This window comes from Peromyscus eremicus, chromosome 2 (genome assembly GCF_949786415.1).
Source record: "Peromyscus eremicus chromosome 2, PerEre_H2_v1, whole genome shotgun sequence".
NCBI lineage: Eukaryota > Metazoa > Chordata > Mammalia > Rodentia > Cricetidae > Peromyscus > Peromyscus eremicus.
The window spans coordinates 66,296,200-66,440,378 of record NC_081417.1 but is presented as its reverse complement, the minus strand read 5'-3'; the positions used below and the strand labels follow the sequence as shown (position 1 = coordinate 66,440,378).

The window sequence follows — 144,179 nt, the reverse complement described above, 5'->3', positions numbered from 1 at the left end:
ACTGATATTTTCTCTTTGGCCCATGGATTGTTATTATTGGTGTGTTGCATGTTTTCCAAGTGTTCGGTGATTTTTAAAAAAGATTTATTTATTTTTATTGCATACGTAGGAGCACCTGTCTGCAATGTATGTATGTGAACCATGAGTGCAGTGCCCTCAGAGACCAGAAGAGGGTGTTGGATGCTCTGGAACTGGAGTGGTAGACTGCTGTGAGCAGCCATGTGGGTGCTGGGAGCCAAACTTGGTCTTCTACAAGAACTGTCATCTTTTGAGCATCTCTCTAGCCTAGTATTTGGAGATTTTTATTTTATTTTTCTTAGAGAAAGTCTGAGAACTTTTCAGAATTCTCTCTGTAGAATCTCAATTCTCTTAAGTTTGGGGGCTCATTTCCTGGTGCAGTGTATGGTACGTTCTGGTACACGTACCATACGCACCTGAATGACCTGTGTGTTCTGCTGTTGTGGGGTGGAATGGTCTAGAAATATAAACTAGAGCCTTTTGCTGGTTTTATTGAATTCTGTATCCTTCCTGCTTTTCTGTTTAGTTGTTCAACCAGTTATTGAAAGATAAGTGCTGAAATCTCTGATCTTTCTCTCTTTCTTTCACATTCTTTCTTTTTTCTTTGAGACAAGGTCTCACTGTACAGCCCTGGCTAGCTTGGAACCCACTGTGTAGACAGAGGCTGGCCCCAGACTCAGAGATCTTCCTGCCTCTGCCTCTTGAGTGCTGAGACTAAAGGTGGGCACCCCCCCCAGGTGCTTTTCTTATCTGAGGCAGTGTCTATAGCCCAGACTGACAATGACCTCCCTGTGGAGCTGAGGATGCTCCTGTTTCCTTCCACCTTTGGAAGGCCGGCATGTGTGTGCCACAATCCTGACTTATAACAGCTTTACACTTTAGAATAGCTATTTTTTTTTTTTTTGAGACAAGGTGTTATATATACAGTCCACCTGGCCTTTAACTTGCCTCAAGCTCCTGATTCTCCTGCCTCCACCTCCCACGTGCTGGGACTACGGGCATGGGCCACAATGCCTGGCCCAAAGTCTCCAATTCTACTTTTGAGTTTTCCTCTTCAGTGTTATCCAGCTCTGCTTCCCCTACTTGTTCTGATGTTGCACGTTCAGGGTTATGACGTGCTCTAGGTTAACTGACTTGTTCATTGTCATATAATATTCCTCTTTGTTCTTAGTTGTTTTTTTTTTCTCTCCTCTGAGGTTGACCTTATCTGGTCTTAGTGCAACCCTTTTCTTGTGACCAGTGTTACATGAGATAAGATTTTAGATTCTTTTACTTTCAACTGTGGCAAATAACTGGAAGTGAGTTTCTGGGAGACAGCTATGAAGCGTTTAATTATTCTTCTTAATAAAAACCCGGGAGTCAGATATTAGGGTAATAACCTAATTGATCAGAGAAGTTGCAGAGAATGGACCAGTGACCTCCTCTCTCTCTCCTTCCTCGATCCAAAAAGGCGGAGAAACTTTCTAAGCCCCTCCCCCACTACTTCCTGTGTCTCTCTATATGTCCTCAGTCTTTCAAAACCTCGAAGGCTAATTTTGATCAGCTAGTAGCTAGCTCCGCCCTCTGACTCAAAGTAAACTTTATTGGCAGTCTCAGGAGTGCCAGGGTGTGATTCAAAGTACCCCACAGCCCAGCTATGTCAATTTCTGAAAGCCACCAAACCACAAATTTGGTGACTTAGAACAAGAGATTGAACCTGGGACCTTGCACATGCTAGGCAAGCGGTCTACCTTGAGCTATAGCCCCGCCCATTTTTATTCTGTATTTTGAGATAGAATCTCACTAAGTTACCCAGGCTGGCCTTGACCTCGCCATTCTCCTGCTTCAGCCCCCACCAAGCCTGGAGAAGACACATTTATTCTGACCATTCTGGAGGTCTGAAGTCCAAAGTCAGTATCTGTGAGCTAAAGCAACTTTTTAGTAAAGCCATTGCCACATCTCTCCTAATTCTTGTGTTCATCCTTACCTCTTCTTCTGGAATTTATCCTTCTGCTTGCTTCGTAGGAGGACATTTGTGGTGACTTTTAGGGCTCCCTGGATAATGCAGGACAAGGACAGTCTTTTTGCCTATAACAACCCTCACAGAGGTCATCCACCACTCAGCCCATCCTGGGGGCACAGATTGGGTCCTGTCTCCACCCTGGCCTAGCGCTGTGGGTGGGGTGAATCTTCAGTGGTCTGCCTGCTGGAGAGTAGAAGTGTCCTCCCCAGTTACTTGCTTAAGAAGACTAGACGCTGAAGGAAGGCCTTTGGGACTGTGTTCTAAGATGCTATCTCCTTTAGCTTCAAGGCTGACTTATTTGGGCAAAGGATATAAGTTATCCACCCTGAACTCTGAGGGCTGGGCTCCAGCAAAGGCATACACTCCGCTTTGTGTGCCTTTCACAGAGTCAAAGGGGCGTGCGGCTGCCACTGCTACAGAAAGATGGAGAGCCATGGAGAAACATCACTCCTGCCTGACTTCTCCCAAGACCAAATGCCAGTCACTCAATCATTTATTACACCAGTACATTCTCCTCCCTATTTATAAAACAGTTTCATGTATTCCAGGTTGGCCATGTGCCCCAGGCTGGCCAGATCATGTATAGGGGATGATCTCGAACCCCTGATCTTCCTGCTCCCCAGCCCAGGTACTGAGATTAGGCCATCTGTGCTACCCGGGCTACCCGGTGTTAAGTTTCTTTCTCCTGGCCTCCACTTCCTGACGGTGCTTTGGGGAGGGCCCTCAGCCTTTGGATTGCATCGGGATTACTGTATCTCCCTCTGATCAGCATAGCCTGCCCCCTGCTGGCCACAGTGAGAATGATTCTATAGAGACAGGACAAAGCTTGGGTTTGGGGCTGTAAACTTGGTGGCTCAGTGACCAGTTACCTCACGCACACTGGCAGTGGAACTCAGGGGATTATTACTGGCTCCTGGCTTTTGCTATAGTCAGAAGGGTCCATCCATTATATCCGGGTCCTTGATTTGTCCTGAATTTCAAAGTCTTTTCAAGACTGTTCATTTCATTACTGCCTGTAGATGATCCCTTGCCTTCTGTTACATCCCTGCTTTTGCTTAATTATTTAGGGTTGTATTTGTTGCTTGCAGCCAGAGTATTCTGACTGATGGTGTTGTGGGAAAAGAGGTCCCTGTTGGAAGGGCGTGGAACCAAGAAATGTGTGTGTGCATGAGTCTTTAGTGGGTGTGTAATATCCCAGAGGCTTGAGGCTGGAAAAGTCTTTAGAAATCCTATGGAATTCCACCCACGGAGTGGGTTCTCTTACACCATCTCTACTGACTGTCTTCAGCATTGCTTAGGGGCCCTTCCAGAAGCGAAAGATTCTCCCAGGCAGCCGGCATCACCCTTGACTGCCTCCAATCATTTCTTTCTCTTCTTAGCCGGAATTTGATGTGATCCAGTACTGATCCTCTCTATGTACCCCACTCCCCCTTCTCTGCCCGGGAGGCTCTTCACAGATATAAGACAGGAGAATGTGCCCCAGACTGGCTTTTTTCAGGCAGCATAAAGCTCATGTCCCCAGGACTTAGGTCGCCGCCCCCAGCAGGGATATTTAGTTCCAGTTAAACAATGCTGACCAACAAATATGAGGCAGAGGGGCAACCCAAACACTCAAAAAGGTCAAATCACCTCCTCCCTCTGGACCCTCTACTTTTTAAAATGTAGCCTCCAATAAGATTCGATGTAAGGCAGCCTGCCGCTCTTGACTCACAGGCTTAGTTCTCCTAAGCCCTCTTCACACATGCTTCCACCTCCCCTCCCTTCCCTAGTTGGCTCGCAAGCTCCCTATTCTTGTGTGTGTGTGTGTGTGTGTGTGTGTGTGTGTGTGTGTGTGTGTGTTTACAGCCCGAGTTAAAAACATAGCAGAGCCTCCTAACTTTGCTATAGAACCCTCAGAAGGACATTGCCCTCGGATTCCCTGGCGGTGAACACACAGAAGGGCCCTTTTAGGAAGCTTGGCATTGCTCTCCAAGCGTCCAAACAGCTGGGGCAGGAAGAGCCACAGCCCAGATTAGGGCTGGCTGAGGTCTCTAAAGGTAAGCCTCTGCTCACTCTGTAATGGCTGTTACTCATTTTCTTTTGGGAGCAGTTAATTCCGATCTTAACATCAGATTCAACAGCCAAAAGACAGCGGGTTGAGTCTGCAGTTATCCATACCATGCACGGTCATTTTCAAAAAGGCTACAAAGTGGATCTGGATAATTGTGAAACTTGGATCCTGTCCACAGAAACCATCAAATACTCGATGTCACTTGGCTCCTGGAGGGTCAGCTCACCTGATCGTGCTTGCCTCTGTCAACTCAGGGACCTCCCAGCCTCTCTGCTCCCTCTGACTGTCAGTACTGCAGAAGGTGGGTCCTAGATTCTAGGTTGCTCTTGACAAGTCTTGGCTGACCTTGAAGGTGCTAAAGGGCGGGAAGATAGATCAACAGGTAACGTGTTGCTACCAGTTCCTGAGAAAGCAGGATGTGGTGGGGGTATCTGAAATCCCAGCGCTCCTATGGTGAGATGGGAGCGCAGGCAGGAGAATCACCCAGAAGCTTATGAACCAGTTTACCTTGTACACAATGCAGCAGCAGAAACAAGAGACACCTTGCCTCAAGGTGCAAGTTAAGTACAGACTCCTGGAAGTTGTCCTCTGACCGCCACACATGTGCCACAGGTGTGAGTACACACACACACACACACACACACACACACACACACAAGGATCTAAAGCTTCTGCTTCAGGGGGAAAAGTCCTCCTACCCACCCCATATAGTATGCGCGCATGTGTGTATGTGTGTAAGTGTGTGTTTTTGTGTATCTGTGTCTGTGTGTGTGTGTCTGTGTGTGTGTCTGTATGTTTGTGTATCTGTGTCTCTATGTGCGTGTCTGTGTATGTGTGTGTGTGTGTGTGTGTGTGTGTGTGTGTGTGTGTGTGTAGCATCCTGGTTGGAGACTGTGGCATGAGTGACCATCTGTGATTCAGTCAGCTAGTGCTGCATAACAAGTTGCTCTGAAAGTTAGTGACATACGAGAATGGCATTTGTTGTCTCATAGTTTCTGTGGCTTGCCTCGCTTGGGTCCTCTTCAGGGACTCCCGCAGCATACATTCCCATTGAGATGGACCTGGAATCATCATCTTCCTGTCTCACTTGTGTGACAGTATTCAGGTGTTTGGTTGTGTGTGTTTGTTTTGCAGTTTTGTGCTGCTGGGGATCGAACCCAGAGTGTCACGCACAGCAGGCAAACCTTGTTCCACGGAGCGACATCTCCAGTACAGGGGCCTCAATTCTTAGACTCTCAAAGCCCTTGCATGTCATTATCTCACAAAGCCCCACTGGTGAGGGGATGAGGCAGTCTTACCACACTGACTCTATGGTACAGACAATCAAAGTCCAGGGAGGGAAAGCCAGCAAGCTGAGAGGACCAGGCTGGACCCCAGACTCAGCCATCTCCCTGCAACCCAGCACATGGGTACCCATTGTGGGTTCAGGATCTTCCTGTGGGTTCAGGATCATTGAAGCTTGGATTGGGGCCTTACCCAATCGTGAGTGCCTTGGAGGCAGCTCTCAGTCAGGTTGCTTGGATGGGGCGGGGGAGGGTTGTTGCTTGAGCACCATCTTTGAGGCTGCTAAGGCCGTAGGTAACCTGGAACCAACACAGAAGGCCAGCCCTGGACATTTGGAGAACCAGGAAGGGAAGGTGCTCCCATTGAATTGCTGGGGAAGTTGAGCAGGATCGGAGCCCCTTCTCTTGAAATCAGGTAGCCCTTTGGAAGACAGCGGAGTTCACATTACAGGTGTGAGCTGGCTGCATTCTGAGACAGCATGGAGACTGGGTTCATTTCCTGCTGGTGTGGTGTGCAGGGCCCGATGGCAGTGGCCCTGTCTCTGGAAGAGAACTCCCCTCAGGGGAGCCTGCAAGCTCTTCCTGAGAAACAGTGAGCGTCAGTCAGAAAATAGTTCCTGGCCAGCCAGGCTGGCAGCGTGGTGCGGTTCTTTGAGAAAGCACACATTTGAATCACAGTTTGGGTAGAAAGCTGCTTCCATGCTGTGCTCTCCTCTGGCCCGGCTGCAGGCCCAGGCCCGCCTCTGCTGGAAGGAAGTCAGGCCTCCTCCCCACAGGAGGAAGGGCCCTCCTGCCTGTGGTTGGGCATTGTGCTCTCCAGATTCCAAGCTGTCAGTCTCCCCGGGGGCAGGGCTCTGGGATGCTGACCCTGCAGATTGTTTTGTTAGGTTTCTCCCACAATTAATTTGGAAATTACCCACCTGCCCACAACCAGCCTCTCCAGGTGTTCTATAAATCACCAGCCTTTTCCTGCAGTTCCGTATAACCAAGGTAGACCAAAGCCAGGAGCGCCTGCCACAAGGCCCCGGCCCTGGAAGACAGGCTTGTTTTTCAGAAAAGCCGGTGCCCTTCAGCTTTGGCACTAACCATCTCAGGCAGCTAGATCCACATACATCATCTTTAAGCCTCACACGTCCTGTGGAGATAAGTCATGGGCGTGTGGAGTCGCCAAGCTCAGAGGCCCAAGGAGAGAAGGCTCCAGGCAGGACTAACACACAAGCGTCCCGACTGCACATCCAGGCAGGGAAATTCCTCAGACTTCTGTTCACCTAGGCTGTCAGTCCTGAAGAGACCATGTGGCCTAGAGCCAGCCTCCTCACACTTCACTTTTCTTGCCCAAAGAAAACATGAAAAGTCTGGTCCACCTCAGGGCTGTTGTGAGAATCTGGAGGTAAAAAATCTTGTAAACCCCAATGGCGTTGGGTTCTGTGGTGATGTTAGGGACCATTGGGCAGCTGGGAAGGGTCCTGGCCTGGGTCTGTGACTGACATTAATTAACAGAGGAACTGTGGTACGTCAGCCTTACTGCTCTTTGCAGTCAAGCATGAGGTAACACTACAGGATCTTTTGGCTGTGTTTGATGATAAGAATGGCAAAAGAATTCTTAGGGAAATAGACCAAGGGTCAGTCTGTCCCACAACACCCTATCCGGTAAAGGTCACCTCTGCATCAGTTGACATACCCCTGGCTTTAGGTAGCAGGAAACTTAAGGACAGTCCCAGACTTGATGGATATGGCTTATTTCCAACAACAGGGCCCACAGTAGAATGGCAGCTTCCAGGATTGGTTCAGCTGGGTGATATCCCCAGGCTCCAGGCCCCCATGGGCACGCTGGATACCCTGGGCCTCACTTGGCTGCCATGCTTCCAGGGGTCACACTCAACGTCCAAAGGGCTACGTGTGCAAAGAAGGCAGGAAGGCGGGAAGGTGGCTGGCTGGCTGTGTGCCCCTTGAATATACCGGAGGGAAGATGGAGTGCTTTATTTCTGTCCCCAGCAGCACTCTGTACCACTCCCCAGCTGGACCACCAAAAGCCCAGAGTAGAAGGACTGGGGGCTGGGGTGGGGCAGAGCACTTGTGCACCATGCATAGGCCCTGGGTTCAAACAGCCCTGTGGCCATGCCCAGTCCCCATGAACTTCTGACCAGGGACGGTGAGGACCCTTAACACAAAGCTGAATAGTGGGGTGAAGCTTTGGTGAAAAATTGGAGTTAGAGAAAGCAAAGTGAAAATACTCACATAAAATATGGTTTTCTCGTAGTATAAGGACTGTTCCTGACACATTAATCCCTATCTCTGAACTCTCTTGTCTTAGGTCAGGCTCCTTCCCTAAAAGGGACTGGTCCAGCGGAAGATGCACCCTGTCTGCTAGGTGGACAGGTGGACAGATGGACAGATGAGGAGGCATCAGGAAGCTCTGTGAACAGGCTGAGAGAGAGGAGGGGCTCCCATGGGATGGGTCCTGGAGCCAGGAGGCAGGGTCAGGTGGTTCACCGAGGGAGTGGTCCAAGGAAATTCACAGTGAACAGGGCTCATGAGGTGTCTGGAAATAGCAAATGGCATGCATAATGGCTGAAGCTTAAGGGACAGGCGTGGCAGCTATGGGGGATGAGGGCAGGGAGAGGGTGGCAGAGGGTATATAGAGAGAGTGAAAAGCTGGGGCTGTATGTCACACCCAGTGAAACTAGCTTCCTGATGGGCTGGCCTTGGGGGCAGAGTGGAGGCAGGAGGCAGAAACATGCTTGAGACCCTTGCCAGTGGCTGGAGGCTTTTGAGGGTTAAGCTCTGTCAGGCATGGTCCTCAGACTTCATTTCCGTGTCTCTCTGCCTGCAGAACCATAGCTGCCTTGCTTTGCCCACCCCATCAAGAAGCTGCTCCAGGTTCCCAGGTGTTGATATCACTAGCCTGATATCCATCCTGACTCAGCTTCCCCATCCCCTCTTCCCTCTGGGAGGGGCTGATGCCTGATCCCTAGGCTTCTCAGATTCTGCCCTCCTGGACCTAGGAAGCCCTCTGGGTTCAGCCTGAAATCTGAGCTTTGGCTCTGGGAACGGGTGGAGTGTGGGGCTTGGCACCGTGCAGGCTGAACTCCACAGGAAGCAGACGATGTGCCAAGCAATGAGGACCAGGCCACTGCAAAAGCCATTTTGGTCTCAGCCAGGGAAATGGCTCGCAGGACAAAGGGGAAGACCTGCACTAGCTCATGAAGGACCTGCCTCTTCCTGCTCCCTCTCTGTCTATCATCTCAATTATCTTTCTTTCCTTCCTTCTGTTTTTTTTCGAGACAGGGTTTCTCTGTGTAGTTTTGGTGCCTGTCCTGGATCTTGCTCTGTACACCAGGCTGGCCTCGAACTCACAGAGATCCGCCTGCCTCTGACTCCTGAGTGCTGGGATAAAAGGTGTGTGCTACCACCTGGCCAGTTTTCTTTATTTTTTAATAAAAATTTTTTTTTTGAGACAGAGGCTTGTGTATCAGGGCTCACACTTCTCAGGGCTAGCTTTGAACTTACTATGTAGCCAAGGATGACTTTGAACTTCTGTCTTGGGTACAGGTTTGCACCACTGCGCCTGATATCTATATCTATATCTATATTTATATCTATCTATTGATCTATCTATCTATCTATCTATCTATCTATCTATATCACGCACACTAGCTAGCACTCTACTCACTGAGCCACACTCCCACTTCGCCACTTCCATTTGCTTTGAGAAATGGAGCTACTCTGCTCTCCTCCTGGTGTTTTGAGTTAGTTTTTTAACCACTGTCTAGTGTATCCATCCATACAATGAGGGCCTTAACAGAGAAGCCCCAGCCCTGAAAGCTGCATTCTACTGCAAACCAGCGGCCCTCAGCACTCTCTTAGCTCCCGCCACAGCTGATGATAGACCGAGTCTCCCTTGCTCACATACCAATGCTAGTGAAATGGTGGGAAGGTCTCACGCACCTCCGGATTCCACAGAATGCTCACTCATGATATACCTGCCCACCCCCATACTTATGAATGCACATGAACACTGAGAAGTGTGAGCCCTGAGAAGTGTGAGCCCTGAGAAGTGTGAGCCCTGAGAAGTGTGAGCCCTGAGAAGTGTGAGCCCTGAGAAGAAGTGTGAGCACTGAGAAGTGTGAGCCCCGGCTTTTTTGTATGTTGCAATGTGATCCTGGGAACAGCATTGCCCGGCCTGTTCTTCATGGTACAGACTGCCATCAAAATTCCTTTTCATCAAGAAGTTTTTTTCACAGACATTTTGTCTTGGCAACGCCCACCCAGGAGGCAGCACTTCCTAGGAAGAGGATGAACACTGAAGTCCAAGATCCTCAGAATGGTGTGTGTGTGTGTGTGTGTGTGTGTGTGTGTGTGTGTGGTGTGGTATATGTGTGGTGTGTGTGTGGTGTATGTGTGTGTGTGTGTGTGTGTGTGTGTGGTGTGGTATATGTGTGGTGTGTGTGTGGTGTATGTGTGTGTGTGTGGTGTATGTGTGCATGTGTATGTGTACGTGTAGTGTGTATGTGGTGTATGTGTGGTGTGTATGTGGTGTGTGTGTGTGTGTGTAGTGTATGTGTGGTGTATGTGTGGTGTGTGTGTGTATGTGTGGTGTGTGTGTGTGTGTGTGTGTGTGGTGTGTGGTGTATGTGTGGTGTGTGTGTATGTGTGTGTGGTGTATGTGTGCATGTGTATGTGTACGTGTAGTGTGTATGTGGTGTATGTGTGGTGTATGTGTGGTGTGTATGTGGTATGTGTGTGTGTGTAGTGTATGTGTGGTGTATGTGTGGTGTGTGTGTGTATGTGTGTGTGTGTGGTGTATGTGGGGTGTGTGTGTGTGTGTGTGTGTGTGTGTGTAGATTCTTTAGGGCATCCAAAGAACTCTGGCTGTCCAGACAGGATCCTCAGCCCACACTGAGTGAGAGACAGGGGCCCCTTCATGCCAGCTGTTGTCCCATAAGAAGAAAGTTGTATTTTTGTATACATTTTATTATTTACATTATAGCATATTTTATGTATATGAGTGATTTGCTTGAAAGTATGACTGTGCACCATGTGTCAGCCTGGTGCCTGTGGGGTCAGAAGAGGGCATTGGGTCCCTTAGAACTGGAGTCATGTACTGTTGTGAGCTGGTGTGTGGGTGCTGGTGTGTGGGTGCCGGGAATGGAACCCAGGCCCGGGAGAAGGGCAGCCAGTGCTCTTAACTGCTATGTCTCTAGCCCATAAATAAATCTATTTTGAAAAGATGCTTCCAAGTATATCCCAGCGAACGTCACTGTCCTCGGTGCAGCTGGAACACAAAGTGGGGTGCACTCGAAGGCCAGAACTCTCTTCTCTGTGCAGACAGCGCTGTGGAGGTGCTTTAGGGTTCTTGGTCAGAAACGGGGCTGCTGGAAGCTATATTGGGGGTCTCTGCTCTTATTAAAATAACATAGTTTCTTCTTTTTTCAAAGTTCTGTCTCAGCTAGGACCCGTGAGCCCGTGACAGTTTGTTGAAAGAGAGGTTCTGGTCCAGTGGGATTCACTGGGACCTGGGATCACACAATTCTAGCGGAGGTGGGGGGTGGGGGCTGGTAAGGTGGGGTGGATGGCAGGGGTTCTGAGGAAGCCCCAGCCTTTAGCGGAAACACGGGCCTCATGAAAGTGCACCCTGAATTTGAATGACCAAGGCAAGAGGAGTCAGAGATCAGGGGATGGACAGGGCACAGGGGACCTGTATTTAGTTTTACAAATGGTTGAAACTGAGGCCTACCCATGTGGGAAGGGCGGCGATTAAAAACCACACAGAGTCCAGTTCTGGGCATATGCTTGGAGCTCAGAGGCTAGCCAGCCTAGCTGAGTCGGGAGTCCCAGGTTCACGGCTTCCACACATACTCACTCACTTACAAATGTTCATCTGAGTGCACACTCACATAAAGAGACACGGTGGGCACATGCATTATCTCACACACATACACACCAACACAAAATCAAGCAGAAACGTAAGGAAAGAGTCAAGATTCTGGCCTCCTATATCGGGGGAAAAAAATCTAGACTGTGGGCCAACTTTAGGACCCTCTGTGTTTTTGTCTGTTTCGTTAGAGACAGCCACGGAGTCCAGGCGGCTCTGGAACTCACTGTGTGTAGCCAGGATGCCTCAGCCTTCGAGTGCCAGGATTACATGTATGAGCCACCCTGCTCCTTCTCTTTCTTTCTCTTACACCTTTTCCAGACAACGAACACACATTCTGATTTTATAACAAGAAAAAACTAATTTCAACAAAAAACAAACTTCATAGAAAATGGGGAGTGTGCTTTAGCAAACTGCGATCGCAGGGTGCAGATTCGTGTCCCCGTGGAGGAGTTGGGCTGAGATCTTCCACCGTCTAGCTTTTTACTCTTCTGGGATCACCGTGGTGGTTGGTAAGGAGGAGCGTGGCGGCGGCGGCCAAGGCGATCCGTGGTCCTCTGCGCCCCTAACCTCCGCAGAGCGCGGACAGCGGGTCTCTATCTCTCAGCTCAAGTTGGGAAGGAAGCACTCTAACCGTACTGAACAACCCAGGGCGACGTCTGCTTTTGTTGCCAGTTTCCTCCTCACCTTAATTGCAAAGCAAAATTAATTTGAAAGAAAATAAATGTTACAGCTCTGGGGCGAAATCTAACGAGCCTCCGGCAATTAGGGAAGAAAGCATTTAATTACTGGAAGCCCGGGGCGTCTGCAAGACGCTGGGGTGCTAGGCCTGCTCACCTGCAAGCTGGCGCTCAACAGGAAGCGGGGGAAGAGAGAGAAATGAACGCACCTCGGGTCTCAGAGCACCCCTAAAACGGGAGCGAGCCGGAGGGTCTGAGTCCACAGATTTGGAGGAGAGCTTCGAGGGCGGTGCGCTGAAATGTTCTCACCACGCGAGAGCATCCCGCCGCCCCGCTGGGTCTATGTCCTCAGCCTATGGTCCAGTTTTCCAGGACCCCCAGTCCAGTCCCGAGGGCGCGGTCCCACACACCCAGTTCCCTCGGAGCAGCATCTTTAGTGAACACCGACTCTTTCCGTGGGCAGCGCCTCACCAAGCGCCAAAGCCCACGCGTTTCGGATGCAAAGACTCAGCCTTCCGGTCCCGTCTTTCGCCTGCTTTATGGCAACAGGACACCCCAAGTTTCTGCGATAAGGCAGTTTTTCCCCCTCCTTACCCGTTGCAACGGGGCTTTTTATTTTTTTATTTTATTATTATTATTATTTTTTATCTCGTTTACCATCACCACCCTGTCTCTCTCCCCGTCTATCTTTCTCCCTCCCCCTTTAACTTCAGGAGGACCAGCTGAGGTAGCAATCACAAAGTCCCATTTCGTAGGTGAGGACACTGGAAAGGCCAGTTTAAGGTTAATGGTGTTGTCAAAGCACCCAATTTGGTAATTAGGAAACAAAGGATCCATTCCGGAACTAATATGGGGAAAAACTGCTCCTTTTTAGCCCCGAGGAGAACGCACCGGGACTGATGTACAACTTGCACTCTCCAAGAGCTAGGCAAGGCGTCTAGCAGTGCACACAGAACCTTCAACTTCATGCCTGGAAGAGCCCACCAGGAGAGGAAGGGAGCTCAACACCCGGACTATTCCAGAGTTACAAGGCTGAAGGGCAGGCACCACCGCAAAGCCAGGAAGGCTCATGGTACTATTGAGTACTTGAGTGTGGCTAGACCAAGGATGTTAGAGCTCTAAGTGTGACGTAGCTCCAACATCCGAAGGCATGGATGAAAGAAGATGGAAACATTTTAAGGATTTTTATCTTGAGTATGTGGGAATGATATTTCAGATGTATTGGGTTAAATACAATCTACTATTACAACTAATTGTTGTAATCTCACCTGTTAATTTTTATTTTATTAATATAGCTGCTAGAAAAATTTAAACTACACTTGTGGCTTGTGCTGTATTTCTATTGGATGTGATAATACTCTGAGAGTAACCAAATTCATACACAGTACAGTCTCTCTCTCTCTCTCTCTCTCTCTCTCTCTCTCTCTCACACACACACACACACACACACACACACACACACACACACACAAAATTATCAATCCTTTCATGGCATCTTTTCACAGCCACCCCCTTCCCTATCAAGTCAACTACACAGAGAGAGGCTGGGTTTCTCGTGCCGGTGTTCACTTGCTCACAGATTTTTATTAAATTAGTCCATCTAAAAAAATTAGACTGTCTGAAGGAAGGGAGTGGAGCCCTTCCTCAATGTTAAGTGTTTTCGCTCTAAAACCAGACCTTCTCAAGAGAAAGATGGAGGCAGGTTGGATTTTGCCCGGCACTGAGTTTTAATTTCCATGAGCCTGCTGCTGCAAATAAACAAGATACAGGATGAAGTTTCAAAAAACTTAAAAAAAAAAAATAAAGATCGCTTTGTTAATCATCCAATTTGTTACTTTTCCTTTCCTTTTTGTTCGAGGAGGGTGATGAGGCAGGCGTGGCGGAAGGCGAGGGGAAACAGAACAGCCAGCCCCAATCGCTGAAAGCCACCCCCTTTTACACCCTCCTTATCAGAAAACCAGAGTTTTCACTGGGTAGTCACCGCTTCAGAATGCCCAACACATCTTACTCAAAAGATTCAACAGTTAGGACATAATCTTTGCTTGGAGCTGGTCCCAGGACTTTGAGTTAAATACTTGCTAATGATCTGTTCCCATTCCCTGAATGGCTACTGGGAAGGCCTGGGTGGCTCACCAATGCTGTGAAATATGGGCCAATGGCACCCAAGATAATGGAAGGGGTTAAAAATGAGAGGGTAGAGCCACACAGCTCTCCTGTGTAACAGACACCCTGAAAATCCAGGTTTTGGGGCTGGATCATGTGTCTTAGTTATGATTGCGACCCACGCTTGGGGTTCTTGGAGGCTGGTAAAACCAGCCCAGCTGAACAGAAGTATTTTATTTTTAAAGCAACTTCTTTTGCAAACTTGTTCTCTCTTTAAGAAGAAAGGCACTGTCCGAGCCTTTTATTGTAGTAAGGTAGTCAAAAATACAAGAGGCCGAGCATACAGAAAGCCCGAGTTTGACGCAGCACCGCACGCTTTGAAGCCACACGACTTCACCACCACAGTTCGGATCCTGCATTCTGGTGTAGACAACTATGCTGCTCTCCACCCTTTACAGCCTAGTAAAACGGCAGAAAGGCATGCTCTTAGGAATTTCGCATTACCGAGGGTCCCTTGTGCCAGTCCAAACGCGGCTGTAGCTTCCCCACGTCCGCCCACGTCCGCAGCAAATCTGGTCTGTGAATAGTGTGCAAGACACCGAGTCCCTCGGGTCCTCAGGGGCCTTCCACGCAAGTCTCAGCCCTATACTCTTTTTAGTCCTCTCCGCCGGTTCCGGGGATTAACATCTTTTGGAACGTCTTGGAGTCTGTGAGGTTTCGTGCCTACCTGCGGCTCACATGGCAGACACGAACCGATCCACCGCGCCGGTATAGGCGGTGGCGTGGCGGGCGTGGTAGGCGCTGCCACCGCCCGCTCCGAGCTGCGCGCTGGGATTGTAGCAGGGCCCCAGCGCCGCTCCGAACTGGCCCGGCGACGTGCGCCCGTAGAAGTCCACCGCGGCTTCCACGCCGCCGCCGCCGCCGCCTCCCGCGGGGGGCGAGGCAGGTCCCGCTAGGCGGCCTGCAGCCGCGGCGAAGAGCGCGCCGCTCGCCCCCTGCGGGTACGCGCCGTCGGGGCCCGCGTAGGCGGCGGCGTAAGCGGCGGGGTTGACGGGGCGCGCGCCCGCGCACACCGCCGGCTGGAAGCCCCCGGTGCCGGCCGCTCCCGCCGCCGCCGCGAAGGCACACGAGCCGCCGGCTGCAGACGGCGCGGGGCCCAGATCCGGGCTGAGCGGCCGCTCGGGAACCAGGCCGAAGACCCGGCAGGGCCCCGGCGACGCGGCGGGGTAGTAGACGGGCGGGGGCGCGGCGAGCGGCGGCGCGTAGCCCGCGTAGACGGCGCCCGGGTAGGCCGGCCTCGCGGTGGGAACGGCGCCCGGGAAGATGGCGGCGGCGGCGGCGGCGGCGGCGGCCGCAGCATCGTGCATGTAGGCCGGGTAGGTGGACAGGTCCGAGCGCTTGAAGCGCTTGCGGCGGCGCAGGAAGCTGCCGCTCTCGAACATGTCCTCGGCGTTGGGGTCGAGCGCCCAGTAGTTGCCCTTGCCCGGGCGGCCCGCCTCGCGCGGGATCTTGAGGAAGCAGTCGTTGAGCGTGAGGTTGTGGCGGATGCTGTTCTGCCACTTCTTGGGGTTGTCGCGGTAGAACGGGAAGCGCTCGGTGATGAACTTGTAGATGCCGCCCAGAGTCAGGCGGCGCTCGGGAGCGTGCGCGATGGCCATGGCGATGAGCGCGATGTAGCTGTAGGGCGGCTTCCCCCGCTGCAGGGGGCGTTTGCGTCGCCGTCCGCCCGCGCCGCGGCCCGCTGCCTCCGCCGGGACCCCCGCGCCCGCCGCCGCCGCCGCCGCCGTCGCCTCCCCGCGCTCCTCCTTCACTGCCGCCAGCGCCTCGGGCTGCGGCGGGGGCGGCGGCGCGCTCTCGGCCGTCATGGCGCCGCGGTCCCCCGTGCCCCCCGTCGTCCGCCGCTGCAGACGGCCGCGCCGGCCCGGGACCCCGAACCCCGGGAGCCCGACACCGGGTTCTCACGACTGGCACCGAAAGCGCTGCGGGCACGGGGACCTCGGGGCCCGGCGCACCGCGCTCACCGACGGCTCGTCCGGGGCACCGGCCCGAGGGTCCTTGGTGCTCTGGTGCCAGGCGATCAGGGGGTCCGGACGTGACTCCGAGGCCCAGGTGACGACAGCTGTTTAGGAGTCCCTTCGGGTCCGAGGACGACCGTCGAGGAGGCTGCGGGCTGGGGTCCCGCGCGAGGGCAGTCAGTGGGGGCGCCGTCCACCCCTGCCGGGGCCGCCCATGCCGCACCTCTGCGGCGAAGGTACAGCCCAAGCCCAGGGCAGAGTGGCGAGGCCAGCGGCGAGGCAGGCGAGCGGGCCGGGCCGGGTGGCGGGCGACTGCTCCGCTCGCTCTGCAGCCCTGGACTCCAGCCCGGAGTACGGACGGCGAGGCGCTCTCCTGCACACACCTGGGCCAGCTCCTCCCTCCGCCCGCTTCTCCTCCTTAAAGGCGCCAGCGAACACGGGGCGTAGCCGGTTCCCTGCCCGCCCCCGACTGCCCCCCCCACCCCCGCTGGCTGGCACACCTCCCCAGGTAGCGGCGGCGGTTCAGCGGGAGCCCCACAGACGTCAGAGCGGGGAGGGCGCCTGGAGATGCGGGGGGCCCGACCCTCTCTGCGCGCCAAGCGGGAGACTGAGGCCCTGGGAGTCCAGATCTCAGTGTCCGACTCATCACTCCCGAATTTCTTTCGGTCGCTCTCTGCGGAAAGTTGGGAGTCTGAGGTGGAGAGAGGGCTCACTGCATTTTCTTGTCCAGAGAGGGTAAGAACTGGACGAGGGTGGGGCGCGTTTATTTATTGTGCGGAGGAAAATAGCAAGTTCTTGGGATGTTTTCCTAACCCAGGTCTGTGCTACCAGGCCCACTCTCCGGTCCAGTTCTTTTTCAGAAGAGGATTCCCAGGGCCGCAGCAACTTCGCTGCCCTTAGGAGCCTGCAGCCTGCTCCTGTTCTAGAACGTGCCACAGGTAGACACTTCACCTTTTTGGGTCCAGGTTCCTAGGCTGTCTGGAGGTTTCGTATCTCTAGAAGTGTTTAGGAAAGTCTCCCCCACCGCATCGCCCGTCTTTAGGCCGCTTGGGACCCTTCCCTACACGCTGTAGAGTGTTGCCTGGGCCGAGACGACTTGGCTCCTGCACTCTAGCAGTTGGCTCCTTTCCTCCGGTACTCCGCGGCCAGAGTGGGCCCGCCGGCCCTAGAGGCCTAAGGGTGAAGGCGCCGGTGGAAGCTGCTGCGTTCAGTTCACAACCCTATTGGGAAGGGTAAGACTGACTGTTCCAAGGTGTCCGATTTCTGCCATCCTCTGGCAGGATTCGGTGCTAGAGTGACTCCCAGTGGTCCAGCCCCGCAGGCTGGTTCGCTTTCTGGCCATTTCTGGGGACCTGTTCCGTTCCCATCTCAGGAATCTAAGGCTTGAAGTCTTAATATCTGACCTTGAAGCCAGAGGCACCAGCCAGGACGGTACCTCTCCTAGGGGTGGGAACTGTGGGTGAAGAGCCCAGTGGAAGGTGCCCGGCTGGGAAGAGACACTGTGGAGGGCTGAGGTCTAACGTGGGTGGCCGGGCCTTCTGGTTTTATTGCTCTCTCCAGTGAACACTGGGTGGCTGCCTTTGGGAAAGAGAGGCCGGGAGCCCAGATCCTCTCCCTCAGCGGACCCGGGCTTGCTTGAAGACCTCCCCCAGCAGGAGTGTCCCAGGGAATGCAGAGGGGCTTTCCACTTGCTGCTGCCCCTCCCCCCCCTGCAGTTTCCTTCTGAAGAAGCCGGGAAAATCCTGTTTCTTTTTCCCAAAGCAAACTTTGAACTAGTGGTTATCCATATTTCCAAGATTTGTATTTCCAGATTTCAAATTCTGGACCATCATCTCAGCGTGGCTCTATACAGTCTTGTGGCTATAAACATCTGCTAAACATCTAAAAAGCTGTTAAGGGGCGTGCAAGGTGGCACAGTGGGTGAAGGGAATTCCCACAAAGTCTGAGGACCCGAGAGAGACTCCTAGATGTAGGGGGTGTGTGCGCCTGTGCCAGGGCTAGTGCAACACACACACACACACAATTAATGAGCGTAAACAATAAAAGGGTACTATATATAAAGATGCTAGAGCTAAGACGTTGTGCCTGGAACCGGCTCCACTGTTGGAAGCGGCTGCTTCTCTGGCTTGTTTTGTTTGCCTTTCCTGCGCTCTGCAGTATATCATATTTAACTTGAATTCCCACACAGGGATGTCTTATTGGAAGATCTGGGTCTTAATAAATCCACAATTATTATATTCCTTATTTCCAAAATGTGAGTAGCAGATCGACTGTACTGGACCAGAAGGACCTCATTCTTGTGATGTCTGATGTTGGTTACAGTATGTTTTAATGATTGTCCTCCGACTTCCTGACTACTCCCTTCAGCTCCCCTCACTAAAGCTAGAAGCCCCCAGGTCTCCGGGGTTTCTGGTCCCGCATGCCTCATTCTTCTAGAATTCTGATTCCTCCTCACTTTCCTGCACCTCTGCTCAGGGTGGGGCTTTGGCTTTCTGGGATTCGAATTCTCAAGATCACGACTGCCATATTTGATGAACAAAAGATTCCTGAGATTCTGTCACATACAGTTTTACTCAGATAATGCACTTCTACATCCTGTAGGTTGAGGATTCTACCCATGATACAAAATTCTGACAAATTATTTGATTAATACAAAGGTCACAAATTTACCCATTTGGATTAAAGCAGTATGTAAAAATTTCCTCCCAGCTTTCCCTCTGCTTCCTTCTTAGTGAGTTGTTTTTGTTTTTGTTTTGTTTTGTTTTTTGAGCAGAGGTAGGTTGTTAATGGTCAAATCCCCTCTTCTTTAGGCAGGGCCACAGGCTCCACTGGCAATCTATTGAATGCTAGGAGGTGATGATTCCAGTGACTTGAAAATCATTCTCCCGGTCCAGCAGAGGTGGGGGTTGGTAGCTGAGCACTGGCCAGTTCAACCAGTGTTCAACTACAAGTGTTCCCAGCACCCCTTGGGGAAACTTACTCCATTAATTGTGCGTGTGTGTGTGTGTGTGTGTGTGTGTGTGTGTGTGTGTTACTGAGGTGTCACAGATGACCTGGAAGTCTTCCACAACACTGATTTTCTCAGATTTTGAAGCTCCCGGCCTGGGGAGGGTTTGTAAATGAAACCCAAGGGTCATGGAAAATTCCTCCATATTCCTTGACCCAGATGTCTCTGACTAAAGAGTTCTTGGGGGTTGGAGGTGGAGGGAGCTCAGCCTAGGTCTTGGGAAGGAGACAAGGATTGAGAGGGCACAGGCCTCTGGCTCTTACCCTAAGAGAGTGGCCTCTGGGTCTTCTCCAGAGTTCTCGGTGTCTCCCTCCTGATTGCCTGTTTCAGCCCTTCCCATTCATTCAGCAGCAACAGAAGATGCTTGCATATCTCAGAGCTGCGCAGCCGCCATTATCAGGGCTATTTTAGGGAAATCTGCCAGGCTCACTGGGTCTTATAGGGCTCCAGAGAACATGTAGAGCACCACGCTACCACAAAACAAACAAACAAACAAAACTAAAACCGCCCAGTGTGGTAGTGACAACCCCAGGCCATTCATTCGAGGTCCAGTGCTTGGGAGCCAGCCTGGGATCTGATGCAGCCTCATTTTCCCCTTGGGTGAAATGAAGGATCTCTCACCTGTGTCCTTTCCCCTCGGAGATGAGAAGATGGGGTGGGGGCTCATAGCCACCCCGCAGTCCTTCTTCGTCTTTTATGTTGTTTTCAGGTTGAAACACGGGTGCAGAGAAAAGACAAGCCGCAAAAATTCCAACCTGTGCCACTGTGGGCGGAGGTGAGCTTCCCCCATTGAAGAAGTACCAAGTAATTAAGTGAAATGTTTTCTGTGGCCTAGCTGAGATTTCGAGTCTCCGCGGGGACCCCAGTGTGCAGAGACTTTGACTCAGGCTCCTAGAGCAGTGTGGGGACCCCCGGAGCTGGCTTAGAAAACGCTTTCTCCCAGCTCATTCATTTAAATACTGTGAACAGAATTATCACTTCGGAGGGAGTGGGTGGGATTCAGGAACCGGGGTCCAGGGAGTGGACCCGCCACCGGCTAAAGGAAGCGCCTTTCTGCGGGTGCCAGGAGCCCTCGCCCAACACCAGCCACAGGGCCAAGAGCTTTCGGACTCTACAGAGCGGATTCGGAGAGCAGGAGCTGGCTGGAACCCCCCGGAGCTCCGCAGCGCTGTGGAGGAGCAGGCGGCCCTGAGCGCCGAGCGCCGGCTCACGTCGCACAGCCGGCTGGCTTGCAGCAGACGCGCAGTGAAGACCCAGGCCTGGACCTTGAGGGCGCTCCCGCCCTAGGGTGGCGCCCCACGCTTTCGGCTCCGAGTGTTTCCACCCAGGACATCAAAGGCTCCATCACGCGCCGCGGGCTGGGGAGGGACAGGGTGGGGTGGACAGCACCTGTTCATCCTCCCTAGCCCGCGCACGCTGATTCGATTCCTGGATCCTAGGTGCGTGATCGACCTAGGGCTGGGACGGAGCTCTGTGTGAGGCTCGGAGACTCCCCGAAGCCCAGAATTTGCAAGGATGATTGCTCATCTTTATTTCGGAGGAAATAAACTTAATTACTTAATTACACGGCACCCGTAGAAAGGCGCTTCCTTAAGCTGGTGGCAAGGTCCGCTCCCTGGACCCCGGTTCCGTACCTCACTCCCTCTGGAGTGTAATTCTGTTTACAGTATTTAAGTGTATGAGCCAAGCCAGCTCCGGGGTCCCCACACTATGGGAGCCTAAGTGTCAAGGTTCCCACACACTGCACCGCCCCTCCCCCCCGCAGAGACTTGAAACCCCAGCTAGGCTACAGAAAACATTTTACTTAATTACCTCCTATTTCTTCAATGGGGGTAGCTCACCTCCATCCACAGTGGCACAGGCTGGAATTTTTGTGGCTTGTCTTTTTTTGGTGAGGAAATGCTAAGTAGTCTTCATTACCCACTTCCCCTTCAGGAGAGTTGTTCAGACTAGATGCTAACCCTAGTCAGAGGCACAGGAAGATGCTGTGACCTTTTCCTTGGGTCCTGGATGCCTCCAGCTGATCCAGTGGCCAGGGCTAGAAGACATTACAACCAGGATGCCCTGGGTTGTGGGGTGGTGGTGGGGTGTTGTTGTTGTTGTTGTTGTTGGTGGTGGTGGTGGTGGCGGCTGCAGCGGCGGCGGCGGCGGTGGTGGTGGTGGTGGTGGTGGTGTGGTGATGGTGATGGTGGTGTGGTGGAGGTGGTGGTGGTGGTGGTTTTTATTGTTGTTGTTGGTGTTCGTGGTGGTTGGTGGGGTGTGTGGTGGTGGTGGTGGTGGCGGTGGTGGTGGTGGTGGTGGTGGTGGTGGTGGGGTGGGTGGTGATGGTGGTGGTGTGGTGGTGTCTGGGTCGGGGTCGGTAGTGTCTGCACCTCCATCGTCTATGCCTGTCTTTTGAGAGTTTTGTTTGTGTTTTGATTTTGTCTGGAGTCCTGGGGTTCATGTCTGTGTTGATGGCATCTTCAGTTTTATGCCTGTTGGTGTCCTCCCAGAGCCACTCCTGATTCCTGACTTGGGACAGGAAGGGGCAGTCAGTGGGTTCACACAGCCCATATCAGTCTCCCACCTCCTGGAGGGGCAAGACCAGGGCAGATGGATGTCTATCCATCTACCCCAGAGGATGCTGGGAGTCGGATCCTCTGCTCTGTGAAGATGGGAGGGACTCAGGCTACAAGGTACCAGATTTTCCCTGTATCCGAGGCTCCAAACAGCCTTACCCAGAGGGCATCCTCTGCTGTGCACAACCCAGGTGACTTGGCTGTCCACCGGCCTCATTCTTTCCCAGTCAGCTACAGGCAAGGTCAAGTGCACTTTGCTGGGCCTGCCATTCAGACCCTTCTCACACAATCCCTTCCCACCTTTCTCTCTCCCCTGATCTTTCCTTCCTTTTAAAAATTTCTTTTTACTGTGGTCTTTGAGACAGAGTCTTAAGTGTCCCTGACTGATCTCGAATTCACTATCTGAGGATTCCTGGGGTCACAGGCATGCACTGCTACACCTGGTTTATGGTGCTGGGGTCAAACCCAGGGCTTCTGCAGGCTAGGTGGCTAGGTGAGCGCTCTACCCAATGAGGTGCGTTCCCCAGCCCTCTTCTCCCAGGGTCCAGACAGCACTCTCAAAGAGCTCCAGAAAATCACAGACACACAGCCACAATCCCACCAAATACAGGAGAAAAAAAAAGAATTCCAGACAAGCCGGGGCAGGCAGGGGTGTTTGGCTTCCTCCGGGTAGACTCAGAAGGGTTTTCTGAAGGGGAAGAGAGAATATCTGAACCCCTTCTGTTTTTCTAGGTTAAGGATGGGAAGTATGACCACACACACACACACACACACACACACACACACACACCCCATGTCCATTAACCAGCAAGGTAGGTCTCCACTGGGGGCTAGTTAGGGAAACTGAGTCTGCCTTCCTAGTGTGGAACCTAATCCAGGAGTGAGGAAAGGTGAGGGATTGACATTGGGGTCCCTTTAACCCCAATGAGGCCTCAACCTGGGTGAGGGTTGGGTGGTTCCCTGAACCCTGGCCAAGCCAACTGCCCCCAGAAAGTGGGACAAATGGTCTGCTGGAATTTGGCTTCAGGTCAGTTGAATAATAGTAATAAAGTCTTTTTAAAAATAATTTTAAGCCAGGCAGTGATTGCACACCCACTAGCACTAGGGAGGCAGATCTCTCTGAGTTTGAGGCTAGCCTGGTCTACAGCCAAGGCTACATAGAAAAACCTTGTCTCAAAAAAACCAAAAAAAATTTATTTGATTTTATTTTATGTACATTGATGTGAGGGTGTCAGATCCTCTGGAACTGGACTCACAGACAATTGTGAGCTGCTATGTGGGTGCTGGGAATTGAACCAGGATCCTCTGAAAGAGCAGCCAGTGCTCTTAACCTCTGAACCATCTCTCCAGCCCCCAGCAATAGTCTTAAATGTATGCAAGATTTGTGTGGAGAAATGATGGAGGGGAGGGAAACTCTTTGGAAATGGCCAGAGGTAGAGATGACAGGTTTTGGGAAAGGCTGTTAGCTACCGCACCAGGGTGGGGTGGGGGGGTTGGTGTCCCAGGACTGTAGAGGAAGCAGGGGCCTGACAATTAGCTATGGAAGGACTCACACTCAGGCCTGACAATAGCCCCTGCAGGTTCCTGTCACTTTCCCTCTTAAGGTCTTCACCCCTCTTAGATGATCCACCGTATTCCTGTTTCTGTGTGCGTCACCTTTGGGGCATCTGCCAGTCAGAGGTGATTCACATCAGCTTTACCTGGTGAATGACCAAGATGGTCCAAGCTGGTGGAAGTGTCTCCACCTCTAAGACATTCTCGGCTGACCCACCTTCCAGTCTTCCTTCTTTGGGGACTGGGACTCTCGAACCTGCCATTCATGGTATTGAATGGCCTGAACATGAGCAGAAATGGGGGATTTACTCCAAGAGACGAACAGGAGCATCCTCACCGCTATGTCGGCTGGTCAGCATTTTCTCAATGGTTGAAAGGCAAGCTGATTGGGCTGTGGCTGACCACACGGAGGTGCTGATGCTGTTGGTGACAGACCCAAAGCAGGCAGTAATCCCCAGGAGGGGAGACTGAGCCAAAACCAACAAGAAGGCATTTTAGAACTGTTATGAAAACATTGTAACTTTACAGGAGACAAACCAAAAAGAACACATTCCTCACATGCCAGTTACTCGTCATTCATCTCCTGGCGTTTGCTCTTCTGTGTTTTCTTCCTCTTTGTGTCCTTGTGCATGTAAAGAACACAGGGTTCACACAGATGTTAACACAGTGTAGGTATAACTCTGTGGTTTCTGCACAGAGGGTATTTGTATTATTTTGTAAATATAAACGCACGAAGCATCTCACTTTCGTGTGTGTGTATGTGTGTGTGTAGACCAGAGATCAATCTCATTCCTCTGCTGCTGTCCGCCTTGTGTTTTGAGACAAGGTCTCACTGTACCTGGAGCTCACTTATTAGGCCAGCTCCAGGGTGCTTCTGAATCCGTTTTTTCCGGCACTGGGATGGCACACCACCACAACCAGCGGTTTATGTGAGACCTGGGGATTGAACTCAGGTCCTATGCTTACAGGGCACATAAGCACTTCATTCAGTGAGCTGTATTTAAAATGGGACAACTTTTGGTATGTAATTTTCATTTCCATTCATCTCCAAAGTATTTTAAAATTTTCCTTGTGGTTTCTTCTTTGGCCCTTGGTTTATCTAGGAGCAGATTAGTCCTCAGATATCTTTAGTTTTGTAAATCTTCTTGTTACCGGCATCTAATTTAGTTCTATGGGAGTCACAGACTATACTTTGTATGGTTTCAATCCCTTAAAATATACTGGAGTCTTTAGTGTTAGCTGTCCCTCCCCGTAGTTCCTCTTCTAACCTGCCCTCTCGTTCCCCTCTCCATTTATCCTCCTCTCCAGTTTCCCTTAGGTCTTTTTTTTATAAAATATATTCTATTTCTCTCCCCCTCCTTTTTTTTGTTTTTTGTTTTTGTTTTTTTGAGACAGGGTTTCTCTGTGTAGCTTTGGAGCCTTTCCTGGAGCTCACTCTATAGCCCAGGCTGGCTCAAACTCACAGAGATCCACCTGCCTCTGCTTCCTGAGTGCTGGGATTAAAGGCATGCACCATCACCACCCAGCATTACCTGCAAATTTAATAATTTTATTTTTCTTTTTTTTTTTTTTTTTTTTTTTTTTTTGGTTTTTCGAGACAGGGTTTCTCTGTGTAGCTTTGCACCTTTCCTGGGACTCACTTGGTAGCCCAGGCTGGCCTCGAACTCACAGAGATCCGCCTGGCTCTGCCTCCCGAGTGCTGGGATTAAAGGCGTGCGCCACCACCGCCCGGCAATTTTATTTTTCTTAAGAGCTGAAGAATATTCTGTTGTGTAAATGTACCAGTTGATGGACATCTCGGCTGTTTCCAATTTCTGGATGTTATGAATTGAGCAGCAGTGAACATGGGTGAGCAAATATCTCTGTAGTAAGATGCCCACGAATGGTATGGCTGGACCTTATAGATCTTAATTTTCAGCTTTTTGAAGAGTCTTTGCACTGATTTCCATAGTGGCCTTTTGAAAAGTCATATGGGAACCTACTACTGTAGAAGCGTTCTAAAATATGTACAGATATGAAAGAAGTTTAAATGGATTTACCATTTAATGAAGGAGAGAATGTCCCAACTAGATCTTATGCTACCAAGTACCTTAGTATCAGAAATGGGTTACATCTTGTGGAGTTGTTGGTTAAAGAAAGCTCATAGATTCTCTCTTCCAAACATAGTAAGCTATTACCCATGATATTGGTTACCTTCCACAACCTGATGATAAGACTCTATTGCTGAAGGACACTTTACTTCATGTCATCAAACATGAAGAAATTAAGCTGGTGCCAAAATAGAAGCTTTACTGCTGTGGGGGCCTGCCTGAGGCCCCTCTGGGAGTTTCCCAAAGACCGAGGCAAAGGATTACCTCGCCTGTCTCTTGTTGATCTACATTCGTTGGTATTGATGGATTTTTCAGAACCTCTCAACATAGTAACTGACTCTCAGTATGCTGAAAGAGTAGTATTACATATTGAGACTGCAGAATTTATCCATGATGCTTCAGAATTAACTTCACTATTTATTCAATTACAAGATACAATCAGGAAAAAGAGTCATCCTTTATATATAACTCACACTTTACCCTTACTGTCTAGCATTTGTGATGCTGGAAGGTATAATACCCACTACCAGAGGAGAAAAGTAATCATCGATATCACCCAGCTATGAACCTGTGACCTACAGAGGTGACTTGCCTACAAGACAAGACACACTGGCCCGATAGTGGCACAAATGTTCTAGGAATAACTAACTACTCTGTAAAATTGATTTAAGGTCCACTCCATGAGAACCCGTGCTAAAGTGGCCAAGAACCTGAAAGTAGATAGGTCATAGGCCCTAAGGGAAAACTTATTACTATTATTCTACTAAAGGAACATAGCACTAAAATGATTTCTAATGATATAGTGCTATATCCATAGATCAGTGCATTGTTCACCCTTCACTGGAGAAACTTCTTGCAGTAGATGGTAATTAACACAGAGATCCACAACTGAGCAGTGTGCAGAGTGAGAGACTTTGGGACACTCATCCCTAAATAATGTCTTTACAAATGTCTCTCTCCAAGGCTCAGGATCTATGCAGAAGAGAAGGCAGAAAGAATGTAATAACCAGAGGTGGTGGAGGACCCCAAGAAAGCATTGTCTTTTTTAAAAAAGATTTTATTTATTTATTATGTATACAGTGTTCTGCCTACATGCATGCTTGCAGGCCAGAAGAGGACGCCAGATCTCATTACGGATGGTTGTGAGCCATCATGTGGTTGCTGGGAATTGAATTTAGGATCTCTGGAAGAACAGCCAGTGCTCTTAACCACTGAGCCATCTTTCCATCCCCGAAAGCATTGTCTTTTAGATACAACAGGCCTGATACACATATCACCTCACAGAGACTGTGACAACATGCACAGGACCTATAGAGTTCAAGTCAGACAAGACTCCGGCACTGAGAAGGGGAAGTGAGCACCAAGTCTCACCCCTACCCAGGAAGCTATGTGCAAGTGATACCTGCTGGGAGAGGGAACATCTGTTCTCTTCAGAGGAATCACACTGGGTATATCAACCACACTTCGTGGTGGCCTCATACTCACCAGTGGCTGGCCACAACAAAATGGACTGTTCGTTTTGATTTTGTTTTTGAGAGAGAGAGAGAGAGAGAGAGAGAGAGAGAGAGAGAGAGAGAGAGAGAGAGAATATGAAGTTGGATGGTTAGGATGGTGGGGAGGATCTGAGAGGAGATGAAGGAAGGGAAAGAATATGATCAAAACCTAGTATGAAGAAAAACCAATAAAATGTATTGGCGCTTGTTTTGTGGCCCAGAACACAATCTGCTCTGGAGAGTGTTCCCTATGCACATGAAAGGAACGGCTGCCAGATAGAACGTTCTGTGGATGTGTCAGCAATCTGGAACCATGAGAGTACCATCATCTAGGCAGCAGATCTGACCCATCTGAGCTCAGTTCCTTACATTAGGAGTGTTTATAATAAAAATGGAGAGATAAAGAAATGAAAGAGCAAAGGTTTGAAAACATAGATAAGAAATGATTAGAGAAACAGTTATTGTTCAGAACAAGCTACGGTTCTCCTATTGGGTGGCGTTTCCCTTTGCTGCTGCATCTGGAGATCTGAACACTTGTTGAGCAACACACCTGTGTCAGGCTTAGGAGCGGTACATGTCAGTTCATTCAACCATCTTAATCTCTCCTCTATTTCCCACCGAAGCCCTTGTTCTTCACTGCGGGAGGCTAACATGTTCCTGTTGCTATGTTGCACTCTCCCCAAGGGCCCATACCATCTCTGCATTTTCTAGCAGAGGATAAGAAAAACAGGCTCTCTGATCTTAGGTCTCTAGTGGCAGACCGGGGTGTCCTTGTAGGGTGAGCTCCCCACTTAAGTCTAACAGGCTCACGTGGCTTCTGTGCAATTGGCTCCATGAGTGTAAGGTTAGGAGCTTGCTTCTGCAGATGCCATGTGAGCTTTTGGCCCCATAATTGAGGAGTCATCAGGGAGGCAGCACAACGTCCACTGCCTAGTCAGCACCCCAATATAACAGCCCCAGCCCAGTTGGTCCCGGATAGGAAGCTGCTTTATGTTCAAATAGTGGAGAAGTTGGAGCAGGCTAGGTTAGCAGTTCTTCCACAGAAGCAAAATACGTATCAAATAAACAAATAAGCAAATACCAAGCCTTGCCGTCCTATTTCTTCCCTGTTGCTGGGACAGGATTCCAGACAGAAGCAGCCTAAGGGAGGAGGGCTTCCTTTGGCTCATGGTTTCGGGGCACACAGTCTCTCATGGAGGAGGCGTCACAGCTGGGCAGCACTGTCAGGCAGTGGGAGCTTCTTAGCTAGAATGGTCAAATCATAGAGGACCAGGAAGTGGAGCACTCAGGCTGGACCCATGGACCGCTCCCAGCAACCTGCTTTTGCTAGCAAGGCCACAGCCCCTGAAGATCTACAAGCTCCAAAACAGCCCCACAAACTAAGGAACAAATGTTCAAATACATGAGCCTGGGGGGAATTTCACATTCAAACTGTAACATCCACTGATTAAATCATTCATAGGTCTTAGTCTTACATACATACATATATATATATATACATATATATACATACATGTATGTGTATATATACACACATGTATATATACCTATGTGCATCTGTGTGTGTATGTATGTGTATATGTCAAGCTGTGTATGATAAATAAAATGCAAACCCACTTAAAGATGTTACTGAAGTTTTGGTCTCTTTTATTTTGATAAAAGTTTCTCAGTGTTTACTAAAAGCCAAGTGTCCACCTTACAGCTCTGTGTGTATGGTGAGGTCTGTGGAATTTATATCCCCATACTCAGAGTAACTGAGAAGCACTAAAATATTCTGTAAAGCCTGTTCCAGTCCATGTAGTAATAGTAAAGATACTTAACAACTATGGGCCAGACATGGTGACACATGCCTATATTGACAGCACTCGGAAGGCAGAGACAGGAGGATCACTTCAAGTTGGAGGCCTGGCAACAGGTTTGACCAATCAGAATATGTATGTTGGAACTGGGGATCAACCTTAAGGCTTTCTTCTGTGTCCTTTTTCCCCTCTTCAGTTAGAGAACCTTGAGGGCTGCTCAGGAGTCACATGAAAGGACTGCCCGGACAGCTGGGGTTTGGTGGGTGGAGTTTGGGCAGCAGCTGCTTCTCTATGTGAAGGTGTGTCTGCACATCCCAGTGTTCGAGATCACTATAGGCCGTTTTTCCAGTTGTTACAGTGCAGTGGCATGCAGTTCCTGTGGCAGAGGGAAGTGGCGTGCAGTGTATGTGGCATACAGTGGAGTCAGTGGCTTACAGTGCCTGTGGTATACAGTGCCTGTGGTATACAGTGCAGCAGCATACAGTACCTGTGGCATACAGTGAAGTCAGTAGCATGCAGTGTGCCTATGGTATACAGTGCAGCAGCATACAATATCTGTGGCATACAGTGTGCCTGTGGCATACAGTACCTGTGGCATACAGTGTGCCTGTGGAATACAGTGAAGTCAGCAACATACAGTGCCTATGGTATACATTGAAGTGGCATATAGTGCCTGTGGCTTGCCCTCTTGCCTCTAGCGTATCTGACTCTGTGGCCAGCTGGTATGCACCCTTCTGTCATAAATTTGACTTTAAAATGCTGTATTGTGCCAGGCAGCCTTCTGCCCAGGTGGCCCACTTGTGACATCTGAGTAGGGTTTTGCTTGAGTGAGCTCATCTCCTCTTCCTTGCCTGGGCACAGGTGGACTGTAGGAAGGAAGAAGCCCAGTTCTGGGTTCATGTCTCAGCCCTGCTGCTGTTTCCCGTTCGCTCCCAGACAGTTCACTTCATGGTAAGTAGGGTGTACGGGGCCCCGTGATCTCACAGGGACATCTCACGGAGCCGTGCTGAGGCTTGAGTAAAAGAAAGGAGGGAGTGCTTTGAAAACTTTGAAGCTCTGCATCTGCAGGAGCGTCTGTGTTTCGTGGATCAGAAGAATCCGTGGCCTGGAACGCTGCTGTCCGATTCTCAGTAGCCCAGAGGACCCACAGCTGCCGTTTGCTTGGGATATTCCTGGTCTGTCCTTAGATGTGACCATAACAAAGCTTCAGCTTTGATAGGAACAGAGGGGCCTTGGCTGCAAACCTTCACAGAGTGACAGCATCAGAGCTGAGACAAGCTGCTGAACAACCCCCTTCACTTCCGTCATTTATAGAGTGCGGCCACCGAGGCCAGACAGGGCCAGTGAGAGACCAAGGCCACGAGCGAGTTGCTGCTGGGGCCAGAGTCGGGTCTTTTGGTCCTGGCTCTTTGAATCACCACAGACGTTCATTCACCCAGCAGCATTTATGGGGTCTTTACTACATGCTGGCTCTCAGCTGACCAGTGTTTGGGTAGACAGGACAAGCTGGGTGCAATTCTGCTCTTACATTGTCCAGAGTCCCGAGAGAACAGCAGCTTGAGTGCCATCTCTACAGGTCCGGTCACTTTCCCTGGGAACAGAGGTGACGCTTTTTTAAAAAAAAAATTTTACTTTCTTTCTTTCTTTCTTTCTTTCTTTCTTTCTTTCTTTCTTTCTTTCTTTCTTTCTTTCTTTTTGAGACAGGGTTTCTCTGTGTATCCTTGGCTGTCCTGGAACTCACTGTAGACCAGGCTGCTCTGGAACTCACAGAGATCCACCTGCCTCTGCCTCCCAAGTGCTGGGGTTAAAGACGTGTACCACCACCACCTGATTGATACTTTTTTTTTTTTAATTAAAAGAATTTTTTATATGCATTGATGTTTTGCCTGCATGTGTGTCTGTGTGAGGATATTGAATCCCCTGGAACTGGAGTTACAGACAGTTGTGAGCTGCCCTGTGGGTGCTGGGAATTGAACCTGGGTCCTTTGGAAGAGCAGCCAGCACTCTTAACCACTGAGCCGTCTCTGCAGCCCCCGTGGTGGTTCTTGAGGGTGGTGAAGAAGTGTGGCTGTGGAGTTACTGGGCAGCCAACCTCCCTTACCCCCCACCTCATTTTGTTTTACAGTCATCACAAGTGGCAATGTTGAGCGTCACAGAAAAGAAGGAATGTGGGTCACAGAGCTGGCAAGTGATGGTCACTGATGGGAAACGGTGATTGCAGGCCCTTGATATTGTGAATGGGCTCATTCGAGGAGGAAGAGCAGGGTTCAGGTGCTTAGGAGACCCGGGTTCAAATCTCAGCTTTGCCCTTTCCCAGCTGTGTGACTCAGGCTGGTTATTCTCCACGGCATTGTGGTCTCTTCATGTGCAAAACAGAGGTAGAGGTCCTTCCCTTATGGGTTCCTTTGAAGGTGACCCAGTGGCAGAGGTGGAGCTGCTAGCCAGTGCCTGGCATCAAGAAGCACCCAGCAAAGGATCCTTTGCTCTGTGCTTGGGCAGAAAAGCAGGGCCAAGTACTCCTCCCTCAGGTCTTTGCTTCAGGGAGACAGGCCTGGGAGGGTTTCCTGCACACAGGGACAAGGGCAGTAGCAAAAGCTGGGTACAACAGCACCCAGGAGACAGAGACAGGGCAGAGCTCCATGAGTTTGAGGATAGCCTGGTCTACATAGTGACTTCCATGCCAGCAAGAGCTATGTAGTGAGACCCTTTTTCAAAAACAACAAAAAAAAAACCCCAAGGGGAAACAGAGTTGCATGAAGACAGAGGCCTGAATACTGGGCTGCTTCCCCAAAGCTCTCCCTGTCAGTCTGTATCTCCTGGGTGGGGCCTTCACACCTGACTGCACAGGGCTTGCTTTCTGCAGGGTCCCTGCTGCCTTGTGGCCTCTATGTCAGGGACTCATGAAAATCTTCTGGCTTTGAATAGCCTCATGGCTGCTGGGAGGCAGGAGGCTGGCTGTGTTTTGCCAGTCAAATTATTTCACTTTGTCTGTTCTTTGTCACAGGCAGGACAGACACCCACACTGCACCAGGAGCTGCGAGTCTCAAAGGGTGGAGGACCCTCAGAGCTGGCAGCAGAAGCCTGTGCTGTGCCCCGTTGGAGCTGAGTGTGGCTCCCACCTGCTAAATCATCCCTGACAAGCAGAGTCTGGGCTAAAGGCCTGGGTTCTGGGCCTGGGCTTGGCCTGGGCCACAGAAGCTGCAGAAGCCTAAGGAGTGAAGATCTTGACTCTCGAAGGCCTGGGAACACTGGGAGCTCCAAAGCCTGCCTGGTCACTTCATTTGCCTTATATGATGAGACTTGAACAGATTTAGAACTGATGGCGATAAGTAAGGCATTCCAGCTGCTTGGCTACAGACCTCATTCTGTTTAAGTGGCCCGCTTAGATGTTTAATATACTGTATGGAATGGGGATTAGAGCCCAAGGGGCTTATGGGTTTCAGCTTTACTGCTGGTTATTTCTTGCTGAAGTTGGGGCATCCCTGGGGCTCAGCTCTCTCCCTTCTTCATCCTGTATTGGATAGTCAGTTGGTGATCTGAGTGAAGGACTGTATCAGAGATATTATTCATGGGGGTCCATGTGGTGTGCTGAACAATGGTCTGGATGAATTGAGTTAACAGGCAGAGTAGACAGGGGCCTTGTAGGCACCAGGATTTCACAACATATGATAATGATGATGGTGATAATGATGATGGTGATGATGATTAGACACTCTGTAGCCCTTGTCGGGCTTGGAGCTCACTATATAGGCCAGACTGGGCTAGAACTCATAGAGATCTGTCTGCCTCTGCCTCCCGAGTGTTGGGATTAACTGTGTGTACTGTTATATCATGTATTTTAAATAATACTATTTTTTTTAGTTCAATAGAGGGAGGTACAGAGACAGACTACAGGTAAAATACCCTTCAGTAACACCTGACACTCACAGAGAGGAAGCTTGGGTAGGAGCTCCAGCAGCAACCCCTTGATCTATATTTTTAATTTGATTAAACATTTTGACATTGCAAACATGTATAAAACAAATAGTATAAACAGTGTGTATGTGTACATGAGTAGTTGTAATGTACATTGTTTAGATGAGTCCCAGAAATGGGATCACTAGGCCATAGGTATAAGCATATTACTTTGATTGTGTGTGTGTGTGTGTGTGTGTGTGCGTGTGTCACAGTGCACATGTGTAGGTCAGACATTATTTTGCCAAGTCTGTTCTCTCCTTCCACTGTGTGTGTTCACGAGCTAGAACTCAAGTGGTCAGACTTGGCAGCAAGTGCCCTTTCCTGCGAAGCTGTCATGCTGGCCTGGTATAAACATTTCAATAGAGGTGGTTTTTTTTTTTTTTTTTATTACTTTTAAAATTTGAGTATAGGGGCTGGAGAGATGGCTCAGCAGTTAAGAACTCTGGACATGGGCTCAATTCTTCACACCCACATGACAGCTCACAACTATCTGTGACTCTAGTCCCAGGGGATCCAACATCTACTTCTGGCTTCCTCGGGTATCAGGATTACATATGGCGCACAGACATACATGCAGGCAAAACACTCATAAAATAATAAAGTTTGAATATGAATATATCCATATCCATATCCATATCCATATCTATATCTATATCTGTCTGTCTATCTATTTATCTATCTATCTATCTATCTATCTATCTATCTATCTATCTATCTATCTATCTGTCTGTCTGTCTGTCTATATCTGTATGGGTAGGTGAGTGTAGTTGCGCTCAGAAGTCAGAAGAGGGCAGCAGATCTCCTGGAATTGGAGTGGAGTGAGCTACCTGTCATGGGTGCTGGGAACTGAACTTGGGTCCTCTGAAGGAGATGCTAGCTAAGTCATCTTTCTAGGCTAATATTTTAAATCTGCAGTAGATATTGCCAAATTTCAGGTGGGTTTTAGAAAGCAACTGGGTAGTTTCTCTATGTAGCCCAGGCTGGCCTAGAAGTCATGCTATAACCCAGGTAGGTCTCCCACTGTAGATCCTCCTGCTTCAGTTTTTCCTGAGTTCTGGGGTTCCAGGCATGATCACCACACCATCTGTATCTTCACAGTCTTAAAACACATGGGGCAGACAGGGTCGTCTTTTCTGGAGTAGGAGGAGCAAAGGCTGTAGTGTTAGATTTTGTTGTTTATTTTCAAATACTGATTTTATTCAAAGGCCTCTATACTGAGATTAGGTTTATTAGTTATTTGACTCTATGGCATTCAGCCTAAACTTCATCTAAGTTCCATTACAGCCTTAACATGTTCACACTACGTCTGCAATTTGCCCAAGGTCCCTTGAGAAAACTTCAACTTGATAAGCATCCTAGGGCGTCAGATGGGGACAGATCTGTTTGATGGGCCAGGACCCCAAAGTCAAGGTTAACAACCTCGGATTTGTCTCCTTCCTTCTCTGAGCCTTGATGGAACAGATAGAAATGATATTGCAGGGATAATAAGCAGCAAGCTAGACATGGAACTGGTACCGAATCTTACGCTCATGTGCACAAAGCCAAGCCCACAAAGCCGGATGGTGGCCGCCCTTCCTTGTCCAGTTCTCTCTCTCAGCACGTTCCTCTCTCTCAACAATGTTCCTCCACCAAGGCTCTCCCCATCTCCCATCCTCCACCAAGGCTCTCCCCATCTCCCATCTTCCACCAAGGCTCTCCCTGTCTCCCGTCCTCCACCAAGGCTCTCCCTGTCACCAAGGCCCTCCCCATCAATGTTCCTCCACCAGGCCCTCCCCATCTCCCATCTTCCACCAAGGCTCTCCCCATCTCCCATCCTCCACCAGGCTCCCCCCATCTCCCATCTTCCACCAAGTCTCTCCCTGGCTCCCGTCCTCCACTAGGCTTTCCCCATCTTCCATCCTCCACCAAGTCTCTCCCCATCTCCCATCCTCCACCAAGGCTCTCCCCATCTCCCATCCTCCACCAGGCTCTCCCCATCTCCCATCCTCCACCAAGTCTCTCCCCATCTCCCATCCTCCACCAAGGCTCTCCCCATCTCCCATCCTCCACCAGGCTCTCCCCATCTCCCATCCTCCACCAGGCTCTCCCCATCTCCCATCCTCCACCAGGCTCTCCCCATCTCCCGTCCTCCACCAAGGCTCTCCCCATCTCCCATCCTCCACCAAGGCTCTCCCTATCTCCCATCCTCCACCAAGGCTCCCCCCATCTCCCGTCCTCCACCAAGTCTCTCCCCATCTCCCATCTTCCACCAAGGCTCTCCCCATCTCTGGTCCTCCACCAGGCCCTCCCCATCTCCCGTCCTCCACCAAGTCTCTCCCCATCTCCCATCCTCCACCAGGCTCTCCCCATCTCCCGTCCTCCACCAAGTCTCTCCCCATCTCCCATCCTCCACCAAGGCTCTCCCCATCTCCTGGAATTTTCCTTCCTTTTCTTTCTCCAAAGATTTCTATTGCTTTTTTTCTGCCGTGACCCTGGCCCACCCTCACCCCTCTGATCCTCCTTTTAACAGATACTGCCCTATGCCCTATTCAGGACAGCTGCTGCTCTCTTTATAACTGGAGGCCAATTTGTCTGAACTAGATCAGAAGCTGTTTGACGCAAGGAATGGGATGAGGTGACCACCATCTCCCCAGCACTTGCCACAGTGCACATGTGCTGAGCAAACGCCCACTAAATGGAGAAACGTGAATGGGGAGCATGGTTATGGCCTTGATGAGGATTTGTTTGAGATCGGCAGTCAAATCTTCAAAGCCTGTTCCCACGGGGAGTTAGGGAAATGAAGGGAGAGTGGCAGGCAAAATGGCTGCTAAAAATACCAGTGCTGCAGGGGCTGACTTTTCACACCTGCCTTGGCCAGGTTTGTTTATTCAGAATTTTCTCATTTCCATGTAAACCACATTCCCTGATACCAATTTGGCTTTGACTCTATATCTTCCTTCGCTTTGGTTATTTGTTTAAAAAACAATCACATAGACACACAGACACAGACACAGACACAGACACACACACACACACACACACACACACACACGCAGACACACGCAGACACACGCAGACACACACACACACACACACACACACACCACTCTGTGCTCAGTGGGCTCCTGGGTATAGCATTCTGCCATTGTGGAGAGCTTCTATTACCAAAGCTACCTGCTCAGGAGAGCAGAAGACCCTGGGATATGCTCTCTGAATCCTCACTGGTGAGTGCTGTCACCCTCACCTAGTAGGTGAGAAAACAGATGTGGGGATATGAACATTTTCATGGTCACCTGGGAAATAAGCTGTGGAGTAGTGTCTTGAACCTAAGTGGGATCTTTTCCCATCAAGTCTTGATCTCCTATAAAAGGGGCCCACAGCTATCATTTCAATAGCTCCTAAAGCCGCTTCCAAGAGGGCAGAGAGCTGGGTCCTAATCTCATCTGACCTGTGTGGAAAATGAGGGATGGTGTGGTCTTGGTCCCCAGTGTGGTGGAGATGGAAGTTTAGGATATGGTGGCTCTGCCCTCACAAATGGGTTCCTTATGAAAAGACATAGTCTGCCCCCCTCTGTCATTCACAGGGTATCTTCCAACGTGTCAGGAACACCGTGGTCAGATGTAACCTCTTGGTCTTGGCTTTTCAGCTTTCAGAAGTGTGAACCATTGAGTTTCCGCTCTTTGTGCATGTCAGGCTGTGATGGTCCGTTGTAGTAGAATGGACCTAGATGAGGATTTAAGAGCAAACTTAGAGACTGAACCTTTCTGGGGTCTTGGCTCAGCTCCTTAAGGATGAGAATGTAGGCAACATTCACTCCCTCACCCAGACTCAGGGTCTGCAGGCATAATACAGTGGAGATCCCGGAAGAACCCACCCACACTGTGTCTTGGGGTGGGTGAAATGAGACTGTAGGGGTAGGGTTGCCAGATGATAAGGTGTCTGCCAGAAGCCAGAGCCTGCCAGGTGAAGGGAGTGAGGACAGACCCAGAGGCAGAGTGGGTGGGATGCGCTGGAGCTATGGAGCTGCCAGGCTGAACTCTGTGAGCGTTTTGAAGATCTCCACCTAGGACCCACACTTTGCTGTCTGGAAGGGGTCAGAGCTGAGAGAATGGACAAATTCAGGCTTTCACAGTAACATCCGGAAGGCAGGCGTCTGGATCCTATCTCCTCTCACTGTCCTCTCTCCAAGGCTTTCATTCACACTTCCAGCTTCTCAAAGGCTCTTGTTTCCTCCCACTATCTTCCAAGTCCTACACACACACACACACACACACACACACACACACACACACACACACACTCTTAGGATTTGGGTTCTATTCCAAGAAACAGCCTGTAATTTCCCCCAACACAGGGCATCTTCCTGTGTAGTTTGTAGGGCTTATCCACCCACCCATTCATCCACCCATCCGTTCATCCATCCATCCACCCACTCATCCATCCATCCACTCATCCATCCTTTCACTCATCTACCCATCCATTCATCCACCCATCCACTCATCCACTCACCTACCCACCCACCCATCCATCCATTCATTCATCCACCCATCCATTCATCCACCCACCCACCCATCCATCCATCAATCCACCCATCCACACACACATACCCATCCACCCATCTACTCATCCATCCATCCATCCATCCATCCATCCATCCATCCTCCACACACTCACAACTCACTTTGCTTATTGTCTTCATTAACTGAACAATCGATTTCTCAAGTTCTCAGAGATACTTTGCAACTGAATTCTGTCTCTGGAATCTCTTCCATCCTGCGGTGACTAGTACTATCACCAGCATTTTCTCAAATACTTCCTCCCCCACAAAGACTGAAATTACCATTCAGACAATATTGATGAGACAATTAACACTGTGCCCATCCCCCACTGCCTGGTTCTCTAGCTTTCAGCTTTTGTCTCACTGAATATTGCTTTCCCTATAGAGTTGATTTTGTGGCCATGATGACATCAGGGAGCGCAGAAGTCTGGGCATAGACTACCTGGGTTAGAGTCATGCTTGTATCTCATACCAATTAGAGCGTGTGACTTACCTGCTACAAATCTGTCTTTTTAAATGTGTGAGTGAGGTGTTCAGACCTAATTCCAAAGCCATAAGAATTACATGGGATAATGTTTATAAAGTGCTTAGCATGCAATACACACCGATAATTACAGCTCCCATCCACATATGTAGACATTTCCATGACCCACTTTCTCTGCTTAACTTCACTTCATAAGTTTTCTATCTTGTTACTCATTGCTCATATTCTTTCTTTTGATGTCCACAAGATGCTTCATTCGCCGTCTTTATAATTAACTCAGGCATTTCTTTGTTGTTGGACATTTAAGCTATTTCTGGTTCTCACCTATAAATGATGTGATTAATATTTTAGAAGGTAAATACCTTTTTAAATAGTCAAACTTAGTTTAGTCCAACATAGTTTTGTCCCAAGCTCCTGTAAAATCTCGTTATGAGTCCCATGGGTACAGAGAAGTCAGGACTGTCACTGTTCTTGGGGGAGCGTCCAGTGCTGAGAGGAGAGTTAGCAGCAGCAGACCGTGAGGAGGACTCTGCGTTCTGTGGCTGATGTGAAGGGGGTGTGACGGAAGGGTCTGTTGACCGGTGGGAACGTTTAGCCCCTCCATCCAGACACGCTTGCAGTAGGCCAAGCACCTCTGTGCATGCACGCATTCAGCCCTCTGGAACTTGTATGCTCTTGGGGGCCTAAAACCCTGACTCCAGAGCGAAGGACTACTGTTCTCAGAAGCAGGAGAACCAGTGTCAGTGGTGGGTGGGAAGATGAGAAAAGCTTTGCCTTGGACTGTGAGGGATGAGGAAGATGGCGTTTAGGGAGCGAGTTACAGAAGGGAGGAGCACTGGACGGGAGCACTTTCCGGGAGAGGGGAGAATGGCAGGAGCCAGGCCAAGTTGTTTCACTCCTGGGTTGTGAGTTCAAGTGCTGGGAAAAGAGCAGGGACTTCTGTAAGCGAGGATCTTGGCTTACTGGGGGGTCTAAATGGGCCACTAATGATAAGGGGTTCTGGCTCCCAGGTCACCACACCCACCCGTCATCTTAAAACTGGATGACAAGTCACTGTCGTAGTCCCAAGTGCCAGACATACTTTATTTAAAATATTTATTATTATTTTGTATTTGTGATGTGGTGTGTGAGTGTGTGAATAGAAAGTACACATAGAGGAGAACTTTAATTAGTCAGTTCTCACCTTCAACTGCAGTCCCACTATTCAACTCTACAAGTGCTTTTAAGCACTGAGACATGTTGCTGGCCCACCCAGAATCAATAAAAAAAATTAGTGTTGCAAAAAGACATAAAACAAAAGAAAACAGAAACACGTAACATTTACTGTCTTAACCACTTTAAAAGAACAGTCCAGCAGCATTAGATATATTCACTTTCTTCTCCTGAAACTGAAACTAAACATAACCTCTCTTTCTGTTTATCAGCAACCACCCTTCCGTTACCCTAGCAACCACCATTTTAATTTCAGTACCTATGAATTTCACTACTTTAGATCTCATAAGTAAACAGGATCCTGCAGTATTCCACTTTTGAGACAGGGTCTCACTGTGTAGCCCTTGTTGGCCTGAACTCACTGTGAATCAAGGCTGGCCTCAAACTCACAGAGATCCATTAGCTTCTGCCTCCTGAGTGCTGGGATATTAAAGATGTATGCCACGACATACAGCAAGCATTCAGTTTTCAAAGAAAAAATATTTGTTTTATTTCATGTGTAGGACTGTTTGGCTTTCATGTATGTATATACACCACAGATATGCAGTGCCTTGGAGGCCAGAAGAGGGATTTGGATCCATCCCATGGAACTGGAGTTACAGATGGTTCTGAGCTGTTGTGTGGGTGCTGGGAACCGAACCTGGGTCCTCTGTAAGAGCAACAGATGCTCTTAACTGCTGAGCCATCTCTCCAGCCCTCACATTCAACATTTTCTGATTGTCTTATTTCACTCAGCATGTCCTCAAGGTTCATCCATGTTGAAGTATGAACTAGGATTTCCTTCCTTCCCAACATACTTGGATGCAAGTTATCCATATTAAGTTTTCTTTGAGGCAGGGTCTCATGTAGCTCTGGCCTTGAACTTCCTAGGTAGCTGAGGATGTTCTTGGACTTATGATCTTCTTGCTTCTACTTCCCAAGTGCTAGGATTACAGGTGTGGATGACCAAACATGGTTTATGCAGTGTTGGGGATCCAATCAGGACATGTGCCTGCTAAGCAAGCACTCTACCTACTGAGTTACATCCTTAGGCCTCTGTTTTGGTTGTGAAACAGCATCTTTCTAGATAATCACAGGCTGACCTCAGACACTCGGTAGCCCAGTCTGACTTTGGACTCATGACTTTCGTACTTCAGCATCCTGAGTGCTGGGATTGCAAGTATGTTCTACCATGTCTGGCTATATATATTATGTACACCTTTTCTTGTAATCCTTCAATAACCAGGCTCTAACCACTGCTCTGGTGCTCCTCTCACTCCTCAGACTGAGAAGTGCATGGGTATCAGAGATCCATTTAGTCCAATAAGGTAATATCCTGGTCATCAGTGATTTACAGGGAAAGAGGACTGGGTAGGAAGCAGAGCCTGGGGTTGGCCCTGGTTTCTGTTTCTTGTATGCTGTAGGCATGAACAAGCCTTCCTACTCCCAGTCCTACAGCATCTCTGGTCCCCATTCATGGTCAGGAAGTAGGACAGGATCATGGTTCTGTGGACAAGTAACTTCTCGCAAGAACAGTGGTTATGGTGATGACAATGGATGGTTAATGAATCACTACTGAAAAAATGCAGTTTTCTCAGAGCATGCTGGGAGGGCAGAAGAGAGGGAGCGGGAAGAACACACTCCTTTCCATCATGTGAGAGAGCAGGTGTATAGGTTACCCATAGCTGAATCCTCAGCAGCCACTCCCTTCCTCTGTAGAGCCAGTGCCCAGGAAGTGCTTGAGTATGCCTGGAAACCCGAGCTTGGCTGGTCAGAGCACACCTTATGCGTTTTCTTATCAAAGCTGTGCTGCCGTGACACACCATTGCTGTGGTATTCACAGGTGAAGCTTCTGTAAGGTAACACATGTATATCAAACACCTCCATGATTCAAGGACAGGTATAAAGACTTACATTAAAGATGGTGTGTGTGTGTGTGTGTGTGTGTGTGTGTGTGTGTGTGTGTGTGGTGCCTGCAGAGGCCATAAGAGGGCACTAGATCCCCCGAAACTGAACACAGGTACTGGGCACTGAACTTGGATTCCCTGGAAGAGCACCACAGACTCTTAGCCATGGAGCCATCTTTCCAGTCCAAAATTTGCTTTAAAAACCACAGCCACATTGAGTGCTAATTCACATACCTCCAATTCACTCTTTTAATGTATACAGTTTAGTGGTTTTTAGTATATTCACTGATGGGTGCACTCATCTCATAATCAGTTTTAGAACATTGTGATAACCCATCCTCCACACAATGTTACACATACGATCTCCAGTTCAATCCCCAACAGTTTCTTCATTCCTCTCTGTGATCTTGTGAGGAAGCTCTTTACTGTCTACATTCCTACAGGCATTTTGGTTTTCTGAACTCCCACCAGAATCACCCATGTGGTGGAGCTAACAGTATTCTAAGGTTTCTCTAGTACACATCTTCAGATATTTCCACAGTACTCAGTTCTAAGGCCTTGGGGCATGTGGTCAGGTTTATGACAACAAACCCCACTCCTGGTAACAGTTTTCAACATTAGTTGCTTTTCTTATTGTTGTGACAACTTAAGGGAAGAAACGTTGTGCAATATTAGTTGAAGATGTGCTACGTTCTTTTATGCTGTGGAATACTTGTTTAATAATGCAAAGATGTGTTGCATTCTTTTTTTTTTTTTTTGAGACAGGGTTTCTCTGTGTAGTTTTGGTGCCTGTCCTGAATCTCATTCTATAGACCAGGCTGGCCTCAAACTCACAGAGATCTGCCTGGCTCTGCCTCCTGAGTGCTGGGATAAAATGTGTGCACCACTGCTGCCCAGCTGTGTTGCATTCTTTTATGTTACATTTGTTTAACTGTGTGAAGCTGTGTTACTTTGCCTGTCTAAAACACCTGATTGGTCTAATAAAGAGCTGGACAGCCAATAGTGAGGTAGGAAAAAGGACAGGTGGGGCTGGCAGGCAGATAGAATAAATAGGAGGAGAAGAATGTAAAAGAGAGGAGGGAGAAAAGGAGGAGAAGAGGATGTCGGGGGCTAGCCACACTGTTGGACATGGAATAAGAAGGAAAAAAAAGATAGACAGAAACAGAAAAAGGTAAAATCCCAGAGGCAGAAGGTAGATGGGATAATTTAAGTCAAGAAAAGCTGGCTAGAAATAAGCCAAGCTAAGGCCGGGCATTTATTCATAAGAAAGAATAAGCTTCTGTGTGATTATTTGGGAGCTGGGTGGTGGGCCCCCCAAAGAGTAGAGTTAAAAAAAAAACCCAAGTGCAGAAGAAATCTTGTTTTATTTCACTGCTTTGGAGGTTTAGTCTGTCACAGTGGGAAGGCGTGGGGAGCACACGGTGGTGGAGCATAAAGTGGAGATGAGCACATGGCACAGACATGAAGCAGAGATGCAGGGAGGAAGCTGAGGCAGGTGCTGCCTCCGAGACCTGCCCTCATCGACCTCCTCTGCCTGCCAGGCATCGCCTCCTAAAGGCCTCACAGCACTCAGCACCATGTCCCAAGTTCTCAAAACATGGGCCTGTGGTGGACATTTCAGATTCAAGCCATTGCAGTCCCTTTGAAGAAATGGAAAGACTCAAGTTAAAATTCATATAGAATTTCCAGAATACAGACTGGTCAAAACTATGTTTAAGAGGAAGCAGACTGGGGACTTACTGGTCCCAATTTCAGAACCTGTTATAAAGCCACAGCAACCAAAATATTATGGTTCTGGCATACTGAGCAATGAGATAGGCTAATAGGCATTTAGAGATCAGTGGAATAGATTCAGAGTTCAGAAATAAAGCTATACATACATCAACTATCTATGTATAGGTATAGCTACATATATACACACATATATGTAAGCATACATACACATACATATATGGGGATGCATGTATGTATATGGTACTAGAGCTCAGACTAGAGCCTTGTGCAACACCACTGAGCCACACTCCCAGAGACTCGGTTAATTTAATTTTTTTTTTTTGGTACAAGATTTCACTGTGCTGCCCAGGCTAGCCTCAACCTCCTAAGCTCAAGCAGTCTGTTTGAGTTTCACAAGCAGCTTGAGGACAGGCTTGTGCCACCACATCAGCCTCAGTGGTTTTCTTTGTTTGTTTGTTTTTGTTTTTTGTTTGTTTTTTTTGTTTTGTTTTTTGTTTTTTTGAGACAGGGTTTCTCTGTGTAGCTTTGGTGTTTGTCCTGGATCTTGCCTCCAACTCACAGAGATCTGCCTGGCTCTGCCTCCCGAGTGCTGGGATTAAAGGTGTGTTACATTTGTTTACGCTGCATTTGTTTAATGATGTAAAGATGTGTTGTGTTGCCTGCTTAAGGCACCTGATTGGTCTAATAAAAATCTAAACGGCCAATAGTTAGGCAGCAGAGGGATAGGTGGGACTGGTAGGCAGAGAGAATAAGTAGGAGGAGGAATCTGGGCTTGGGAGAAGAGAGAATGAAGGAGACAGAAAAGGAGATGCCTGGGGTCAGCCAGTTAAGTGGTTGCCAGCCTGACACAGAAGAGGCAGGAAAAGTAGGACGTACAGAATGAAAGGTAAAAAGCTCCGAGGCAAAATGTAGATGAAGAGAAACAGGTTAAATTAAGTTATAAGAGCTAGCGGGACAAGCACAAGATAAGACTGAGCATCCATAACTAATAATAAGTCTTCATGACATGATTTGGGAGCTGGTTGGCAGGCAAAGAAAGCCTGCTACACTCTTGAGCTGGAGTTACAGGTGGTTGTGAACTTCCCGAGTGGGTGCTGGGTCTTCCACAGGGTCAGTATTCAATCTTAACCACTAAGCTATTTTTACAGTCTCAGGCTTCAGTTGATTTTTGACAAGAGAATCAAGACCATCCAGGTAAAGAACAGCCTTTTTAACACACGGTGCTGGGAGCTGCATGCCCACAAGCATAGGAATGAACTGAGCCCTTATCTTACATTACATGGAAAAATTAATCCAGAGTCCACCAAACACCTCAGCGTCAGAGACAAAGCTGTAAAAAAACAGGAAAATATATGAGGAAGTATGTGTGTCCTTGGGTTTGGGAATGATTTCTTAAACATGATACCAGAAGCATAAGCAACAGCAACAACAAAAACCCACAAAATGGGCTTTCTCAAAATTCAGAGCTTCTGTCCTGCAGAGGATGTTCCTAGGTTGGCAGATACCGCTCAGGATGGGAGACGATACTTAAAATATATCTGATATGGGCATATGAAGAACCCCTAAAACTGAACAACAACAACAACAACAACACTCCAACAAGCAGATTAAAAATGGACTAAGGGCTTGGACAGGCATACTTCCAAAGAAGATATATAAATGGCCAACGGGCACATGAAAACATACTCAACCTCACTGGTCACTAAGGAAATGTACATCAAAACTGCAGTTGGCAACTAAATCAATACCACCACCACAGCCAACAAAACTCTTACAGTTAGCTGGTGCTTGATACCTCCGAGGATAAGCAACATAAAAATGTGGAAAATCTGAAGTGTTAGAGAGCGTCTTCATTTCTTTTCCTGTTTATGTAGTAAAACTCCTCTGACAAATGTCAATTTAAGGAAGTTTATTTGGGCTCATGATTGAAGGGTACAGTCTGTCATGGGGCTGGTGGGAGGGTCAAGGGGCCAAGAAGCAGCTAGTCATACTTTGTCCACACTCAGGAAGCAAAGCGTGATGAGTGCAGGCTTCTGCTCAGCTCCTGTTCTCCACTCAAGCCGCACAGGGTCCGTCTGGGGAATGGTGCCACCCACAGTAGGCAGCAGGTCTTCCTATTTCAGTTAAGCAGTTGGAGGCCTGTCTCCCAGATGATTCTAGGTTTTGTCAAATTGACAACACTAAGCATCCTGGAGATGGTATGAAGAAATTAGGAATGTCATTCATTGTTGGTGGTTCTAAATAGTACAGCTACCATTGAAGACAATTTGCTAGTTTCTCAAAAAGCTAAATATAAATGGCTGTGTAGGACACACCTGGAATCCCAGTGGGAGACAGAAACAGGAGGAGCAGGAGTTCATGATTACCCTAGACTACACAGTGAGTTTGAAGCCAGTCTGGGCTACATGAAAGCCTGTCTCAAAACCTTAAAAAATAAAAAAAGCCGAATACGTATTTTTATCATACAGCCTACAGTTCCTCTCCTAGGGACCAGAGAATATAAAATACATTTTCAAGCAGAGTAAAGGGGGTTTATTTTGCCATTGTATTTTTAGTGTGTGGGTTTGCAGGTGTGCAGTGCATGTATGTACACTTGCATGTGGAGTTCGGAGGGCAACTTGGAGTGTTATTTTTCAGAAGTGACATCCACCTTATTTTTTGAGACAAGGTCTCTCATTGGGACCTGGAGCTCTCTGACTAGCCTAGTCTGGCTGGTCAGCAAACCTCAGGGAGGCCCCATCTCTGCCTTCTCAGTGCTGATAGTATAAGCGTGCATCACTATGGCCAAGTTTTTTGTTTTTTTGTTTTTTTTTTTTTCTTTTGAAACAAGGTTTCTCTATTTCTCCTAGAACTCACTCTGTAGACTGGGCTGTAGAGATCCACCTACCTCTGCCTCCGCCTCCTGAGTGCTGGGATTAAAGGTGTGCACCACTGCTGCCTAGCCTGGTGGGAAGGAGTCTTACTTGGGGTCATTGAGAAAGTTTGAGACAGAGCCCAGGTCTTGTACCTCCACTGACTGTGGAGTTGCCAAAGGCAAGCCAGCAAATGTGAATTCTTACCTTTTAGGGTGGATGTCTGGCTTCTCAGGCCATCTCATTCTTTACTGACACAGTGTCTCATTCTATATAGCTCAGGCTTGCCTGGAACTCCTGGACTTTCTCCTGCCCCAGCCTTCAGAACGCCAGGATTGTAGGCGTGAGCCTCCACAGCCACTTTACACAGAATCTTAAGTGTTATTCAGCCATTCAGGACTGATGAAGGAGGAGGACTCCGGGAGTAAGAAGTCAGTGTGGCTTTAGTCAGGAGGAGAGGGGGTCAGAACAGATCAGAACAAGGGGACTTGAGGCTGAGGTGCACCTCTGAGGCTCAGGGACCAGCAGATCAGTTGCTGCCAGTCAGGGGTATATAAACAAATGGAAGCTGGAGTCATTGGCAGGAGGCCTGAGGATCAGCACCCAGCCCCCAGCCGCCTAGCGTGACTAGGAAGTTTTGGCTCTCATTGTGGAAGGGCATCTGATCTCTCAAAAGTGATTCCTTGGCTTCCTACTGACTACCTACTACGTGCCTGGTGTTGGCAGGGTGCTGGGGTTACAAAACAAATGAAGTAAGGATTGAAATACTTATACATGCTTAGACATAGGTAATCCTCAACAAAATTATCCTAGAGAGCCAGGCACAAGTGACCACCACATAGTGTGAAGTCCTGATTACATGACATGTTCAGAGGAAGTAATTGCGTAGACACAGATGTCAGTGGAGCCGACTGCAAAGGGAAGAGGGGATTGATGAGGGATGATGGAGAATGTCCTAAAACTGCTCTGTAGTGATGGCTCACACAACCCATAAATGCACTAGAATCAGTCTTGTGCATTTAGGTGAAGTTTATGGTGTCTACATTATAGGTTTTGACAAGCTGCTTCTTGTTGCTTTTGTTTGTCTTTTAACCACAGGACTCAGTCAGGGACAGGGCCCCAGAGAATCTACATTTAACTTGGAGGTGAAGCCAGCATGTGTCAGCACTCAGGACAGGTGGGAGCCCAGCGGAGAGTCATTTTTACCATAGAAAATACAGGCTTGCCCTCACTGCGCCATCCACTCCAGCCCCTAGGATTTTTGTTCTCTTCTCACACTGACTCTTGTTCCTCTTCTAGGGAGTGAAGTGCCGGCTTCCAACCTGGCCGGTTAGCAGGAGGAAGGTACACTGGGTTGGGGGCACTAGGTTCCAGCCATGTCCCAAGCAACGGATGGGAGCTAGGAGGATAGAAGGTGGAACTTGGCAGACGGGGCGTGGAGTTGACACAGCACATCTGCCTCCAGCTCCTAATTTGATGTGAGTGACTTCTGGGTACCTGTGTGGTCCTCTCTAGATCTAATTGTGCTGGTCCCTCCTAGGCTTCCTGGAGAGCTCAGCAAGCAAAGAATTAACATCTGGTCCAGTAAGGGACAACCAGGACCTCATCAGTGTCTGCACTGTTTAGTCTGTCACCCTGGTGAGGTTTGTTTGCTTGACTGTTTTGTTTCATTTTGGAGATAGGTTTTGGTTATGGTGCCCAGGCTGGTGGCATTAAACTCCTACCTCTGTCTCCTAAGCAGCTTGGGCTATAGGAGCCCACCACTTACCCAGCTTGTGGCATATTGATTGATTTTGTTTTATGGTTATCCCACCATTTTCTTGGTCTCAGGACTCTAAGGTCTAGAGGTAAATTGTTTGGGATGTGGTTCCCAGGCTGACTTAAATTCTGGTCTTCTGTCTCTTCTTATTAGGTAGCCGCTCAGCTCTTGAGGATGCGGCTGACTCCGGCATAGTCCATCTCCTTAGATAGTGGGGATCTGGACCTGAGACCCAGTTCTGATGTGGGAGAAATTGCGTTCCTTCTTGTAAGGGCCAAGAGGTTTGCAACATGGGTGTGGGAAGAGGGAGCTCGGGATGATCTCCTTTGTGGTTCCAACCTGCCCAGGAGCCTGGGACACCCTTGCCTGTGGGCAGTGCCCTGGAGGTGAGTCACAGGGAGGAAGACTGTTCCTCTCTAGAAGGAGGCCACCCACCAAGGCTTCATCATCCTGCACAATGTAAAGTAATTGCCTCCATTTAGCCTAATATGAACCTGGTACTGTGGGAGGTGCTTCCTCTGCTTTATCCCACTTAATCCAGCAACACAGCAAAAGGTAGGCGGTATTCTTCTTGTTACTAAAGAGGAAACTGAGGCTCAGGGTGAGGCAGCTGGGTAGTGCGCTTTCCTTCCCTTCTGCTGGTTGCAATCTCACTCAGCTCAAGATCAGTCTCATTCCCTGCCTCCCCTCTGGGCCGTCTCTGTCCTGTGTCTGCCGCTTGCCTCATGGATTGTGGGTCTCAGAGCATCAGTTGCTGTACTAGCCTGGAGCTTCTAAAACCCAAGAAGCTGGTTCTGCTGGGCTCTGTGGGTTGGGCCCTCCAATCTCCAGGCTGGACCAAATAACAAAGTTAAGGAGGAACTCAACCAAGGTCACAAGGGGTAAAGTGAGTCCTGGCCCTCACATCGCCCTTCAAGGTCAACATGGTGACTCTTTAAAAGTCATAAGGAAACAACCCAGTGAGTCTGAGAATGAGGTCACTCTGCTGGCAAGTAGGGGATCTGGAACCAAACTGTGGCCTATCTGGGCCCAAGGCCCATATTCTTTTCAGTATGCCAAGGAAGTTGCCTAATGTTTTAGCCTGTGGGGTCCTTCTTTATTACTGTATCCACAAGCCACCTATTAGTTAAGCCAATAGTTTTTCTTTAAAACAACCTACTTAAAGAAAAAAAAAAGCAACACTCCACATTTATTCTAAAAAGAAATGTTGGCTGGGAACCCACTATCACTGAACTATCTATTAAGTATTTTACCAACCAGCCCCCATGGGACTGGACTAGGCCCTCTGGATACGGGAGACAGTTGTTTAGCCCAAACTGTTTGGGGGACAACCGTGTGGGGGATCGGGATCCATCCCTGGTGCATGGGCAGGCTTTTGGGAGCCCGGTGCCTACGGTGTGGGACCTTGCACAGCCTTGGTGCAGCGGGGAGGAGCTTGGACCTGCCTCGGGTGGATGTGCCGGGCTCTGCTGACTCCCCATGGGAGACCTTGATTTGGAGGATGTAGGGATGTGGGGTGGCTTGGGAGGGGGGCTGGGGGGTGAGGGAGGGAGGAGGTGGGATCTGTGGGTGGTATGTAGGGTGAGTAGAAAATTTCTTAATAAAAAAATGAAAAGAAAAAAAGTATTTTAACAATCAAGTTCATCCATGCATACCAGCTGTTGTTTTGGGAGCCATGAGTCAACGTTCTGTGACTACACCCTGTGCCCCATGTGCTCCGTACTGCTCCCAGGGACCCTTGCAAGTCTCTCCTCTCTCCATCCTGTTTACTGTTTGTTTGGTCACATGATGCTTAGAGTTCTGAAGGGTGTTGGAAGGGACACAGACTTTCATCATGTTCTTGAGTCAAAGAACATTTGTGGCATGTGTCAGGACAGCTATAGGGAGCTAGTGAATGTGAGGTTCAGGTTCTGTGTGTGTGTGTGTGTGTGTGTGTGTGTGTGTGTGTGTGTGTGTATGTGTGTTTCATACTGCTCATAGTTCATTGGCCAGAACCGGCCACATGGTGCAGCCTTACTGCAAGAAGGCAGGAAATGCAGACCCCCCAATGCCCAGGAAGGAAGAATCAAATACCAGTGTTCCCAGAGAGGAATCAATACAATTGTTCTTCTACCCATGAGAGAACTGGAGCCCACAGAGATAAGCGGACCAAAGGCACATTGATGGGCAGTGGTTAGGCCAGGATTTGAACCCAGAAAAGCTGATATGGGGCTTTAATATATCTCCCCATATTAAGATTCCTAACTTAATCATGCCTATGAAGACCCTATTGCCACATAAAGTAAGACTCACAGCACCAGGGATTAGGAAGTGGCTAGCCTTGATGCCATTACGCAGCCTACCACACCATCTGGGAGAGCTCTTACCTCGAGTCTAGTTATCATTGGCTGTCCCTTTCTTGGGGCCCCAATTTCCTTCTGCATTGAAAAATAGTCATTTGTCCTGGTGTGTTCTTTTCTGCTAGAATCACAGATTCATGGGTAGGAACTATGGCTGATCTGTCTTCTCCACAGAGTTGGACAAATACAAATAATGCAATTGTGTAAGTGATGGAATGGGCTAAAGAGATTACTCAGAGGGTTAAGAGCACTGGCTGCTCTTGCAGATGACCGGAGTTCAGTTCCCAGCATCCACATTGGGTGCCTCACAACTGCCAATAATTCCAGCTCCAAGGGATCTGATGCCTTTGGCTTCCACGGGAGCCTGCATACACATGTGCATACCCCCATACAAACACACAGATACACGATTAAATATAATAAAATAAATCTTATAAAGAAAGTGACGGAATAGACTGAGCTGGAAGTTCCCTTGAGGGGGCAGGAAGCTGCTGTGGTGAGAATGAGGCAGGAGTGATGCTCCCAAATTAGCCGTCATTTTGAGCATGAAGAACGGTGGGCAGCTGTCCCCCAGGGCTCCTGTAGACCTCTTGCCCTGCCACTGCTTCATGCCTCCACATGGAGGAGGTGAGAGCTGAGGAGAAAGTTGGCAGGCTTCTCCCTAACACTTTTGATTCATTGACTCATATGGTGAATGTTTATTGGCTATCTCCACATTAGTAACATCCTCGGCTGGGGCAGCCATGGCCTCAGGAACCTCTTTTCGGTGCCATGTGGAAAGACTTCAGATCACGCCTACATGTTCAGTGCAGAGGCAAATTCTAAACAATGAGGAGGAACAGAAATAGTCTCAGGGAAGGTAGGTTCCAGCCCCAGCTCGGCCAATCCATTGGACAAGTCACAGTCACATGTATCTGTTACGGAATCTACCACACTGTTAAATGCTGGTTATGTATGGCTTCCATACAATGCCTCCAGATGTCTTCCACATCTTTGTCTTAGCATATTCTGTATTTTTTTTATTACATCTATTTGTATGTGGTTAATTGTGTGTGCATGTACATATCATACAAGCCAGACAGCCTATGGAAATGGGGCATCTCTTTCCATCACATGAATGCTGGGAATTGAACTCAGGTCATCGGGCTTGGCAACAAGAACCTTTACCTGCTGGGCCATCTCACCGGCCCTTATTCACTATTTTAAGATCCAGTGCTTCATAATAACAGTCTGATAAGCGATAGTGATGGCAATGCACTTTGGAAGCGCTCCCCACGTGCCAGGCTCTGTTTCACGTGCTTTCATGTTGTAGCTCACGTCTTCCTGCTCCCATCTCGACGAATTAAGGGATGTCATTACCCATACTCCACACAGGAGAAGCCAGGGGCCCAGAGAGCTAAGTAACGTGCCTAAAGCTGCACAATGACTAGCTGGCAGAGGCAGGATCCAAACCACCCTGAGCAACATGGCTGAAGTAAAGGAACGTGATGGAAAGATGAAGACTCTGAGGAGTTCAAACCTCTCAAAACCACATCTCGGCCACTCTAAGACCAGACACAGGTCCCAGTGTGGCAGCGTGGACCAAGGAATTCCCGGGCAGGGAGGGCTTTCCCGAGAGTGCTTGAGTTCTGGTTTTAATACTTGACCTTGAGAAAAAAAATCCCTTCCTTGAATCTCAGGTTCCTCACAGGGCAGAAGGGTGTTCATATGCATTTCATAGGGAAAAGGCAATACAGCAGGCAAGGTTAAAAAGAGGACAGTTATGGAAGAGTCCTTGGCAAGCACTCTGCAGGGAACTGTAAGACTGGAGCGTAACTGCCTCAGAGTTGAGTGTGTGTGTGTGTGTGTGTGTGTGTGTGTGTGTGTGTGGTGTGTGTGTGTGTGTGGTGTGTGTGTGTGTGTGTGTGTGTGTGTGCGCGCGCGTATCAGGCCCATGACTGGGGATGGGTGGGAACATACGTTGGAATGAGCAGTAATCAGGGAGTGAGGGAATGCATCCAAATTCCAGCTCTGCCATCACCTCCCTGTGTGATCTGGCAGGTCTGGCAGGCCACCAAGTCTTCCGGTTCCAAGGTGAGGGGGTGGAATTAGAAGGTCTCCAAGGCATTGATGAATACTATCAGTTAGAAAGCCCCTGGCTACGTTCTTCAATGAATGAACATTCCTACCAAAGCAGCCGCCGCCTGTTCCCCCTGCTGTGGACTTGAACAGGGAACAGAAGGCACTTTTGCCTTGGCATCTAGGCTCCCCCCCCCCCCTCAGGCTGGCAAGAAGCTCCAAGAAAACCAATTTACCTTAGCCAGGTTGCCCGAGGCTTGTGATTACAAATGGCCAGTCAAAGAACTTTTTTTTTTTTAATTTATAAATCTCATAATTAGATAGCAAATGCAGAAGAGACAGGCAAAATAAGATTATAACATTTTATAATCCCATTATTCGTAGAGGATCACTATTAAGATTCTGGCAGATATCTTTTCAGATTTTTGTGTGTGTGTTTAATTCAATTTTAGGTTTATTTTTGAGATAGCATTTCACCTTGTAGTTTAAGCTGGCCTGGAATTTTTGGCAATTTTCCTGCCTCTGCCTCCCAAGTGCTAGGATTACAGGTGTTCACCACCACATCTCACTCTGTGTATGATTAATCCATATAACTGTATCCAAAAATTTCACCACCAGAGTGCAAGCATTCTTACTTTGAGAGCAAACAGGAAAGATGCCTATGTTAGTTAGGGGTTAGGGAGGTTGGGGGGAATCTGAAGGATCATTTAAGGAAGCCCTCGGGGAGGAGAAGAAATACTTGAGGATAATTCCATCTTCTCTGACCAGATTATACAGAACCCAGAGTGGCTGTGTGGCTTTGGAAGAGGAAGACGGCAGTGTTCAACCTGGGACATGTTGAATGTGAAGTTACTGTGAGGCCCCTTCTGAGTGACGGTTTCCAGTGAACACTCAACCCACCGAAGAGAGGGCTCCACGTGGCTGCTGGGATCGGAAGTCTCTGGAGAGGATGCAGCCACCAAGTCCCTTCTCTAAAGACGATAGAAAACCAGGGCACCTGTAGTCATGGAAGCCATAGGGAAACACATTCCTAAGAGGGCAGCGGCTGGGTCTGACTCAGGTATGTCCCCTCTCACTTTCTCAGATGTCATCATTTAAAGAGGAAGCCAAAGACTGGAGGAGGCAAACAAATTTCCCAAGGTCATCCTAAACGCATCAGTGGCAGAAGCAACAGGAATCTAGTCTTTTTCTTTCCTTTTTTTTTTTTTTTTTAAGAGTTTTTGTTACATTTAAAAAAGTGTGTGTGTGTATGTGTGTGTGTGTACGCGTGCGCCACAACATACACGTGGAAGTCAGAGGACAAACTGTGGGAATCGGCTCTCCCTTTACGTGGAGCTAAGTGCCTCGGGTTGGCGGCAGGTGCCTTTACCCCCGGTGTGACTCCAGTCTTGACTGCCAGTGCGGGGGACCACGCGCCCAGGATTTCAGCGTGGCAACGGCGGGCGCCCCCGGCGTTTGTCCCGCTCACCAGGCGGCGGAAGGTCCCCGCGTGGACGGAGGCGGACGGCCCGCGGGCCCGGAGCCGAGCGTGAGAGCCGCCGCCCCGGGTTCTGCTCGCGCAGCCTTGCACAACGCGCCCGGATAAGCACCGCGTCTCGGGGCAATTACTGCCCTGCCCCGCCGCCGGGGCTTCCTGGGCCGGGGGCCAGAGGCCGAGGGACTCGCAACCACCCAGGGAGCGCGGGCCGGCCGACCCGGCGGCCACCAGCGTGCCGGGCGGTTTCACAACGCTCGGCCGGGGGCGGCGGGGGCGGTGCCGCGCGATGACGTCAGAGAGGGCCACGCCCCTTCTGGGGAAAGCGGTCTGCGAGCTGGGACGTTGTGCTTCTTTGCAGCATCTTTTTCCTGCGTGTCTCCTTTTCTTGCTTTGCTTCCTTCTTCCTGGCATCTCCCTTCTTTTCCTTCTCTCCCAATCTTCTCTTCCACTCATTCCTTCCCTCCCATCCTTTCCTTCCTGTTTCCTGCCCTTCCTTTTCGTCCACTCTTCCTTTCCCTCGTCCCTTCTCTCTCCTTCCTTCTTCTCTTCTTTCTAACCTTTTACAAATTTTAAATTTCATTTTTATTGTAAAACAATCCATAAAATTTGCCATCTCAACTGAGTGTTAAAGTACAGTGGAGGGGGGTTCAATGTATGCACATTGTTGAGCAGCGGATCTCTAGAACTTTCTCACCTTGCAAAACAAACTGCACCGGTTGCACACTTCCCCAGATCCCTCTACTGCAGGGGCTCTTGACCACCGCCCTGTTACCTGCAGTTCCAGTTCTTTTTTTCCCCTGTTGTACCGTCCCCCGCCCCCATCCCTTGCTTTCCTTCCCCTCCCTCTTTCTAATCTTGCTTTGGCTTCTGAAGACAGTGGCCCCACTGCCCTGTTGGCAGCCCTTTGCAGCCCCTGCTAGGCCTGGCCAAGAGGCCTGTCAGCAAGGCTGTTAGAAGGCTGTGAGTCACCATTCCTCCCCCGTGTGTCAGGGCCAGTGGGCGGCCCCTGGAAGCCTCACCTGGCTTTTTGTGGTAGACAAACATGTCCTGCAGGAAACTCCTGCCAGCAGGAGCTAATTAGAGATGCTCTAACTCAGGCAGAGTCAGAGGGTCGGGCTGGGAGCCCCTCTTCTCTGGGCCATCCCCAAGCCTGGGGCTCCCCTTCTAGACATTGCAAGACAGCCGTGATACTGATGATGGTGATGATAACCTGGCCCAAACACCGTTCAGTGTACCAAGCATTCCCACAGACGTGAGCTCATTCTTGTTCTCACAACCACCCTGGCAGGTGGTAGGTCTTCTTACTCCCATTTTACAGGTAAGGAAGGTGAGCCTCAGAGAGGTGGAGGGATTTGCCTGTGGCCACAAAGCTACTATGCTGCCAAGTTGGCAGGGTGGAAAGCCGGATTAGTATCGCCAAAGCGGGGGCAAAGTGTCTAGGTCCAAGTTCAAAATGCTTTTAAGCCGTTCTTCCCCCTCTGTGTTCCCATAGCAACTGTGTAGACCCCTTGCCTCTGGGCAGGGCTTGGTGGGTTTTGGTGTAGGACAGTGAATAAACAAGTGAGGAAGGGCTTGATGGTGTGCATAGTGAGGACAAAAGAGCTCATATCCAGCCAGCAGGAAGACCTTTGAATCAAATAGTGTCACCACCCAGCAGTTATCTGGGGTCTCTTTCGGTGCAGGGACTGTTCTGGGAGGTGAAGGGAAGTGAGGGGCTTTTGGGCACACCTGTAGCTGCAGCCCTTTTTTCCTTTTGGGAGATAGACCCTCTGGTTAGGGATGATTCACATTACCAAGTAGGTTCTGTTGCTGTCTCTTTACAATATATTGGTGTGAACACATTTCTTTATACCATAGGTAACGCGGATAGATTTGTAATGTTCACACATATCCATCTCTCCTTTATTTTTGGTTATTGAATGATGGACAGACTCTCCAGGCCTCTTGGAGCAAAGTGTGGTCACGTGATTCTCCCTTACTCTGATTAGAAGTGGTGTTTGGACCACTGAATATCTGATGCTCAATTCTTCAGTTATGCTCAGACCAGGGAAACTTATACTTCAGAATGTTCCAGCTTTATTGGCCTGAGTTCCAGCACTGGTTGGAGGAGCAGCTAGTTTAGCTGAAATGGTTAGCTTGGAGTTCAGTGAGTGATGCTGTGTAAGAGAGAGAGAGAGAGAGAGAGAGAGAGAGAGAGAGAGAGAGAGAAAGAGAAACAGAGACAGAGACAGAGAGAGACAGACAGAGAGAGAGAGAGAGAGAGAGAGAGAGAGAGAGAGAGAGAAGAAGAAGAAGAAGAAGAAGAAGAAGAAGAAGAAGAAGAAGGGAGGGAGGGAGGGAGGGAGGGAGGGAGGGAGGGAGGGAGGGAGAGAGAGAGAGAGAGAGAGAGAGAGCGATGCTTTTGAGGAAGCACCCTGACATCAACCTCTGGTATCCATACATCTGACATGGGTATCCATACACATACACACATACAAGAACACAGGCATACAACACACACACACACACACACATACACACACACACATACACACGAGGGGGGAGAGAGAGAATATATGTTTTAATTTATATCATCTTCTTGAAACATTTTTTTTTCCTTTTTCAAGACAGGATTTCTTTTTGTAGCCCTGGCTGTCCTGGAACTCACTCTGTAGACCAGGCTGGCCTTGAACTTACAGAGATCTGCCTGCCTCTCCCTCCAGAATACTGGGATCAAAGGTGTGTACCCCTTTTGCCTGGCTTCCCTAAACATCTTTATCACATACACTTTTAACTGTTTTTTACAACTTTGCATGTGTCAACCATGCAGTTTGATGAAACGTGGCATGTGTGTGCAGTGGGCAGCAGTCAATGCAGAGGTGCACACCTGAGAAGTTGTGGGAATGCTCAGCCTCAGATGGGGCACCAAGCCACCGCGCTCCCTCCATCCCTGGCCCAGCCAAGGCTCAGGGAACATCATGGAAGAGGAGGCAGAAAGAATTTTGGTAAGAAGCAAAGGATGGAGGGGAGTGCTGTGAAAAGCTGTCTTTCTGGACAAGGCATGGCTATCACACTCATGAAACCATGGCTGTATGGTTACCTGCATAAGACCTGCTCAAGATCAAGCCCACCCAAATCCCTGCATAGAAGGAGGAGATCCCCAGGCCCCACCCACCACACTGAGGTGTTGTTACTGGAAGTTAATGCTACTGGGGGAGGGAGAAGCAGTTTTTGGATGGTGTGGTCAGTGGTAGGTTTCCCACGCTCCATTCAATGGCACTATGCCCATACCCTTCTAGGCAGCACTGACTGGACTTAGAGGCTTATAAAAAATAAATAAAAGAAGACATAAGGTTGGGAGGGGACATGCTGGGGAGCTATGGGAGTGAGCTGAAGGGGGAAATGGGGTGAATCTGATCATAGGTATATACATGTATGAAATTCTCAATAACAAAAAAATTATAAAAATATTTACCATAGATAATTGCCACAATCATGCCAGTGATTATAGTCATTGCCTACAGAAGTTTATTGTGTTCCCCCTGGTTTTTCAAGTAGGCTTTTGCTATGTATTCCAGGATGGCTGACAGAAAAACATCATTTGGTGTCCAACCTGGTCATGACCACATGAACAAACTCCACTGATAGGGACTCCAGAAAGTGGGCTCATGCTTGGAAATTGTGGGAGGGGCTTGAGCCCGCCACTGACTAGGCTGTTGCTGCAGACAAACTGAGAAGTCAGCAGATTTGGTGAGACACTTAGGAGGTCCATAAGGAGAGAGTTAAATAATATTAAAAGGAAATTTTTTTTCTCATGTTAAGAATGGGAAATACCACAATGCAGGGAGTTAGGACTCTGTATAGTGCTACTATGGATGACTTGCAAATGAAAAAAAAAAGATAAATGAGGGGATAAACCACTTAGCTGGGATTGATGTCATGCTGATTGTAATTATTATCAGTTTGGTAATTCAAATTTTATCCTTAAAAATGTGGTTTGATAACTGTACCAAATATGAAAATTTGATTGATAAGATACAAGCCTTAGAAAGATTTACTAAGGCCGGGCGGTGGTGGCGCACGCCTTTAATCCCAGCACTCGGGAGGCAGAGCCAGGCGGATCTCTGTGAGTTCAAGGCCAGCCTGGGCTACCAAGTGAGTTCTAGGAAAGGTGCAAAGCTACACAGAGAAACCCTGTCTCGAAAAACCAAAAAAAAAAAAAAAAAAAAAAAAAAAGAAAGATTTACTACTGATAAGATACAAGCCTTAGAAAGAACTACTAATGAAAATAAGAAAAATACTCAAATATAGACAGAGGAATTTAGACGAGAGCCTACTGTACCACCCCATGATGAAATTGATGAGGGGCGGCCCAAGGTTATTAGAAAACCAACCTTAGGTAATGATGAAGTTAAATGGAATTCTATAGAAATATTTGATTTGAGGAGATTTAAGAGTTTTTTTCATATGGTATGCACTCACCCTATGAGAAGTAGATAGTAAATTCATGGGCAGCTCAGAATAGAATTATCCCTCAAGACTGGAAAGATTTGGCATCAGCAACACTGGAAGCTTATCCTCAGTTACAGTGGCGAACATGGTGGAAAGAGGAAGCTGGGGCCATAGAAAAACAAAATAGGGCTAGAAGTATTAGTATTTCCCAAGATCAGTTTCTAAGTGAAGGCCAGTATGCTGAATTTCAAAGACAGTTGGAATTTGATGATCACACCTTGGTGCTATGTTATTTAGCAGCCTTAAATGCTTGGGAGAAGGTTGAAGAATCAAGAAAGAGGTCTGAGTCATTTACTAAAATTATACGAGGCCCAAAAGAAGCCTTTACTGATTTTTTGCAAAGATTGACCTCAATTGTAAATAGAATTATATCAGATTCAGAAGTCAGACAAATATTAATTGAATCTTTAGCTTTTGAAAATGTTAATTCAGGATGCACAAAGGTGATCAGGCTTCTAAGGGCAAGATCAGCACCAATAGATGAGTGGATTAGAAATATGGCTGATATTAGATCTCATACTTATGATATAACTTTAATAGAGAAGTAATCTCTAAAAAATTTAAGAAAAATCAAAATGTCAAATGTTTTAGCTGTGGTAAGCAAGGTCATTTCAAAAGGGATTGTAGGTAAGGCATTCCTAGAAACATTTTTTTTTTTTTAAAGATAATTAAAAAAGAAGGCCCCAGCCTTCTGGAGTATGCAGAAAGTATGGCAAAGGCCGACATTGGACTAAGGAATGTAGATGAACAAGGGAAAATGAAATAAGTTTTTTTATATATATATTACAACATAAGGCATATTACATGTACACCACACAATCCTACAGGACAAACAGTTATAGGAAGATCAAATCCTACTTTAAATGATATGCTTATTAAACAGAAAGAGTTAACAAAGACCCCCAGAGGTAGATTACATAGTGCTTTATTAACTTTAAATTTTTAAATTGCTAGTGAGCAAAACATAATAGAGATTTTGAGTTGTGGGAAAAAAACTGCCGAAGTAAACTAGCCTTTATATTTTAAGGATGTCTTAACTTCAGAATGGAAGTCAGGAAATATGTTGCATTGGGGGAGAGGTTATGCCTTTGTTTCCACAGGAAACAAAAAAAGCTATGGATTTCCTCAAAATTAATACAAATCAGATTTGACTTGGAGAAATTGTCTGAAAATCTTGGCTGCAGACATGAAGGAAGAAAAATTACAAGACAGGTGACATGTATGCTGATCCCTCTCCATGGGAACAGCTCTGAGACTGGATGAGACATGATAAATCTTGTTGGCTACAGAGTCCTTAAGACTTATTATTACATGCCATCATCCTTTTATATGTCATGGATAGAGATTTATAATACAGTTTGGTTATGCAGTCCAAATAAAGTTGACAGATGCCTTTTACCTGCTCTAACATAGAGCAGAGAATCATCTTTAGTTGATTTGTTCACATTACACATTCCATACTTGTGTTAATGCGGATATGTTTGTTACCTTTAAAAGTTTGTATGTTTTCAGAACAAAAGGACCAGATGCTAATGAAGACAAGACAAGTAGCCCAGGTGATTCAGCCTCTCAGAATGCCTCCATTGCTGTTTCCTCAAAAATCTGCATCTGGGATAACTTCAAACTGGCTAGCTAAGATGATCTAGCCTCACAGACTACTCTAGCCAGGACTTCAGTTAAGCCTTGCACTTTCCCATCACACAGAGACTGAACAATAAATGATACAGCTAGCTCTCCTAGGACTTGACCATTACCCCAATTTTCTCAGGGTCCCCTAAAGATGGCATTGCCCCCAGACAGCAGGAAGTAATTTTAAGAACACGATGTTCACATTCCCAAAAAGTGGGAGTGGGTTATGATATTTGCCATTGTTTAGGGGGGTTGATTGCAAGTTGTTATTTGTCATAGTCAGGGAAAAACTAAGCAAAGGAGGTTAGATTCAGGGATCTCTTTCTGAAAAGAAAATGAGGGGGGATATATGAATGATAGGATAAAAGGGTAGATTAATGAATATACTTTTAAACTAAACAAGCAACTACTAGTATCAAATATTTTACACTGGTGTGGATTTTTGTATATTGATACAAATTGAAGGTTATTTTTGTTATAACATACTGTATATATGTTTTTACTCTTGTTTAAGGTATTGTACCTATGCAACTCATTTAAAAATATAATGTAAAGTTCAAGTCCTTGAAAGCTTCTACTACAAACTGTTTAGGATAGTTAAGAAATGCAGGTTAGTGGTTAGTCACCTATAACAATCAAACTTGTAGTCATGTTAGGTATGTTTTCAAGGTTAAAGGGATATATTTTAGATAGATAGGTGGCATTCGAATACTTCATAGATCTACAGAATATGTTTTAATAACATAAGGCTTGTCATGACAGTGAGATACGTCTGCTCCCGGCAGCACCAATCTACTTCAAAGAAAGTGATGGGCATTGAAGAACCTCCATATGGAGTTTTCTTTAAATGTGGCAAAGCTAGCCACTGGATAAGACACTGCCCTTGCCTTGAAGGCTGACAAATTGGACAAGCAAGACACAAAGGAAGCCACTGCCAAACTTTGCCTAGACAAGGTAGGCCAGCCCTTCAAAATTCCTGCTTCACAGAAAAGTCCGTCAGATATTCTAGGCCTGTAGGCCAAAGATGGATGTTCCAATGTTGCAGAGGAATCTTAGGTGACTGTCCAGGTAGCCAGTTGTCTCTGTTGTTTGTACAGTTTTCAAAGTTGCTTGCTCTGCACTTCCTGTTTACTCCGGTAGTATTTTATCCTTCTCAGGTCTCTGATGGGGTTGAAGGCTAGATAGTTATAATTCTACAGTTTTCCTTGTTACCAATGTCAAAAAAGAAACTCATAAATGAGATGTAAAGTTTATAAAGGTTGAGAGACATAAAAGCTTAAGTTGTTTATCTAAGAAAATGTTTTAAGGTCTAAAAAGATATTTTTTGGCTGGTAATACAAGTTATGATAGAAAGTGATTTAGGTACAAAACTTTGGACTCACCAAGATAGGATAGATAATAGAGTACTTTCTCCAAAGTTGCCAAATACAAATGGACTGGACATTGTGAATGTAATTCTTACCTGATAATTGTTCTTATTGTATATAGTTTTACTGTGTTAGAACTAATAAAAAAGTTTCCTTTTTATTTAGACAAAAAGGAGGAAATTTTGTGGGATATTTGATCACATTGTGAACTCTGAGTTTGCATTATTTAAATGAAACCCTGGGTCAAGAGGTGGAGCCAGCAACTAATTGACAGGAAGTAGTCATAGAGAGAAGGAGTCCAGAAAACAAATAGAGAAACGTACAGGAAGTAGTAGGGAGAGATTGGAGTGTGGTGATCTTTTTTGGTTTGGGGCGGTGGAAGATAGTCCTTCTTGCTGGGTTGCCAGCTAAGGAGGAAGGTCAGTGTTTGCTCCTCGGCCTCTCTGAGCTAGCAGGTTTTCACCCCAGCATCTGACTCTCGAGTCTTTGATGGTAAGTAAAACAATAGAGACTTAGTTTAAACCTGACCAGAAGTCCTTCCAGGCCATGACCTGAGTGGCCAGCAGAGTGCTGATTGGGGAGCTGTGGGGTGCAGAGGTAATTTAAATATTGTAGATTCATGTGCAGCTGCTAAGCTGACAAAAAAAAAAATCACTTCCTTTCTTTTCTCTCCCTTTCTTTTTCTCTTTTCTTTTCTTTCTTCATGTAGCCCAGGCTGGCCACAAACTTGCCATCCTCCTGTCTCAGGCTCTCCAGTGCTAGGATTACAGTCATACACTGCCATATCCATCCATTTAACCACTTTAATGAGATATATCTCCTTGTAGTTTGGAAAGTTGTGATAAAATACACAAACCACAAAATCTACCACACTAACCTTTTAGATTGTCTGACTCAGCAACATCTAGTGCATTTACAATACTGTACAATATTGCATTACCTCTGTCGTTCCACAGTGTTCTTACTTCTGTATTTGGAAACCCAACACTTGAGAAGTCACTGTTCCTAGCATCTGCTTTTCTTCCTGTGTCTGAAGATTGCTGTTCTGGATATCCACGGTGTACATGGAATCTGAGCTGCACAGTGGACAGGCTGGCTTCTTGCACTCAGCACACTTCTATCAAGGCTGCCCTGCTGTGTTCTCTGCCTCTCTCTGAATAGGGTTCTGTTGTATGTACATGCCACATTTTGCTCACCCACTCACCAGCTGATGGACATTGGGTTATTTCTGCCGTTTGGCTGTAGTGAAGATGCTGTGATGAGCACCTGGATACAGGCTTTCATTGGAATTCTGTTTTCAGTTGAGGATGTATCTGGAGTGATAATCTGTTGTAATCTTATGGCTAACTCTTTGACGAGCCACCACACCATTCTGCACAGTGGGCACGTCACTTCACCTTCTCAGTAGTGAGGCAAGGACTCCAGGTCCTCATGATCCTTGCTAATGCTTATTATTTTCCATTTTCTGGATAGCATTCATGTTAGTGGTGTGAAGTTGTAACCCATTGCACCGATTTTATTTTTATTATAGCTTTTCTTTATTCCTGAAAAATTCATAAAGGTATACAACAAAATACAGTCATTTCTCCTCCCCAATCCTCTAATCTCCCCTCACAATTTCATAGTTTTTTTTTTTTAATTATCTACTAAGTCCAGTTAGTGCTGTGCATGGGTGTGGGACCATCCACTAGAGCATGGGAAACCTACCAGCAGACACATCTACAATCAAGAACGATTCTCCCTCCCCCAGCAGCTATGGACTGCCAACAGCTCCTCACTAAGGGGTGGGGCCTGGATCCCCCATCTCTGTGGGAATTTTGACTGGGTCAGTCTTGTGCAGGTAACCACAGCCGCTGTGACTGCGTGAACACAACAGTCTCGTCATGTCCTGACGTTTCCCCCTTTTCTGAGAAGTTCCCTGAGCCCTGGGTCAGCTGGGGCCTCCTCTCTCAGCTGGTTTTAATTTTGAAGCTAATGTCATTGGGTGAAACGTTCTGGACTGACTTCTTTCTCCTCCTGTCTTAAAGGATTTGCCCCTCTGTCTTCTGTCTCGAGTTGCATCCAGCAGCAAACCTGCTGCCATCTTCCTCCCACCGTGTGTACGGGTGTCTTCCTCTCGTTGCTCTTTTAGATTTTATTATTCATTTTGAGTAAGTTGACTATGGTGTATGTAGTTTTATTACTCTTTTAAGATTCATTGAGCCTGTTAGTGTTTTGCATTTATACTTTTCAATCTTACTGGGACTTCAGAAGGTATTAATTAAATCTATTTTCAATTAATAGATAAATAAAAATTAACCAGGCATGGAGGAAAACGCCTTTAATCCCACCACTTGGGAGACGGAGGCATGTGGAACTCTGTAAGTTTGAGGCCAGCCTGGTGTACAGAGTGAGTTTCAGGACAGTCAGGACTACACAGTGAGACCCAATATCAAGAAACAAAGCAAAATAAAAATATATGAATTATACAGATTAATGAGGAGCCATGTGATGTTTTAATAGAACTAAGAAAAATTTGCCATCCATTTTTAGATAGATTTATTGAGATATAATTTATACATGATACTATTCACCAACTTAAAATGCACAATTAAGTGAATTATAATTAATCTCTATTCACTATCACAATTCTAGAAAACTTTCATTATCCCAAAGGGGAACTCTGCACCTAGCTGTCACCTCTCACACCCTCAGCCCCCAGACAACCGCTGAGGAATGGTTCAGCAGTTTAAGGGCACTGACTGCTCTTCCAGAGGACCCAGGTTCAATGTCCAGAATCAACATGCCTGTTCAAAACTGTCTGTAACTCCAGTTCCAGGGATCTGATGTCCCTTTCTGGCCTCCATGGGCACTGTACACATTTGACACACAGACATGTATACAGGCAAAAGACTCATGCACGTAAAAATAAATAAATACAATTTTAAAAATGAAAACATCCTTTTAGGAAGATGTCCGTAGACATCCACAGGTAACTGAAGAGGTCTTTAGCACAAAAATGTTACACAGAATATTCCTAGACTAGATTGCTTGTAGATCAGGATTTTCTCCTACCCAGGGTGATTCCTTTAGATATTGGAAGTTGCTCCAACCGAGGTGCTTTTGCTCATCTGGGCTTGGGGGGCACTGTGGGAAACAATACCTGGTATCTCTTCTTGTTAGATTGCACAGAATCTGTTATTTACCTACGTGCTCTGAACATATGTGTGTAGGGGGTGTAATGAGTAATGTTTCTTAGGTCTGATGCAGCACCAAGTATACGCTTTCCCCAAATTTGTTACTTAAAAGTCCTAATTGGATCCACTTTGATAAATTCTGCAAAAGAACTGCTCCAAAATAAACAAACAAAAATTTTAAGAGGCCAGTTTATATTGTTACATCATTATGGGTGTTTCTCAAACTATAATAAGAATTACGGGGTCTAGAGAGATGGCTCAGAGGTTGAGCACCCACTGCCCTCACAGAGGACCCGGGCACCTACAAGGCACATCAGAACCATCTGTAACTCCAGTTCCTGAGGATCTGACACCCTCTTCTGGCCTCCCTGAGCACTAGGCATGCATGCGGTGCACAATAAATCTTAGAAAAAGAATACTAAGACTGCGTGCCTCAGTATTGACTTAAATATGTTTCATCTTCATGTTATTTAAGTAAGTGCAGATATAAAATGAGATACAACCTTTTTACAACAAACAAACTTATGAAGTAAATGCTCGCCTACACAGCCCACTGAGATCCGGTGCTGTGTGGTGAAGGCTGCAGATCTTCTGGTCCTGCTGGCATGGTGAAGCCGTCTGCACTGTTGCAGAGAGCCAATCTGCTAAGGGGAAGGATCTTTTGATTTTCATGAAAGCACCCCTCTCTCCGTGTGAATTTCCACTTGCTTCCTGCAGGGTTGTGATGTCATCCTTAGTCAATGTCACCATGCCACATTTTCAGGTTACTGGTTATGGTTTGGGCCAGAGAGATGGCTCAGTGTTCAAGAACACTCGCTGCTGTTTTGTGATGAAAGAGACGCCACATACATGTCCACTAATCCCAGACAGGGAACCTACAACAGGCCAAAGTACGGATACCACTGAAGTCCAACTTGGTGAACCAGTGAGTTTTATTGGGATTTCTAACAGGACTATGGGGGAGGGGTCACTTACAGGAACAGAAACGACTCACAGACAGCTGCATCCCCAAAGCCCACCCCAGCATGGGTGACAGCTCACACAGCTGGGAACCTGGAGCACACTGTACAGCCCACAGGCAGCTCAACAGGTTGGAGAGTGTCCTTTCCAGGTGCCTCAGTTGGTCTAAACCTCTTCCAGGAAGCTGAGCTGGTTTCTGCTTCTGGGCAGCTGGTCTGGTCTCAGAGTCTTGCCAAACCTGAGTGTGGATCTCCTACTCACATAAAAGCCAGGTGTGGTGCTGTGCACCTGTAATCCCAGCACGGGGGAGGTGGAGACAGGCAGATCCCTAGAGCTCACTGGTTAGCTTACCAAGCCGAATCACTGAGCTCTAGATTCAGTGAGAAACTCTGTCTCAAAGAATAAATAGCGGGCTAGCAAGACGGTTTAGCTGGTAAAGGCATTTGCTACCAAACTCCAAACCTGAGTCTATCTCTGGAGCCCACACTGTGGAAGAGAACTGTCTCCTGCAAGTTGTCCTCCAGTCTCCACACGTGCACTGTGGGATGTGTGTTCCCTCCAAAATAAATACTTAAAATTAATTAAAAAAATTTAAACGTGGAAAGTGATTGAGGAAGACACCTAACATTGACCTCTTACCTACTCACACATGCACACACACATGCATGCACATGATAAAATTATTTGGGAAAAAAAATGCACCCAGCATTTCTGGATGGGTGTAGCAGGGAACTCTGGTTAGCCTGCTACGTTCCCAGCAGTTAACATCTCCCTCATGGTTAGCTTCATCTCCTCCTCTACCCTCCACTCCATCCCAGAGATGGAGAGCAAATGTGTAGAGGAACCCTGAAGCTTCTGCTGCATCATGGTGGGAAGGGCTGATGGGGACTAAAGACTTGGAGTTGGAGCTTTCCAGTGGAGGAGGGTGCTATGTAGCAGCCGTGAAAAGGCTTGCCGCAGGGATGAGACAGTGCCACGCCCAGCTGAGGCCCAATCCCAAGCTCAGGGATAGCCAGTCATTCTGCACTCCCCTGCCTATGGAACCATGTCCATATCCACCCTCCTCAGCCTGTCTGTAGGCCTCCCACCACCTGCCTGGCTGACCCCATCTGCCTCACTTCCCCCTGCAGCTAGCAGAGGACTGACCCACGGACAAGATTCTCCCTTGAGTCTTCTCCTCATCTGGGGGACTCCTTCCCTTTGACACTCAGATGTCCCCTGCCTTCCAAGAGAAGGGATGGGAGGCTCTTTTCTCATCCTTCAGTCTTCCATAACCCACCCTTACGGTGGCCTGTCAGCCCCACGCTACTGTTGTTCCGGTCCACATCTGTACAGTCCTAAGAGTCCTCCATCCTGCCTCTGCTCAGCATGACACCTTGCTTTGCTGATTGATTGATTGTGGGGCTGGATGGAACCCGAAGCCTCACACATCCTAAGCACATGCTGGACCACAGCCCCAGCTCTTTGTTCTTGGCAAGTGTTTAAGACATTTGATAAGAAAAGATTGTGGGGGCCTGAGTGCCATGCGTGAGTATGGATGGATAGCTTACCGAGGCAGCGTGCTCCTTCCTGGCTACTGGACAGTGACCATCTCAGAGCAACCCTGAACTCCTGGGAAGGTGGCTGTTGAGGCTGCTCTTCATTTCCTCTCTCAGAACTGGGGCTGAGGGCTCAGAGGCAAGGGAGAAAGCTCCACTTTGCTCTGAACAGAGGACAATTTACAGATTCATGTCAGGTTTTGAGGAGACAAGATGACACCCTGAAAGAACCCTTGGTCTCCGCCACTCGTTACCTGTCCCCACTCCAGCAGCACTTTTGAGTGATGAGCAGATGAACATAGTCCAGCTGATGGGGGAAGGATGTTCAGGAGTCATTTTGGAATGGTGAGTTTTTGCCCAAAATGCTGACTTTAGTTCCTGACTCCAGCATCAGGCACATCTCCACCTTAGCATCAGGCTTGTTACATACATGGATGAACTTCTAGCATTAGAATTAGATGGACCTTTATCATTAGATACAATCTACATTTTACAGAGAAATACTCACGACAATGCTCAAGAACTGACTGTGTTAGGTACCATATTGAGCACTTTAAAATCATCCAGCTTTATCCTTTCCACGACATAAGATGAGGGCTGCCATCCATCCTTCACAAATGGGGACGACACAGAGAGCTTGGGCAGTCTGAACGAGCCCAGAGCTGGCAGGTGGCAGAGTCAGCTGTGTTCCAAGCCTGCTGGCTAACCTGGCTCTCCCTCACTTCCCATCACACATCACACCTGGAGGAAACAGACCCACAGGAGGGCAGTATCTTGCCTGGGTCCCCAGGCCATCAGAGACAAGACAGAGACTTTACCGGAGGCGCCTTCATTCCTGAGCCTTCCGAGACCATGAAAAGAATTTCAAGTGCATTCTAAGACCCATGTCCACCCCCCTGTTGTGTGGAAGCAAGCCTGCTCTCAAGGACCCAGCCAGGGAGAAAGATTTCATCTCCAGGGCAGGCTCCACTTCCCATGGCGACGCCTGCTTGAGTCGCAGCTCTGGTATGAAGCAGGACTTGTTTAGGGCCGTGAGTGCTACAATCCCCATTGTGTCAAGTGGTGACAGTGTAATCCTCCCTAATAATTTCGTTCCCTCTTCAAACTCCCTTCCATTATGCATCCTTAAAGTGTGATTTCAAACATCTCTTTAGGTTTCCAGGCCCGTAAGCGTAGGGGGATTTGGTGATGGTTGCAGGTGGGGGCACAGAGAGAATGTCTTCCACGCAATCAGATCACTCGTGAGTGTGTGACTGAAAACTCCCCATCCCATCTGAATTTCTCTCTGAGTTATTTGTGTTTATTCTTTAATTTGTGTATGTGTGTGTGTATGTGTGTGTGTGTCCATGTGAGTGTGTGTGGTATATGCACATCTGTGTGTGCCGGTTTGTGTACTCCTGGGCACACGTGTAGAGTACAGATGAGGATGTTGGGTGTCCTGCTGTCACTCTCTGCCTTATATGCTAGCGACAAACTCTCATGGAGCCTGGAGTTAGACTGGTAGTCACCAGCCCCAGGGAGTCTCCTGTCTTCCTATATCCTAGATCGTACTGGAGTGTGACCACACCCAACTTTTTATGTGGGTGCTGGTGATTTGAACTCAGGTCCTCTCCTCACTCAGTGCTGTCCTCAGCAAGTGCTCTTCCTCACAGAGCGATCTTCCTATCCTTCGTTTGTTCTTTTACATAGAAATCTAAATTATATAAAAGAAAAGATAATAATACACTAAAACTCATTATCTTCATCACCCACTTCAACAATATCAACATATCATCAGTTTTGTTTTAATATACCCCATCTACACCATAGAATATTATTACCATCAGAATACCCTTACTTCAGAATATTTTGTATACCTGGAGCATACACATCTTATATCACTAAATGAATATTTTATTTAAAATACCTAATATTCTATATGTATAGAGATTGAAAATAATTTTTTATATCGGAGGAGGGGCTCACAAAGCCCCACCCCTAGCTGAGGCGCTATTGGTCATTGATGGCTGTTGAGGGAGGAAGAGTCATTTTTCTTTGGGGTTATGGTCCATTGTCCATGTTCCAATGGATGGCCCCACATTTGTGAGCAACAGGCAGACGAGGATGACTCTGGGTTATTAAAAAGTTGGGGAGACATGAAGTTGGAGGGAAAGCAGTGGGGATGGATGTAATTAAAATACATTGTATATATGTATGAAATTCTAAATACGTATGACATTTAAGAGATTGGAAATAATTTCTTTGAAAAATATCTGTTTATTTTTTATATGTATGTGTGTGCCCTCACAAGTTTATATGCACCATGTGTGTGCAGATGCCCTTGGGTGCCAGAGGTTGGTGGTGTTGAGTCCTCTGGAATAGAGTCATAGGCTGTTGTGAGTCATCTGACGTGGGTGCTGGGAGCCAAACCTGGATCCTCTGGAAAAGAAGTAAGTGCTCTTAACTACTGATTCATCTTTCCAGCTAGTGAAAATAATTTCTTAGTATCATCAAATATTTAGTCATTATTAAAGTATATGCATATCAGAATCCAGTCTGTACACTGAATGTGACTGATTACACTCTTACCAACTGAGCCATCTCCCCTTCCCCTACTATATATATTGGTTTTTTGAGGCAAGGTTTCTCTATGTAGCCCTGGCTGTCCTGAAACTCTATTTGTAGACAGGTTGGCCTCAAACTCACAGAGATCCACCTGCCTCTGCCTCCCAAGTCCTGGGATTAAAGGCATGTACCACCATGCTCCGGCTCCCTACTACATTTTTTAAGGATGGAGTTTCATTATGTAGCCTAGGCTGGTCTCAAACTCATAATTCTGCCTCAACCTCCTGAGTGCTGGGATTACAATACCACCAAGCCCAGATTTCTTTCTCTGCTTTAAAAAACATTTATCTTTTGAAGAAGTTGGGCTGTCCTGGGATGCCATTCTGTTATGGATTTCACTGGTTGCATCCCCTAGGGATTATTTATTATACTCCCCTTGTCCCTGAAGTGTGGTCAGACCCTAGGACACTAACTCAAGGGTGAGGTAGCCAGGGAGGTGGCCCTGCAGCTGTTGGTTCGCAACAGGAGGTGGGTGCTGTCTGGTCTGCATTCACTCTGGCTTGTTGAGATAGTAATCAGGGTGAGTAGTGTTCACAGTCTGGTCCATTCATTGTGATGCTGGCTTTTTGCCTAATGATTTTAGCAGTTGCTGGTGTTCCTTGCCTAACGCTATTGTTTCATCTGAGAGGCGATAGTCTACTTCTGGGTTTCCTTATTTTATTAGTTATGATTAAGAGATTACATTCATATATCGTTTGGTAACTCTGAAATATATAATTCCTAATAAAAGGCAGGATAAATTATCACCCTTCCATCTATCTATCTGTCTATCTATCTATCTATCTATCTATCTATCTATCTATCTATCATCTATCTATCTACCTACCTATCTATCATCTATCAATCATCTATCTTCTCCTCCCTCCCTCCCCCCTCCCTTCCTCCTTCCCATCTTTTCCTGGAATTGAACATAGCACCTCCCACATGCTTGGTATGTCTTCTACCATCGAGTAACATCCCCAGCCCTTTCAACCTTTCTTTATCTATTTTTGGAACAATGAGCTTACTTTTCTCCAAAGGGGATATGTTGGTTATGTACTGATGCCTAATTCTACCTGCAAACCTAGCGGCTTTAACATCAACTTTTATTATATCCCACTTTGAAGGGCAGGAATCTGGGCAGGGATCAGCTGGGTGGTTCTTCAGTTCTGTGTGGCACTCACCAGGATGCTACGGATGGATTTGGCTCCTGCCTGGGCTGGGCTGAAGGAGCTGTGCCCACATGTGGATGCCTGAGTGGGGATGGTTGGCAGGTTGGGGTCTGCTGGAATGGTCCACAGGAGCGACTTTTGAGACTTCTCTTGCATGGTGGTTTCTTATGTAGGAGCTCAGGACTCCCAGAGAACATTCTAAGAGGCTCACTTCAAAGCTGCCAGACCTTTCTGACCCAGCTTAGGCAATCATTCACTTCTGCTGCATTGATGACAAGTGAATGCTAGACTTGGCCCAGCATCAGGGAGGAAGGTGACATACAAACACATGAACTTGAGAGGCAGAGTTTACTGGGACCCTTTTCTAGCTATGTGGAAGATATAGTCAAAAGCTGCTGCCTCTTGGAATGTACCTGGCTCCTTCTCCCCTCTCATGGGGTCTGGCCAGCCTGGGAAGTTTGGCTGGGACCTGGCTTCAGAAGACACAGCCAATGGTCTGTGTCTACAGTCTCTTTTGGGTCAGTAGAATATAGATGGTCCTGTTGTGAACAGGATCAATGATATGTCACCAAAGCTCTGCATGTTGGAGTGCCCATTGCTACCTCTCATCAACCCATTTCTGGATGATGTCTCAAGCTGAATACCTTTACTGGGAGCATTTTGGAGAACTTGACCTTGGCTTGCCTAAGCCTTTGAGGAGGAATCTGTTCTGGAAGCTTAGCCCTCCATGATCCTGAAGAAGCATTGGACCCATGGGGCTTTTGTGGATGAGCCTCGGGGTCACAGCCATACACCCACGATGACTGCTTTGGGTGGCTGGCCATGCATCTTGCTTTAGCAGACCGCTTCCCTACTCTGGAAGTGACTTGCAGCATTTGATCATTTATGAGTAGTACTCTGTGTTTTTCTGCACCTAGGCTTTTTATTCTGTTGATTTTTTTTCCCGTAAGGTCAATTTTCAAGAGCAAAATGAACTTTTAGATCTTGACGTCTGTTACCAATTTGCTTTTCTAACCAAGTGAACAACTTGAGTTCCAACAACACTGTCTATTGGTGCTCCTGCCCACCTCCCCCAGCACCGAGAGTCACCATTTGAACCGCCTTTGTTAGGTTTATCGGGTGTGAAGTTGAACTTGAGGTTCATCTGTCTTTCTTTCCTCACCATTTGATCCTAGGTTATCAGTTCTCTTCTCTTACACCACCTCTACTGATTGACTGATTATGATACCCAAGATGAACTGAGGGTCTCACACATACTAGATGACACTCTATCACTGACTACATCCCCAGCAACTTTTTAAAAAAACAATGTTCACATCTATCCAATAACCAATCTGTTCTTTTTTTTACTTGCTCAAGCAAGTTGGAATCAGGACCTTGTCACTTGAGCCAAAAGTCCAACAAGGTTTCTCAGTAGCAGCGCTACCGAGGTTTGGGAGCTTTCAGGGATGAGAGGGCTGCCCTGTGCCAGTAACACCCCATCCCAACTGTGACAACCCAAATCCTTCCTGACATGACCAAATGTTTCCAAGGGGTAAGGACAAAAATCACTCTTGGTTTGGAACCACTGGTCTAGTCTAAGACCCACAGTGACTCTTACTTTTGATTTTTAAAAGGAGGAGAGAGAAATCAAAGTACTGTGAGATGATAGCAAAGAGATCGAGGAGAAAAAGGGTCCAGGAAGTGATACTAGAAAGAGATGTTGGTACTCTCAGGTGCTGGCTTTGTTACAGCTGTTGGAACGATGAGAAATTCCACAAAATGAGCTGGGATTTCACCCATGTCACAAGCTGTAATTCTCCACCTAAGAATCCCCAGGCGTTTCACGGGATGACAGACAGAGCAATGCCAGTTAGCTTGACTTCTGTTGCTTTAGATCTTGCTGGTGAGTGACTTGGAACTTTGGGTTCAGTGAATGTTGACGGTGTTGTCAAAAGGCTTCCACCCACCCTTCTGAAGAGATCCAAGAGGCCCAAACTTGCTCAGATGAACAGATCCTCTGCATAATGGTGTCTGTATAAGATCAGAATAACATCACGAAGAGTCAGCTTCATCTTTGTTAGAATTGTGTGTGTGCGCCAGGCGGGTGCACTCATGTGGGTGTGTGCACAAATGTAGCTAGAGTTTTCCTGACTGGCCCACAGTCAGGACAAATCTCTGACACCCGCCAGTTCCACAGTCACTCAGACCCAACCAAATAAACACAGAGACTTATATTGGTTACAAACTGTATGCTGTGGCAGGCTTCTTGCTAACTGTTCTTACAGCTTAAATTAATCCATTTCCATAAATCTATACCTTGCCACGTGGCTTGTGGCTTACCGGTACTTTACATCTGGCTTGTCATGGTGGCGGCTGGCAGTGTCTCTCTCTCAGCCTTCCACTTCCCAGAATTCTTCTCCTTGTCCTGCCTATACTTCCTGCCTAGCCAATGGCCAATCAGTGATTTATTTACTGACCAATCAGCAACACACTTGACATACAGACCATCCCACAGCACACAAAGATACAGGTGAGGCCTCCACACCTCTTTCAAATCTGCCACTGAACCTAGCTCAGCATTCAGCTAGGCTGACTGGCCAATGGGCTCCAGGAATGTGCCTCTCTCCACACCCATCCCATACCCCAGTGCTGGCGTTACACATATGTGTCTTTTTATGTGGGTGCTGGGATTCAAACTTGGGCCTTCAAGCCTACGAAGCAGGGGCTTGGTCAACTGAATCTTCTCCCCAAACTCTGTCAGAACTACATTTAGGGATGGGCTCCTTTAAAGGATAGGACCAGTGGCACAGGAGTCCAGAGGTCTGTCCTGCTTGAGCCTCAGTCAGCTCTCTGTGTGATGAAAGAGAATCACATGAACTTTCCAAAGCCATCCTGTGGTAATTCCAGGAAGCAGAACCTGGGTCTATTTATCTCAATCATCTTCAAGCCAGAACTGAATGCAGTTCCAGAAACAAAGTAGGTGCTATGAAACACACCAATAAATTAGCCTGGATGCACAGAACTGAATGGCAAGGCAAGGCTCATCAGGGCTAAACCCCCAGCCAAATTGGGAGTTTTTCACCATGTTTGTGATGGGTTGGACTGATAGTTTGTTTTGCAAGATAGTGAGTTAACTCAGCTCCATTGTTAGGTAGACCTGGATACTATAACATTTCCCTATATCTGAAATCTCAGCCTCTGTGCAGCTGTGTTAGATGAATCTTCATTTAAATCCAAAGTACATGCCCAGGATTGGAAAAGTCAAGCAATGCCCAAAGCTTTCATAATGGCAAGCTCTTCTGTTGTGGAATATTAGTTTAAGATGTGTTACATTTGTTCATGCTATGGAATATTTGTTTATGATGCAAAGATGTGTTGCATTCTTTTATGCTGCATTTGTTTAACTCTGTGAAGCTGTGTTATTGTGCCTGTCTAAATCACCTGATGGTCTAATAAAGAGCTGAATAGCCAATAGCAAGGCAGGAGAGAGAAATAGATGGGGCTGACAAGGAGAGAGAATAACTAGGAGGAGAAATCTAGGCTTGAGAGAGAAGAGTGAGGGAGGAGCAAGAAAAGGAGGAGAGAGGACGCCAGGGGCCACCCCGCCACACAGCCAGCCACCGAGTAAGAAGAAAAGAATAATATGTAGAATAAAGAAAGTAAAAAGCCCAGAGGCAAAACATAGCTAAAGAGAAATGGGATAATTTAAGTTAAGGAAAGCTGGCTAGAAACAAGCCAAGCTAAGGCTGGGCATTCATTAAGAAAGAATAAGCCTCCATTATTTATTTGGGAGCTGGCAGGCCCCAAAAGAGCAAAGAGTAAAAGAATAAACAATAACAACAACAACAACAAAGACAACTACACTCTTCCCAGCCTTTTTCCTCCTCAGTAATGCCGCCCCACCACCCCTAGACACATTCTTCTCTTTAGTTGCTTTCTCTGTGTTTCTAAATGATATGCTTACACAATTGTTCCCTGAGTTATCACTTTGGAAATCATCTACTGTTTCCGTATTTGTATGGAAGAGGACTTAGCCCTCTTAATGGACAGTCTGCAACTTTTCCTCCCTTTATTCTCTCACGCCCGGTTACAAGTTTTGGCTTAACTGGCACCCAGTGTTGGGAGTACTAACGTAGCTGTGTAAATATTGTTCAGTAATAAGACAAGTGAAATACACCATGTCTCTCTTGGTTTTTCCTGGAGTGAATAATTGCTTTGATGTATTTTTAATCTACTTTTCTCTAATTTTTCTCAAGTATTTCAACTAAGCTGAAAAATACCCATCTAGACATCTCTCTCTCTCTCTCTCTCTCTCTCTCTCTCTCTCTCTCTCTCTCTCTCTCTCTCTCTCTCTTTTCCTCTCTCTGTATGTGTGTGCACATGCGTGTGTGTGTGTGTGTGTGTGTGTGTGTGTGTGTGTGTGTGTGTGCCTGCACGTGCGTGTTGACACTGGGTGTCTTCCTCAGTTACTCTCCACCCTACTTTCAAGACAGGGTCTCTCACTGAATCTAGAGTTCATTGGTCAGCTAGGCTGGCTGGCCAATGAGCTCCAGAGACCACCCTGTTTCTGCCCCACAACACAAGGCAGGCCTGGCCTTTAGGTAAAGGCTGGGGACCTGAACTCAGGTCCCCAAGCTCGTGCAGCAGGTACTTTTCTGACTGAGCCATCTTCTCATCCCTGCACCTTTTAACTGTAAATGTTACCAGCTGTGTGTTTGCACAGACAAAAAAAGTCAAATAAAAATGCCAGGATTGAGAGCGAATGAGCTGAACGAAAGCAACCCCCTCCTCCCTCTCCCGTTGACTGACTCCTGAAGCAGTTTCCGCTTAGCTCTTCTGACTGAGTCTTTTGATGTGTTTCTTCCACAGCTCTACATAGCAGGATCAAATTGCTGCTATTTGATTTAAATATGTTCATTAACACATATTCATTATACATAATATGTTTTATAATGACATTTTCCTACATGTACATAATGTGTTTCAATCATACTCTTGATTTGGATAAAAATTGAACTGTAGGGCATGCAATGTGCTGCTTTGATATGTGTGTACACTGTAAAATGATTGACATGCTAAGGCTAATTAAAATACCCACCAGCCTCACAGTCACCTTTGTGTGTATATAGGGGTGTGCAGAACACTTGAGATGTACCTCTCTTGTAAATTTAAATTACACAATACATTATCATCAACTACAGTACAACGCTACCCATTAGGCCTCCAGAACTTAATGATGGTATAACTTAAAGTTTGTACCTTTGACCAATTCTCTCTTTTTACATCCACCTCTCAGTCCCTGGTAACTCCCTCTCTATTCTCTATCACTGTAAGTTCAGCTCTTTCAGGATTCCACATAGATGAGTCTTTCTGGGTTTTTCTTATTTCACCAAGCATGCTTTCCAAGTTGCTCCAAGTAGCAGAAACTCATTCCCTTTTTTCAAGTCTGAATAATAGTCATGTTATATTCATTGACCCATCTGTGGGCTGAAAGCTCCCTGGTTGCTTCTGCATGTTTAACCTGGGGGTACTCTGACGTACAGATTTCATTTCTGTTGAGTGATGAAGCCAATGACAGCCTAGTTTTAAATTAGGAGGAAACTCCAAATTGCTTCCTAAAGGTGCTATGCCTAGTTATATCTGTCAACCCTGTAAATGGTTGCTTCTCTGTATCCTCAGCAAAACTGGCTATCCTCTGACACTTTTTTGTTTGTTTTTCGAGACAGGGTTTCTCTGTGTAGTTTTGGTGCCTGTCCTGGATCTTGCTCTGTGCCCAGGCTGGCCTCGAACTCACAGAGATCCGCCTGCCTCTGCCTCCCGAGTGCTGGGATAAGGCGTGCACCACCACCGCCCTTGGATTTGGATTTGTAGTACAATATGCCTTCAGAAAGCCCCTTCTTCTAGCTGTGGACAATAATGTGGGTGGAGGTTAATATGGACTACAGCACGTTAGGACATGGAAGTCCAGAGAGAAAAAAAAAAAATGACCTGCCTAAGACCACACAGCAAGCCTGGGAGGGCCAGAGCTTTTTAAACACAAACTCAGCATTTTCCTAATTGCACTGCCTGGAACATTCCTTGGAGTTAGCACTGGTCAACAGCAGAAGGTGCTCTAAAGATAAGGGGCTTTTGGGATGTTAGTCTGTCATTCCAGACGCACTTGAGTAAATCACTTGGTGCAAAGTTGGTCTCAGCTACTGGCACTGAGTGGGGTGGTAGCCACCCGAGCCTCTGCGTGCAAGGTGAGATGGTGCTCACATTCTCTGCTCCATGCAGAGGGGGTTACACATATCCCTCCATAGGCTTAAACTGAAGCACAGAGAGGTGAGCAGGACAGGATGGGTAAGCAATCTCTTATACATCTCGTTCTGTCTGTCTGGCTGGCAGAGACCAGTCCCGCCTTAATCCTTCCAGGCAGATCTCTTCTTGTTCCTGTTGGTAACCTGGAGGCAAGAAGTGAGATGTGCAGTGGCTTCTGGCTCAAAGACAAATCATTTTCAATTTCTGTATCAAGTTCTACAATATGGGAAGGGGACTGCATTAAGAAATGACCAGCATAATTCCTGCACAGTGTTGGCTGGAGTGAAGGGCACAAGACGGAAGATGAAGGGGATGGCTGCTAAATTGTGTGGAGGTGGGAGGGTGTCCATGTGTCTAGGTCACAGGTCATGGGATTTGTCTTTGACACCCTTTGACGCTCGCTCTTGCCACTCCCAAATATTCCCAGCCCTCATCCTCAGCTTGAATCCCCGAGTTCCCCAGCTCTCGGAAGGTCTGACTGTTGTCACTTGTGGGACAGTCTTAGTGCCAGGAATGGTTTGTCCTGTCTCTGGGAACAGACAGAGGAATACTGTGTGGACTAATGACCCAGAAGTCCTGGAGAAGGTGGGTGGTGTCTAGAGGCGGGGCAAGCAGCTGGGCTGGTAAGGGAACCTGGAAACTGATGGGTGTCCAACCATGCACTCGATTCTGGGGCCCATGGTATCATTAGGTTATGAAGAGCACAGAGCTCCAGAGTCAGAAGGAATTCTTAAAATTAGGTTTTTAAATTTTATTATACTCCTTATATAGGGCCATTTCCCACATAATGTACCCTGGGCACATTGCCTATGCCTACACATCCTGTCACCCTCTTCCCCCAACTCCCCATTAGTCACCTTCGTTCCCCAAGACAGTTTTGGTTCTGTTTTCATATCATCCACATCTCTGCGATCTTGTTAGTATATAAAACCTAGGACGCGCGCACACACACACAAAACGTCTCTATCTATGTATGTCCACATACGACGTTATCTTTATCTCTCTGTTGGTGGACACCTAGGCTGGTTCTATAACTTAGCTGTTGTGAACCATGCTTCAATAAACACCGATTGATGCTTAGGAGCCCCAGAAGGAACCCTTCTGACATGCCATTTAAGAGAGAAGTCTTAGTGAGCCCGAGGGCCTCACTCAGCCAGCTGCTGCTGGGGTCGCTGAAGCCGCAGCTTTCTGGGTGCTCACTGCGTGCTAAGCCAGAGTAAAGCACAGCAATGCTTAGTGAAGGGTGTCCTTATTTCACCCACTTCAGAGACGAGCAAACTGAGGCTCAGAACGGTGACACAACTTCCCCAAACTGTGAGGCTCTAAAAAGGCAGGAGCCATTCCTGGGCCAAGGCTTCAGCTTGTGCGTGTCAGTGAGACACTGGGTGGGAGCGCTTTGTCTAGAAATGAAGGCACAGTAGCTCCCTATATGCACACTTCATAGTTTCAGCTCCCTGTGGTCAACCATGTTCTAAAAATACTAAATGGACAATTCTAGAAATCAGTAATATATTAGGTTGAGTGTCGTTCTGGGTAGCATGAAGAAATTGTACATTGGACGTACGCATCCATGCTGTATATGCTACCCCCTCATCTGTCCTTTACCAGGCATCTGAGTTACTGGAAGGACCGCCATAGTGTTGCAGTACTGTGGCAGAGTCACTTTTCTGTATCTCCTGATGACCCCAATGCCCAGGAGTAGCAATTGTTGGTGGTTCAGACTGTCAACTTGACAAGACCTAGGACCACCTAGGAGACAGAGCTCTGGGTGCGTCTGTGAGGGAGATTGGGTCATTGGCGGTAGAATCCTCCACCCTAACTGCGGATGGCACCACTCCACGGGCTAGCATTCCAGGCTGGACCAAAAGGAAAAGTGTGCTGAGCAGAATCATGCATTTCTCTGCTTCCTGACGGTGAGTCCAACGCGACCGTGGCCTCGAACGTCCGCTGCCATGACGGCCCATGTCGTGATGGACCCGGGGACTCTGAGCGGAAGTAAGTCCCTTCCTCCTGCGAGCTGTTTTTCTCAGGTATTTTGTAGCAACCGTGAGAAAAGCAGCTTGGGCCCGTGCCAAAGAGGAGCCACAGGGCCTTCCTCTAAGCAAAAAGTGCTCAATTTCACGAGAAAAGAAAAACTAGTTTTCTCAGGGTCCTAAGGTGTGTACAATAAGACGCCTTGAGAGACAATATCACATAACTTCAACTAAAGGCATTGCTATTTTGTTAATTTCTCACTGCACCTACTTAGAAGCTAAACTCTGCCATATACACACGCATGGGAAGAAGTGTACTGTGTATAAGGTTTGGTATATCTGTGGTTCCAGGCATCCCTGAGAGCTTCTCATCCCCTCCCCATGCACATAAGAGAAGATGCTGACCCACCTCCTTCTATTCTGCTGTCTGCAGGGCACGTGACACTAACTGGAGGAAGACTTTGGGGGCCTTGGTGAAGTGGGAATCAGGGGGTCTTGGGTCCCAAGGTCCTGCTGGTGATTCAGGACAAGCATCCCCCCCTTCTCTCTGAGGACCAGTTTCCTCCTCCCGAGGCCTGGAGTTGGAGGTATGTGGAGGTGTGTTCTAGGATAGCAAGCCAGGACGGCCACCATGAGAACTGTTATGCTTTGGTCTGACCCTCGGTGTTGAAAGGGGGAAAAGGCCATCAGAGGAGACTCTAGGACGAGATGAGAGCCTGGCCTCCCAAGAGGCTGGGCCACTCCTGTTGGCTGGGCCAGCCCAAAACCTCCGCTTTGTTTGACTGGCCCCTTGAGCCTTGTTTAGTCTGCAGAGCTGAGCTTATCCGGCTGCCTTTGTCACAGGCCATTAGTGCCCTCATAATCCCCAGGGGCTCAAAGCTGCTTGCTTTTCCTAGGAATTCAGGTAGGGTGGCAGAGGATTCAGCTTTTAGGAACCAGCAGGGCAGCTCAGTTGAGAACCTCTGGCCTGTAATTCCAGCTGTGTGACTCTTGGCCTATCCATTCCCTCTTGGAGGCCTCAGCCTAACCGGCTGTGCAGAGGGCTGCTTCAGATGCTCTCAAAGGCGCTCCAGTTTTATGATGATGGACGCAGGTTTCTGCTCACTCCTCCCCTCTTGGGCCTCCTCAGCCCCTTGGTTATCCCTCCCTCAATCTGTAAGCAATTTGTAGCGTCTGCTGGATGTCCACTGATCCTTTCCCTGCCCTGAGCCTGGGGCCAATCCCTTTCTCCTCTAACTTGCTGCTTGCAAACTGGGACTAATGAAGGCTTGTAACTCGCTCTGCTGCTCTGGGGATTAACTAGTCAGTGGTTATTAAGCGAAGGAGGAAGGCACATTCTCTTCCCATTGAAGATGATTTCTTCTCCTCTGATTCTCTGTTGCTGCTGCACCATCTCAGGGTGAGAATCTGATTTCCTGCACCCCACTGCACAGATGGAGAAACTGAGGCCAAGGAGGGAAGGAGAAACTGAAGATTGAGCTAGGCGTCGGGGACAGGGCTGGCTTCCTGGTTGACCCTGGGGGTCCTGTCTATCACCCTGCTTCCTAGCGATTTTTCTGTCTGTAAATAGGATGACGGCCTCTTTTAAAGGTTGCTGCCCAGTGTAGGCATTAGGGAAACAGTAGACTTTATGTTGTATGTTATTGTTGAGTCCTCTTCCCTGCGTCCCCTCTCTTCCCTTCCCTCCGCTCCAGTTTTCTACAATGGCGGAAATGCATATCTGTATTGTCCAGTCAGTAGCCAGCAGCCATGTGTGGGCTACTGGGCCCCTGAATGTAAAAGTGGACTGAAGGACCTGAATTTTAATTCTATTCTAATTAATTCTATTTAATTCTATTTATTTAAATAGCCATGGGGCTGCGGGGGGCCACTTGGTTGTGGAAAAGTCTACAGAAATCTCTTCTGCCTCGCCTGTTTTTGATTCTTAGGCAGCTGATGTGGCTGTGCCCTGTGCTGGACACCACAGAGGTCACCGAGATGAAAAACACACAGTCACAGATTCCATAGAACTCCTCACATCTTGCTGGTGAGAGACCAGGCAGACAGGAATTACAGCCCAAGGGGGAAACTTACCACCCCGCGGCTGGGTGGAACAGACCAGGAAGCTCTCCACTTAGCTGGGGTTCCTGAACCTGTGCTATGAGGAGAAAGGGGGTGAGCTCTGGGCAGGAAAAGCCTTCCTGAGGCGGGAACAGCATAGACAAAGGCTTGAGGACACAGAAGAATGTGGACTATCAAGAGTGCAGGTAGGAAGCTGAACATGGTGATGGACGCCTGTGATTCTAATGTCTGGGATGCTGAAGCAGGATTGTTGTGTTTGAGGCCAGCTTGGACTATAGAGAGTTCCAGTCCAACCTGGGCTATAGAGTGAGACCTTTTCTTAAAAAAAAAAAAAAGACATGCTTGGTGGCACATGTCTCTAATCCCAGCACTCCAGAGATAGAGACAGGAAGACCAGGAGTTCAAGGTCATCTTTGGCTACAAAGAGAGTTTGAGGCCAATCTGTACATTACAAGACACTGCTTATAATGATGGTGATGATGATGATGATGATGATGATGATAAAGTAAAATAAAATAAAAACAATAGCACTCATAGAAAGAACACAAATTGGATTGTGACTGGATTCCCTGGTCCAACCACCAAAGAACATAGCTGAACTGATGTCATAGGCATCAGGGGGTTCTGGTGAGGAACTTGTGCTAGGTGCTAGGTGCTAGGGTAGACAAGAATGGCTTTGGGGTCTCCTTCTGCCCCTTACTCACAGAGCTTCATTTCCTTGCCTTGCCTATCTAGAAGGGCTCAGGGCTCTGATGTCCTTCTGGGGCAGGATCCCCAAGAGTTTGTCCTCTGAAAGCGTTCCCTGTGTCTTCCACCCTCCGGTGAGCCGCATCTCCATGGAGGTGGTCTAGGCTTCCCCTGGTTTTGCAGAGCTGGGGCCGACGGTGTCCCGACTCACTACCTGATGCTCCACTTAGCACCACTTCACTCCAACTCCGCCCCCACAGTAGCCAAGATCACGTCCTTAATGCGGCCCTAATGGTGTGTGCTGGACCCAAGGCTTCTTCACGACAAGGCCTTGAGGCCTCGATGGCTCAGCAGTTTCTGCAGAGGCACAAGTAGGAAAACCAACTCACCTAAGAAGCTGAAACGCTCAGACGTAAGGAGTGCCCCAGCCAGGGCGTCATCAAATGTGGCACTGGGCACATGCTGACTCCTGTCCCTTTGTTCTTACTGCATCGTACACTGGCAGCTACAGCCATCTCCTCAGGGCTCTGCTATCCCTGCTTCACCCCCTGAGAACACCCTAATTGGTCTAGGGGAAATTCCTTTGGGCTCCCACTTCCTGTCCCAGCTCACTGGATGGTGGGAGGCATGCGATCCAGTGCTTGTTGGGGACCTTGAGAGAAGGTTGCCTTGCCTTAACTCTGAGAAGAAGACACTTCTCAAGAAGGAGGCACAGCCTGTGTACTCCCTCAGGCCGACATCATGGTGATAATACCATATAAGTATCCAGAATCCCTGTGGCTAGATCAATTCTGGACAGATTGGGAGCTTGAAAGAATCTCAAAGATATCCTTTGAGCTTTGAACACTTGAGTTAACCTACCCTGAAAGCCATCTATTTTAGTTACTTTTCTATTGCTGTGATCAAACATGACTGCCTGGTGGTGGTGGCGCACACCTCTAATCCCAGCATTTAGCAGGCAGAGGCAGGTAAATCTCTGAGTTCCAGGCCAGACTGGCCAGCCAGCTCCAGGATGATCAGGGCTACACAGAGAAACCTTTTCTCGAAAAACCATAAAAAACAAACAAGCAAAAAACAAACAAACAAACAAACAAACAAACAAAACCCAAAAAAACAAAAAAGGTCAGGTGGCAGTGGCACACGCCTTTAATCCCAGCACTCAGGAGGCAGAGCCAGGCGGATCTCTGTGAGTTCCAGGCCAGCCTGGTCTACAGAGCAAGATCCAGGACAGGCACCAAAACTACACAGAGAAATCCTATCTCAAAAAACAAAAGAAAAAACAAAAACAAGAAAAACAAAAAACAAAAAAACAAAAAATGTGACTGTCTTAGTTAGGGTGTTTATTGCTGTGAAGAGACACTATGACCACGAAAACTCTTATAAAGAAAACATTTAGTTGAGGGGGCTTGCTTACTTATAGCTTCAGAGGTTCGTTCAATTATCATGGCAGGGAGCATGATGGCATGCAGGCAGAGGCGGTGCTGGAGCTGAGACTACTACATCTTGCAGGCAACAGGAAATCAACTGAGACACTGGGTGGTATCCTGAGTATATGAAACCTCAAAGCCCGCCCCCACAGTGACACACTTCCTCCAACAAGGCCATACCCACTCCAACAAAGCCACACCTCCCAATAGTGCACTCCCTGTGAGATTATGGGATTATGGGGGCCAATTACATTCAAACTACCACAAGGACCAAAGCAACTTACAAAAGAGAGCTTTTAATCTGGGTTATGGTTCCAGAGGATTAGTTCTTGATGGTGGGGCAAAGGCACAACTCAGAGCTCACATCTTGATCCACAACCAGAAGGCAGAAAGGGAGAGAGGTCTGGGAACTGCATGAATCTTTTGAAGCCTCAAAGCCCACAGTGACAACATTTCCTCCAACAAAGCCACACCTCCAAATCCTTCTCAAACAGTTCCACCAGCTGGGGACCATGTATTCAAATATGTGAGCCTGTGAGGGGCTTTCTCATTCAAATCACCACATTCTATTACCCGCCCCCTCCCATATAGGTTTGTAGCCGTATCGTAATGCAAATGTGTTTAATTCAACTTCAAAAGTCTCATAGTTGTCCAGTCTCAACACAGTTAAAAAGGCCAAAGTCTCTTCTGAGATTCAAAGAAGTCTCTTAATTGTAACCCCCTGTAAAATTAAAAAAAAATAAATTTACATACTGCCAACCTACAATGGCACAGAATATACATTACTATTCCAAAGGGGAAGACTGGGGGCATAGTGAGGACATATTGGACCAAAACAAGACCAAGACCAAGCAAGGAAAACTCCAAATCCAAATCCTGCAGCTCCATGTTTGGTGTCAAAGGGCTTAGATGGCTCCATTCTTCCAGTTTTGCTGCCTGAGAAGATGGTACTCTCTCTCCGGCTGGTTCCATTTCCTGTGGGCAGATCTCCTTGGCAGATATCCATGGCCCTGCCATGTCCAACAGCTTGGCATCTCCAATGCAGTCCAGGCCTCACTTCCACAGCTTCCTATGATGGCCTCTCAGAGCCTCTTGCCCTCACGTGGCCTTCATGCAGGGCCTTCATGCAGCACACACTGCCTGCCCTCAGTGGTTCTCCTTGACCATGGAGGAAGATTCCACAACCCTTTCACTCATGTGTCTGTCATGATGCTAAAGTGAGGACCATGTGGATGATACTGACAAGCTTGGCTGCCCACTTGGGACCGAGCCTGCCCCCTTGAATTACACTTGCCCTAGCTTTTATTTGTTGTTGCTTTTTTATGAGTAGAAAATTCCTTAGGCTTTTTCTTTCCACATGTTGGAAGCTTAGGTGGGTGGGGTCTTACCCTGAAGGCATCCTTCCTTTTGTTCCATTTTGGATCAGGCCTCTGCTGAATTTCCTTACCTCTTTCAGCCTAAGTCTCTGCTCCAACATGAAATTTTTTGGTGCTATTTCTCTCTCTGTCTCTCTCTCTCTCTCTCTCTCTGTCTCTCTCTCTCTCTCTCTCTCTCTATATATATATATATATATATATATATATTATATTCAATATATTAAAGTATTGAAATTTGTTTGCCTCACTTGCTCTTTTTGACTGTAGACCTGCATAACAGTGATTACTAATGACCATGTGATAGAATCAATATTGGACTGTCTTAAAGTCTCCTCCACCAAGGAAATAGTCCATAACTATTTAATTTAGCCTCAAGCAAATTCTTAGGACAAAGGCACAAGGCAGGCACATCCTTTGTCAAATATCACAAGAAACACTTCTAGCCCAGCTGCTAATACTCTTTGTCTCCGACACCTCTTGAGCTGGGCCTCCACAGTCCACACGCCCTCAGCACTGCTGTCTTCCAGGCTCCTGCTAGGATGGCCCATTGAGGCCCTCCTGCAGCATCCAACCACTTTTTTAGTCCAAAATTCCTCCAAAACAAACAAACAAACAAAACCCAAAGCAGCATGCTCAGGCCTGTCACAGCAGTGGCCTCTCCTGGTTCCAACTTTTGTCTTCGTTACTTTTCTATTGCCGTGCTAAGGCACCATGACAAAAGCATCTCAAAAAGAAAGCATTTAATTTGGCTGGCAGTTCCAGAGGGTTAGAGTCCATGATGTTGGTGTGAAAGAACAGCTGAGAACTCACACTTGATCCGCAATCACAAGGCAGACAGAGAGCACTGGGAATCACAGGAGTCTGTTGAAACCACACTGCCCACCCCCGGTGACACACCTCCTTCAACAAGGCCACACCTCCTAATCCTTCCCAAGCAGTTTCTTCATCTAAGGACCAAGCATTCGAATGTATGAGCCTGTGGGGGCCACTTTTACTCAGACCATCACACCATCTTCTGTTTTGTGAAATGACATGTTTCTGTCATCTGCAGCAGGAACCAACAGGCTGAGACAGGTGCACTGCCCGGGACCCACCCTCTCAGTTTTAAACTATAGCAACTCAGCTCCAATTGGCTCCAGCATAAAGGGGATGTAGATGGGTCTCCATGGCGAGACTATGGGATTTAGGAAAGTGCTTTTACTTTGCTTGTTTTGCTGTGCTGGGGATTTAACCTATGGGCTTATGTGGGCTGGGCAAGTGAGAAAAGTGCTTTGTTTTTAGTAAATAGCCCATATTGGCTCGGAGGACCTTTGTTTGGCTTTGAAGTATGTGTGCATGTTTGTGTGTGTATGTATATGTGTGCCTGTGAGCATGTGAGTGTGTATATGAGTGAGTGAGCATTTGTATGAGTATTTATGTTTGATCATGTGAGTATATATATGGGTGTGAGTGTGAGTATGTGGGTATGTGAGTGAGCATGTGTATATATGAGTGAGTGAGCATGTGTGTAAGTATGTATGTTTGATCATGTGAGTATGTGTGTATGTGAGTATGAGTGTGTGAATGTGTGAGTGTGTGTGAGTTCCAAACATTTCTATTTGGAAGGCCATAGGAAAAATGAGGAGGCATTTTTATTTCAAATTGGCAAACACCCATTGAGGAGATGTCCTTGGGTTGCACATGCCGACTTCATAACCAGGCTGGGGGCTGCATGGTTCTCTAGTCCAGTGGTTCTCAACCTTCCTAATGCTACCTTTTAATACAGTTTCCTTATGTCATGGTGACCTCATTTCGTTGCTATTTCATAACTAATTTTGCTGGTGTCATGACTCGTAAATATCTGTGTTTTCCGATGGTCTCAGGTGACCCCTGTGAAAGGATCATTTGACCTTCAACAGGTCGCGACTCACATGTTGAGAACCACTGCTCCAGACTCACACTTTGGGAAAGACACCCCTGCAAGGCTTCTGTGTACTGTGACTATGGAGTGCCCAGCTTTAGTTTGGCCCCAGCCCTGGGGGTCAGATTGAGTTTCTCCTAGCTGCTGGAGGCTTACGTGGTGAAATCAGGCACAGGACCGTCTCTCTCAAAGAAGAAAAGAAGAGGCCAGAAAGCTGAGAAGATCCCAGTGGGAGAGTGACGTTGTGATCCAGCCGCAGCTCCCTGCTCTTCTCCCGGCCTGCCAGCCGCAGCTGATGGGCTTATCCAGGCTGTGAATGTTGAAGCTATTGAGAGCCTGCTGAGGGGGGAAGTCAGTGATGTCAACAGCTTCCCTGCTGGAGAGGCCCTGCATTGGTGGCCCCTCTCATAAGGTCGATTGTGGGGACCTGCCCCACCGGGAACTTAGGTCACCTGTGAAGAGGTGGCCTTGGAACTGAGGAAAGGTAGGTCACCTGTGAAGAGGTAGCCTTGGAACTGAGGAAAGGTAGGTCACCTGTGAAGAGGTAGCCTTGGAACTGAGGAAAGGTAGGTCACCTGTGAAGAGGTAGCCTTGGAACTGAGGAAAGGTAGGTCACCTGTGAAGAGGTAGCCTTGGAACTGAGGAAAGGTAGGTGCGAGCCCATTCCCCAGCCTCCCTCTTACCCGGAGACAATCAGACGCAGCGGGGAGTCAAATCAAGCAAGAACTCGTTTATTGATAGGCAGTAAGCCTCTTTTATATCAGAAAACCTCCAAACCCTAGGAGAGGGTGAAGGAACCAACCAATCATTTTAAAGATCACCCTATTTACAAGTTGTTTATGTCCTGACACTATCTCTTGTTTTTTTTTTTTTTTTTTGGTTTTTCGAGACAGGGTTTCTCTGTGTAGCTTTGCGCCTTTCCTGGAACTCACTTGGTAGTCCAGGCTGGCCTCGAACTCACAGAGATCCGCCTGGCTCTGCCTCCCGAGTGCTGGGATTAAAGGCGTGCGCCACCACCGCCCGGCCTTGTTTTTTAGTATCTTATCTTAGCATAAATAACTTGAGCTAACTTTCTCACTATTTGTATCCACTCTCTGCGTAAACACCTTAAAGCTTAAGCTCTATTTATCTGAATTTCTCTGGGCACCCTCTTTGCAGTCCATGTATGCCCCACAGTGATGACAGAGCAGAGCAGAGCTCCAACATGGAGCTGAGAGTGGTGGACAGTGGGGTCTTGGAGCTCTGTTCTTTAACTCCTCAGGGGCCTCTAAATAGTGTGAACTGCCCCTCAGAAGGCTCATGTGTTTAAACACTGGGTGTAGCAGGAATCTTAAAAGTTCTTATTAATAAAATCAAACCCGGGGCCAGGTATTGGGGTGAAATGCTGGATGGTCAGAGAGACAGAACAAGCCACAGCTAACCTCACCTGGCCAACTTCTCAGCTGATCTTGTTTCCTCAGACTGGAAGCCTCTGTGTCCTCATATCTGAATGGCTCTCAGCTGAACTATGCTGCTAGAAGCCTGAAAGCTTAACCAGCCAAATGCTACTAGTTTCTGGTCCTCACGCCTTATATACCTTTCTGCTTTCTACCACCATTCCCTGGGATTAAAAGCTCGCTTTCTGGGATGAAAGGCGTGAGTCACCCACCATGCCTGGCCGTTTCCAATGTGGCCTTGAACTCACAGAGATCCAGAGGGATTTCTACCTCTGGAGTGCTAGGATTAAAGGTGTGAGTGCCACCATTTTCTAGTCTTTGTATCTAGTGGCTGTTCTGTCTCTGGCCCCAGATAAGTTTATCAGGGTACACAATATTTTGGGGAACACAATACCACCACAACGGGGTCCCAGGCTGGTGGTGTTGTTTGAAGGGTTGTGGAATCTTTGGGAGGTGGCACCTCATTAAGGAAGTGGGCCACTGGGGGAGGGCCTTGAAGCTCTAACTGGCCCTGCTTCTGTCCACTCTCCCTTCTGACTGGATGGAATGTGACCTACTGTCCTCCCCACCCCATGGGGACTGTGTCCCTCTTAACTAAGCCCAAATAAACCCCTCCTTTTTCAAGTAGCCTTTGTCAGGTATCTTGTCCCAGGTCCCCCAAAAGTAACTAATACCCCCCCCCCACACACACACACGTTAAGGTTACAGTGGGATTTGGTGGGGGATGGGCCCAAGGTCTGAGACATTCCGTTCACCATTCCCCAAAGCCTCCTTCTGGGGATGGGCTTCACTTCCCCTGTGGGGTCTGAATTGGGACCAAGATGCCTGCAGACTGGGGTGTCTGTCCTCTGAGAGGGACACTGTTTCCCTCCTGTGTGCGGGAGCTTAGGGACTTAGTGTGCTGTGGAGAAATAAAGCCATTTAAGTGGTAAGCATTATATTTTTGATCCCCAAGCCTGTGTGTTTCCAAACCCCCCTTGAAGACAGCAGCAAGCAAAGCCTGGCAGATTTTGTGTTTTTCTTAAAGTCTGCTAAAATCATGTGGTTCCAGAAACCATCATCTCCTATGCGGTGGATTCTGTTCTCTCCTTCCCACCGAGGCAGCAGCTTGGAAGCTTTCCGGGGTCAAGGGTACGGGGCTGCTCCAGGTTCTTTTCTGAGAACTGGTTATAACGGGCCTTCTCATACTTAGCTCTGGCTATGAAGTTTATTTTATCCTCCTCCTCCTCCTCATCATCATCATTTGTTTTTTGAGACAAGGTTTCTCTGTGTAACATCCTGATTGTCCTGGAACTCACTCTGTAGACCAGGCTGACCTTGAACTCACAGAGATCTGCCTGCCTCTGCCTCCTGAGTGCTGGGATTAAAGGTATGAGCCACCACACCCAGCATATGAAGTTTATTTTTTTTTTTAATCTAAGTGACTATTTTTTTTTAACCTAGGGACCATGATTTTCCCACACCTACTATCTGCCTGACTGTTTACTTCTCCATCCCAACCTTACCTCCGTATGTCCAAAGTCTGCCTGGATTTAAAATCCAGGGAAAAGAAGCAAAGTACTAGAGAGGTCCCCAGAAATCCATAAAGATACCTCCACAATAGACTACTGGCAATGGTCGAGAGAAAGCCTGAACTGACCTACTCTGGTGATAGGATGGCCAAACACCCTAACTGTCATGATAGAAATCTCACCCAATGACTGATGGAAGCAGATGCAGAGAGCCACGGCTGGAGCTCCAGGAATCCAATTGATGAGAAAGAGGAGGGAGGAATGAGCAAAAGATGTTGAGACCGTAATTGGAAAAAGTACAGGGACAAATAGCCAAACTAGTGGAAACACATGAACTGTGAACCAATAGCTGAGGAGCCCCCAAATGGATCAGGCCCTCTGGATAAGTGAGACAGTTGATTAGCTTGATCTGTTTGGGAGGCACCCAGGCAGTGGGACCGGGACCTGTCCTTAGTGCATGAGCTGGCTGTTTGGAACCTGGAGCCTGTGCAGGGACAGACCTGCCTGGACTGAATCTACCAGGTTGAGCTGAATCCCCAGGGGAGTCCTTGCCCTGGAGGAGATGGGAATGGGGGGTGGGCTGGGGGGAGGGTGGGGGGGCGGGAGGAGGGAGGACAGGGGAATCCGTGGCTGATATGTAAAATTAAATCAAATTATAAAATAAAAAAAGAAAACATTTTAAAACTCAAAAAAAAACCCCAAAAAACAAAAAACAAACAAACAAATAAAACCCAGGGAAAATGCCAAGCTATGCCTCAGAGTTTTGCCAGAGCATGGGCAGGTGTCATCAGAGACCAGGACGCAAATTTCAGCTCCACCACTAACGACTGTGACTTCAGAGAAATAACTCAATCTCCCTGAACCTCACTCCCCGTGGCTGCAAGGCGGAGGCTGCGGTTCCCACCTCAGTGCAGAGCTGAGAGTAGATACTCCGTAGCTCAATGACAGACCTGTCCTCCCTTCCCCTCCCCAGGACAGGGGACAGCTCAAAGCCACACTTGGTGACAGTCAGGAAGGGCTCCCTCTGCATTCTGCCTCTGATGACCATGGCCCAAGCACTGACAGCCCTGCCTGGAACCTTTCCTCCCTCCTTTCCATACCCAGCCACCTAACTTAGCATCCTGTTGGTTAATTTACAGTGTTTGTTTTCTGTCTCCCGTTAGCAGGTAGCCCCCAGAAGGACAGGGGATTTTGTCTGTTCCGTTTTCTCTGGTGCCCAAGGCAGTGTCTGGAACTTGGCAGGCTCTCAGTAAGTGTTTGTAGGGTGGCCTTGGAAGGACGTCTCTCTGTCCCAGGAGCCCCTGAGAGCTGTCCCAGGAACCGTCTCCCTCCCACCTGGCTCTCCTGGAGAAGCTTGTGCTCACCTCCAGCTACAAGCTGCCGTCAGACCCTCTGTACTCTGTCCCTCCTCAGTCCTCAGCTGCTGAGTCAGCCAGTCAGAGGACAATGAGGAGCCACTAAGACAGAGGTGAAAGGCATGGAGACCTTAGGAAGCCAACTCCCAAGGTTCATCAGGAATAAGACAAATTCCTTGACTACTCTGACCATCCTCCATCCCATGCCACTTCCTCCTGATGAGTATGCCCAGCTTCTGGTCTTCCAATGATGCATTCCATCCCATCCCCTGAACACTTCTTTGTTGTGTTTTTTGAGACAGGATCTTACCACATAGGCCAGGCTAACTTTGGACTTGCAGTCTTCCTGCCTTAGCCCCTCAAGTGCTGGGGTGACAGGTGAGTGCCACCACACTTGGCCCTTGAACACTTTTGACCCCAGGACCCAGGCTGTCCTTGCCTCCTGACTCCTTGCTTGGGCAACTGACCATCAGCTCTCAATTTGATCTCAAGCACCAGTGTCTCTGGAAGGCCTTGCTGGGTCCAGATGAGTCCCTGGCCTCCCCCTGGGCAACAGTTGCCGAGTGTGTTATTAATCCTCACCACTAGTTCTTCCCACTAGCCAGCAAGTTCAGGGAGCGGGGTTCCAGAGCTGTGGTCCTCGCCTCTGCATGGCTGGAGCTTAGTTAGGCACAGCGCTCCGCAGAGAGAACAAGTTCAGTTAGTCACTGTAGAGTGAAGGAGGAAAAAGGAAGCGTGGGCAGAAGCCCGGGAAGAGTACCTCCTCTGGCCCCAGCTGTCCAACAGCTGTGTGACCCCCAGTAAGTCAGGTCTTCTCCCGAGTCTCCATTTTTCACCTCTGAAGTACAGGTGGTAACAGGGCTGCCCTGGGCTACTGTCGCATTGTGGCTGCGTCTGACACTAACTGGACGCTTGGCACTTGGCTAGGTCATGAGTACACGGTACCCCTGTTAACGACGGCATGAAGCTCCCATCGCAACCTCCCCTCATTCAGCTTTTGATGTCCAAGCTTCTGTCTGGTTTCATTTGGGGATAGTTTTTGGGGTTGGGAGAAGGCTGAGAAGAGACTAAGCCGCGTGACCAGGTCACTCTGCCTCGAGGGAGTAGGCTGACACACAGCAACAGTTCCAGAATTCCTCTTCTGTGGGTACAGTGTGAGCATGTGCATATATGTGCAAGTGCCCATGCTCATGTGTGTGCATGTCATATATGTGCAAGTGCCCATGCTCATGTGTGTGCATGTCATATATGTGCAAGTGCCCATGCTCATGTGTGTGCATGTCATATATGTGCAAGTGCCCATGCTCATGTGTGTGCATGTACACGGAGGCCAGAGATCAACGTCAGATTCATTTGTTTGTTTTATTGAGACAGGGTTTCTCTGTGTAGCCCTGGCTGTCCTGGAACTCCCTCTGTAGACCAGGCTAGCCTTGAATTTAGGGAGCTGCCTGTCTCTGCCTCTTGAGTGCACCATCACATCCAGCTTAGGTCTTATTTTTGATCCAATGAAGCTCAGGCTGGTCTCAAACTCACTATGTAGGTGTGAAGGACCTTAAATTTCTGTTCTCCTGCCTTACAGCCAAGTGCTAGGGTTCTGGGTGTGCTTCATTTTATGTGGTGCTGGGGATTGAACCCAGGGCAAGGACTCTCTCTGCCAATTGAACTATATCCTCAGATCTCCAATCTCTAACCTGGAGCTTGCTGGCTAGCTAGTCCACCCAGGAGATCTCCAGGCACTGGGGTCGCAGACCTAGACCACCACATGCAGCTTTTCGGGTGTCGGGGAGCAAAAGTCGGCGCCTCATGCTTGCTGAGCAAGCCCCTTCCTGACTGGATCTTCTCTCCAGACCCCTACAGAGGCCCTTTTTGTCATGCTCTGCTTTGCATTTTGCCTCATTGGGCTCATGTTTTAGAAAACTGTGAAGGTCAGTTCAGTACTGAACCCACAAATCCTGGTATAGATTAATAGAAAGCAGGCAGCAAGAAGTGTCCATTGAGTTGTGTAGATGGGGCCATCAGTCTGTCTGCAATTCCCAACTCACTCACCCCCCAGTGGCTTCTCAGTTCACTGAGACCCTGACGGCTTCCCATTGGCTCCTCTTGGCAGGGCCAAAGGCAGGCTCCAGAGAGGCGGGGCAACCTACAGGGAAGCAGTGTGCACTTAACTGAAGTGGATCCCTGACCTCATCGAGAGTCAAGCCAAGTGTGCCCTGGAGCCCTGGCCCCTCTTAGCTGCCTGCCTACCTCTTACTCTGGGTCCTGCTTGAGTATGTAGTGACCTGTGGCCTGAGTAGACTGCACTACTGGAGAGGGTCAGGATCCCTGGAGTCCCCAAGCTTGGCTCCCCACAGCAGCTCTGGGGTTTGATTGCCATCTCAGCCCTTTGGCAGCAGCTAGGTGGCCAAGCCTAGAGTCCCAGGACATAGGCAGCTTTGGGTCCTCTGAATGGTCCTCTTGGAGTCCCTCTGGGAGGATTTGATTGACTGGGTGTCTGAGGACCTTTCATAGTTCTCCTTTTGTTAGTCCAGAGCACTGTTTGTTTTACAGCGATTCCCTTCTAAGGTGAGGAGTCTGAAGGAAAGTGCTGGAAAGCCTGAGGTTTTGTTCTAATTTGGTTTCCACTGCGGGGTCCCCAATCCAAGTGCTTTTCACAGGGAGAATCCGAGGTTTAGAGAAGCATCCCTGGGAGTCTAGCAGAAGAAGGCCCCTTCCCTCCCCTCAAAGCTACACGGCCAGCTTGCTAAGGAAGACCACTGTATCAGGAGAGAGCTCTGTGACCCTCAGCAACCCATCCAACCCTGTCGCCTCAGGCGTTTTTTGTTTTTTTGCTTGTTTGCTTGTTTTTTGTTTTCTTCCTATAATGGGTACCAAAAATACTTTCCTGACTAGCTCGGTCTGTTAGGAGATCCAGAGTTCTCATAAATGTCCAGTGTGTAGGAATTTCTGCTGAGTAGAAGGAACTGACCAGCATCCGAAACTCAGCCACTTACCCTCAATGTCTTAAGCGCTGACCATGTACACACTACTGGGGACCACAGAGATATGCAGATGTGTGTCCAAAGAGTTAGAGCTCCAGGCCTTTTGCTGCCTACCAATCCCAAACACGACTGCTTGATGCTGTTACTATCCTTATCTGGGAACCTCAAGCTCGAATAGGTTTCTTGGTGGCTGAGAAAGGTCAAAGGTTGTGCTAGGTGGAGAAGCCACTGTCACTGAGGGTGTACTGGGGGTTGGCTGCCATGCACATGTGAAGATAACTCCAAAGAGGCAGGTGGCGGCAGCCCACTCTACACAGGAGTTGACTGAGTCTCAGCAAGGGGAGGCAGGAGAGATGGTCCAGATGCTGGAGGAACCCGGTTCCAATGCTCCAACTCACTCATCCCTTCCTTCTGTGACTCTGCAAAGCGTTCACTAAGTTCATGTGCAGGTAGAAGGATTTGATTTTAGTATTTGTCTCTTCTGCTTCCTCCTCTCTGGGTCTTTCCCTTCTCACAGGCGACACGTTAGAATCAAATGGAGCTGGGTGTGGGCTGGGGAGACTGGCTGGCATCAGGAAGTGAGGGAGTAGACTGTTTGTTGGAACTTGGTGAGGAAGGAGTTGGTCACCCCTCAACAATATCACTTTACATTTCCTAAGAGCTTCTCTTACTTTATTAGGGAATGCATATAGCTGAGTGATGCTTCTCTTTAGACGTGGGAAGGTGTTTTGTGGTGAGGTGAACTTCGTGGGTATTGATGTGTCAAAGTCCCTGTCAGAGAAAGGGCAGGGCAAATACTGGGAAGTGCATTAGGCGTGGGACCAGGAGACTGGGTTTAGTTCCTGTGAAAAACCTGTTGACGGTGTGGTCCAAGCCTCTCGGCTGCCGTTCTGTCTAATGGGTAGAAATGTACAGAATTGAACAACGGTGTGGATAAAGTTGCACGGTTGCTATAGAGACAACAGTCCATAAATCTTACCTGAGCAGAGGGAGGGAAGTCCCGCTTGGCCACCATCACGTGGAAGGCATGGCGATCACAAGCCTCCTTTTTAAAACGCCTCTTGTTTATAATGATAACTGCAGCTGCTATCACCGGAGCCTCAACTCTACTTTGAGATCCAGAGATTACAATGATCCCAGCAGATATATTGGTGACCTCTTTTGTGTTCTGAATTTCTAAATTTTATTCTTTCTATGTTTAAGGACGCAGGGAGATCATACAACTGCAGAGTCACGAATTCTAATGATAATAATGTTTTAAATGAATGTTCATCAAGCCCTCTCAGGTGCCAGGCACCGAGCTTGCCCCTACACTGACATCTCCTCACTTATCTGTCACTCCTCTGAAGTGGCCATTAGCATGTGGCTCATTTCTACACAGGAAGCTGAGGTGGAGGGAATGTGTAGCTTGCTTCCTGGGTCTCATAACGCCCTGGCAATGCATGTGTGGGCTTTAATGAGCCATAGGGGAGTGGGAGGGGTGAGGGAGGAGATGGTGGTGCTGAGACTCAGAGGCTGGCTGCAGAGGGAAGGGAGGGTGGGAGGCGGGGGTTACCTGTGTTGTTGGAGACCGAGGATCCTGTGGGAGCCGTGGTTTAAGAGCTGTAGGCACTACCAGACTGCAGGCATCCATGAAAGGAGGGAGTGTGGTAGGAACATACCTCTCCCTCACCCTGGAGCTTGTCATGTGGCAGCCAGCCACAGGGGAGCCTAGGAGATGTCCTCTGCAGGCTTGGTCTCTCAGGGCAGAAAGGGCAAGGCTGGGACTGGGGTCTATAAAGTGGCGCACATAGAAAATGCTCACTGACCTGGAATCCCTGTGCCAAGCTTGTCTCAGGTCCATCAGAGCCTGGAAGGTATGGTACTATGGAACGGGCAAATCCATAGACACAGTAAAGAGCAAGGGCCGCCAGAGGCCAGTGAGGAAGAAAGGCAGTTGACTTGACACAACCCTAGACACACCTGGGAATAGAGATCTTAATTAAGGAAATGCCTCCCTAAGATTGGCCTGTGGGCAAGCCTGTGATGAATTTTCTTGATTGATAATTAATATGGGTGGGTCCAGCTCATTGTGGGCAGTGCCATGCCTGGGCTTGTGGTCCTGGGTTATAACACAGATTGAGCAAGCCACGAGGAGCAAGCTAGTAAACAATGCTTCTTCATGGCCTCTGATTCAGTTCCTGCCTCCAGATTCCTGCCCTGACTTCCCTCAGTGATGGAGAGCAACCAGAGAGTTGTAAGTCAAAATAAACCCTTTTCTGCTCAAGTTGCTTCTGGTCGTGGTGTTTTATCACAGCAATAGAAACCTAACCAAGACGGTAGTGTAACAGATGAAGCACAAGGGTATTCAGGAACGCCGTTCTCATCCGCACATTGCCTGTGACACTGAGCACATGGCATCTGTGCCTATCATAACCACAGATCTCTCCACGCTCAAAACATGAACCCTTGGGGCTGGGGATAGAGCACTTGCCTAGCAAAGCTAGGCTCTGGGTTGGATCCTTGACGCCATACAAAATACAAAAAGCCAACCTTAATTTTTTTGTGGGGTTTGGTTAAAAGTGTATTGGTGTTGGCTCATGAGTTGTAACAGGCGTACCAAACAATTCAAAGATGTTAAGAATAAGAGAAGCTTGGAGGACGGGGAGGAGGAAAGGACCTGGAATTTACTGTACTGTCTGTTCAGTTTTTCTACAAACCTAAAGGTGTTGTAAATGGAAAATATTTAATTTATTGGTTAATCTTTAAAGTTATATTCAAAGTGCTGGGGTCTAACTGGGGGCATTTCCATATTATAGGTACATGGGGACATTGAAGGGGTGGTGGGGCACTTCTGTTGTATACATCTCAATATCACACTGCAGTTGGGCGTGGTGGTGCACACTTACAATCCCAGCACTTGGGAGGTGGAGGCAGGAGGATCTGAACTTCATGGCCAGCCTTAGCTGGATCATGAGTTTGAGACTAGCCTGGGCCATATGAGACCCTGACCTAAAATTTTAAAAACAAAACCCAAATAAAACTGGGCAGGCAAGATGGCTCAGGGTGTAAGGGCCCCTGCCGCCAAGCGTGACAACCTGAGTTCGGTGACCGGAACCCATGTGGTGGAAGGAGAGAATGAACTGGGCGGGTTGTCTTCTGACCGCGGCAGAAGTGCCACAGCGTGAGTTCTCTCTGTGTGTCTTCTACATCTCTCTGTCTTTCTTGTAAAGCAAATAAATGAAAAACAAACCCCAAACCAACCAACAAAGACCCAAACACACAAGCAAAACAAAAGGCCAAGGCTTACTAGCTCCAGCAGCCAGTCTGTGATGCATCCCTTATTTTACAGTTAGGGAAACTGAGACCCAGGGAAGGGTGGGGGTACTACTATTCTGAGCAGAGTATCAGGAGAGCTTCCCAAGTCAGAGTGTGGGGTGGCACGGGGTATCTTCTCAATGAAGGGAGACCCTCTCCAGGAGGCCTGCTATTGATGGAAGAGGAGCCAGTGCGGACAGAGGTGCACTGCAGTGACCTTGCCTCCTGCCAGCCTGGGTGGGCTCTCCTGAGACACCCTGGTGGGTAACGAGAGCCCTCCAAGAGCCCCAGTGCTCTTACGTCTGTGTTTGTTTAGTGAGAGAGCAGGTGCCGCCGCCCCCCCCCCACAGCGGGTGGGTTCCGACTCACTGAGCTGGATGAAGACAGGAGTGGACACCTGTTCCCTTGCTTCAGGAAAGAAGACTGAGTGCAGAGGGGCCGCCATCTGCAAAGCCCAAAGTGGAGCCAGAGAACTGTGACTTTAGGATCTCACCAGACACTGCAAGTGAGGGGACGCTTCTCTGAGCCCTTTCTGCCTCCTCTCACCGTTCCTGTCAGGGGTAGAAGCAGCAGAACAGAGCCTGTCATGGTCGGTCATTTCTCACAGGAGGACACTGAGATGGGGAGGGCACCAGGCATGTGCCCCACACCAGCACATCCCAGGAGGGACAGAGGGAGGCTTTGCGCCCAAGCCTCCTTTTACCTGTCAAAGTGATGTTTGGGGAAAGGCCAAGGGGACTGGAATATTTATAAACACCAAACTCTTGACAGGAATTTTTTTGCAAGAGCACAGGTTAGCCCTAGGACACTGCTTTGCATGGCTCTGGGGACCGAAGAAACAGATAAGTAAAGTGAGGACTGTCGGACCCTGCCTCCTCTCTGTGAGACCCCCTGGAAGCGAGCACAGGGCTAGGCTGAGGGGGACTCTGTGTAGCGAGAGTTGGAGTTACAGTTTCAGCTGTGGTTATCTTACTATACACAGACTGACACAGAGATTTGAGCACGTTACCTGCATGTGGGAATATGAGCTCACGTGCAGACTGAGCACCCATTTTCCCAAATGCTCGGGACCAGACGTGGTTTAGAATTTGTATAAAATTCTTTTTGAACATTTACATAGAGGTAATTAATTGAGCATCCCGACTCCAAAAATCGCAACTCTAAAATGCTCCAAAATCTGAATTTTTTTTTTTTGCATCCTCTTGGTGCTGAAAACAATTTGAATTTTGGAGTAATTCAGACTTGGCCTTTGAGGGTAGGGGCTTGCATATGCCCTTGCTCTGTCTACCAGGAGGGCCAAGAGCAGTGTGGAAGAAACTAGAGCTCCTTGGACAATCAGCTGGTTCTAGGACTGAATCAAAGAAATGGATGATCTTAAAGACTAAGGAAGCATTATAAAAACTCAAAGATGGCGGCCTGTCAAAACCAAAAGCTGAGCAACAATGGCATTCTTTACAGGATGGGACTGTGATCCCGAGAAAAGGGAAGACTGATAAAATAACAAAATGGGTAAAGAAACAAAGATAAATGTGTCTGTGTGTGCATGTGCATGTGTGTGTTTATGTATTTGTATATGTGTGGACATATGTAAGGAGGTACACATGTCTATATGTGTGTGGTATGCATGCATTTGTATGTGTGTGCTTGCATGTGGACAAGTACACGTTTTGTGTGTGTGTGTGTGTGTGTGTGTGTGTGTGTGTGTGTGTAGGCCAGAAATACCCTCTTTTATTTCTCTCGACTTCATTTTTGGAGACATTGACTTTTACTGAATGGAGCACACAAATTCGGCTAGAGTTGCTAGCCAGTAAGCGGGAGTATCCTCCTGTCTGCCTCCCTGGCACTGAGGTAGAATGGCACATGCCACTGCACTGCTTTTTACCTGGCGGTGGAGACTGAGCATAGATCCTCATGCTTGTATGGCAAACCCCTTCCCTGCTGAGCCTCTTCCCCAGCCCAGAAAACCTTTCCACAGAACTGAGAATGCAAAGGTAGAATAATGAAGGGCAGAGAGTTGCCGTGAGAACGTTACTTCAACAATCACACAAGCCCTGCTTAGGGTAAAATTGGTGGGTAAAACTTTAAGAAGAAACAGAACATTTGTATAGCATCGAAGAAGCTCCCCGCAATGTTGATTAGTCACTGTGGTGATGTAGCAGGTCCATGCACTCGCTGATATCCCTCCCTCCCTGAACTTGGTGTGTGGTTTCTGCTGACCTTGGTGATTCTCTTCTCTGACTGGAAAGTGGGAAGGGAGAAGCACATGACAGTGGAGAAGCTGACAGACACCACCTCAACCAAATGACCAGTGACAATGTCATCCCCACACCACGGACACAGCCATGAGACAGGAACTCTGGGACATCCTTCGTTCCAATCCATCAGCTTCTCCAGGTTGTGAGAGATCAGACAGATCCAGTTGAGGACATTTCACAAAACACCTCACAGACCTCTTCTGAAGTGGCAGGGTTCTGAGAAACTGCCAGGGACCGAGGGGCGACAAGGTGAAATCACAGCCACAGAGAGCTGATCCCCTGGTCAGGTCTGTGAAACAGGAAGGATATTAACAGGAACGCTGGCAGAACCTGAATAAAGCCCGCACTCCGTTGTTAACACCATGCAATCAATGCACGTCATCAGGAGCTGGGCAAAGGCTGCACGGGAATGTCTGACCTAACTTTGCAACTCTCCCAGCAAGTGAAGAAACCTTTCAAGATAAAGAGATGTTTTTTGCTTTTTGCTTTTTAAATAGCTTTTGTTGTACAATCTGATGGGAGTCACCAGCAAAGAGTCCATGTTGTTGAGATTTTTCCGTGTTCTATGGTTCTAAGACAAACAACATCAAAATAAGACCTTTGGTTTAGATCTCATTACCTTAATGACTCCATTGGTGATTTTTCTAATGATGGAGAGTGAACTCAGATAATGCCCATTGCACAGATGAGAAAACTGAAACACCAGTCCTAAAGTATAGAGAGCAGAAAGGCTTTGCCCATGGTCATGAAAGCAAGTTGAAAGGCCAGTCTAGGACCAGAACTCTTAAGTCCTGAGTCCTCATTCTTAAAACCCTGGCTGCTGATTCAGGACAGCCACAGACAAAGCTTGAATGTAGACTATTCGAGGTCAAGGCCAGCCATTCTCATCTCCCCCCCACCTTCTTCTCACCTTCCAGTCAAGCAATAAAGCTGAAAAGAGTCTTCAGCAAACAAATCCCTCCTCATCGTGGAATCCACAGGCACAGGGTTCTTCAGAAACCTGAAAGGCAGGCTCCCTAGGAGAAGGGCTGTTGGGACACGCCTGTCCGCCTGTCCAGACGCCCACTTCCAGCTCCTTCTAAGAGGGCTGAATGCCTGCCTTGGGGCAGCAGAGCAGTGGACATTCCAGGACTCCCCGCCTCTGAGGTAGGACCGAGGTGGGAGCATCCAGGACAGCGGGAGCCCCTTCCAAGAAGGCTCCTGGACCAATGAGTACCCACAGTCCCCTTTCAAGATGTTGGAAAGTGCTCCAAAGAGCTAGCTCACTGTTGATGGGGGAAGGCATCGGTGGGGTCAGGCCCGGGGGTGTGACAGCACCCTATTGCCAGGCCAGAGGATGAAACTGGAAAACACGGGCCTTTTTCTCTCCGTGTGAAAAGTGAAGGCTGTTGTGTTTTATAAACCGAGACTCAACTGGGCTAGGGGAAGATGGTTATGCTACTAAAACTGAGGAGCAGAGACTCGGGGTGAGGTTTGGCTATGCCAAGAGGTAACAGTGCCTTGGAGAAGCAAAATGTTCCTTTGTATCCTTGAAAGGCAGAGTGAGGACCCCACTTGGGCCTCTTGCTTGAGAGAGGTCGGGGACTGGGCCCTCTGTTTGCGTTTGTGGGAGAGTAAAGCTTTTTGTTCAAGAACCCTGCATCTCGGGGGAAAGATCATTTGGGTCGTGAGTCATTCTCTCTGAGAAGCCTGGTGTGGTCCTGACCTAGATCTCCTGAGTTTGATCCCCTGGGTTCTCAGAAAATACCATCTTCTTCTCCAGGACCTGTGAAAGAGATCAGCACCAACAAGGGAACTCTGGCTGCCTTACATGTCAGAGGAGCTCTGAAGATCAGAAGCTCGGGCTGGGGAGACCGCTCCGTGGATTAAACGCTTGCCACACAAGCATCATGACCTGAGTTCAAATCCCTGGAACCTACATAAAAGTAGGGTATGGGGGGGGGCACCATCTGTGAGTCCAACGAGATGGGAGGTGGAGGTAGGAAAACTCTCCAGGAACTCTCAGGCCAGCTAGCCTGGAGTACACAGCAGTGGACAACAAAGACCCTGCCTCAAACAGTGTGGAAGGGGAGAACCCAACACCTTGGGTTGTTCTCTGACCTCCACACATGTACCATGACACACACTTGTAAGTACACACACTCACGCGTACTTAAAAACATTTACAAGCTACAATGTGTCTCAAGGAAAGCTCCTAAAGGGCGCTGTCAATCATGCCAGCCTGGGCTTGGTTCAGGTTTTGTCTTCCAGGAATGGGTATTGATCAAGGGCACCTCACTTTCATCCTTCAGATAAGCAAGAACTCCTCCCTGCCTGTCCTCTTTTTATAATTGCTGCAGGGAACTACCGAATCTTGCTTTCAAAACAGCTAACAGACTAGCCAGCACTTTCCACTGGGCCGCCAAGCTAATCACCTCTCTATGTAGCAATTACCACCTTTTTAATTGGCTAATTAATTGTAAGATGGATTGTTTAACGAGGATCCGACTTCCCAGAATGCAAGCTTTCTGAAGTTAGGGACAGTAAGGACAGCAGGGACAGTGTCTGTTCTGTCCACTGCGATGTCCTTCATACTAGGCTGTGTGTGCATGAGTGTGTGCACATGTGCATCTGTGCATGCATGTACCCACACACGTACACATCTTATTGGTGAAATTACTAAGGCCACTCCACGTAGTTAAAAGGGAGGTTTATTTAATGGCGTAACTTACAAATGAAGGGATAGGTAGGTCGCAGGGTCTGGGAAAGACATAGCACAGTCTGGCAGTGTTTTCTGGAGCACTCTGTTCGGTCTACCTCCAGCCAGTGCATCTGGATCTCGGGTCTTCAGGGCCCTCCCTTGGTCCCGCCTTGTAGGCGTGACAGTTACCGAAGCCTCAATGGGGGTTGGAACTTCCAGACCAAAGCTGGAATGGCTACCCACTACCACATCTCAGGCAGTTTACGTATTGTCATTATTCTTTGCCATCAAATGAATCCTTTGAGGACACCGTCATCTTCAGGTGTGAGCCAACAGTTATGTGCATCCTCTAAATAAATGATCAAGAGAAGAAATAGTGTTTTTGGTAAAGACTGAGGAGTGCTATGTTTATTAAATCACACCATCATTTGTCTTCAGCATTCATGTCAGGAGCTAGAGGTCAGGTGGAGGTCGGGTGCTCTCTTGAGGGGCCTCTGTCCAGGAGAGGAGCCATGGTCACACCCTGGCCCTGCAGGGCTGCCTGGGCGGACCTTTAGAGTGGGAGCTGGGCTCTGGTGCCCGCTGAAGTTGAGTTTGCTCTGTGGCTTTGGACAAGTCCTTCCCCTCTCTGGACCTTTGTGTCCAAGCAGGTCCATTTGCGTGATCTGTGGGTGGCTTTGTGATCTTTGCTTGATTATACAGTTGTCCCTTCCAGTAGTTTCCATCTCTTGAGGCCTGGGCGGCCTCTACAGGAGGGTGTGTGAATTCCACCTGGTTCTTGGAGTGAAGACCTTTCTGTGTGGGCTCTGGAGAGGGAGGCCAGACCTGTTTCTTCCCTTAGCTGGCTGTGCAACCTGAGGAGAGTACTGGGCACTCTCTGGGCCTTGGACTCCTGTATATAACATGGGGGCTCTGGGATCCCTTACACATCCATCCTCCTTACACCTCCATCCTTACACCTCCATCCTTACACCTCCATCCTCCTCACACCTCCATCCTCCTTACACCTCCATCCTCCTTACACCTCCATCCTTACACCTCCATCCTTACACCTCTATCCTTACACCTCCATCCTCCTCACACCTCCATCCTTACACCTCCATCCTCCTCACACCTCCATCCTTACACCTCCATCCTTACACCCCCATCCTTACACCTCCATCCTTACACCTCCATCCTTACACCTCCATCCTCCTCACACCTCCATCCTTACACCTCCATCCTTACACCTCCATCCTTACACCTCCATCCTTACACCTCCATCCTTACACCTCCATCCTCCTCACACCTCCATCCTCCTCACACCTCCATCCTCCTTACACCTCCATCCTTACACCTCCATCCTCCTTACACCTCCATCCTCCTCACACCTCCATCCTTACACCTCCATCCTCACACCTCCATCCTTACACCTCCATCCTTACACCTCCATCCTTACACCTCCATCCTTACACCTCCATCCTTACACCTCCATCCTTACACCTCCATCCTCCTCACACCTCCATCCTCCTCACACCTCCATCCTTACACCTCCATCCTCCTCACACCTCCATCCTCACACCTCCATCCTCCTCACACCTCCATCCTTACACCTCCATCCTCACACCTCCATCCTTACACCTCCATCCTTACACCTCCATCCTTACACCTCCATCCTTACACCTCCATCCTCCTCACACCTCCATCCTCCTCACACCTCCATCCTCCTCACACCTCCATCCTTACACCTCCATCCTCACACCTCCATCCTTACACCTCCATCCTTACACCTCCATCCTCACACCTCCATCCTTACACCTCCATCCTTACACCTCCATCCTCCTCACACCTCCATCCTCACACCTCCATCCTCCTTACACCTCCATCCTCACACCTCCATCCTTACACCTCCATCCTTACACCTCCATCCTCCTCACACCTCCATCCTCCTCACACCTCCATCCTTACACCTCCATCCTTACACCTCCATCCTCCTCACACCTCCATCCTCCTCACACCTCCATCCTCCTTACACCTCCATCCTTACACCTCCATCCTTACACCTCCATCCTCCTCACACCTCCATCCTCCTTACACCTCCATCCTTACACCTCCATCCTTACACCTCCATCCTCCTCACACCTCCATCCTTACACCTCCATCCTCACACCTCCATCCTTACACCTCCATCCTTACACCTCCATCCTTACACCTCCATCCTCCTCACACCTCCATCCTTACACCTCCATCCTCCTCACACCTCCATCCTTACACCTCCATCCTCACACCTCCATCCTTACACCTCCATCCTTACACCTCCATCCTTACACCTCCATCCTCCTCACACCTCCATCCTTACACCTCCATCCTCCTCACACCTCCATCCTTACACCTCCATCCTCACACCTCCATCCTTACACCTCCATCCTCCTCACACCTCCATCCTCCTCACACCTCCATCCTCCTCACACCTCCATCCTTACACCTCCATCCTCCTCACACCTCCATCCTTACACCTCCATCCTCACACCTCCATCCTTACACCTCCATCCTTACACCTCCATCCTTACACCTCCATCCTTACACCTCCATCCTTACACCTCCATCCTCCTCACACCTCCATCCTCACACCTCCATCCTCCTTACACCTCCATCCTCCTCACACCTCCATCCTCCTTACACCTCCATCCTTACACCTCCATCCTTACACCTCCATCCTTACACCTCCATCCTTACACCTCCATCCTCCTTACACCTCCATCCTTACACCTCCATCCTCCTTACACCTCCATCCTTACACCTCCATCCTTACACCTCCATCCTTACACCTCCATCCTTACACCTCCATCCTCCTCACACCTCCATCCTCACACCTCCATCCTTACACCTCCATCCTTACACCTCCATCCTCCTTACACCTCCATCCTCCTTACACCTCCATCCTTACACCTCCATCCTCCTTACACCTCCATCCTTACACCTCCATCCTTACACCTCCATCCTTACACCTCCATCCTCCTTACACCTCCATCCTCCTCACACCTCCATCCTTACACCTCCATCCTTACACCTCCATCCTTACACCTCCATCCTCCTTACACCTCCATCCTCCTTACACCTCCATCCTCCTCACACCTCCATCCTCACACCTCCATCCTTACACCTCCATCCTTACACCTCCATCCTCCTTACACCTCCATCCTCCTCACACCTCCATCCTTACACCTCCATCCTTACACCTCCATCCTTACACCTCCATCCTCCTTACACCTCCATCCTCCTTACACCTCCATCCTCCTCACACCTCCATCCTCACACCTCCATCCTTACACCTCCATCCTTACACCTCCATCCTCCTTACACCTCCATCCTCCTCACACCTCCATCCTTACACCTCCATCCTTACACCTCCATCCTCCTTACACCTCCATCCTCCTTACACCTCCATCCTTACACCTCCATCCTCCTTACACCTCCATCCTTACACCTCCATCCTTACACCTCCATCCTTACACCTCCATCCTCCTTACACCTCCATCCTCCTCACACCTCCATCCTTACACCTCCATCCTTACACCTCCATCCTTACACCTCCATCCTCCTTACACCTCCATCCTCCTCACACCTCCATCCTCACACCTCCATCCTTACACCTCCATCCTTACACCTCCATCCTCCTTACACCTCCATCCTCCTCACACCTCCATCCTTACACCTCCATCCTTACACCTCCATCCTTACACCTCCATCCTTACACCTCCATCCTCACACCTCCATCCTTACACCTCCATCCTTACACCTCCATCCTTACACCTCCATCCTTACACCTCCATCCTTACACCTCCATCCTCCTTACACCTCCATCCTCCTTACACCTCCATCCTTACACCTCCATCCTTACACCTCCATCCTTACACCTCCATCCTCCTCACACCTCCATCCTCCTCACACCTCCATCCTCCTCACACCTCCATCCTCCTCACACCTCCATCCTTACACCTCCATCCTTACATCTCCATCCTCCTTACACCTCCATCCTTACACCTCCATCCTCCTTACACCTCCATCCTCCTTACACCTCCATCCTTACACCTCCATCCTTACACCTCCATCCTCCTTACACCTCCACCCTCCTTACACCTCCATCCTCCTCACACCTCCATCCTCCTCACACCTCCATCCTCCTTACACCTCCATCCTCCTTACACCTCCATCCTCCTTACACCTCCATCCTCCTTACACCTCCATCCTCCTTACACCTCCATCCTCCTTACACCTCCATCCTCCTCACACCTCCATCCTCCTTACACCTCCATCCTTACACCTCCATCCTTACACCTCCATCCTCCTCACACCTCCATCCTCCTTACACCTCCATCCTCCTTACACCCCCATCCTTACACCTCCATGCTCCTTACACCCCCACCCTGTTCTTAGGTGACTGGCCTCTCATAACTGTGTCCAGCAGTGTTCTATGGGATGGCAATGGGATTCAGCAGGCATAGAGTGAGAAGGAACTGCTCCTGTCTGGCGGAGGCTAAGTTTCACTCATATGCGGATCTTTGGATGTGTAATATAGTGATGAATAATTAATTACACTCAGGGACACTGCTGTGGAAGGAAAGGTAGACTCACAGAGTGGCCGTGGGGGCTCCCTGGAGCCCTGCTTCAACTGCTTTCTAGCTCTGGGACCATCCTGGAGTTTACTACAGTTTCTGGTCTGCATTCTTCTCATTTGCAGTTCAGAGAAACGTGGACCTCACTTTCTAGGGATCTGGTGGATACTGTGCACAGAGCCTGTGCTGTTATTTTGGGGAGAGATGGCTAAGTCCTGCTAGCCACACAGCTCGGGAGTGGCCACCCAGCTGTTCATTCTGGCTGCTTTGCTCTTTCGTCAGCTGGACACTAGAAGACCCCATGAGCATCAGCTCCACCTCTTTCTTCATTCAGCTGCTCTGACCTTGGGGTGCCAGGACTTGAAGCTGCCTGTGTGTTGAGTCCCTGATGCCTAGCTGTTGGTACTGTGGGAGGTTGGGAACCTTTGGCCATGGGGCCTGGCTGGCAGATGGAGGGTTAGAGGTAGGGCTGGAAGGTGATACCCTGGCCCTTTTCTACTTCCTGATCTGTCAAGAGGCGACAAGCTGCTTCATATTCCTGTTGTCACAGCCCTGAGCTGCTGTGGCCGATTTGCCTTCCCCGGGAGGATGGACTGTATCCCTCAAACCACGGGTCAAATGGTCTTCCCTTTAGTTCTTTCTTCTGGGTGTTGGGTGAGAATGATACAGTAGTAACTGCGATACAGGTGCTGAGCTCAGATAGTTCTCCATGTGACTCAGCAGGGACAGTCGGGAAGGGGTGAGGCTGGAGAGGGTGAGAGGAGGTCAGGGAAGCCCTGGTCCAGGACAGAGGATTCGAGCCTCATCTCAGGACAACCAGAGTCATACTGGAGGTATCTGTGCCCCCCCCCCCAAATGCCCTGAGATGCTGTCTCCCGTTCTACCTTGCCAAAGCTGCTCTGGCCTGGGCATCCAGGGCCAGCCCAGAAGGGCAGCAGCAGTGGCATCAGGGCCAGGAGACAGAAGACATGGCTGTGGGATTGGCTTCCCATAAATAAGCACTCCTGTAACTGCTGAGAACCCGATCCATCGGCAGCAGTGAGGATACAGGGGGACAAAGTGCTGGGGTGGACACGTTAAGGTGAGGTCCTACTGTGTGCCGCATTCACTTTTAGGCTGGGGAAGACTGAGAAGAGCAATACAGGACTGCCCTTGAAGGGCCTCCAGTCTGCTTGTTATAATATGTGAACCCAAGCACAGTGGTTAAGTTGGGCCACAAAAGGGCCCTTCACCTGCTGTAGGGAGAGGTGTGTCCAGAAAGTTTCCTTAGAGGATATACCTTCCCAGCTAGCCCTAAGGCACAGGTGGGAGTTAGTGAAGGGGAGTGAAAGGAAAAAGTCTCCAGGCATAGGAAACAGCAAGTGTGAAGAGGCAAGTAAGTGAAATGTCACCTTCCATATGGGTGAGTGGCCACTAGGATTATCAGGACCCACTGACCTTCCTGCGTTCCTTCCTTCTGTCTATCCATCCTTCCCTTCCTCCCTCCCTCCTTCCCTCTCTCCCTCCCTCCTTCCTTCCCTTCCTTCCTTGCACATTGGGTCTCCTGGTGTGCATTCTGCACTGAACTATACTCACATCTGTTATAAAAACCTTGAATCTGAGCTAGGTGTAGAAGACCTAATGTCACAGCCAGCGGGAATGGTGCTTGGGTTTAAACAGAGGCCACACTGCAAAGCTGGAGACATGAAGCTCAGGAATTGGCTGGCAGGAAGCTTTTTTGTGTCCCCTGACAGGGCAGTCCCTTTGGTGTCTGTGATGCAGCAATGGTGGAGGGCAGATGGTAGGCCCTACCCTGTGCACCAGACTGAAGGGTTTGCTCTGTCATCTGCAGACTAATGGGAGTCTCAGCCAGGAAAGCCAGGGATTTAGAATGGAATCCATGGCATGCCCCACTTGTACGGGACTGGCTGAGTGACGAGGCTTCCAGAAGAAACCCAGAGAGACTTTTGCCCTCCTCCTGCACTTAGGCGAAAGGCAGAATTAGCGTAAGGTCCCCTGAGTGATCCAGCTATTGTGGCTTTGGGCCACCAGGCTTCAGGATCCAATCTGCCATAGTGCAAGGGCTTAGGGCGTGCAGCCCTGGACTGGAAGCCAGGCTGTAAGCCTCGGCCACCACGGAGGCTTTGGAGAGCTCCTACAGGAATCAAGCCTGCATGGTTCCCTTGTTACCAAAAGAAAGGGACAGCTGGGAGCAGACACTCCCCAGCCTGTAGGGGATGTCTCTCAGCTTCCTGCTCCTGTCACTCTGCAGGGAAAGCACCCCCCCACACACACACACACCCACACACACACACACACACACACACTAGTTGTCCTCTGAGCTGCACACACAACACTAAATAAAAACACAATAAAAATAGTTTTATCTTCTAAAGGGACATACTGAAATATTTGTGGACAAAGTGACATAATGTCTGAGATCTGATTCTATGTAAGGAAAAGGCGACTCAGACATGCAGAGAGATGATCATGCATGCTCAGAGGTCCACTCTTCCGCACGTTTACATTTTCCTGGAGCGGGAAGATGAATCGTTGGGCATGCATTAGAGTACGACTTCCCTGTCTTCACCTCACGTCTGTGGACGAGTCATCGCTGAACCTCGAGTGTGACATTAAGGATGGCACCTAATGGTTCGCCCTGATGACCATGGATGATGATACTCAGTTCACGCTGGCACATACAATCACGCTTGCCCATCGCCTTAGGGTCAGTCATCAGTTATCACCTGTCACCCCATGGCCTTCCTTGTTGGATGTAGCTGGGCTGTGGCTTGCCTCTTCAGGTCGGGGGGAGGCAGATGGGGGTTAGGCTTTGCACAGCTCTAACAAGCAGGTAGCGCAGTGGACTCAGCTGGTGGAGGTGAAGGGGAGAGCATGGGCCTTCTCCATCTGGGAGGACTGGGTGAACAGAAGCACTTGGATTGAATGTTTTCTCGACAGCAAATGTTAAGTCTTAAAGCACTGGGAGGGCAGGACTCTCAGAAAGGCTAAGAAATTTCCAAGTGGTGGGTGAAGAGGAAAGTGGAGCTGGAGATGTGGAGAGAAAATGAGGAATAAAGGAAAGAGGCCCCAAGGGCATGGCGTGGGGAGAACCTGTGGGCAGCCTTTTCTTTCCCCCTCCTCCTCCCCCTGAGCTGAGGCATTGTTTCCGCCCTTCTTGGTTAGTCAGGAAGGGTGATGGGAAGAGCAATCATGGCCGCATGTGAGTCTGCCTTTTCCCAGCAGCACTTGCTGCACCTAGCCTGGGGGTGTCAACCCCACTCCTGGGTCATTCTTCCTTTTCAACTTCTAAAAATGTCTTAATTAGCATGTATTAATTATACACCACAGTGAGCTCCATGATGATGTTTTCAAGCACGTACAAAATATACTAGTCCCCCTCTGACTTCCGTTAATCATCTTCCTTTTCCCAACAACCCCCTCTCCTATTTCCATGCCTGTGCATACGTGGGTTTCATCAGGGTTGTTCACAGTAGCATGGCTTACCAGGGGCTACACCATTGAAGAAAACGTCTCTCCCTTCCACATCAACCATTAGCTGAGGAGGGGTTCTCATGAGTTCCTCCTGCTTTTGTGACTGAGTGTTGACAGGCCCAGTCTTCGGCAGTTCTTGGCCCTGTAATCCCAGCTGCTGTGAGTTCAAGCACATCACAGCCATGGCATGCCCGAAATGTGATGTCCAACACTGCTCCCTCTCTTTCCTTTGGCTCTTATGTTCTTTCTGCCTCTTCTGTAGAGGCATATGCCCTTGAGATGTAGAGGGGATTATATAGATGCCCTACTTATGGGCATTCAACAATGGTTTATTCTCAATTAGTCTCTGCAGTTGTACACTCAGGCACACACACACACACACACACACACACACACACAGATTAAATAAATCAGTAAATGTTAAAGAAAAAAAACAAAAACAAAAACAGAACCTATGGCTTTTGGGAGCATATTCATTGATCCACACAGGGGTGCACAATACCCTGGACATGCCCTTAATGGAGGGTCTGTTAGTCTCACTTTCTGGGTCTTTTTGCAGTGCTGAGCCTGGGCTCCTGTCCCCGGCTCTTTCTCCTTACATGCATGACTGCCTTCAGCTAGCTTGAGGCCTGATTTACAAGACCAGATATGGGATGTGGTCTGTCCTGGGGCAGAGCTTGAAACATGGTAAGAGTAGGACACCTTTCAGCCACCAGCCCCAGGCAGGTAGCCCAGCTTCTTAAAATATGAAGTGAGACCCTTCCCACAAGGATGCATGGTGTTTGCAGAGATTAAAGCAGACTTGTGGGAAATCCTTGTACAAAATCATAAGGTACTTGCACTAAAAAACAAACTGGGAGACCCGTTCTTTTGACACTTGCCTTGATTATGCTGATGTGTGTTACAGACTCTGTCTTGCCAGGCTGTTAGAAGCTGTTTGAGTGTCTGTAGGGTGATAGATGCGATGGCATGCTGTGTCCGTGTGAGGACTTGTTTTGGGGTAGTCAGGATGATGGGCTGTGTTTCTTTGCGGGGCTGTGGTTTTTATCCAGATATGGCAAGAAAGTTGCACATGGGGATAGGTTTAGATCTTCTCTAAGTCACTGGTTGGTGGGCATTGTCTCCTGTCTTGTTCCATGACCACTGTGTGAAGACATAATCTTGGTTACAGTAGGAGGAAAAGATGAGCTTTTCTTTCTCTTTAAAAACAAAAATTTAAGTTAAAATGCAAAGTAATGGACTTCATTGTGGCATTTCATGCACACATATACACACATGCACACACACGGACACACACACACATGCTCTCTCTCCCTCTCTTAAATCTAATCTCCACCTTTGAGAGAAAAATGTGCAGTATTTCTCTTTCTGAATCTGCCTTATTTTGCTTAGCATAGTGATATCCAGTTCCACCCATTTTTCGTGCATATTTTATGATTTCATTTTTCTTTGTGGCTGAGTAAAATTCCATTGTGCATATGGGACATATCTTTTTTTTTTTTTATCATCTATTCGTCTGTTGCCAGCATCCAGACTGATTCTGTTTCTTAGCTGCTGTGAATAGTAGAGATATAAACACAAGTGGACAAGTCCCTCCATGGTGCGTGTGTAGAGACCTCTGGGTAGATGCCCAGGAGTGGAATGCCTGGGCCATATCTTCTTTCTACTTGGAGTTTTCGAGGACCCTCCACACTGATCTCCACAGTGGCTGCAGGGGTTTGCATCCCCGCCAGCAGTGTATAGGGCTCCTCTTTTCCCACATCCTCACCAGCAGTTGTGATTTTCTTGACAACAGCCATTCAGATTGGGCTGAGCTGGACTCTCAAAGGAGTTGGAATTTTCTCAGACGGCTAAGGATGTCTAACACCTTTTCAAGAATGTACTAGCCAATTGTGTTTTTTCCACACCCCCTAAGTGAATGACTTGTCTACAGCCATCTTCCAGGGAGATGCTTTGTTTTGCTGAGGGTAGCCCTGAGCTGATTCTTAATTTTAACTTTTTACATCTGTGTATTGTATGCATGTCTGTGTGTATATGCGTGTGTGTGCACATACCATGCCGTACATGTGGGCGCCACAGGACAATCTGTGGAAGTCAGCCCTCTCCTTCCACCATGTGGGTTCCAGGGATCCCACTCAGGTTGTCAGGCTTGTCCACAAGTGCCTTTATCACTGACCTATTTTGCTGGCCTGACCTTGAACTCCTGGCTCTCCTGCTCCAGTCTCTCTCTAGAGTGACAGGCATTTGTCAAGTCACTACGTGACTTTATGTGGTGCAGGGGGTTGAACCCAGGACTTTGTGTATGCTGGGCAAGTGCTTTACAATGGGAGGTAGAGCCTCAGACCCAGAACCCAGCATGTTTTTTAGGCTATTTTCTCACTGAATCTGGGACTCAACAATTTGGATAGACTGATGGATTGGTGAACAAGCCCCAGGGACCCTTCTGCCTGCACCTCTCCAGTACTGGGGATACAGGCGCTCACTGGTTTTTATGTGGGTACTGGGGAACAGAGTTGGGCCCTTGAGCAAAGGCTTTACTGACTGAGTGATGGCTAGGAGATGTCCCCAGCCCAAAGTGGCTGATTGTTGTATCCTGCTACTCTGTTGAAGGTGTTCATCAGGCTGGTCTGTGAGGTCTTTTGTATATAGAATCATGGCATCCATAAATAGGAGTTGCTTGCCTTTTTTTCCTTCCCTGTTTGTAACCCTTTTGTGTTCTTTCTTTTCTCACAGCTCTGATGAAGACATTGAGCAGTATATTTAATGTTAAGGGGGCATCCTTTCCTGTCCCAGACTTTAGGGAAGTGCTCTCAGTTTTTGCCCGTTAGTATAATGTTGGCTATGCATTTATCATGCAAAGCCTTTACCATGTTGCCCGGTGTCCCTTCTCCTAGTATTTCCAGGGCTTTTATCATGAGAGGACACTGAACTTCGTCAAAGGCATTTTCTAGATTGGTTGAGATGATCATGTGAGTTCCTCAAGCCTCTTTACGTGTGGTGTTACACCTCCTGATCTGCATATGTTGAACCAACCTTGCATTCCCGGAATGAAAACCACCTCATTGTGGCATGAAAACCACCTGGTTGTGGTGTATGATCTTCTCGTGTTCTTGAATTCAATTCCCTAGAAATTTTTTTTTTAAAGATTTATTTTTATTTATTATGTATACAGTGTTCTGTCTGCATATACACCTGCAGGCCAGAAGGGGGCGCCAGATTTCATTACGGATGGTAGTGAGCCACCATGTGGTTGCTGGGAATTGAACTCAGGACCTCTGGAAGAACAGGCAGTGCTCTTAACCGCTGAGCCATCTCTCCAGCCCCCCCTAGAAATTTTTTTAATGATTTATTTATTTTTATTTTATGTGCATTTTTTTTCCTGACTGTACGTATGTCTGTGTGAGGGTGTTGGATCCTTCTCCCCCACTCCCGAGGTGGAGTTACAGGTGTGAGCTGCCATGTGGGTGCCATGAATTGAACCCAGGTCCTTTGGAAGAGCAGCCAGAGCCACTGGGCCATCTCTCTAGCCCAGTTTGCCAGAATTTTATTGAAAATTTTTATGTATATGTTCATCAAGGAAATTAGCTTATAATTTTCTTTTTTATTGTGTCTTTATCAGTTTTTTTTTTTTTTTTTTTTTAAAAAAACCAGGATATACTGTTTTTGTAGGATGGGCTTGTTAGGGTTCTGTCCGTTTTTGTTTCATGGGACAGTCTGGGGAGTGTTGGTGTGAGCTCTTTTCAAGGTTTAGTAGGATTCAGCAATGGGTCCATCTGGACCTGGGTATTTCTTTTTTGGGAGACTTTTTAAATTATTGCTTCAATCTCATTGATCATTGTGGATCTTTTAAAGATGAACCTTCTTGATTTAATTTTGGTAGAACATATATATTTAGGAATTTTTCCATTTTTTGCCTAGATTGTCCAGATTTTTGAAGTGTAAGTTTTCCAAATATTTTCTTTTAAAAGAAGATTTATTTATTATGTATACAGTGTTCTGCCTGCATGCCAGAAGAGGGCGCTAGATCTCATTTACAGATGGTTGTGAGCCACCATGTGGTTGCTGGGAATTGAACTCAGGACCTCTGTAAGAACAGCCAGTGCTCTTATCCACTGAGCCGTCTCTCCAGCCCTCCAAATATTTTCTAATGATTTTAAATTACATTGGAATATGTAGTAACTTCTCTTTTTTCATTTCTGCTTTTATTAATCTGGGTCTTCTCTCTCTTTTTGTTACTTTGGTTAGTGGTTTGTAAATTTTTTTTTTTTTTTGTGGTTTTTTGAGACAGGGTTTCTCTGTGTAGTTTTGGTGCCTATCCTGGAACTTACTCTGTAGACTAGGCTGGCCTCGAACTCACAGAGATCCACCTGGCTCTGCCTCCCGAGTGCTGGGATTAAAGGCGTGCACCACCACCGCCCAGCATCTTCATGTATTTGTGTGGTGTCAATAATACATCTTTTATTGACTTCTAGTTTCATTATATTACAATCTGATAAGATAAAATAAATCATTTTGATTCTTTTTTATTTTACAAGGCTTGATTTGTGACCTAGAATGTGTTCTATAGAAGGTTCCAGAGACTGCTGAGAAAATGTATATTCTGTGTCTATTTGATAGAATATTCTGGTGGATTTTATCGTATTTCTTCTTTGTTCATTTATTCCCCTCACTAAACTTTTTTTTTTTTTCCCACTGTGCTTTGTGATTGAGACTGTGATTGTTTGAATAAGTATGGCCCCCATAGATAGACTCATGTGTTTGAAAGCTTGACCTATAGGGAGTGGCATTATTAGGAGGTGTGGCCTTGTTGGAATAGGTGTGGCCTTGTTGGAGGAAGTGTGTCCCTGTGGGGGTGGGCTTTGAGGTCTCATATGCTTAAGGTAGGCCCAGTGTGGGAGTCAATTCACTTCCTGTTGCCTGCGGATCAAGATGTAGAACTCTCAGCTTCCTCTCCAGCGCCATGTCTGCCTGCATGCTGCCATGCTTCCTGCCATGATGACAATGACTAAACCTCTGAACTGTAAAACAGCCCTAATTAAATGTTTTTCTTTTAAGAGTTTTTGTGGTCATGGTGTCTCTTCACAGCAGTAGAAACTCTCACTAAGACAGAGACTGACTCTCTTCTGACTCTGTGTCTACTATTCCCCCAGGCGTCCATCTGCAGTGCTGGCTTGGTGGTCAGGAGCTGCCTTGATTTGTGTTTGTCTTGAAATGTCCCTATTTCTCCACCAACTTAAAAACAGCTCTTCTCTGTGTGGAAGTCTTCATTGGTAACTGTTTGCTTTCAGAGTCTCCAGTACCCCAGTCCACGCTTCCCTGGCTTCCAGAGATGCTGATGAAATCTGACATGATTCTGATGTTTTTGTCTTTGTAGGAGAGTTGGAAAGTTTTCTCTTGCAGCTTCTGATATTATTTCCCTGCTTTGCATTTTTGATGTCTTGACTTCACTATGTCTTAGAAAGCTTATTCTCTAGTGATGTCTGCTTGGGATCTAGGTGCCTCTTACATTTGCGTATTCCTTTCTTTCTCTGGATTTGGGGATTTCTCTGCTGTGGTTTTATTGAATAGGTTCTCTGTGCTTTTAGTGTTTGTCTCAGCTCCTTCTCCTCCACAGATTCTTAGATTTTATCTTTGGGTCATACATAGCCCATCCTTCTTGAACAACGCGAGTCTGATGGTTAATGTCGATGGTCAATGTGGTAGGCTCTGGAAGCCCTGGAGAGACAGGCTAGGTGTGCCTACAGAGGGTTATCTAAACGACGTTAACAGATGTGGGATGACGCACTGTGAATGTGGGCGGCACATTCCGTGGACCAGAGTCCCAGACTAAGAAGAAAGCATGAGCATCCGCAAGCATCTGTCATTGCATCCTGACTGCAGATGCAATGTGACACTGTGCCAGCCCCACCATGACAGCCTGCACCTTCAAACTGTGAGCAAAACCAGACCTTTGTTCCTCATGCTGTTTTGTCCAGCATGCTGTCACAGTAATGAGGAAAGTAACCGGTACAGTCGCGTTTCTCTGACCTGTCCACCAGCCCGACATTCTTCTGTGTAATCCTGTCCGTTGGTGACGATTTCCTCTGTGTTTAGAACCTGATTCTCTGAGCCTTTCCTTCCATTTTCATTTGCTCATCCCACACTCAATATCTCAGACTCCTGTCGAGGGTTTCTTCCACGTCATTGGTCTTTCTCTTCTTATTGCTGTTTTTCTCATCTATTTTGCTGACTTTTTTTCTCTATGTTGCTCACTTTCCTCTCTAGTTCCTGGATAGATTCCACCAGCTTGCTTGTATCTTTTTTCAGGGCCTCAGTCATTGCTCCTAGAAAGTGTTAGACTCCCGCCCTCCTCCTTTTAAAAACCTATTTCAGTATCTTAAGAACACCTGTTTCAGCAGCTATGGACTTAGGATACGAGAGGAGTCCTGTGTTGGAGCCTGCCCACAGTCAGCTGGGTAGCTGGGTAGAGGCTTGTGGATTGAAGAGACAATGAAGACAGAAAAGAGTCAAGAGGTCTGCTGGTCAATGCTGGACAGCCCCGAGTTTATTTTACAGACAGCTTATATACGGTTTTGAAGGACAGAGTAGAACAATGCACAGCACAGGCATTCAGCCACTATCTATCTGCCTTGCATCAAGGAGCAGGCAGTTTCATTTTCTATCTCCATGTACCTCTAGCTGGCATCAGCAGCCTGCGTCTAGGTAGATAGTGTGTTCCTTCTGGTGGGCTAATCAGGACTTTCTCCTTCAAGGAGACTCTGTGGGCTAATTAGAACTTTCTCACAGCCTTGGAGCAAACAAGCCTGAACTCTATTGACTCAGAATAGACTTCAGATTCAAACTGGGAAACTGAGTCAGTTGTGGGCTCCCACAGTCCTGCTGTCCTGCTTTTGTATTTCCTGTGTTTCTGCTTGCAGTTTGTGCATCTGTTGGCTTGGCTTTCTCTTCCAGTTTTATTTAAGGATCTTCTTTTTAAGCAGCCTACACTTGAGGGCTCAGCCCTTAGCACCACTCAGAAAGGAGAAAACAAACCACTGGTTTTAAAACAAAAGAGGGCCGGGCGGTGGTGGCGCACGCCTTTAATCCCAGCACTCGGGAGGCAGAGCCAGGAGGATCTCTGTGAGTTCGAGGCCAGCCTGGGCTACCAAGTGAGTTCCAGGAAAGGCGCAAAGCTACACAGAGAAACCCTGTCTTGAAAAACCAAAAAAAAAACCAACCAAACAAACAAACAAACAAAACAAAAAACAAAAAAAAACAAAAGAGACAGAGCATCAGAGAGGCATCCTCCAGTAGCTGATGGGAGCAGATGCAGAGACCCACAACCAAACATTAGGTGCAGAGAGAGCCCAAATTGAAGATCTCCATTGGGCCCCTTCCCTTGGAGTTTAGGGAACCCCTAGGAAGAGGAGGAGGAAGGATTGTAGGAGCCAGAGGGGTCGAGGTCACCAGGAGAACACAACCCACAGAATCAGCTAAGCAGGGCTCATAGGGACTCACAGAGACTGGATCAACAATCAAGGAGCCTATGTCCTATGCTATGACTGTTTAGCTTGGGGTTTTTGTGGGACTCAGAACAGTGAGAGTGGGGGTGTCTCTGACTCTCCCCCCTGTTCTTGGGACCCTCTTCCCTCCCACTGGGTTGCATTTCCCAGCCCTGATTTGAGGGTTTGTGACTAGTCTTATTGTAACTTGTTACACCATCTTTGGTTGGTATCCCTGGGAGGCCTGATCTTTTCTGAAGGGAAACAGAAGAGAAGTGGATCTGAAGGAGAGGGTAGATGTGGGGAGGGGACTGAGAAGAGTGGATGGAGAGGAACTGTAGTTAGGATGTATTGTATGAGAGAAGAATTAAAAAAAACCCTGTGGTATTATTTAAAATTTTATAAAACATGAAAGACTATAGAAGATATATTTTGAAGAAACTATATTAAATTTTTCCATGTGAAGATACAATTTCTATTGTTTTTATAACATTTTTTAATGTTTCCAAAAACAAACAAGCAAACAAACAACAACAACAACAGATAAAGCCAAACACTCCTAAAGTTTCATAGAGAAGGGGAGAAAGGGGTAATATGGCAAAAAGGGGAAAGAGAGAAATTGCTCAGTATTAAAAAATATAATAAAAGTAGAATAAATAAGTAAAAGGAGATTTTTTTAAAAGTCATTTAAAGTATGATGAAATAGAAATAATGTTTGAGTGATCAGGTTGCAGGAAAGAGGGAGAGAATACTGAAAGAGACTCCTGGAAAAGTTTTGTTGATACTCATGGGAGACCTGCCCTTTCCTAAACAGAAGTGGAGGAGGAGTGGATAGAGAGTGGTGAGCTCTGTACCAGCCTCCTACAATGGGGCTGTGACTTTCCCCTTGGACCTCCAGTGCCTCAGCCAAGCCTCCTGCTGCCTTTGCTCTGTGGCCAGTTGGCACCTGGCTCCCCTTTTCCCTGCCACCCTCTTCCCGGAGCTGTGGCAGGTTAAACTCAGGCTTCCTGTCTTAGGTTGTTCTCCACTCTCGTGCCTCCAGGACACCTGGTTTTAAACACGAAGATCCTTCTCAAGATGGCGCCTGGCCACTACTGTCCTCTAGGTTCTGTAAGTGACAAAGAGGGACTCTTCTGTGCTGCTGACCCATCCATGCAGTGGAGAAACCACAGTCTCACCAAAACCTATTGAATTCATTGCTTTTCTGTTGCTGCGATAAAATTCCATGACCAGAAGCAACTTATAGAAGAAAGAGTTTATTTTAGCTTATAGTGTCAGAAGGGGAGTCCATAAGGGCAGGGGAGAGGGGTGGGTGGGGGTGGGGGAGGCATGGCAGTCAGAGGCTGGAGCGGGAAGCTGAGAGATCACATCTTCAAGTACAGACGTGAAGCAGGGAAAGGGAACTGGAGATGGGATGAGGGTCTAAACTTCCAAAACCACCCTGTCAGTGTTCTATTGCTGTGAAAAGACACCATGACCACAGCAACTCTTACAAAGGAAAACATTCAGTTGGGCTGGCTTACAGTTCCAGAGGTTTAGTCCATTATCATCAAGGTGGGTCATGAGAACATGCGGCAGACATGGTGCTGGAGAAGTAGCTGAGAGCCCTACATCCAGATCAGCAGGCAGCAGGAAGAGAGAGTGAGCCATTAGGCTTGGCTGGAGCATCTGAAACCTCAAAGCCCACCCCCAGTGACACACTTCCTCCAACAAAGCCACACCTCCTGCAACAAGGCCACACCTCTTAATAGCACCACTCCTTATGGACCTACGGGGGCCATTTTCATCCAAACCACCACACACCCCGAGTGACATACTTCCTCCAGCAAGGATCCATGATCTAAAAGTTTCATAACACCTGCCTTACTTTTTATTGCTGTCATAAGATGTCATGACCAAGGCAACTTATAGAAGAAAGAGTTTCAGAGGGTTAGAGACCATGGGCATCATGGGAGAGAGCAAGGCAGCAAGCATGGCTCTGGAGCAGGAGGCAGAGAGAGGCACAGAGCGGTAACTGGGAATGGCCTGGCCTTTTGAAACCTCAAAGCCCGCCCCAGTAATACACCTCCACCAATAAGGTCACACCTCCTAATCCTTCCCAAACAGTCCCACAAACTGAGGACCAGGCATATGAGCCTATGGGGGCCATTCTCATCCAAACGACCACATTCCAAAACCAGGCTTCCAGTGTTGAAATACATGAGCCTATGGGTGACTTTTTTTTTTTTAAATTCAAAGCACTAGACCCACAATTGGATTTGAGGCCTCTTGAGTGCTGTGAGCATGTCCCGAGGGGAGGAACGCAATTCTGTTTTCATCAAGGCCACAGGGCTTGCATTTTTGAGGGGCACCTGCTTCAGCCACCTCTGGGAGCTTCACAGCTGGAGCTGTGCTTGGCTTCTTTTCCATCACTGCCCTCATGAACTCCTGAGCTCTTCCTGCGGCTCCCTTTGGAACACTCCACTCTTTCTTTATTGACTCTTAGCTGGGTTATACAGAGGCACCCCTGTAAGGATTTGGTCCTTATTTACGTCCTTAATTACGTCATCAGCCTTCGCCAGCTTCCCAGCCTAAAAAGCTGGTGAGCCCTCTGTAGGCTCTCTGTTCCCTCTCCTTTCTGCTCCTTCCCCCCGTCAGCCCCCCCCCCCGTCTCTCTCTCTCTCTCTCTCTCTCTCTCTCTCTTTCTGTGTCTTTTTCTCTCTGTCTCCCCCCCCCCCCGCCCAATAAAGCTCTAAAAGGTAACCATGGCTATGATTCTTTTAATCAGCATGCTCCTCCGCCAGCATGGCTGCCGCGGGCGGTGACCAGCCACGAGGGGCAGCGCCACGGCATAACCAACAACCCCTACCTATGCTCACCCACTGCACAGTTTACTCCAAGATGGGTGTTTCTTGAAGCACAGAAATCATCCCCATTTTACCTAGAAAATAGAGAAGTTCCATCCTGATTTTTTTTTTTTTTCTGTAACTGTCAGGAAGTTCGGAGTAAAATGTTAGCCCAGTAATTAACAATACCGGTGGTTATCGTACGATGTTCTTCCTCTGCATTTTACCTGATTTTAGTGTACTGCTTTTTCAGAGTACATTGTTGTCTAACTAAAGTATTGTCCTAAGAGGCCTGAACCAATCCACTGCAGCCATTGGAAAGCGTCACTGGGGGAGGGGTGCACACTTAGTCACCTGTACTAGTCCCTTAGTCCCAATCACCACATCTGTGGCAGCTTCAGACTGCAGACCTTAATTCTATCACTGTCATCATGGGGGTCAAAGGTCCCAAGCAAGATGGCAGCAGGGCTGCAGTTCCCGGGTGGGCTCCAGGGAGAGTCCATCCCCTGCCTCTTCTGCATGAGACCAGAGAAGGCAAGGTGGACGGGACCCCTTTGTTGACCAGAGAGTGAAATTCTAACCAGCTTAACCCAGCAGTGTTTTACAGGTCCCTGCAGGTCCCCTGGGAGGTGGATGATAGAAGATGGTTGGTTAAGGTGGTGGCTTCATGATGGCTGGCCAGTTCTGGGCTCGCTCTCCTAATGTGGTCTACAGGGAACAGAGGGTTCTCTACTCTCAGCTCTCATTTTAAATTCCAGCAAAAGCTGGAAGGAAAAGTATGGGCTCAGGACCCCCAGGGCCAAGTTCTCAGCACAAAGGAGATTTATTTGCCCCAGAGGGACAAAGGGGCAGGGATAAGGGACAAAGACAGGAGACAGAAGAAGAGGGGGAAGAGAACAAGGGAGAAGGGGAATTTGTCCCAGAGGGACGAAGGACTGCCTCTGGATAGAGGGGAGACAGATGTGACACATAAGAACATGGCGGTGTGGTGGTTTGAATGTAATTGGCTTCTATAAGCTCATAGGGAGTGGCACTATTAGAAAGTGTGGCCTCGTTGGAGGAAGTGTCACTGTGGGGGCGGGCTTTGAGGTCTCCTTTGCTCAAGCTATGCTCAGTATGACACACACACTTCACTTCCTGTTGCCTAAGCATCAAGTTGTAGAACTCTTAGCTCCTTCTCCAGCACCATGTCTACCTGCACACAGCCATGTCCCACCATGGTGATAATGGACTCAACCTCTGAAACTGTAAGCAAGCCCAAACTATATGCTTTCTTTTGTGAGAGCTGACGGGGTCATGGTGTCTCTTCATAGCAATAAAAATCCAAACTACGACAGGCAGGATATAAAGGTAAAGGGGGAACCCTCATGTCAGGACGAGGTGTTTAATTTTAATTGGTCGTGTTAATTAGGTGAGCCAAAGGGGGCTTTTGATTGCTGGACTTCAATACTTTGATAGTTGGACCTTGGCAGTCAGCCTCAGGAGGAGGAAGTGGCCAAATAAGGGCCTAGACCTTGATGGCTAGCTTTAGGGACGTAATCTAATGGTTTTTAGAAGACAGAGGGAATTGGGGAGAAGGGCAAGGCCTGCCAGGGTCACATGCTCGAGTGGGCTAGAGTCCCTTCAAAAACTCTGATTGGCCTATTTTGGGTCACATGACTGATTTTTGGACCAATCATCTTGGCCCAGGAGATGTGACATGTGACCCAGTTTACTCCATTCCTGTGCCTGGAAGACGGATTTGAGTTGAAGTGAGGAAAGGGTAGTTTTTCAGAAGAAAGAAGGGTGACATTCCTGGAAAAGAAGCACTCTCAGGAAGATGAAATGGGTTTTCCAACACAGGAATGACCAGATGGTCCCTGGCTGAAGGGCTATAGAGACTGTGCATCCAACACTGGCTGCCTCTGCAGCAGCCCGGATGCTCTCCTCGGCTGCCCTGGAGTCTAGGCTTGGTCATGTGACTTGCTCTGGTGGGTAGACATTTGCAGGTGTGATGTAAGCAGAGCTGGCAATCGCCGGGTGCTTGGGTAAACACTTGCCTTCGCTCTTGCTGCTGGCACCCCTGAGTCCACTTCAGAAGTCCAAACTAGCCCACTGGAGGATTCAATCATGCCAAGACAGATTACGGCTGCCCAGAATATCTCACTGGAGGCCCAGGTGTGAGCGAGGCCAGCTCAGACAGAAGAAGCACCCACCAGCTCTCAGAATTGTGAAGATCCTTCTTCTGAACCATGGTTTTTGACACAGTTGAGTAGCATCTTGATTTGGAGGATACTGGAGGAAAGGGTGGTAGTTGGGGCAGGAGAAGCATGCCCAGCAGAAGAGACAGAATCAGACATAAAACTGTGTAGCACACGTGGACACCCCAGGGTTTGGCACACCTGCAGCACAGAAAGCACTGGAAAATTACAGAAAATACAGTCAAAGGAGGAGGCAAGAGCTGGGTCAGAAAGAGCATTTCATATCAGACTAAAGAAATACGTTTTGGGGTTGGAGAGATGGCTCAGGGTTTAGGAGAACAATGGTTCATTTCCCAATACTCATAGGCTGGCTTATAACCATCTGTAACTCATTTCCAGTTCCAGGAAATGTGATGCCCCCTTCTGGCTGCTGTGTGGCAAAACACTTCCAGGGAACCCACAACAGACCGAAGTATGGATGCCACCAAAGTCCAACTTGGTGAGCCAATGAGTTTTATTGATGTTATTCGCAGGAGTATGGGTGAGGGGTTTCTCACAGGAGCAGAAATGACTCACAGACAGCTGTATCACCAAAGCCCACCCCAGCATGGGTGACAGCTCACACAGCTGGGACCCTGGAGCACACTGCACGGCCCGCAGGCAGCTCAACAGGTTGGAGAGTGTCCTTTCCAGGTGCCTCTGGCCAAGTGACCAGGCCGCTCAGCTGGTTTCTGCTTCTTCCAGGCAGCCGGTGTGGTCTCAGAATCTTCTTTGCAGCTTTTCTCCTCAGAGTCTTCTTTACAGCTCAACTCCGCTAGTTTGAGAGGGGCTCTCAGCTTTTATTACTCACTCTGACAGGGAGGGGCCTAGTGAATCCAGCCAGTTTCAGGGACTTCCTGAAGCTGTTTTGAGTTGTGTTCACCTTCCTATTTAAGGAATTTCCTCCAGGATGAACTGTTCCAATCTCAGAGGAAACTGTTATACAACAGGTACACAATCACACATACAGGCAAAACATCCCTACACGTAAAGTAACTGTAATAATAAAAAAAAAACCATTTTATCCCGTGGTCCATGAGAGAAACTGTAGAAAGATTTGATGTAGTGAGGAGACATGATTGAACTTGTTTCTTTTTTTTTTTTTTTTTTTTTTGATTTTTCGAGACAGGGTTTCTCTGTGTAGCTTTGTGCCTCTCCTGGAACTCACTGGTAGCCCAGGCTGGCCTCGAACTCACAGAGATCCACCTGGCTCTGCCTCCCGAGTGCTGGGATTAAAGGCGTGCGCCACCACCGCCCGGCGAACTTGTTTCTTAAAAACCCCGCAGCTATCATTAACATTCACCAGAGACTTGAGATATGCTTGTCAGAAAGGCTGTCCTGATTGCAGGACGGGAGGCAGCACACAGACCAGAGAGGAGGTCATTGTAGGGCCTGGGGGAGCTGGATAAAAGCCTGGCCCAGTGGCCACTGGTACTGCTGTGGGATGTCTTTCTGTACACTGTGAATATGTTTTATTCCCATTGGTTAATAAAGAAGCTGCTTTGGCCTATAGCAAGGCAGGCTATAGCCAGGCAGGAAATCCAAGCAGAGACACAGGGAGAAGAGGAAAGAGTCGAGAAGACGCCAGCCAGGCAGCAGCCAAAGGAGCAAGATTTATTAGAACACAAGACAAGTGGCAAAACACAGATGAATAGAAATGGGTTGATTTAAGTTGCAAGAGCTGGTTAGTAACGAGCCTGAGCAATAGGCCAAACAGTTTGTAATTAATATTAAGCCTCTGGGTGATTATTTTATAAGCCGCTGCGGGACCACGGGACTGGGCAGAACAGAAAAGCCTCCGTCTACAGGTACAGTAGAGCAGGGGACAGATGGGTGATAAGGGTCAGGAGGCAGACGGCCTGGTAAGCTCATACCAGGGGCGAGGAAGAACAAGCCATAGTTCTTGAGAATCACAATCTTGTTCTTGAGAACAAGACTTAGATGATTCTAGGAGGTTTGACTTAGATGAATGTGGAGAATTTTGGAACCAACAACACTGTCGATTCTCAGCATTGTAGAAACCCAGCTACCTGGAAGGGAGCTAGAGGCTCTGCGACTCCATCTGTCAACTTTGCTTGCCACCAATCACTCCCAAACCGGTTTTAAGGGGAATGGGGTTGGAAGGGTGAGTTGTGCCTGACTGTAATCCCAGCACACAGAAGCAAGAGGATCATGTAGTGAGCAGATGTCTGAGCAGCCTTAGAACGATCCTATTGTGGGGTGAGGTGGTAAGACATGGCAGCCACCACCTCAGGTCACTCACTGGGGGTTGGGGAGTGGGGCTCTGTCAATTCCCTAGCAACAGGGCTGGGGATGGGTGCTGGGGACCACCCTCAGGGAGATGCCCCAGGCAGAGCAACAGGTGCTGAAGGCATGAATTGTCTGCCACAGGGACAGACAACTCTGGAGAGACAGAAGGGGGTCAACGCCCACACCAGTCACTAGTGACGAGCTGCAGGTCACCGGCCTCCTCTGAGCGTCGAGGAAACTCTCAAAAACTATCAAATGTGAATGGGTGCCACCCTGTCCCCAAAGGAGACCAAACCGAACTAAGGAAAGGGACACAGTTGCAGGTACTGACACTCCCCTCTCCAAGCCACTCGCCCTGCCTGTCTCAACGCCCTGTGAACTCATCAGCCACAGCAACAGCCACGGGACCATCGATACCTCCCCAGCCCCCAGTCACTGTGGCCCCCGACGCAAGTCCTAGAATAGAAAAGGACTTTATGTCTAGGATGATGTAAGATTTCTATGTTCAAGGGAGCAGAATGACATGGCAAACGAAGTATGGGCCTGGACCTCAGGAGGCCTGCATTCAAAGCTTTGTTCTGTGTGTGTGTGTGTGTGTGTGTGTGTGTGTGTGTGTGTGTGTGTGTAGCTGGAGTTTAACCCTGAGCCTTGTGCATCCTAGACAAGTGCTGTATCACTGGGCTACACACCTAGTCCCTTGTTTAACCCTTGGTTTACCGCAGATGTGGCAAATACACAGGGCTGATGGTGCTTCATGGAATGTTTGCCCTCTCTTGGGCTGGGTGGTTGCAGAGGGCCCTTCCCACACTGTTGCTCTTTGCTTCAGGCTCATGCCTACCTCCTTGAGCTCTGCCAGGACCAGTGGAGGAAGTGGATGCCAGGGTCTTGTTGAAACTGAGGAGATGCATGGGGTAGGGAAGGCTCATGCTGGTTCCTCCAGGGAGCTGGCCCAGATGCCGGGGACTTGTATACCGTGAGCAGTGTAAGCTCAGCCAACAGCGGCTGAGGAAGCTGGATTTAGTCAGCATTAAACTGTATTAAGTTGTGCTGTTTCTACAAAGAGTGTGTTTTAGGGTAAACCTGATGCCAAAGGCGCCCCGAGAACACGTGGCTTTGTGCCGTCCCAGCCCCTAGTGCAGCGAGCCAGTCTCCTGCACACCCACATGCACTTGGAACAGGAAATCCAGCTTCAGCCTCTTCCTGTTTCTTCCAGCAGAACACCACCCAGAGCTAAGCATTTGACTCAGGCTGGGCCAATGGAGACACTCCAGCCTCCAGGCTACTGTGATTCTTGCAGATTTTTTCACGTCACACAGACAAGGCAGAGCACTTTCTTGGGATCCTTTCCTCTGATGGAAGGTCCTGGCTGCAGAGCTGTTGGAAGTCGTGTGATCTCCCCACAGAACACCTCTGTGGCAGGACAGAAAGGAGGTCGCTGTTAGAGATGAGAAGTCTGGCTGGTATCTGAGTTCCCAACTTCAGACCTCCCAAGGCCAGCTCCACTCCTGGGCTTCTTGTCCTTAATAATTCATTCACTTAAACTAGTATTTGATTTTTATCACTCCAAATCAAGGTAATTCTGCTCGGGATTAATCACCTCTTAGTTCAGAGCATGAAAGCAGCTCGCCTAGGCTCGCCCAGCACATCTGGTGCAGAGCAGAACTCAGGACCCAATTCTTCACCTCGTGTAGTCCCTTTTCTGATGAATGTCCTTGTAACTCTCGGGGTTCCAAGGCCTCTGGCACAGGGCCTGGGCTGAGAGGACAGTGGCATACAGTATGAAAAGCACCTACTTCGTGCTCACCAAAGCCTCCTGTGGGGTCTGTGACAAGGCTGTGCGCAGAGTATACGCACTTGGCTCCAACAAGAGACCGCCTCATGCCCCCCTGTCGGCCCTGGCAGCCCCTCCCTTGACTGCCACCTGCTCTCCTTCCAAGAAAAAGACAACCGTCACCTTTACGGAACAGTTTGTAGATGGAGGCATGGACACTGCCCAGCAAGAGGTACTGTTGTCCCTTCCCATAACAGATGGCAAACCTAAGCTGTGGAACAATTACAGAGCATGCCTAAAACGAGCAACACAACCCACAACACAGAGCTGGGATGTGAACTCAGCTGCCTGTTCCTAGGCTTTCTCAACCGTTGTAGTTTATGTTGTAGAGATGGTGCCTTGTGTTGCCCACGCTGGTCTTCCACACGTGGGCTCCAGCTATCACCCTCAGCTTCCTGAGTGGCTGACCTTACAGACGGGAGCCACTGCATAGCCATGCGTAGACATTCCCTCGGTGTGGTATCTTCTTCGGGAATTGTGCATCAGAGTATTCTCTGACAACAGGACGATCTGGCTTCCGGAGGGAGAGGGCACGGCAGGTGTTTTGAGGTTGAAACGGCAAGTTTGTATTCTGGTTCTAGAGTACTACGTGTGGGTTAGGGCACGCCTATTAGCTGTTTCAAGGCAGTCTATGCGGCTTATACTATCACGGAAGAAAGGGGAGACAGTTCTGTTCTTGGCCATTCTTGGGGGCTGGCTGGACGAGCATTATTTCAGTAGGGTCTTTCCAGTCCTGAACAGGTTGCAAAGCAAACTCCAGTGCCTCTGGATTGTAAAAATCCTCTGGGAAGGCAAGACTAGCCGAAGCCTGAGAGGGGGCTATGCTGGGCTGCGTGAGTGTGCAGGTGTGTTTTCACATGCATGTGTTTTTGTGTACGAGAAGGGTTGTGATTGTTCCTGTGAGAACAGATTCCAGTTGTGAGGAGCTGCCAGCTCGGAGGGGAGCGTTCCGGCCCACTGCCCATGTTTGGAGTCACTCAGACTTAGCTGAGTACACAGCAGCCGGGAGCCTAATTTCGGCAGCTGACATCAGCAAGCAGCAGAAAAATGTAGGTGCAGTCCCCCTCCTTCCCTCTCCCCGTTCCCTTCCAAGGGTGAAACAGGCCCGGCCCGGCCAACAGGTCTGCACATGAAGTATCCAGGGAACCAGTGTAGGGCAGCTCCGGGCACATGTGTGCACCACATGTGCATGCAAGTGGCTTTCCGGGGTGCATGTGTGGGAAGGTGTGGGCTGTGGCTTCTGGTCCGGCTCAGCTCTGATCGACTCTCCCCTCTGAGCTCTGACTGTCCCTCTGTGTAATTGGGCAGAAGGATGCCTGCCTCCCAGGACTGCTGATCCCTGCAGAGAGTGAGGTTTGAGAACTCTGGTCTAAGAGAACCCTGTGAGACAATGACCCCCAGCTTTCATTCCATGAACAGGGATGATGAGACAAGATGGGGACAGGGAAGTGCCTGGGTCATGGAGCAAATCCAGCACAGTCTGACGAGAACGTGGGCCTCCTGCCTCCCAGGAATGATGCGCTAAAGCTCAAGCCAGTCCTGGAAAAACAGGAGCGAGATGCTGTCAACAAAGACGAACTCTCACTGGCTCCCCCGACCTCGCACGCTGGTGTCATTTTGAGGGCAACCCACTCTGCAAACATTACTTAGGAGCACAGACTCACATGGATTCTGCCGGAGGGGGTCTCTCGTAGCTCAGAGAGACATACAAAGGACGGCATGACTCTGGGTTTGCTGAGCGTGTTGATTTACTTCATGACTACAAGTTCATACGGAGTTCTCGAGGATCCTCTGGCCCCTTGATTGACTCTGCATGAATCCAGCTTTTCCTAAAAGATAAATTACAGAATAGATGGAGATATGGAGGGCAGGTTTTAGGACCACTCACCATTTGTCCATGGCCCATCTGTAAACAGCTAGGCTGGTCCTCTTCCGTGTGCCAGCTCTGCCCACATCTGCCCACTGCAGACCTCAGCTCACCACTTCTCTTTGACTCTCCTCTGGCCCTCTGCACTGTGCTTCCCACACGGGCAACCATCCATCAGTTCAGATCACTCCTTAAAGACAGGAGCTGGAAAGCTCCCATCCCACTTCAGGACCCAGCCCAGGGCAGCTGTGGTGGGAATGGGTGTCCAGTGGGATGGCTCCCAGGAGAACTTGGAGTTAAGACATGCAGGTCCTCAGCTGCCATTCAGCCTATACGACATTTCAGGTAACATGCTGATACTTTCTGGCTGATCTAGACCCTCCACATATAAATCACACGCATCTTTTTTTTTTTTCACACACTACACACCAGGCTCTTCGTGAGCATTAGTGTGAATCCTGATTCATATCCATACTCCTATGTTCATGGTGAGGCACCCATAGCTCAGAAACCCTATCACTTTTAGCAAGGGAAGCTACCTTTGACCTCAAGGCTGATTCCCTGGTCCATGCTCAAACAATAATATCATAGGGTTTTTCTCAGCGTGCTGTGTTCCCTGGAGATTAGAATCAAAGTCCTCCCCCAAGCAGGACCTCTTCTCTTAGTGTGTGGGGTGGCTTTTCCCTGACGTGGACCCCTTGTGTCTTTGCCCACATTAGCCTTCATTTTTCATATGAGCAGGCAGTAAGTAAGGGGACCGTATGGACCCCAACTAATCTGTGACTCTGGTAAACTGTCCAGTTTTTGCTGTGGCTTTTTACTGGTAGAGGTAAGTATCCCCAAATATGTCCTATAATACATATGTGTATATCAGAAGACATTTGCAAAATGTTCATAACTGCACTGTTTATAGCTGTCACAAGTGTTTAGCAATCTAAGCATCTTGCAATGGAATGATATGCTGAATGACTGAACTGTATTGAATTTGTTTCTTTAAAAATATTTTTATTATTTATGTATACGGATATGTGTCTGTGTGGGGCATGTGCACATAAGCATGGGACCTAAAGAGGCCAGAGGAGTAAATCAGAGCCTCAGGAGCTGGAGTTACAGGTGGCTGTGAGCTGCTGGACATTGGTGCTGCGAACTGACCTTGGTTTTTCTGCAAGACCTAACTGCTCCTAACTGTGTGTGCTCCTAACTGCTGAGCTATCACTCCAGATTCCACAGTTTTGTAGATGTGTGTGTGTGTGTGTGTGTGTGTGTGTGTGTGTGTGTGAGAGAGAGAGAGAGAGAGAGAGAGAGAGTGTATGCCACATGTGTGTGAGTGTTAACCTGCAGAGGTTAAAGAAGGTATTGGATACCCTGGAGGTGGAATTATTAGCAGTTATGAGCCACCAGACCTGGGTGCTGAGAACCAATCCCAGGTCCAGAAGGGCAGTATAAACTCTTAACTGCTGAGCCATCTCTCCAGCTCCTAAAGTATACTACATTTGTACAGTGGACTTCTGTACCTCAGTGAAAATAAAACAGGCCATTGTTTTCTGCAAAAGTATGAATAGTATGAATGAATCCTCTAACAGTGTAGAGTGAGAGATCTTGGCACTAAAGAATAAATATCATAAGACCCCCTTTATAAGAATTTCCAACTCTTATAAATGAAAAAGCTAATCAAGATGGCTGATTTGAGAGGGTTGATTTCTGTGCTGTGGGAATGTTCTGTGACCCATGTGGCAGGGATATTGGTATCTGCATTGGTGGAAACTTATCAACCTGTACACACGGTATGTACCTTACTATGTAGGCATTATATTTCAGGGTTGCTTTTTTTTTTTTTTTTTTTTGTTTTTCGAGACAGGGTTTCTCTGTGTAGCTTTGCTCCTTTCCTGGAACTCACTTGGTAGCCCAGGCTGGCGCTTTTTTATCTAAGAAAAATAGTAAGCAGTGGAAATCTCAATGAATTCCAAAACATCAGCCCACAGCCACTGACCAGGTAACAAAGCCCTTGAACCACTGAGTGGTAGCGCCCCTTGCAAATGCATGCACCTGGCCACAGGAGCACACCTGTGAATAAATAACTGGGTACTAGAAAGCACCCTAATTAGAACCGGAGGACAAGAGCATCATCAGTCCCGATACACGGCAAGTACTCAGAGGTTTGTTGAATCACATGATCTCACTCACACGTGGAAAGCACAAATGCTGTGCAATCCTCTCACTAATCCCGCACACCTCTGGGCTTCAGTGCTCTCACCTCAAACCTGCTCTCCAGTTTTGATCTTCTATTGCCAGCTGAGACATGCCTGCTCGCTATCGGTCAGGTAAGAGAGACCCTCCTGCCACGGTTGTCTCATGGAGGATGACTGATATAAATGAATTTATACTCAGTGCGATGGAAGTGAGATCAGGGCCACATGTGACAGAACCTGATTTAGTCATCAGAGACAGAAATAAGGTTTTGCTAAATCAGACAATGGTTTTAAATGCTATGAGTTTATCTTCTATACTACTTGACAAACCTAAGAAGCTATAAACACAACGAAGATCTTCTCTTCCTTTAAGAGACAGTATCTTGCATGCCAGGTTCATGCCTATAATCGGTGCACATGGGAGGCTGAGGCAGGAGGACTGCTGTGAGTTCTGAGCTAAGGACAGTATGAGACACTGTCTCAATAATACAAAAGAAAACAGAGAGGAGGGTAGAGGGAGGAGGAAGTGGGTGAGGGGGAAGGCTGGACTTGAACTCCCGGGCTCAGCCTTCTGAGAAACTGTGATTGCACCTATCTTGAGACCTTTAACTGTAATCTGCGTTATGAGTGTTTTCCGTTCCGTTCTGGATTCCTAGACTGTAGATGGTCAATGAAACAGTAAATCAAGTCCTGATAGATGGGCTTTGGGGCCACAATGGTCACCATTTCACTGAGTACAGAGGGGGAGGAGACACAGGAGTGTGTCATTTTTTGATCTCCCCACAGCACAGAGGCAAGAGGTGTGTCAAGAGCAGAGACAGTAATAAAATGTAGTAAAGATAGTCAGGTCTGATGTGTTTCCAGTATTGCGTTGTTTCCAATAGCATTTAATGAGTTGTAAATGTGAGTTTTTTAGTATTATTATTTTTGAGACAGGGTCTCATGCATCCTGGTTGGCCTCGAACTCACTCAGTAGCCTAGGATTACAATTTTGTTTATTAATTTATTCATGTAATTATTTATTTAAAGCAAATGTGTGTGTGTGTGTGTGTGTGTACACTAACACTCATGCAGCCCACAGTGCACATGAGATATAAGGCAGTTCTCTGGACTGGGTTCTCTCTGGACCCCTTGTGGGATCCAGGGATCCAACTCAGGTCTTCAGGCCTGTGTGTAAGTGTGTCTACTCACTGAACCACATTATTTTAAATACCAGAATCTAAGCACTGAAAACATAGCAATCAACTTTCTAAGCTCTCAAACTCTCAGGAGAAGGTTGTATCTTTGCCCCATCTCAAGATCCCAGGCCACGTAGTCCTTGCTCACTCCAGCCATTGACTCCTACTTCCCTTCATGTTCATGTGAGAGCTCCAGCTCTGAGCTGCCTCTGTGTCTTGACGCCTGGTACTGAGCAGATTCCTTTGTATAGGTGTGTGCTAAAACCAGGTCTTGGACCAGCCCTCTCCACCCTGGAGCCAGGCATCTTCATGACCCCATGCTTTGGAGCAGGGACAGATTCTCAACAGTGAGGGCAGCCATTCTGCCTCAGTTTCCCCATCATCAAAGTGCTAAGGAAATAGAGGATGGGACGGGAGCAGAACTCAGATGTTCTCATTGGTCTCTTTTTCTTAGGCATGTGAATATAGGCTTTGCATTTGCCCTATATGTGTCTCTTGGCTTCTCATGGAATGTACCAGAAGAAATTTTCTACATTCCCCTAGCTTTTTTATTTTTATAATATAGATGGTTTCTATATCACATACAGTTTTTGGTTTTCCAGACTCACCAATGCCAAGTCACCGCCAATAGTGTTTTCAATTCAGAAAATATGCACTCATTTAAACAGCATGGGCTTTCTTGTGATTTTATGGTTTCTGTCTCAGTGACTAGCGCTGTTGGACATTTTGCTATCAAATTTCTCTCCTTTGTGTCCTCTTAAGCAAAGAGTAAGGTCATGAGTCGCTACCAGCCCAGGAGCCCCTGGAACGCAGAGGCCTTTGGCCTTGCACTATGGCTTTGAGTGAGGACAGCTGCCATGCTTACTCTTTGGGGAGCGTTTCCTGTCAGCTTGTTAAATACTTCTCTTTGCTGAGGTCAGCGGACCAGCTTCTGAGCCTTCATTTGCTTCTACTCAGAAGACAGAAACTATCACTATGCTTGTTAGAAGGCCTAGACACCCCCCTGCTCTCCAACACCCCAATATCCAACCCCCACATCCTCACATACCCCACAGGCCCCTACACCCCCACCCCTACATTGACCCCCCCAACACGCACACACTTACGCTCGCATGCACGCACGCACGCACACATTGGGCTTCATTGTAAGGGGGATATGTGGATTCATAGCATGGTGCACAGATTCCCAAAGGCCTTATACCATTCAGCTCTTGGCTGAACTTGGAATGGCTCAAGATGTTGGATCAAGAAACAAGGACAGCCGGGAGGTGGTGGCGCACGCCTTTAATCCCAGCACTCGGGAGGCAGAGCCAGGCGGATCTCTGTGAGTTCGAGGCCAGCCTGGGCTACCAAGTGAGTTCCAGGAAAGGCGCAAAGCTACACAGAGAAACCTTGTCTCGAAAAACCAAAAAAAAAAAAAAAAAAAAAAGAAAAAGAAACAAGGACAACCACATTTGGTTTCATTAAAATCACGTACCAGTGTAGATGACACTACATTTCCACAAACATCAAACTTGACCTTGTGCCATGCCCTTTAGATACATTGCTAACCCCCACAGCCACTGTGGGACAGGCATGGTGTGACAGTTTTACCGGTGAGGATGTGTAGATCTTAGAGAAATCTGGGTCTTACCCAAACCCCACCAGCCAGTCCGGAGCAGCTCGGGACACGGCTGCTGAGCTGCATGTGAGGTCTGCGTGACCCGGGCTCCCGTGTTCAGCTCCCTCACATGTTTGCTCATGTTCAAGATGCAGGATGTGGGGAAATTTCCTTGAAGAACAATTAAGGAGCAGATGAGCTCACAAGGCCTTTTGTTTGGGATGTACCTGTTTATCTAAGGCACTCTCCTCAGTTCATTCATACTGCCTTTGTAGCCAGTAGTTGGGCCACCCTGCATCTGAGACAGAGGCGTTTCTTGCTGGAGTTCATAAGGTCATGGTTCAATCTATCGGGTGCCTTGCAAATTCAAGAGGAAGGGACTATTATTGCCATTCCGTTGACACCCAAAGGCCTCGGAGATTTCTGAGGGCAGATGGGCTTCATAGGATGCTGTGGTGCTTGAAGGATTCTTCATGGGTGGCCCTTCACGGACGAGGCAGTTAGTCCCACGGAGTACAATAGCACAGCTCTGTGAAGGGAGTGTGGGTTTGCGTCAGACAGACCAGGGCTGGAACACTGACTCTGCCACTAGTGTGCCCCTGGGTGTGTCACTGCACCGCTCATTAGCACAGTCTCCGTGGGGCTTGCTGTGGTACCTGTTCTATGTTGACACCGGGTCTCACTTTACTCCAGCCTCAGGAATCAGCCCCTTCCTTCTTAGGGCCGACTCACTGCTTACCCATGTCCCCTTCAGATTCCTTAGCATTTGGGGGCTTGTCTGCAGCCACACCTACCTTGTCAGAGGACAGAGCTCAGGACTGCTGGGACACAGGGTACTGAAGAACCTGGAAGGTTCCTCCAGCCCCTCCAGTGACTGACTAGCCTCCTTGCTCCTGACATAGACAACCTAAGAATGTGACTCCTCAGAGCTCCCAGGTGGGACTTGCCCACAGCTGCTCCTGGGTGGCCGAACAGTTTGCTAAGGTAACGCCAAGGGCCTCCTTACCTTCCCATCCTACTCAGCCACCTCCAGGTTACCAGGATCACTGCCAAATACGCCACTTTTACAAGACTTCTTCTCCCTAGGGACCTTTAGGGACCTGGACTCAACACGCAGCTGTGGAGTGGCACCAGCCTTAAGACGACTTCCATATGAGCTTCGCAGACCCCCTGGGGACATCTCTGCTCAGACTCACAAGCTATCCCAACTGGCCACTCACTTAAAAAAATAAACCCTAGCTGGGTGTGGTGGTACACACCTGTAATCCCAGTACTCAGGAGGTGGAGGCAGGAGGATCAGAAGTTCAAGTTCATTCTCGGTTACATATAGAGTTTGAGGCCAGCCTCAATCGAACATGAAACAGCCATGTTTTCAGAAGAAAATCACCTATGGGCCAGCAGGATGGTTCAGTGGGTAAAGATGCTAGCCACCAAACCCAATGATTTGAGTTTAGTCCCCGGGACCCACATGGTGGAAGGAGAGAGCCCACGTCTGCAAATGCCCTCTGACTTTCACACACACATCATGGCACAGGCATACCCACCTACAAGCGTGACCCCCACACAAAATAAACAAAATAAACAGGCATTTTAATAACAACAACAACAACAACAACAGAAATCATTTACCTTTGCTTGTAAAGTTAAACCATTTCTGCACACGTGGCTTCTTCTGAGCTTTGTTGCCCCATCAGTTCAGGAAGAGAGTATTAGACCCTTCTTAGAGGATCACAGAGACCAGCCACTCCACTATTCTGTTAAAGACAAAACCTGGGGCTGGAGAGATGGCTCAGCGGTTAAGAGCACTGGCTGATCTTACAGAGGTCCTGAGTTCAATTCCCAGCACCCATCGGGACCTTTCCCTCCTACTGAGTTGCCCTGCCCAGCCCTGTTATGAGGGTTTGTGCCTAGTCTGTCTTTCTTTCTTTCTTTCTTTCTTTCTTTCTTTCTTTCTTTCTTTCTTTCTCTCTCTCTCTCTCTCTCTCTCTCTCTCTCTCTCTCTCTCTCTCTCTTTCTTTCTTTCTTTTTTGCCTAGTCTTACTGTAACTTGTTACACCTGTTCATTGGGAGGCCTGCCCTTTTCTGAAGGGAAACCGAGGAGGAGTGGATCTGGGGGAGAGGGGAGCTGATGGGGGGAACTGGGAGGATTTAAGTGAGGGGAAGCTACAGTCAGAGAGAAGAATAAAACAAATTACATAGAGAATAAAGAGTTATATTAGAAAAAATAAACTAGAAATATTTGTGAAGGTAAATATGTTTAGCCTAATTTGAACATGATGCAATGTATATGTACATAATACACTTATGCTACCTCATTAATATGTATTATGTTGTGTTTTATGTATTAATTAAAATCAAAATTGAATTAAAAATTAAAAATGAGCCAGATTTTAAAAAAAAAAATTCCCAGCAACCACATGGTGGCTCAAAACCATCTCTAGTGGGATCTGATGCCGTCTTCTGTCATAAAGGTGTACATGCAGATAGCACTCATGCATAAAATAAAACTTTTTTTTTTAAAGGAAACCTGTTTTAAGCAATTTTCACCATTATGAAAATATATTCTTAGTACATAAAATTTGGGGGTATACAGAAAAAAGAGCAATACATATTTGTCTTCATAGTTTCCAGGCTAGCTTTTAGTCTGCTAGCCATTTCTTTCATTAATCTGCTTGGCTATTTGTTCCTGGGCTGTAAACTCAGAGTAATTACTCTTCACTGATTCTCATAACTGCCTGCACAGCCACCCTCACTGGTCTGCAAGGCCTGTTTCCTTTCATGTTTGTCTTTTACAAGTTGAGCTTGGCAAGACGCTCATATGACCTGAGAGTGTCCACAGATTACTTGTAAGGGAAAGAAAGATAGCTGGGCAGTGTCAAGGCTGGATCTCACTGATGCTGGATGGACACCATGTCCCTAGGGATGGACATTAGTATGTCCTGGAGGACACAGCCTCACTAACATGCTGACCTAGGAATGTAAAGTCTGAATCTAATGGATGAGGAGATGACAGAGGCCAGGAGAGGTGTCTCAGGCCTGTAATCCCAGCATGCATGAGTTCTAGGTCAGCCTGGGCTGTATAGTAAGACCTTGTGTCAAATTGTCTTTTCTTAAATGTGGCCTGTATTGTCTAAAAATGTCAATGCCGAAGAAAGATGAATGTCTGAAAGAATTGCTTTAGATCAAAGGAGAGTAAAACATGACACAACAGAATACAACTTTTGATTCTAGATTGGCTTGTGGACTGAGGGCAAGTGGCTAGAAAGGATGTTGTTAGGAAGCAGGTAACATTTGAAATATGCACAGTGGGTTGATTAGAATTGTTTTTTCTGTTGCTACTGCTTTTTGAATTTTAAAATTAGACTTATTTATCTATGGCGGGGGCATGCTGCCGCAATGCACATGTGGAGCAGTTCCTTCCTTCCAGATGTGGGTCCCAGGAATCAAGCTCAGATCACAAGGCAAGTCCCTTTACCCCCTGAGACATCTTACGGGTCCCAGCGGTTACTTTTCTGGATGTTGGCCTCTATATTGTTTTTGTATTGTGCAGGTGTGTGTATGTGTATGTGTATGTGTGTGTGTGTGTGTGTGTGTGTGTGTGTGTGTGTGTGTGAAAGACACTGGGAGGCCAGATGTTGTAGCTTTCCCTTGGATGCTCATTGCTCAAGTGGTTTTGGTGTGGCCTAGAGAAAACTGAAAAGGAAAGGTCAAAGGTTAAGAATTGACGGATCTAAGCAGAGTCTACAAAGAAGTCCATGTTCTAGCCCTTTCTATAAGCCTAAAATTATTTCCAGATAAAAAGTTAACTATTGTACATGTTTGATATCATCAGAGGATGCTATGTGCCACCTTATGCCCACATTTCACCATGGGGACAACTGGGTGGCTGGCCGTTTAAGTCCAGAAGAAACTGGCATTTCCCCGGCCCAGGTTGGGAAAAGTGGGGACAGCCTCGGCCGTGCCACCGTGTCCCGGAAACAGGCACAGCCATTGGCTACAAGCTCAGCGGGCTGAGTGCAGCCTGGAAGAGAAAGCCGGAGAGATGGCTCGGCTGTTCTTGCAGAGAACCCGGGTTCAATTCCCAGCACCCACGTGACATCTCACAACCGTCGGTACCTCCATTCCGTGCGATCTGATGCCCTCTTCTGACATCCATGGGCACCAGGCACGCACAGACACAGGCAATACACTCACGTAAATAAATAAATAAGCAAACGAATGAAAGAAAGAAGGAGGGGAAGGAAGAAAGATGGAAGGAGAGAAAGAGCAAGCGGGTAAGCTGGAAGAGCGTCGATGCTGCTGGAAGGGAAGAACCGCACACAGGACAGGAGGACCCTTTCCCGATGGAGGAAGTGAACACAGGGGCAGGAGGACCCTTTCCCGATGGAGGAAGTGAACACAGGGGCAGGAGGACCCTTTCCCGATGGAGGAAGTGAACACAGGGGCAGGAGGACCCTTTCCCGATGGAGGAAGTGAGTGTTTCTTTGTGATCAAGGGCGTGCCCTTTGATCCCATCAATCAGCTAGGACAGGCAAATAGTCCAGGGGGCTGCAGAGTGCTGGCCCAGACCCAGGGCAGTGGCTGCACACACAGAAATGCTGGCTTACTCCCGGGGACTCAGGTGAGGGGCCTTTCTGGCTGTCCCTCTCTGCTGGAGTGTGCTGCACACCTGTCCTGGCCCAGTGCTGTGTTAAGTGCTTTGTATGTGCTTTTTCATGTTGTCTCTCAAAACCCTTTAACTGACTACTGCCACCCACCCCTTGTTTTACAAAGAGTCTCAGACTCAGACAGTCCCTGAGTACCCGCTGGTCTTGGGAGCTGTGATACCTTCTGGTTGGTCTTGGGAACTGCGATACCTTCTGGTTGGTCTTGGGAGCTGCGATACCTTCTGGTTGGTCTTGGGAGCTGCGGTACCTTCTGGTTGGTCTTGGGAGCTGCGATACCTTCTGGCTGTAACAGTGCAGGCGGGGGCTGTCCCGTGGCCAGCTCTGCAGAGTCACAGCTAAGGCCCACTTGGGGAGAGATGAGTTCTCCCTTCTGTCCCCTGCTTCACCTCCCCTCCAATTCCTCTACCACCTACAAGCCTGAGCACCCCCAATCCTAGCTCTGGTCCATTGTCCCCAAACCCATCAGGACTCTTTTCCTAAAAGTCCTGTCATTATGTCTCTCCTCTCTAACAATGTCACACAACTCTAAGGGCTCCCCTCTCCCTGATGACATCATTCCCTCTGATAATGTCATTTTCTCTGATGACATCACTCCCTGCTAAGATACTTTCAAGGATCTCAACACTTACACAATGAAGACCATCTTCCAAGCCTGGTACCCTAGGTCCGCAGGGTGTGACGCAGCTAAATGTTTTCTTCTCCCTTCTCCTCTTTTCCTCAATGCTTATACTTACATGTTTCTCCAAATGAAAGTGTCTTACTGGTTCTCCACTCCTCAGAACCTTCCTGACCCAGCTCTGTCTTCTCCACGAAGTTCTTTCTTTATTTCCTTCCAATCAGAGCTACTGTTTCTATTCAATGTCATCCTTGTCTTTTTTCCTTTCCCTTCTTTTCTTCCTTTTCTCTCTTCCTCTCTTCCTCTCTTCCTCTCTTCCTCTCTTCCTCCTTTCCTCCCTTCCTTCCTTTCTTTCCTTTCTTTCTTTCTTTCTTTCTTTCTTTCTTTCTTTCTTTCTTTCTTTCTTTCTTTCTTTCTTTTGAGACAGGGTTTCTCTGTGTAGCTTTGGAGATCATCCTGGATCTCACTCTGTAGACCAGGCTGGCCTCAAACTCACAGAGATCTGCCTTCATCTGCCTCCTGAGTGCTGGGATTAAAGGCGTTCACCACCACGGCCTGGCATCATCCTTGTCTTCTTACTACTGACTGTGCTGTATCTTGATTGGAATGAAGTTGATGCATTTCTTCTTCTCTTACAGAGTACTTCAGAAGCCATGTACTGGCTCCAGGACACAGGGCACTCCAGGACACAGGGCACTCCAGGACACATGGTACTCTAGGACACATGGCACTCAACTGAGGTCGAAGCAGGAACAGTGTGCTTTTGAGGTTAGCCTGGGCTACACACGGAGTTTGAAGTCAGCCTGAGTTACCTACCGAGTTCAAGGCCTGGCCCACAACCCAAACCCAACCCAAAACAGCAGAAAGAAAGAGAAGGCAGTAAAACTTCATCCCACACTCCGAGGAGAGCAGTTTCTCAGTGACTGTTACTGCAAGAACTAGAAGGGAGGAGGCAGGAATTTTCTCATGGATCAAGACGCCTGTCTGGAGGCTTTGTATTCCAACACCTGCGGTACTGACATCCTTGTAAGCCTTAGCTGTTAACAGCTGGTGGGGAGCAGCCAGGGACTTCGGCTGTAACCAAGTCGGGCTGGCTTAGCTACTGCGTGGAAGTGGTTAGCTACTGACCTGGACTGATGTCCCTTCAGCACGCTGTCACCTGGGCTGAGCACACTGCGGGTGGAAGAACAGTACACACGGCCACATCTGGGAGCATCTGAGCACCCGGGAGACCTCTCTGAAGTTAGCATTTTGGCACCCGGGAGATCTCTCTGAAGTTAGCATTTCAGCCTCCACCACCTCACTGGTGTTGGGTGAGAGCTGTTTGATTCCTTTGGCTTGACTGAGTTTCATTATTTTTATTTTATTTTAATTTTTAAAAAAAATCATATATTTGGCCAGGTGTAGTAGAGCACGCCTTTAATCCCAGCACTCAGGAGGCAGAGGCAGGCAGATCTCAGTGAGTTCAAACCCAGCCTAGCCTGCCAAGTGAGTTCCAGGACAGCCAGGACTGTTACACAGAGAAACCCTGTCTCAAAAAACCACACACACACACACACACACATATACACACACACACACACACACACACTCATATATTTGATGTGTGTGTGTGCTTGTGTGTATGCGTGCAGGCACATGTGTGCTACAGTGTGTGTGCAGAGGAAGAGAGGGGATAACCTTGGCTGTTGGTCTCAGCCCTCCACCTTGTTTGAGGCAGGCTCTCGTTGGGTGTACCGTGCACCAGGCTAGCTGGCCCTCCAGCCTGCCTGCTCTCCTCCTCTCCCGTCTCTGCCCCCCATTTCCCTGCAGGAGTTAGGAAGACAGCTTCTCAGGCTGCCACACTGAGCCACACTTGGACTCTGGAGTTTTGGACTCGGGTCTTTAGGCTTTCATGGTGAGTGCTTTGCTCCCTGAGCCTCAGTTTTATCATGTTTAATGATTCTTTTAAAAATGATTTCCCCCCTTTGGTTCTCTAGGCCGGAGGGTGTCAGGTAGCTTTACGCATCTTAGAGTAAGGCTTTGGACTTTCTTTCAGCCGTTCAAAGCATATTCTGTTGCCTTGGTTTTTGTGATAGGACAAAGAAGAAAAAGGCTTTTCATTCCAGATCATAGCAAACGTGGGTGGGAAGCCTCCTGAGTTGTTTTCTAGTTTTCTACAACCTGGCAAGAATGAAGCCAGGGAGACAAACACTGGAGAGTGATGTGTAGCTTAAAGAATGTTTACCCAACCCAGGTAAGAATCATTTGCCAATAAAAGGAACCCCCCAGCCCGTCCCCATAGCCATGTCACCCTGAAGAAGGTCAAGTGGCCTTATGCACTCACTAATTCCCTGCATTCCTGATTAAGAGGCACAGGGGTGGGCAAAGTCACTGCTGTCACAGCAGCTGGTGGCCAGGAGATTAGGACCAGAGGCCACCAGGGATAATTCAAACACTCCAGTCCTCCTTTTAAAGGCTGAGAAACAGAGCCTTAAGACGTCGTCCCTTCTGGATACAATTTTAAAAATGAAGCTGTCAGGTAGATTAAAGCCTAGTGCCATTTAAGATGTGGGATTTCCATAGCATGTTCTGGTCCATCACACCTGTCTCACTAGCCTGGGGAGCCTTCTCTTTCGAAGGCAGACCCCCTGCTCCAGCGCAGCCTCCGACTGCCAGGGACTCTTGGGCCTGCAGCCTACCTTCTGCCTACAGCTTTCCTCATGTGTGAAGTATGGGTCAGAGTTTGGGAGCTGGTCCATGGTTCTTCCCTCACCACCTCCTGGGGAACTCTGAGCAGGTAAGAAAAATAGTGTGACCCCCATTTTACAAATTTGCAGCTGAGGCTCACTGAGGAGAAGAATCTTGGAATTTCTGAGTGAGTCTGAATGCCGTAACTCCTCAATTCCTCACATGTTCATACTCCAGACAAAATGTGTGCTTGTCAAAGGTTCACTGTGGGAAAGGGCCATGGGTCCTGAATTGGCAGCCCAGGGACATGTGCCGATCCCTTCCCCCCCCCTCCCCCACCCATAACGCTCAGGTGCTCTCTGGCAGTGGTTTGAAAGGCTGCCTTGTTGATGCGGTGTAAATATGGGCCCCACAGCACTTAGACAAGATGCCACCAGCAGGTAGAAATGAGCCTTGAAGGGCAAGGATGCTCATCTCTCTTAGGCACTGCAGCAAAGATCCAGCAGTTGGAGTCCACCATGAAAGGCCTGAGCTGAGAAGAAACCTCATGGGACATGTCAACCACAGCATCATCAGTGTGAAAGATGAGAGGGCCTGTTCCTGCCATCAGTCACCTGTACCCCAACATGGCTCCTACTCTTCTGTGACCTCAGATTGCTGGCATCCCTGTCCCTACCTGTTGACATCCTTCCGGCCCCTCTACTCATCTACAGCACAGGCACCATGTGCGAGGAGTAGGCGTGTAAGACAAGCCTCTTGATGGCCTCAGTCGTGGAAATGTGCACCTTGTGTACCAAAAGAGCCGAGGGTGAGGCCTGTTGTGAGACATCGAGTTTGACTGAGGCTTCCATAACAGCAACTATGCTAGAAAATTCTTCGGTAATCATGTGCTTAGATGAGGTCGTCTTTTAGAGGAGGAATCTGAGGCTGTCTTTCAGGAAACTCTAAGGACTTAGAGAAAGCAAAAACGTGTGACAGGCTCCATTAGCCCCCCACTTGGGGACATATTCATCTGTAATGATGTTAAATGACAAAGGACATGCTTCTCAGGGTGAAATGTGTTTGTCTTTAAAGAAGATACTAGAATATGGTTTCTCCCTTGCTAGTCTCCAGCTGCTAACAAATTTTTTTCTACCCGAATCTCAGATAGTCTTGGTTAGAACACTTCTTTTAATTTCACTCTAGCTTTTTTTTTTTAAAATCTCTCCTCCCCAGATGTAAGCCTGAACCACCCGTCAGAATCATCGCTGTCTTTGAGAGTTCTACTTTCCCAAGGGAAAGACAGACAAGAAAATGCACGTCGCCTCCCGCAGCAAATCCCTCTTGTCTTGTAGAGCCTCAGAAAGGCGAATCAGCTGTCGTCATCAGGTCTTTGTCGTCTGGCAAAGTGTGAAAGGGGTGAAGCCGAAAGACAGACCAGAACACCTGTGGCCTTTATGAAAGCCAAAGCCACCTCCCAGGCCTGCGTGCTTTTCCCTCTGAACACTCAGCACCTGCCTGCTGAGGCTGGAAACCAGCGACGAGGCCTTGCATGGGCTCCGAGCGGTTGACTGAGGAATTAGGAGGATTTTGTAATAAGCCCATCCATTCTGCTGCATTCGAGTGTCTTCTGACTCCATGCAGCCCAGGAGAGCTGCCCTTTAACCCTGTGTGCGTGTCTGGGAGGGGGGCAAAGCTTGCGTAGACAGTGGAAGAGCCAGAGACCCAGACCCCAGACAGGGATCGGGCTCCAAAGCTGTCACTTGTCAGCTGAAATGGACCTTGTCAATCACAGAAGCCCCCTGGGTCTCAGCTACCACATCTCTACAGGTTCTCATCAGGACCACTGAAGACCAGGTTTTTTTAATTTGGATTTTTTTTTTAATTTTTAATTATGTGTCTGTTGTGGGTATGTGCACACAAATGCAAGTACCCAGGCCAGAAGAGCGCATCTGATCCCCACAGAGCTGGAGTGAGAAGTAGCTGTCAGCTGCCCAGAACAGGTGTGCTCTGTAAGAGCATCAGGCACCCGAGCTGCTGAGCCGTCTCTCCAGCCCAGACAACAAGTGTTTCAGCCACAAGCTCAATGTCAATTGCTTATGTTATGACCAATTGGGAGAAAAGGAAAAGCAAGACTTGGTGATGGCACCACTCGTATAGATTTTCTCTGTGTCGTGGAGATTGAAATTCCCCATTCCTCCTAACCTTGGCTCTTCAACTTACAGTGATTCCCAGAGAGACATCATAGTGCCCTCATAAGAGGAGCTTAATCAGGACCCAAGTGGATTTAAGACGGGAACAGGCCTGCACTGGGGGCAAGCTCCTACCTTGTGGACACTTAGGGTCATCATAGAACAGCTTGTGTGCCTGTGCCGTCCATGTGGGACCTTATGACCACTCCTCCTGCATCTCAGATACTTGATGTTATTGGCACCTCTTGGAAGGTGGTCTCACATCTTAAGTTATTCCCTACTCACTTTAGGAGCTACAGAGTTGGCTCCCCAGTGAACAGCACTTACTGCTCTTACAGAGGACCCAGATTTGGTTCCCAGGACCCATGTCAGACATCTCACAACCACCTTTAATTCCAGTTCTAGAGTATCTGACGCCCTCTTCTGGCCTCCTTGGGTACTTGCATGCACATGGTGCACACACGCTAGGCACACACCTACACATAAGAAAGAAGTAAATCTTTTAGAAATTGTTTTCTTGGCTTACACAATCATCACATATAAAAACCAATGTAAAATGCTGCTGCTGAAATGTTGAATCAGTAAATATATAATATTACAAAGTCAGATTTTAACTATGTAAAAACAGTATAAGAAAGACTCATGAAAATAGTTGTAGTGTTTTTTTGTGTGGGGGGAATAGATAATAGATTTTTCTGCTTTTCTATATTTTTCTAAAAACTTGAAAGGGCTCATACTGAAAGATTCCAATTTGAAAGATTTTAATGGTCCAATGGAAAATCCACTTATGTATATTGGTGGAAATTGCATTTAACAATGTTATAAAAGTCAATAAAGATAATATCAAGAAGTTAAAAAATAGATTATAAAGATAATAATAACAACACATATAAGGATAATAATAAAAATTAAGATGTGTTCATAAAGATTCCAAGCCTGAGCCATTCAAGAGTGCATTACACTGAAAATATATTAACAAAAGTTTTCTTACACAATAAAGACATCTCACAACCTATTTTATAATTTAACAACACAACACAGGGCCTGGAGGGAGGGTTCATCAGTCAAGAGCATTGGCTGCTCTGACCCAGGTTTGGTTTCCAACATGGTTGGGTACCTTCTGGCCTTTGCATGCACTGCATGCATGTGATGCACAGACATACAGACAAAACACTGAGACACATAAAATCAAAATGCATCCTGAAGAACGTGTTAATGATTTAAAATATTGCAGATGTCACTAGTTAGTGTGTATTATATAAAAAATGCATTTCCATCCCCCTACCCCCGAGACAGACTCTCACTCTGTAGGCCAGGCCAGCTGGAACTCACTGTGTAGCCTCGGCTAGGTTCAAACTCACAACATTTTTCAGGCCCCAGCCTCCCAGTATGGGGATTACAGATGTAAGCCACCACAGTTAGCTTGGATACAAATGCACATTCTACAGTGGCACCACCCCAAACTAAGTTCCAAGGGAAGGATGTCTCTAAGAAGTCGTGAACGTCACCTGAGATGTTCAATGGTCAGATGCACCCGGTAAACTCTAAAAAGCACTCAACAGGCCCATCCTTGTAACTTTGTGGAGTCTC

The 144,179-nt window shown here is 48.0% G+C and overlaps 1 protein-coding gene across 1 annotated transcript; it reads right to left on the bottom strand.

Annotated features, from left to right (window-relative positions):
• Positions 1-14,334: 14,334 nt before the first annotated feature.
• Foxe1 (forkhead box E1) lies at positions 14,335-15,876 on the bottom strand. The gene has a single exon (XM_059255751.1). It carries the CDS (start codon positions 15,874-15,876, stop codon positions 14,746-14,748), a length of 1,131 nt encoding a protein of 376 aa, XP_059111734.1. The 3' UTR covers positions 14,335-14,745.
• Positions 15,877-144,179: the final 128,303 nt, after the last annotated feature.

Coding starts and splice junctions, on each gene's coding strand:
- Foxe1 (XM_059255751.1), bottom strand. CDS start 15,876: ATGACGGCCGAGAGCGCGCCGCCGCCCCCGCCGCAGCCCGAGGCGCTG.